Source organism: Argentina silus, assembly GCF_951799395.1.
Source record: "Argentina silus genome assembly, chromosome: X".
NCBI classification, from domain to species: domain Eukaryota; kingdom Metazoa; phylum Chordata; class Actinopteri; order Argentiniformes; family Argentinidae; genus Argentina; species Argentina silus.
Window position 1 is genome coordinate 26,452,763 of NC_139653.1, and position 144,179 is coordinate 26,596,941.

Below are 144,179 nucleotides of genomic sequence, written 5' to 3' on the forward strand. Positions count from 1 at the left end.
CCACAGCATGCTCTCCTGATGGGTTTGATGAACAATACTTCCACACTGCCATGCGCCAGTAGGGTCAGTGGGTCCAGGGCTGATAGCTGTGCATTGCCTTTGTCTCCCCGAGATTCACTGATCTTGCTGTGCTGACAGAGTGGGGAAGACTCAAAACAGATGCAGCAGTTTATCCTAGGTCATACTTTCCCTCTAGATTAGGGATAACAGTAATCTCCACATTTGTTTCAGATTATACAGATTGATTCACCCTTAACTTCTATTTTTGAATTTCTGATTGTAGATTTGGTGCATGTCTGTGTGTAAGGTGCATTCATGCAGAGCCAGATGTTTCATCCATGATTCAGGGCAATATGGATATTCAGAGATACCCAGAGAGAGATACTCCATGTTGCCCATCTGACCTTCTTACCATGCTGCACATATGCTGGGTAGCCAGCTAAAACAATGAGTGGACGTCAGAGAGGATTCACTGTTGTATTACTTTATTATTAATCTGAATCTGAAAAGCTGAATAGAATGATACTTCTCAAAAGCCTTAAATAACAATGAGTATCTGTTCAAAGGATACAAAAGATTAGAATGTAGTAAATTAGTGTACTCTAGTCTTGGGCATGGATATTGACTGCAATATCATATTACATACATCTACTCAGGTCAATGGCAGACAGTTAAGAGGACCTCAACTTTCCTGCTTTACTATGCCAAAAATCTATCTAAGAAATCAATAGAGTCCATTACAATTTCAAAAGAAATCTGAGGTCATTGCTTTCCCCCCACACCACCACCTACCCACCTTAAGTCATATTGTCTCAGCATTGAGCACCACAATGTCCTGTCCCCAACAAATCATGCTTATATAACAGTATTACCACTGAAATGGAGGGAACTTAGTTAATCTTGCTACATTAAACAACAATTATTCAATGTTGCTTATTAATCCTCTCCAGTCTGTCCCAAACAGTAGGCCTATACGGCCAGAGATATTAGTGTTGAAGCTCTTATATCAATCACTGTGATTAAACGTTTCATAATATTCTTTCTCACCCAGCGTGCTATATCAAATGGAATCATTAAGAGAACACACAAGAGAAAACATCCAGAGAGAATATCAGTAGGGACATTATCTGGACATAACCCACACAATAATTTGAAGGCAAAATGTTCCTAATCACTTTGATCATGAATAAAACATTCACTTTTAGGACTTTGAGAACAGTGTGGTAGCTTTCACTGACTAGTTGTCATTTATAAAACCAAAACAAAAAACAAGCAAGCATCGATCATATTAATGAGTTGAAATATTTATTTAAAAACTGAAAAAATAAAACAAACCCACATACATAGTTTTAGTATATCATAAAGACATATTTAAATGTTATTTGAGTATTTGTTTCTCCTTGACTACAGTGAGAGGCAGTTGAAAGGCTGGCTGAGCTGGTAGGACTACAGACACAAACCAAGGGTGAGAGGTTAATAACCAAGAAGTGACAAAACACTGCTAAATCATCATTAAATACCCAGTGTCACAACTTTTTTAAAACAGCCAAAGCGGAGCATTAAAAACTAGGTAAGGGTATTAAGACACAATGGAAGAAACTCAAAGAGTATCACACACACAGAAAGGGTACTGTGATGGATTCCAAAAGAATACCTACTTATGGTTTACTCAACCATTCATATAATGGCGTTTCCACTCAACATACAGCCAGATTATTGAAGAGCACTAGTGACCATGTGCAGGAGGCGGAGGAGAAGTCATGTGTCTCTGTAGCTCTGGTATGAAACACTACCCTCTGGTGGCAGTATAGTTGGTTACTATGGTATCAAATATGACAAATGGTGACGATGTAAGGCGTCCCTCTCAGAGACACAGCTACTTAGTCTGGGGAAGCTATGGAAGAGTCAACAGAGCGCAGTGGAGGCCATGTTGCCTCCAGGTTACAGAAACCAGAGTCATGGGGTCAGGAGTCGTCATCAGGGGTTCAAAGCAGACCCTGAGCATCACACCACTTCAACTCCTGCCTGAAAGCCAGACAGCCAGCACAGTCCGCTCCTGCAGCTCAGACAGTCCAGCAGTTCTGTGAGGTCAAGGGAGGGCTTCAGTCCTCCAGGCTCCTCCTTTTGATATAACCAACACCTCTGGGCTCTGGACCAATGGCATGTGCAGGAAGAATTCAACAGTGTTGAGTGAAGGAAACAGTCGAAGCTCACTCTGGACTCATGTTAGGAAATTCCACTCTACTCTTATTCTGAGATTTAACCCATTAATTTAAACTGACAGAGCTCATTCCAGGAGCAGGTGGTTTTTCGTGTAATCTTCTGAGTACTGGAGTACTGGATTTCTAAACAGTCAAATCAAATAACAGTCATGGTCATCAAAATGGAGGTGAAAGGCATAAATTAATAACCCAGTTGGCATATAGCTCTGATGAGGCATGGTTTAGAGAGGTAAAAACTCACAGTGAGAGAAAAAAAGGTAAACTGTGATGGGTGGGGTAAGGGTAGGCATAGCTCTCATGATAACATAGTGCACAACTTATAACAGAACACATACGTTAGTGAGAGAACATGCATGTCATCTATGTTGCACTGGGTGAAGAGGGGATGGAAAGGGGGAGGGGAGGGGTTGCAGTGGCAAACAGTCAGATCTCCCTGGTGAGGGATTGGCCCTTGTGCAGTGCATCCTGGAATGTCTTCTGAAGAACTTGTGCTCGTGGGTCTCCTCAGTGACACTTGTGAAGAAATAAATAGTTGGTAGACAGATCATCAGCACATTGGCGGTTCTCCAATAGTCCAGGGGGAGGGGCGGGGAAGACGGGCCTGGTGTTGTCAATCCATCCACCCCCCTTCACTGTCCCCTCATCACTGTGCTCATGGAAGCTTCTGGGAGCATTTCAAAAAGCACCTTTTTATTTGGCTTGAATTAAAAAATTAAAAAATTAACAGAAAGACTGAAGAGTGTATAAATGGGAAGAGGCAGAGAGTAGCCAGTCTTCTAGCTGGAGGAGCAGTGGAGGCAGGCCTCAACCTGTGCCTGTCGAGAGAGGGGAAGAGTTTACAGTGTGCTTCAACACACGCACGCACACACACAATCATGTTGAGATATGGCCAAACTCACTCACCCTCGTCCTCCCCCCAGCCCTCAGCCACTCCTGCAAGCTCGTAGTGCTTCTTCCTCAGCTCCCCAAGACGCTCTCTCTCCTTCTGCAGGCGAGTCTCCAGCTCCAAAACCTGAACCTGAGAACAAACACCACACACACAGGTTACTTGTGATAGACATTCAAACATCCTCAAATATTACCTTAAAACTCTGGACCTATTTTAGGTGTAAATGTACAGATTGTTGTCTTGCCTGTGAATCCATCTCCTGCCGTTTGATCTGGGTGAGGGTCATACTGGAGAAATCCATGGTGTCTGGAAGCATACAGTCGAGAGAGAGAGAAAATTTAGTGTGAGGTCACAAAGCTATGAATATAAAAACATACTTTTACACAGACATGCTATTGCTGCCATTTAAGAGAGCATTACGTCTTTCCAAGCAAAAACTAACCACAGGAAACAATGCATCTCTCGCGCACACACTGATGTGAAAAGCTGATGCTGCCAGTGGTTGAGATCGCACTTGTTCTTCAAAGGTAAAGAAACAAAACTCAAAATACAACTTTCACAACTTGTAGAAGAGTAAATTAGAGGCATACGGGAGATGTCTGGAGGAAAGTTTTGCTTGTTGTGATAAATATTGCCCCTGATATTCGCTGTTGTGACTAGCTCGTTGGGATGAAGCACATCCACGTGCACCACACAGCGACAGAACATGAACTCATGACGCTTTTTTTAAGACAGCTCGTCATCTTTACACAGAATTATATGACAGTACAGTGCCATCTCTGTGCCACTTTATCTTCTCAGTGTAAAGATGGCTTAATTGGTCTGTTAATAGAGAGGCACATGTTAACACATTTACCTTTCTCCTCAATCTGAAACTTCCCGGATTTGGTGGAGGCTACGACACCGGCGGTGGCCTGGGTGACCCCTCGGGACGCCTGCTGCAGACGGGCCAGGTTGCCATTGTCCTTGTCTGCCTTCACCTGGAGGAACAGCAGAGAGCAGAGATTTGACTTAGTATTCAAACATGCATAAGAATGGATAACACTGAAGTGATGGGTGAGATGTACTGTAGGTTTGAGTAGAGCATATTGTGAGTGAGTGAAAGAACACTAACACCTCACCTTAGATGCAGCCACAAGTTGTGCTGTGCTGGCTGCTATTTCATGTGAGCAAACCATCAGCTCCTCAAACTTCCCCTTCCCCTGCACCACCAGATCAGCGGCATCCCTGTGGGAACACAATACAGTCATAACACCGCTACTGCAGTAAGGAGTCATAGTGCAGTCATAACACTGTCATAACACTGCCTTCTCTTGGTGGACTACAGCAAAGGACACTTACACCATCACTGTGGCTCCCCAGCCCACTGCTTTAGAGGCTGACATCAGGCCTTCCGTCCAGCGGGAGTTCTTGGCATAGAACTCCTTCATGGATGCTGCCCCCTGGTGGGAAAGAGAAGGATTCTAGTTAATCAAGCCCATAGCACTCTTCTCTTTTAGAAATACACTCAAAGTTAGTGAGACCTCCCACATCTCTATTTCTGTAGTTTCATGAAGTTTATGAGAGCTCACCCTGCCACTATCCACAATGTCCCTTTGCAGATCTTTGGAAGACAGCACAAGCACTTTGATGGCCTGCATCAGATCTGTACAGGAGGCCAGAATCCTACAGGGGGCGACAGATCAGCTTCACTGACCAACACATTGCTCTATCCAATTTAATTTGTGTGAGTTGATGTCATTCTGTGGTTGAAAAACGCAACTGAATCTGTGTGACTCACCTCTCATTGACCTCCATATTAATCCCTGTGTCAACCGCACGAGACTTGTTGAGCATCTCCTATGAATGGGATAAAAACAGAGAGGAAATTAGATGCCCTTTGGTTGGTATAATCCTGCAAAATGAGACGAAAGGATTTCTTCACATACACACCTCTATCCTGGCAGCTGCAGACTCCACGGCGGCCGATGTGGCAGCCATTTCCTGTTCCACTAGGTCTCCAAGCTCCCCCTGCTGCAACTCCAATCCCTGAGGACGTAGTTTCTGCAGACCAGAGAGAGAGAGAGACAGAGAGAGAATCAGACTTAAGTCTTACGGCATCAGGCTGTGCTGACTTTGACAATATAAACAGAAACTCACCTCTGCAGTTGCCAAGATGCCATCCAGTGCAGTCTTAAGCTTGGCACTGTCTGCTGTGCCCAGGCTGTCCTGGTCCTTCATCTGTCCCAGCAGTGCCAGGGCCTCAGCCCCACACTCCTTCACACTTTCTGACAAAGCTGCAAAACCACAGAGAGGATGGCCACAGGAACCTCCCAGTATGAAACACATTATGCACAAAGGCTGACAGTGCATGGTGATGCTGAATGTATGGCTGTGTTACAAGGAAAATGTATTGGGCATGTGAATGCTTGAGTATCCTTTTGAGTGCCTGTGTGTGCGTGTGTACCATGGCACTCAGTCCACAGAATGAGTCCCTGCTGTGTGGGGACACTGGGGGTGGAGAGGTGGGGCTGGGATCACTATATACAGTGCGCTGCGTAAGTAATGGGACAGTGAAGCAATTCTTCTTCTCGTGGCTCTATACTCCACTTGGATTTATAATCAAACAGGTTATTATGAGGTTAAAGTAAAGATTATCATCTTATATTTGATGGTATTTGTGTACATATTGGTTTCACCATTTAGACATGACAACACTTTGTATACATAGTCCCACTTTTTATACATTGACAATTGGCTTGACTGGGGTTTCTGGTTAGTCAGGTGTTTTCAGTCACATAATTTGTCTGCTATTGATGTCTGTCAACATGGGGACCAAAGAGGTGTCAATGAAAGTCAAGGAAGCCATTATTAGGCTGAAAAATCCCCCCAAAATTATAAGAAATGTAGCCAAAATCTTAGGCTTGCCAGAATCAACATCATTAAAGCACTGGTGAGCTCAGCAATCGCAAACAGGCTAGTAGGTCAGGGAAGACTTCTACAGTGGATGACCGAAGAATGCTCACCATAATTAAGAAAAAAACTAAAAAAAACTGTCTCACAGATCAGGAACACTCTCCAGGAGGTAGGCGTGAATGTGTCAGAGACTACCATGTGCAGAATACGTCACCAGCCGAACTACAGAGGCTTCACTGCAAGGTGTAAACCACTAGTTATCCTCAAAAAGGATGGTCAGGTTACAGTTTGCTAAAAAGCAAAGAGGTCTGAAAAGGGGTCTTGTGGACAGATATACAGTCATGAGAAAAAATTAGGACACCCTATGAAAACCTTTGTCTTCTTCAACATATTCAAACATATGGACATTTGATATTCATTTGAACAATATTGAAAAATTTAGGTAATATAACTAAACAAATACAACTGAAACAAATTATCTAAAAAATTATTGGTAAAATGTAATTAATAGAAATGCAATCTTCTTGTGAGGAAAAAGTTAGGACACCCCTACATTTAGTTCCACTTAAAATGCCTAAAATTATAATAAAGAGCACCACATCAGGTGCAAATGATTAGAACATCGTTACAGAGGATTTTGGAGGAGCCTGTCCTATTTAAACCTCAGATATTTAGTTTGGTTTGCTCTTGATTGTTGAAGTGAGTTGCATCACCATGGCGAGATCAAAAGAGCTCTCTGAGGCCTTCAGAAGAAAAATTGTAGATGCATATGAGTCTGGGAAGGGATATAAAAAGATCTCCAAACTATTCGAAATTGGCCATTCCACTGTCCGGAAAATAATTTACAAGTGGAGAACATTTAAAACCACCACCAACATGGCCAGGTCAGGCCGCCCAAGCAAGTTCAGCCTAAGAGCTGACCGAAAGATGCTTAAAGAAGTCTCCAACAATCCCAGAATGTCATCACGAGACCTACAGGTATCTCTTGCCACAATTGATGTCAAAGTACATGCATCCACCATAAGAAAGAGACTGAACAAGTTTGCATTACATGGGAGGTGTGCAAGGAGGAAACCCCTGCTGTCAAAAAAAAACATCAGGGCAAGACTAAAGTTTGCCAGAGAACACCTAGAGAAAGACCAGAACTTCTGGAACAATGTGCTTTGGACAGATGAATCCAAAGTTGAACTATTTGGGCACAGTAAGAGTAGACATGTTTGGCGCAAAACCAAGACAGCATTTGAGAACAAGAACCTCATACCAACTGTGAAGCATGGGGATGGAAATGTCATGGTTTGGGGCTGCTTTTCTGCAGCAGGGCCTGGTCAGCTCACCATCATAGAATCCACTATGAATTTTGTATTGTATCAGAGGGTGCTTGAGGAAAATGTGAGACCATCTGTTCGAAAGTTGAAGCTGAAGCAGATGTGGACCATGCAACATGACAATGACCCAAAACATTCCAGTAAATCTACCAAGGAATGACTCAAGAAAAATAAATTGAGAGTTCTGGAATGGTCAAGTCAAAGCCCGGATCTTAATCTTATTGAGATGCTGTGGATTGATTTGAAACTGGCTGTGCATGCAAGACACCCCTCGAACATCACACAGCTGAAAGAATTCTGCAAGGAGGAGTGGGAAAAACTTTCTCCCAATTGATGTCAGAGACCTGTAGACAGTTATAAGAAACGTCTAATTGAGGTTATTTCAGCCAAGGGGGGCAATACTAGCTATTAGGGCATAGGGTGTCCTAACTTTTTCCTCAGTAGGAATTGGCATTATTGTTAATTTTTCGTTAAATAAATGATTACAAAGTTACATTTTCATAGTTTTTTGTTCAATTACATCCCCTTTATCTATAGACATTGTTAGAAAGAAGATAACATATTGATATGTCCATATTTTTAAGAGAATAACTTAATATTTTGGGGGGTGTCCTAACTTTTTCTCATGACTGTATTAGATTGTACCAGAGTGATTGCATGAGGAAAGTGTGGAGAAAAAATGATCTGCCCAAGATTTACAAGATACCACCTCATCTGTGAAACATGGTGCCACCAGAACTGGCTAACTTGTCTTAATTGATGATTGTAACTGCTGATAGCAGCACCATAATGTATTCTTAAGTGTATAGAAACGAGTACAAGCAAATGCCTTCAAATTTATTGAATGGCGCATCATATTATAATAATAATAAACTTTACAAATGTGCAGGTAAAACAGATATGCAAATAAAAACAATACATAGTAAAATTCAACACATTAAAAAGAATAAGGGCAGCATCAATTAAAGGCTAGGCTATACAAGTGAGTTTTAAGAAGAGATTTAAAAGAAAATACCAATCTTGCTAGAGTAAGACAATGGCCCAAAACATACTGCCATAGCAACTAGGGAGTTTTTCAGGGCTAAAAAGTGGAAAGTTCTTGACTGGCCAAGTCAATGTTTAGATTTAATCCAATTCAATATGCATTTCATTTCCTGATATGATTTTAGGCAAAAAGACCTCAAAACAAATAACAACAAAAAATGGCTATACTAAAGACCTGGTAGAACATCACCAGAGAAGATACCAAGCATCTGGGGGGTCAATGGGTTGCAGACTTGAGGCAGTTATTGCAAGCAAAGGACTGTCGACCAAATACTAAACATAAGTGCTTAATTTGGACATTATTTGAATCTGTCCGATTACTTTTGATGCCATGAAATAGGAGGACTATGTATAATGAAACCAATATGTACACAAATACCATCAAATAAAAGCTGACAATCTTTACTTTAATCTCATTGTAATTGTTTGATTTCAAATCAAAACTTTTGGATTATAGAGCCAAAAGAAGAAAACATGCTTCAATGTCCCATTACTTATCAGGGCATTGTATGCTGTAGTCTGCTACGAGTGACTGGGGACTACACCACCTCCACAGTGCTAATACTCTGTGCTATGCACACACATGGAGAGGTCAGGCAGAGTATACGAGTTAGAGTGGGAGGCAACCACAGAGTCACAGTATCTCTCCAGTAGATACACCCATCACTCACCTTCAGCCTGCTCTACTGGCACCATGTGTGAGGTGGCACTGCCTTGCACGATGGTGTCGCCCACAAGGTGGGCAAACTGGGTCACTGCCCTCACCAGCTCTGACACACCTGTAAAACAACAGGTCAACAAAAAATCTTCAGAAATCCAACAGCCTAGACCATTGGTGGAATAAAAACAGGTGCCTAATTTAATTATGTGTTGAAATTTGTACCAGTGTACCAAAACAATAGACAGTTTCAATAGCATCAACGGGATGTGAAAAGGAAATTGAATGAGTACATAAGCTTCCCTAACCTGTGTTGTCTGACAGGAAGGTGTCTCTGGCAGAGTGTAGTCTGTCCACACAATCCAGAGAGGTCTGACACCTGGACGCCAGGTAATCTACAAAGAAGGAGGTCACAGACATAAGGAAATGTGTCACACTCACTCACCATTGCCTGCCTCCCCCCCCCCCCCCCCACACACACACACAAACACAGCATTAGTGTTAGAGTCCGACCTGCTGAGCTGGTACAGCTGATGTGTGCTGGGTCATCAATCTGGGCCAGGGAGTCCTGCAACATTCTCTCAGCCTCTTCCACAGCCCCCTGCAGGGTGGCCCAGCGCGCTGCCACTAGCTGGCTTTCCAGTGCCTGTTCCCTGCTCTCCTACACACACACACACCACAGGGTCAGTCAGTGAGAGGGTACACACACACACACACACACACACACACACGCACGCACACGCACACACACACACACACACGCACACCTTCTCATTGAGCTGGTTCTGCAGGGCCTCTGCAGTCTTCACCCCACTCTCCCTCTCATTGGCCAGCGTGCTTTGAACACACTCCAGCTTCTCCCCCAGGCCGTCCAGCTCCGTCTCTTTCTTTGACAAGGTTTCTGCAAGCTCCGCCTTCTCTGACTCCAAAGTAGAGAGTTGAGAACTGAGCTCCTCAGTCGACTGATGAGATGGAGAGAGTCAACAAGAGATGGGGTAAATACTTTTTAAGTGGAATGTTGTGTGTCTGAGAAAAAAAGAGTATGTGCATGAAAAAGTGGGTGTGTGAGAGTGAGAGAAAGAAGTGTCAGAACAGCTGATGTGTAGATTCAGAAATAGGGTGATAGGAGTGGGAGTTAAGAGAGGGATGAGACAGGGAGAAATTGTCAATTCAATCAGCACACTGATTCTGAATCATTGAGCGATTGAGGTCTCTCCTCATACCTACACAATGTTCTATAAACTTGATCAAGGGATCATGGTGTAATCTGAATTGTCTTACTGTAGCGGGACAGTCAGTGGCTAATGGCTATGCACACAGATGTGTGGCAGCGAAATCAGAAAAGGGACTATAGTCAGTGACAGGGAGAGTAAAGATTGTAGGTTAAAAGTGTCAAGGTAGCTAGGTAGAAGAAGGAGAAATTGGGGGGTATAATGTCAGAGAGAGGAAAAGGTCAAGGATAGAATTGAAGTGAAGGAGGTTAAAGAAAAGATATTGGATGCTTTCTAGGCCAACTGGAACCAATGGCTGCATCCCACATCATTGATTGCAGCCAGACAACAGAGAATGCGGTTAACTGCATGTTAAGTACTTATCCAAGGGTTGTGAGATCTGGGGTTAAAGTATGTGGCTGTACACCGTACTCGCAAAAGGGTTTCCAGTGTTGTAGCTTGACAGCAAGCAAACTATGATCATGAATTTTGCGTGAATGAAGCCTTTCAAGGTTTAGCTGAAATGACGCAGCATATTTTAGTCTAATGGACCCAGTGTCCGAATTAAGGGGGAGTCAGGAGGAGCTATGAGAGACATGAGCTCACCCAAGAGCATCAAAAGTCAAATGTTCACCATGTACTTTCAATCCCAAAAACAAAAGATGTATACACACACACTTCTCTCTGTAATATATGTAATCTTCATTTATAAATAGTCCCCTGTACCTAGGCTATGGTCGTCTAAGTCGGGTAGCGTATTGAATCAGTGCAATAATTGCAGTTGGAGCGCCACGCACTGAGCTGCAGTGGTAAACAACTGGTGAAGTCTACCAGCACGCATGATTGTCGGTGTGTTGTGGTTAAACTAGGCCTAGAATCACCAGTTTATAGATTGGAAAATACCTCTTGGTTCTGTGGTCCATTAGGCTTACTTGTTTATAATTCCTTTGAGCTATGCTGGAAAGTTACTAGAGCTTGTAGTGCTTATTTGATTAATTTCCAAGGATTTGACAGTATTATTTTAAAACAGTCAAAAAGGTGCGCTCTCCTCTTTTCACCCTATTATGACATTTTCATGATAACAACCGCACTTGAAACTCCTAAACAATCTCTGTCCCAATGATGTTGGAGATAAAGCGTGTGACATACACTCACTGAACACTTTATTAGGAACACTATACTAATACTGTGTAGGGCCTCCCTTTGCTCTCAAAACAGCCTCAATTCTTCGTGGCTTTGATTCCACAAGATGTTGGAAACATTCCCTTGAGATTCTGGTCCATGATGACATGATTGCATCACGCAATTCCTGCAGATCTTTCAGGCTGTGAATCTCCTGTTCTACCACATCCCAAAGGTGTTCTATTGGATTCAGATCCGGTGACTGGGAAGGCCACTGAAGAACACTGAACTCATTGTCATGATCATGAAACCAGTTTGAGACGACTTTTGCTTTGTGACATGGTGCATTATCATGCTGGAAGTAGCCATTAGAAGATGGGTAAATTGTGGCCATGAAGGGATGCACATGGTCAGCAACAATACACAAATAGGTTGCAGCATTCAAGCGATGATTGATTGGTATTAACAGGCCCAAAGTGTGCCAAGAAAACATTCCCCACACCATTACACCACCTCCACCATGAGAAGGTGTACAGGTGTTCCTAATAAAGTGTTTGATGAGTGTACAAATGGACAGAGATTGATCCATAGTCCCCTCCCCGGTTTCATTGTGAGGGACAAAAAAAGGTGACCCCCCGAAAAACACAGGGTAATTTGGACACAGAATAGACTTATCATTAGCCTACTCTTGTGCATGTGCATGTACACAATGTGATTGACTGACCACTACAAAAGAGGACACACACACATATATCATGAAGTCAGTCAGTCAGTCAGTCAGTCAATCACATACACTCACATACAGAGGGGCCATAAAATCTACTTTCACCCTTGGGTAGGCGACTGCAATGTAGTCAACCTGGAATGCGCCCTATGAGTGTATAGTTCGACAGAAGAGGTGGGTAGAGAATCACCTGTTGGGCCATGGTGCTTTTCAGGGTGTCTAGCTCTGCCCTGCTGGTGATGAGCTCTCTCTGCAGGCCTTGAAGCTGCTCCACTTGCTCCTTTTCCTGGTGAGAGAGAGAGAGAGAGATTCCAGAGTGAGTGTGACACAGACTTTGTGTCCCAATTCCTATACCCTTTTCCCTGAAGAGTGGAATTGTGCACTCCCCCACATACATTTAGAAGGGTATGGATTGGTGAAACAGCCTGTGCTTACTCGGATCCTTTAATTTTAAATCCACGTGGGGGAGAGCATATGTGCACATTACAGGGAAAATGGTAGAGAATTGGAACACAGCAATACCCTTTTCACACCACTAAGCTGAACGAATCTGAGCTGAGCTGGCCTGGTTACACATCCACAATAGTTGCTGTAACAGTGCCAGAGTGGACAATGTAGTACAAGTAGAGGACAAGTATCCTTGTGAGACTAGAGTCCTCTCTCTCACCTGTTTGTCTGCTGCCTCCTGCGCTGCCTTCACCTTCTCCTGCATCTCTCTCCTCACACTGTCCACCTCATCCTGTGCTGCTCGGGCCACCGTCATCTGCCGGGTCACCTCCGCATTCTACATGGACACCGAAAAATACATACAGAAGGACAGTATAAAAGAATCAGCATAAAGGTGCTTGAGAAACAGGGAGGGGTTGAGTGTCAGCCCATATGTACCAGTTAGTTTGAAAGACCTACCTTCCTCAGCAGCTCAGCATGACTCTGCACCAGCTCAGTGTACTTCTCCTTCAACTTAGTGTAGCGCTGCTCATTGGCCTGGGCTTTCCCTACCAAACAGACAGACAACGTTATTACCACAATCCTAGTCACAAGGAGATGTAGAGAGATACTATATGAGTTAAATTGAGTTGAATGTCAGACTGAGGGGGGTAGTTGTGCAGATGAGCCTGGACTCACTCTCGATCTCTGTGACGCTGCGCTGCTCTTTCTCTGTGTCCTCTTTGACCCGACGGAGGTCATCTAGCTCCGCCCTAAGAAACTCACTCTCCCCCAGCGCCTGCATCCTGAGGTGACTCTGCTCAGCTAGCTCTGCCTCCAGTTCATTGACACGCCCCTGCAGTGCTTGGCATAGGCGGCCACTCTGAAGGAAGGGGAAGAGCAATGACACGGGATAACAGTTTTCTTAGGTATTATGGAGAAGGACAAGTGCCTGTGTAGTGTTTGAAGTGCCTTCATAGATCCCCCCTCCTGCTTACCTCCAATCTGAAGGACTCCAGCTCCTCCTTGAGAGCTTGGATCTCTCGTGTGAGCTGCTCAATCAGACGGTCCCTGAGGGAGAGGCAAGACATGTACTGTAAGCAGAGCTTTGGTCAATGTCTCTGTCTATGTCCATATCTCTTTATTAGCCTCTATTCAAAGTGAGTTTGGACTGAATTGTGAAACAACCTGTACAGATCAAGGACATCAAAAAAAGATTATGTCAAGGTATGAAGCATTACTTGTCATCCTTGCGCATTCCATTCTGACTGTTGAAATTAAATGGGTCCGTGGCGGCAGAGGTGCCAAAGAGGTCATCAAACTTGGTCTCCACCACAGCAGCCTGGTCCAACAAAGCAAAGACACAGACAATATGTCCTTAGGCTACCTCAGTACTACCAGGCAGACAGACAGACAGACAGACAGACAGACAGACAGACAGACAGACAGACAGAGGGGGGTATGTCCAGAAAGGTAGAACCCAGATAAAGGGCAGGAATGAGTAAGGGTGAGATAGCATACCGGCTGGACAGGGATGTCTGTATCCACCAGGTCCTCTGTCTCCACCATGTGCTCTGTCTCAGGGGAGGAGGACTCGGCCGGGATGACCACGACGGGGCTGATGTGCTCTGACAATGCAGATGCCCTCAGGAAGTTAGGAGGATTCTGACAGCAGAGGGACAGAAGGGGAAATATAACAGGAGGAAAGTATGTGTAAGAGATTCTGAATGATATCAGTAACTTAGTGATTATAAAGAGAGTAGATGTGGTAAAATATAAAAAGGTATGTTTAGGTGATATAAGACCTCACCTCAGGTAACTGTGGGATCTGAATCAGTCTCTTGAAGTACTGCAGGTTACTGGAGCGGTAGAACAGACTCTTGAGCCTAGGCCAGAGAGAAAGACACACAGATGAAAGACTCAGTCATTTATAATCACATCTTCAGGACTAGTGTCACAGTCTGTTTGTATCAGACCTGGGTCAAATATACAGTGGGGGAAATAATTATTTGATCCTCTGCTGATTTTGTTAGTTTGCCTGATTACAAAGAAATGAGCGGTCTATAATTTTTATGGTACTTTTATTTTAACAAATAGAGACAGAATATCAACAAAGAAGTCCAGAAAAAACACATTATATAAAGTTATAAATTGATTTGCATTTGATCGAAGGAAATAAGTATTTGATCCCCTACAAACCAGCAAGAATTCTGGCTCATACAGACCGGTTATATGCCCATGAGGCACACAGATTACTCCTGTCACTTTAAGAAAGTACTCCTAATCTCTGCTTGTTATGGGTATAAAAGACACCTGTCAATAGAATCAATCTCTTCCATTCCAACCTCTCCACCACCATGGGCAAGACCAAAGAACATTCAAAGGACATCAGGGTAAGAGTTGTAGACCTGCACAAGGCTGGAATGGGCTACAAGACCATCAGCAAGAAGCTTGGTGAGAAGGAGACAACTGTTGGTGCAATTATTAGAAAATGGAAGAAATACAAAATAAGAATCAATCGCCCTCGGCCTGGAGATCCATGCAAGATCTCGCCTCGTGGGGTAAGGATGATCATGAGAAGGGTGAGGGATCAGCCCAGAACTACACGGGAGGAGCTTGGTAATGATATTAAGGCAGCTGGGACCACAGTCACCAAGAAAACCATTGGTAACACACTACACCGTAACGGACTGAAATCCTGCAGTGCCCGCAAGGTCCCCCTGCTCAAGAAGGCACATGTACAGGCCCATCTGAATTTTGCCAATGAACACTTAAATGATTCAGAGAAGGCTTGGGAGAAGGTGATGTGGTCAGATGAGACCAAAATTGAACTCTTTGGCATAAATTCGACTCTTCGTGTTTGGAGGGAGAGAAATGCTGAATGCTACAATCCCAAGAACACCATCCCCACCGTCAAACACGGAGGTGGAAACATTATGCTTTGGGGTTGTTTCTCTGCTAAGGGTACAGGACGACTTCACTGCATTGAGGGGCCAATGGACGGGGCCATGTACCGTAAGATCTTGGACGAGAACCTCCTTCCCTCAGCCAGAGCACTGAGGATGAGGCGTGGATGGGTCTTCCTGCATGACAATGACCCAAAACATACGGCCAAGGCAACAAAGGAGTGACTCAAGACGAAGCACACTAAGGTCATGGAGTGGCCTAGCTAGTCTCCAGACCTTAATCCTATTGAAAATTTGTGGAGGGAGCTGAAGCTTCGAGTTGCCAAGCAAAAGCCTTGAAACCTTCAGGATTTGGAGAGGATCTGTAAAGAGGAGTGGACCAAAATCCCTCCTGAGATGTGTGCAAACCTGGTGACCAACTACAAGAAACGTCTGACTTCTGTGCTTGCCAACAAGGGTTTCTCCACCAAGTACTAAGTCATGTTTTGCTTGGGGATCAAATACTTATTTCCTTCGATCAAATGCAAATTAATTTATAACTTTATATAATATGTTTTTCTGGACTTTTTTTTTTGATATTCTGTGTCTATTTGTTAAAATAAAAGTACCATAAAAATTATAGACCGCTCATTTCTTTGTAATCGGGCAAACTAACAAAATCAGCAGGGGATCAAATAATTATTTCCCCCACTGTATATGCAGTTTCAGGATTTGAAAGTATCTAACATATGTGTTTGGCTCAGGTGTGGGTGGCTTATGGAGTTCTGTTTAGTTAAAAACCACCAGAGTGAAACCATGACCATGACTACTGTTTGAACTCACTTCTTGAACTGCTCCTGGAATCTGTCCCTGTGGCCCTGGAGTGTGTCAGCCGGAAGGCCTAGAGGGGACAGACACACTGGCCGTCAGTGCTGATGCACACTGGCAAGTTATGGGACGTACATGTTGTAGAACTACAGAGAGTATGTGCAATACAGTGAGTGTTTGTGCAAGCATGATGAAATATTAGTGGTTGAGTGTGAGGAAAGCATAGAGTTAAAGCCCTAGAGAAGACACCTTCTATATTTCCCATTCATTGCATTTGTGACAGTATGAGGGGCACCATGTAATCAACTAGGGTGGGACTTCCGATGAGCTGGGAGGCATCAGCCAACTGAATCAACACATGATCTTCTTCCTCAATAGATTATTATTATCTATAGATTGTAAACGGCTTTCAGGTGCATTGCGCCATTTACTAGTGCCAATACATGACTGACCTGAGACACAGGAACTGAGTTGATACTACATTTCAGCACAGCAGGTGGCAGTGAATCACCAACATTTGATTTACGCTTACTCAAATCAGAGAAAATAAAGAAAGTTGGCATGTTCATTTAAGGGAGTGCACCCTCTAGTGTTTATAATTCCATGGAGGCAAGTAGGAACATTCAGGCTGTCAGTGTGCTGTTTGGCCAGCAGGGGGCCTCACTTACAGGAGTGCAGCTTGAAGAGGAGTTTGACGGTGTAGTCATACAAATGGCTGCTGTCCAGGATGACCTGGATGAGAGGGGCCAGACGACACTGGCCTGCTGCTGTGACAGACACCGACCGTGACATGTCCAGAGAGCTGAACACTACAAAGGAGGACACACACACATATATCATATCATCTCTGGCCTCTCTGGATTGTGTGGACACACTACACTCTGCCAGGACATGTGCATAAGTCAGTCAATCACATACACTCACATATAGAGGGACACACACACACACACACACTCACATATAGAGGGACACACACACACACACACACACACACACACACACACACACACACACACACACACACACACACACACACACACACACACACACACACACACACACACACACACACACACACACGTTAGATATATAAATAATGGCACAGAAAAGAGATTAAACTGATTTGGTACTCAAAATAGTGTTGCTCTTTCTCTCCGTCATTACATCCCTCTTTCAGTCCCATCTATCCTCTGTGCACTCACTTTGCTTCCTCCTTCTTTCCCTCCCTCCCCGATGCCAGTTCCTATGAGACCCAGTTCCCTCCACACAGAGGTGTGGTTTCCTGTGCAGCCAAACCCAGAGACACAGGCACAGTCAAGCCTCTCAGCCCATGTGTGACGTGATGCCTTTAAAATACATTGTCTGATTGGAGGAGGAGGGGGGGGGGCACCTTGTCAAAGTATTATAGGCATTTGCTGAGAGTGGGAGGAAGAGTTGGGTTCATATGGCAAAAGGGCAATAGATGGTGTGTTGAGATGGGGGGGATGAGGACATTTGTAAATTAGTTGTGTTTGTTGCTTTTGAAAAGGTTGTACTGGCAACGAGAAGGAGGGTACAAACAAATACACACACACACACGCACGCACACGCACGCACACACACGCACACACAGCTGAAGACAAGAATAGCTTACCACCCAGGAAGAGGTTCAGCTCACACTCCAGGTAATCAAACATCTCCACCGTCAACTGGAAGCTTTAGAGAGTGAGGAAACACTCACAGTGAGATGGATGTGACATAGCTTACACTGAATTTGACATATGAAGTTGTGTTAAGATGATTACATGGTTATTACAAAAGCCTGTTCTCTTCAATTTGAACACCTGTAACAGCAACGCAGAGATCATTGAAATACCTGGATCAATATAAATCCAGTCCTCCATTCACAGGGAACAACAAAGCAACACTCACAAATTGTTGACGTCGTTCTCTCCCGCCTCGTCAAGCTGTCTGTTTGACATCTGAAGGTTGCCTGGGAAACGGGGATTCTAGGAGACACAAACATATCAGAACAGAACTGGGTATCCTGTAGGTATCACTGTTTATCAGGAACAGGGAAAACAATAACATACTGTAGCACCAAATCTGTTGCCTGCATTTCTCACTGAGCCCATCTGTCTATAAAAAGGTTACTCTACTGATTCTCAAAAGGCCATTAGTCTAAGAGCAGCATTTCTATGAAGGCTGTCCCTTGAGAGGGCTGTGAGGACTGAAGAGAAAGAGAGAGATAATGAGAGAGGGATGAGGGAGACTGCTCTATAGGCCAGGACACTCACTTTGATGTGGAACTCCATTTTGGTGATGAGCAGTTTGAGGTAGATGCTGCACAGCTTTCCATAGCCTTCACTCAGGTGACCCTGTGGGCATAGCAGCAAGGTGAAAGTGAGCAGGGCAGAGCAAGAGAGACAAAAATAATCAAAGGGTATTAGAGACTACATTCATTTTTCTGGAGGAGTTGCTAATGTGGATTATTAGGTTTCATGAGAAAATTCACACTTGGTCTAGGGCTACAATATGCTATGCAGGACACTGTGGTTTGAATGCAAACCTGTGTGTATAAATAGCCAGCTATAAAGTCAACTGCTTTTCACTTCCCCTTTCTTCAGCCCTCTGAGTGAGTGTGATGTCACAACATTACGGGCAGCGCACCGGTCATAGGGGCTATTCTCATAAACTTCTATTTTAAGCAAAAACGAAGTGAGATCTAGGAACAAGTTACAAGTCACCAACATAGTCCTGCCTCCCCTGTTCGCCCATGTTCACCAGATGAAATGAACTGCAGGATCATTGTACTGCAGCCTACAGTAATGTTAACCCCTTAGTGGAGATTTTAGTTTCTCCCATAAAAAGTGTTTCGGATGTCCATAGTCATCCACCAATACAATTATTTTTTGTCATACAGCACCAGGCTGTGTATTGTGTGCTCTTGTTACTCAGTTTTGGCTGTTTCACACTGCATAGTCTGCCACCTATTACAATATCTGCCACTCAGATGTCAATGCTCTAGCAGGAAGCCTGACATGGAGTGACAACATCCATGGGGTATAACCATGACAACCATCAGCTGGGCTTTTTCTTACCCACATCCTGCTCATGTCACTCAGGTCAGCCTTGTTCCTCAACGAGTCCTTGATCACCTGAACACAGACAGACAGAGAGAGAGAGAGAAGGACCTGAAACACTGCTTAGGCCACAAGACTGGACACAGCCCATTGTCTCTGATGAAGTGTTGACGGAGAGTGATATATGTGAGGTTTCACAGTATGCAGTGTGTGGGTGTGTTACAATGGGCCAGCATGTGGGTAACTGCCTGAGTGTTCAACAGTGAATGAATGTGCATGGGTGAGTGAACACTATGCTGACCATATAAACTGTGCATAAAGTGTTGGGTTGGTGTGGCTGGTATCTGACGTAATTTGTATTAAGTAGAAGCGAAGACTATATTAAGTAGCCCAAGTATGGAGTTCCTGGCATACTCCGGTGTATTGGTTAAAATACTTACATTGGGGTGCCCGTCTCGCAGAAGCTTGTGGAAGACATGGCAGAACTTCCAGCACAGTACTGCATTGCTGGAGAGGGGCAGCCGGTTGACTGCTGCCCAGAAGGTGTGAGCACCCTTCTCATGGTGGGTTCCCAGAATGCAGGGTGAAAGGAACAGTTACGGAGAAAACACAGCAGTAGAGGATTGTATACAGAATAATCCTGTTTCACAAAGTGGTAAACTAGATGCATGTCCGTGAAGACATCAGGGTCACATTAGACTGTGTTTGTTGCACGAACATAATCCCAAGTCATGAAGGAACACTTAAGGGCTCCACCAAACACAGGGGAATCAGTGTGTAGACGGATTTGGTGGCACCAGCTATGTGATTTAAATGTGTTTAAATGTGGCTGATACGAAGACAGTGATCGTTTGATCTTCCATTGTGAATGGTTATCAATACCACCCTCGCTCAGCCTGGAACACCTATTTACAGTTGAATGAGCATGCATGTTGTAAATTCCTTTGCTATTGTAATGTATATAGTATAGGCCAACAGGCCTCTCCCATCGATGTCTGTAATGTCCTATTGTTGGGATGGTATTTAAGGTCGAGGACAGCAAGATATTCTTTTGTGTTTCTCAGGGTAGCCTATGGGCACCGGTCTCCTGCCTTGACAAACATAGCGTTGGATGTATGGTTAAACTTCCATTTGTTTAATACAGTTTGTTTATTTTATATGTTGCTTTGAAACTGTTAAATTGGTTAATTTGTTGATACTGTATTCTCATTCTTCCTATGTGCGTTAATGTGATGTTGTGCGCTAGATAAAGGTTCTGTTAAAACATGTTCGTGACCAGGTTATCCCATTAATGTCCAATGTTCACATGTATAGAGTCGAGTCATTAGCTTCAAGTACTGGACCGATTGGACCGATCATGAACTCCTTGGGATTCATTGTAACTTGAGAGCATGGTGGTAGCATATTGGGTATTCTTGATGGAATCTAGGATCCAATATGAGTAAGTGTCTGTCACACAGGGATGAGCAAGTCATTATCAATCATTATTAACTAAAATATAGTCAGATATAACATAATGTTAACTTGTGTTAGTTTGTCATGTGACCACTTGTATAGTCAACTTTATCATGTCCATAACTGTCTGAAGTCATACTGGGGAATAAATGTACAGTATTGTAACCACTAACTGGCGTCTAACAGCTAGATCAGGTGGTATGTGAATGCAGAATGTTCACACACACACACACACACACACACAAGGATATTCCTGGCATGCTTCTCTTTGACGGCGACCTCCTGTGTGTTGATTGCCTTGTTGATGCTCACAGCCTGTGTATGGGAGGAAGTAAAGAGGAGGGAAAGGAAACAGACAGAAAACAGAAATCAGAGCAGTGTTTTTCACAGCCTTATTTCAAGCAAAGAACACTTTACAACAAATCTTCATTTTCCTATGGAATCCACCAAGCGACAGTCTAGACATTTCCAAATAGTCAGTAATGGAGACATGTCCCATTTCATGCTTGTGACTTAATATTCAAGGGAGCAATCTTTAGTGAACTGACCCAGTGAAATCTTCTTGTTTGGTTGTGGTGCAGCTCAGAGCCTGAACAAACAAAGTCTGAGCAAATGCCAAACCAATCACAAACACATCTGAGGTCCGTCAGCTAAGCATCCACACACTTCTAGAAAACCTAGTGCTGCTGTCCATACAGTGGGCAGACCGGGCACAACTGAACTAGTTATCTCTGCAGAGGACTAATCACTTAACATTAGGGCCTTGTTTTACATCTAATGGGGAAACCTGTCCCTTTTTATAACCATCAGCCTTTGACTAAAACACCAATGTCACATGTAGCAGCATATGTTGTGCGTTAAGGAGCAGTGGTATAGTCTGAAGTGAGCAGCTGGGGTCAGGAAAGGACAGGCCCATTTAATAATCTCACTTCCCCCAGATGTCCTTAGTCCTCTCTGGGTGACTAGGAGGGGAAGTGGACGATGATAAATCATCTGGAGGCTCTAATACATTGTGGGTCAGAGAGCACATCTCACACAACGGAATAACTGGCTGACTGTGGGATTTAGAAGAATGCCCTTGCATAGGAATACACATCAGGAGCCCAAGCGTGCACTACAAAAGACGTCCCAAACAAACAAGTTTAAACTTCCTGCCTCTTAACTGGTTAAGACAACCTTTGTATTGACAAGATCGATTTGCAGAGTGAGTGTCTAATTAAGTCACAGCTGTGCCTTCTGAAGAGGAGGAGGAGGAGGAGAAACAAGAAGAATGCAGAGCTGGTCAGTGTCTCTCAACACACTGCTCCATGCTTTAAATTCCATTGCATCAATGTCTCTGTTCGTCTTGTAGTCCTGCTGTCGATGAACTACTAAACCATGGTCAGATCTACTGGCCACACCTTGTGTCATTCAACATGCATGAGGCTGGATATGGACATACAGATGGAACACCTGCCCTAACATAATCAGCCACAGGCCAAGAGGCTTTGTGAGAAGGGGATTGTGTGAAAAGCTGCACACAACAAAGCTATGCATACGTACAGTACACTGCCCCAGCACCTCCTGTGGTTCCCAGTATGTTTAGCTGAGCCCTTCTGTTGTGGATGCGAGTATCCCCGACAGAAGAGATGACACTGAAAACAGTTCAGGAGGATGACTGGACAGTATTTAATGAGTGCTGCTTGACTGCATTGCTGTCTAATATGCATTCAGTACCTTAATAAATACTCATGTTTACACTCACATTTAAGTCTAACACCGTTGTATTTTCTCATAAAACACTCTTAAAACCAAGGACAGATTGGAATACTGCCAGCATTTGTGTAGTTCCCACACAAGAACCGACCCAATTAGTTCACAGTGAGACTTTGTCGTTCGTATGAATGAGAGTGCCAGCTGCCCAGGACTCCTGGCAATGCCAGGAGCGGCACGCTGGCATCAATGGCCTATTAGCTACTTGCAGTATGGGCAGCTGATGAAGTGAAATGATGACTGCTTAATAAAATTAAATTAGGAGGTGAGAAAGAGCGGTGGTAGGGGCAGACAGGAGATGAGCCTAGCTTCCCTAGACGGCCAGGTCCAGATCCACATCATGCAGCAAACTCATGAGGCCTCCATTGATATGCTACTCGTGGCCTGGCCTGATTGTGTCTACCACAGGACACGGTCAGTAGATACCAACAAGAGTGTTGATTCATGCAGCATTGTTGAGTCATTTTAGCATAGAGAGCATTTGAGTAGTGGTTCACGAGAATATGTGATTAACACCCGTCCTATAAAAATGTTTTTCCTGTAGACATTGTCTTACTAGGCCACTTGATGAAGGCATTGGCGCTGTACAGTAATATTCACCTCTGCTGTAGAAAACAAACTTGATGATTAATAAACATCTACACTTAAAATAGAACTCTCTTTTCCATCATGAGACAAGCTGCGCAGCCATAACATTCAGATTTTGAGTCAATCAATCAAATCAAAGGGTCAGTCTAAAAAAAGGAAGCATGAGTTTGGGAATCAGCTATCCTTAAATGACCCATATGGAGATTGATTAGAAGAGTGGTGTAGTCGACCTCAAACACTGGTGGTGATCTGGTCATGAGTGTGTTTTAGACCATGTGCTGCTTAAACCTCACCAAAACAGAGACTGAAGCCAAGAACACATAGCTCCCTGTTCTAACAGTCCTTTATCAGGCTACATCTCTTGATAATTCCTCACATTCCGTATTTTTTTCTCCAAAGAAGAGTAAAAACACATGGAAATCAGGATAACACTGATTTCTACACCCAACCTTGAGATGTTCATGTGATCAAATCGTGGGATAAACTATCAGCGTATAAGATGGAAACAAGGGGCATTTTGTGCTGTTATCATACACAAGATGATTCAGCCACCACTGAGGTGCTGCTGATCTGTGGAACTGCAGAGACTTGCTCGCCTACAGGGGAATGGGTAAACATTGAGGATGGAGGGAGAAATGAAAACAGGAAACACGCATGACTGCCTGTGAATGAGTCTGCACTGTACACTGAGGTGCTGTGGTGAAGGGTCATTGGGACGGAGGGGTGAAGGTGGAGCTGGGGGGTACGGGCACTCAGTCAGGCTTCCTGTCTTGGCACACCCTGTCCAGCCCATTTCCTGCCTGCTGAAAACTACCCAGCTCCGCCCCTCTCTCTCTCTCTGCCATATTCAGACAACTCAGATAAAACTACCCAGCTCCGCCCCTCTCTCTCTCTCTCTGCCATATTCAGACAACTCAGATATAACACAGATATTATCAGTCCAGCTCGCTCTTTTGAACATTTTCTTTGTCAGTTTCTTCCAGGTGGCCCCAAGTCAACTGGCAATACTTTAACCCCTTCCAATACAAGGAGAGACAGATACTGTGGAGCTGTCTAGCCATTTGCATCCCTGCTAGGGTTGGTGTGATAGACAAATAAATAGAAAAGACAGTATTGCCACTTCCTGACACGCTACTCATGTCACACCAGACAGGACATATGAAAACAGTCACCTTACTATACACCCACCACACACACCTTCAAACTTAAATCCAGGTCTAAAACCAATTAAAGTAGAACATTCTAGTTTTAAGACCATTTTACAATTTGCTCACATCTGACTCTTACATCCGCTCTCATGGAACCCTCACTCCACACCTCTTTAAGAGCCTGGCACAGTGGGGAAGGGAAAATAAAAGAGAATCCCTTCAGTGCAGTCACTCTTCCTACGTGAATGTGGAGCCAATGTGGATTAGACAAGACTTAAGGATTGCTTGTGTCCAAACTGTTATAGAAGCATACAAATACAACGAAACACACTCAAACTGGCTGTGGTGCTTCTCATCCAATGAATAACATGGTGGGTGATACTGTGATGCCATATTGGATAAAGTCTATTCTGAGTCCATTATAAGCACCTCAAAACATCTTGCAGTGATCTAGTCAAAGCCTATAACCTCAGAGTAGCCTTTTGTTCCTGGGGCTTGGGTGGAAGACAGCTGGTGGTCAGAAAGACACACTGGTCAGAATGTACCCTGAGGGAGAGGCCAAAGAACTGGCTAGCATAACAAAATGTTAAGAGCCATGGTCAGTTTACAAGCCTCTTGACAAGACAGCCTCTCTGCAAACTGCTGTGAAGATCTCCTCAAAGCCCAATTTGCTTTGTGTAACTTAACTTCCTGGAAAAGTGCTGATGTCATCATAATTACACTGTAAAGCACATCTGCTGCTGAATGCAATTCCTGACACATACAGTGCCTATAGAAAGTCTACACCCTGTTTCACATTTGTCAACTTTTGTTGCCCCAGAGCCTGGAATTAAAATACATTAAATTATGAATGTGTTCCCACTGATCTACACAGCCTATTGGACACTTTCAAAGTGGGTTTATTTAAAAAATAAATAAATAATAATAATAATAATAATAATAACAACAACAATAATAAAAATAATTTAAAAAGAACAGAAGTCTGTTTGCAAAAGTCTACTCCCCCTTGCTGTGGCTCTCGTAAAACTAGCTCAACTGCAAACATTTCTTCAACAAGTTACTCAATAAGTTGAATTCAAGGATAATAGTTTGCAGTTGAACTAATTTTAGGAGAACCACAACAAGGAGGGTGTAGACTTTTGCAAACAGGTCTTCTCTGTTTTTAATAAATTATAGAAAATATGTAAAAATTTTCTTTCACTTTGAAAGTGTCCTGCAGGCTGTGTAGATCAGTGGGGAAAAAATCCTAATTTAATGTATTTCGATTCCAGGCTCTGGGGCAACAAAAGATGAACATTTTTGAAAGGGGATGTAGACTTTCTATAGGCACTTGTATGCTCTAATTCTAATTAAAAGGAAAAAGACAATTGAACTAGTAAAAAAAAAAGTCAGTGTTGCCATACCATTGTCTAGTGGGCCTACATAACAAAAACCAAAAGCAGGCTAGCAGCCCTGCTTCATCTGGCTGAGAAAATAACTCAGAGTAGCCTTGACAACTTCTGTGTGATCCAGAAAGGTGAACACTGCTTCAATGTTGGGCGATCGGCGTTATGACCTGAACCGAGCTACCATTGAAAATGCCAAATCGCCTCGGCTAATTTCTCAGCCGTTTGACCACCTTTTTTTATTCCATTTTATATATGTCTACACATCTCCTGAATATTTAAACATTTTTCTTCTTCGTTTTCCAATACCATTCAAATTCAGTCTTTTTCTTAGTCAGACCTACAGCATCTTCTACACAACCGATTAAGGTGCAGCTTTCGGTCCCTGTTCGAAATGTCTCAAGAGCCGCCCGAGTTAAGTTCATAGGTAATACAGTTTATATTATTTACAAATTATTGCATTCACATGCCCATAGACGATGTAGGGTGAAGACCAAAATGCAAATTGTTTTGATGAATGCTACTCTAACGTGAACAATAAGCTGCTGCAAGATAAAAAAACAACACTGCTTCTGGTTGCTGTGCTGTGACAGCTGTTCAACATTCTGCCCCGCCACGTAATTTGTTGTGGATGGATGGATGGATCAGAGATATATATTCGCCATGGTCAAATAAATAAACAAATAAGTTTAGTAAATACTATGTGGTTTGGGTGTGATTAAAACTGTGTTATCGTCACAGTTAGCCCCATAGGGCTACATGAGGACTATACCTACACAATTATGTGAAAGTAGGTTGATAATCATAATGGCATTGCGGAAAGGTGTGCCTTTGCTAGGATAACGATCTATGCCTTAAATCAGACTTGGGCATTTTACGGCCCGCGGGCCACATCCGGCCCTTTGGCTGTCCCTGTCCGGCCCGCGTGAGGTCAATCGGAAATTAGAAATCAAATGTAAATAAGTGTACGTCATGCACGCAATACAACTGCATTGCTTTTTGATTTTGAAGGCGACTGCTATTTTTCTTTCAATTTACGTATGTGCGTGCGTTCCTACGCACCTTCACAGTAATTGTGTAAATGTGTTGGAGAACAGGTGTCTACAAGAGATTGAGTTGGCTGTTACCCCTCAAAAATGTCATCGCACGTTAAAAAAAGAAAGATTAATACAGAATGTAGAGTTTTTAACAAGACATGGACCTCTAAGTATTTATTTACTGAAGTCAAAGGTAAAGCCGCGTTAGTTTGTGGAGTACAGAACGCTGTGTTTAAGGATTACAATTTGAATCGCCACTACGTGACCCAACACGCAGAGAAATACAAGAAATTGACTGATGCAGAGCGGGCACGGGCACCTGATGCTTTGCTAGCTAAAACCAGTTATGTGATATCCCACAAAATTGGAAAAAAACGGTAAGCCATTTTCTGGAGTGTTTGGTGGACTCTGCAGCGCTAATATGCCCCGAGAAAAAAAAGAAGCATTTGAGAATGTGCCCCTCTCCAGACGAACCGTAACAAGAAGGATCGAGGACATCACGAGAAATCTGGAGCTTCAAATGCAAAACAAAGCGGAACATTTTGACTTTTTCTCCTTAGCTTTGGATGAGAGCTGCGATGTCCGCGACACAGCCCAGTGTACGTGGGATAACGAAGGACTTTAAGATTACGGAGGAGCTGGCAGCAATGCGGTCAATGAAAGGGACGACAACAGGGAGTGATTTGTTCACTTAGGTAAATGCATGCTTGGACAAGCTGGGACTCAAATGGGACAAACTGGCAGGTGTTTGTCATGAACCCTGAACAGAAATTGGTGTTTTTACGTTGTATTATACATCAGGAGGTGTTGTGTAAGTCAGTGCCAAAAATTAACAATGTTATTGATGTTGTAACTAAAATAGTTAATTTCATCAGGGCAAGAGCATTGAATCACAGACAGTTTTTTTTTTTTTTTTTTTAACTTTTGGAGGAGCATGAGACTGAACATCGTGACAGGCTACCACACAGCTGTCAGATGGCTAAGCCTGGGCAAAGTGCTTAAAAGAGTATGGGACCTAAGAGCAGAGATTCAAGAGTTCTGTGAGAAGAAAGGGAATGACATCCCAGAGCTCTCAGATGCAGACTGGATAACAGATTTTGGATTTGCTGTTGATGTTGATGTGACTACACTAATGAATGAACTAAATACCAAACTGCAATGCAAGGGCCTTTTTGTATATGAAATGTACAGCTTGGTGAAGGCTTTCATGAGAAAGTTACAGTTTCTTTCAAGCCAAATGGAGGGCAACATTCTCACCCACTTGCCAACACTAAAGGAAGCCACACCATCAGCTGATCACCTCCGCAGGTACTCATCCATGTTAGGAGCACTGCATGGTGAGTTTTCAAGGCGATTTCAAGACTTAAAAACAGTTGAGAATGAAATGCACATGATTTTTTCTCCCTTTACCTGCAGTGTGAATACTACACCCAGCAAAGTTCAGCTCGAACTCATTGACCTGCAGTCTGATACACTACTGGCAGAGCACTTTAAGTCAGTATCACTGCTGGATTTTTACTTTTCTCTTAAAGAGGAGAACTTTCCACACGAGGCATGCTCAGAAGATGTTAGTTCTCTTTGGATCTACCTACATATGTGAACAACCATTCTCAGTGATGAAGTTTAACAAATACAGATACAGATCCTCTCTCACTGATGATCACCTGTCAGCTGTCCTTCCCATATCCACCTCAGACATTCAACCAGACTTCAATGCACTTGTTCAAGCCCAAGACAGACTGGATTTTTCTCACTGAACAAGAAAAAAGTACTGAAAAACATCAAAAGCACTTATTGCTGTTTGGATAAAGTTAAATAAATGCTGCAAAACATACACATTTTCTGTATTTTTTTGTGAAAGTTAAAAGTATGTTATGTTAAAAATAAAATGAAATAGTGATATAATTATTGGCGTTTTTACAATTTTTTACTGCAATATTTGACCTATCCATATTTTCACAGCCTTATCATAACATGTACTCTTACCAATAGCAGCTAATCAAAACCATATAATTTACTGCTTTTTATAAAGCGATAAAATATTGAGCAGAATTATGTTCAGCCTATTGGTTCGACCCTCCACAACAGTCCCAGTTTCTCATGTGGCCTCTTGGGAAAATTAATAGCCCACCCCTGCCTTAAATTAATTTATGCCCGAGAAACCAGACATCTAGCTTGCTATATGGCCGGGCTCACCGCTGTTCCGTCCCAGGTTTGATGCTCCTCTGTGACAATCATGTAAATAATACAGAAAATTACATAATACGACCTTGAATGGCGGTGATGTAGCTATGTTCTATAATTGATGCTACTGGAAAATGTGTATAATTAGTGATTTGCATTAGCAAGTCCAACCATTGTTCTTGCTCATACTACTTCTTATGATTGTTCTTACTTATACTTATTAGTATTGTTCTTGCCCATACTTATTAGTGGGCTTAATTCAGCAAATCCAACTATTGTTCTTCAACATACTTATTATTATTATCATTATTATTCAAATCCCAGTGCTACTCCTACAACTTTTAGGCTATTCACACCAATCCAACTTTACAATGTGCAGAGAAGTCTAACTCGCACTGCTATGAATTTGGAGTTTTAAAACTATTCAAACTTGAAAGTGCACTTTTTAACATGGGAACCGAAAGATGACATTTTTGAACAACACTACTCGAACACCTTTTAAGCTATTCACACTATTCCAACTGTAAAAGGTACCAACAACTCAAAATTATCAACCCTAACAAAGGCTTTAAACTATTAAGCTTTTCGCAACTCCAAATACTGTCATCCGGTTAACATGGTGGAATGTTGATTAAGGTGAACATTCAGGGAGCCCCATTGTTACTACAACTGCCAAGGAGCTTTCAGGAAATAAAAACAGCATGACACCTGCAGAAGTCATTCTTAGAATGATTACACAACAATGCACTGTCTTCGCAAACCCAAATAAAACCAGCCTACACTCCACTGACCTTCCATAGATCGATATGATAAGCCTATCTATCTTAACCTCTCATTTATCTTTCATCTATCCATTCATCCATCCAACCATCTATAACTTTATCCACGACCATAATCTGACATAATCTAACCTTCAGCAAATCCAACTATTGTTCTTCTTAATACTTATTAGGTGGTCTTGCTTCAGCAAGTCCAGCTATAGTTCTTCAACATACTTATTATTATTCAAATTTTTCCACCTGCTACTCGTCATACAACTTTTAAGATATTCAATCCAACTTGAAAAAGTGGAGGTCTAAGACATGTTTGCTCTGACTTTTGGTTTTGATACCCATTCAACTTTTTAAACTTGAAAGTGCACTTTTTAACATGGATGTCTATGGAAACCAAAAGATGCCATTTTTGAACCACTGCTGATCTTACACCTTTTTAAAAGTATCATCAACTCAGATAAAAGCTTTTTGATACCTATTCAATTGTCAACTATTAAGCTATTTGTAACTCCAAAAACTCTAATCCGGTGGAATGTTGATTCATGCCAAAATTCTGAGAGCCACCATTGTTACTGCAACTGCTATGGAACTTTCAGAACTCTTGTATGAAAACAACAGGAGACTTGCGGAACACATTCTTAGAATGATTACACAACAATCCGCTCTCTTGGCTACCAGTTCTACCTGACTGAAACCACCCTCAACCACTTAACCAACCAACTCTACTACTCTCAAACAACCAACCAACTCTCTACCCACTCCACTGAGGCTCCATCCTATCTATCTATCTATCCACCCATCCTTCTCTCATCCATCTAACCTTCTATCTATCTATCTCTCTCTCTCTTACCCTATATCCATTAATCCATCCATCCAACCAACCCATCCCAATCTCTTTCAACTACCCAGAAAATCTCTCTATCGTCCAAACCATCTTTCCACTACCAAAATGTAGACCTGCAGAACTCATTCATAAAACAATTACACATCAACTACACCAATGAAGTCACCTTCACCTTCTCTCTCACCTTCACAATCCTTTAACCGTCTCTCATCTCTCTGGCTATCCTACCGTCTGACCATTCGACTCACATTTTTTTCAACTACCCAGCCATCATCCTTCTATCTATATGCTACTCCCTTTCTTTCAACTACCCAGCTAATCTCTCTCTCGTCCACAGTTAACCATCTTTAAATATTTCCTACTACCAAAATAAAACTGCAATCCCAAAAAGTTTCTTCTGGAACTTATTTTTCTAGTTATTATTATTATTCTCTAGCTAGCCTGTGGTTTTGATTGGATAGTGAGGATGTGAGGTTACCATATTTGGTCTGAGGACCATCCTCGGAAGTTCATAATTTTACAGGGAAAATGCTAATTGAAAAAATAAACACACAATAAATGGGGCTTAACGGAGCAGTGAGGAGAGTCTCGAAATATGTTTTCCTTTGTTCCCATTCAAGCTGCAGTTACCATGTTCAACCATTTAGGACCACTGTTTTTTAACCAATTGTTTTGTGTGTGTGTGTCTCTGTGTGTGCTGTTTGAGTGAAATTTGTGCAGCAGATTTCGACAGATTTACAGTTTTTGTTTTTATTTTAGCAAAGTTCAAGGGAACCATCCTCCATGGACCAGCTTCCACTGGTCCAGCCCCTCAGCTTACAGATGCCAAAAGGTCACCACATTATTCATAATGTCCAAACTTCAAACCTGGCTGCCTTGGTCAATCGCTGATGCTGTGTGACATTCATGCAATTTGTGTTGTTATTTTTTTTTATAGTATTACCTGGTTCTCTCACCTCACCGGCCTATTGTTGCATGTTGCTCGTCTAGGGTGGCTGAAGTTTGTTTTTTAGTTTTGTATCCACACATATTTAGGAATAAGCCTAGTTCTTAAATGTATTTGCTTTTCTAATAGGATTGTCTCGCATGATAGTGATGGGATCACATTTTTGTATCAAACTTCTGGTGTAAAAACTCTGGAAATTAATGACCAAAATAATGTTTTAAAGTTAGAAGTTATGGCTTGTCACCACCACCTATAACTTTGCCTATGGACTAACAAGGTTTTCCAGCAAAGTGCATTGCTGAATGCTGGTCTACTGTACTTCAAACAATGTACTCACCACTGGGCAGGTTGATTAGTATTCAAAGCTTCTCTCATCCAGCCAAATTCATACTCTTCAGAGTGATAATACAAACCCACAGAGATCAGGCTGCATACAGAAGAATATGCAGGTCAGTGTTCCATTGAATAGGTCTGTTGTTTCCCACCTAAAACCTCAGTCCTATATCAGTCCTAAAACTCAATCCTGGATGCTGAGAAAAAAAGAAAAAAGCTCAGGGAAACACTGATGCAACTCTATGTTTGGTGGTTTACAAACCCTATTTGTATATGATAGGTTTAAGTTCTATCCATATTCTAACTAACAAGAACAGACATAGTGTGAAACAGACACACAAACACTATGGCTACACAGGCATAATTAGTTGACACAGGTGATGTGGACTATCTAAAAAAAGTACTTATTTTGTTGGTATTTTAAGGAAATATTTACAGACCATGTTTCTTCTTTGTTACACAGTGATTGATAGAACTAGTCCAGGACAATCTTTACATTATCTTTGGATAATAAGGGTAATTTGTGGCAGTGAGCTTCATCACACAGGGAAACCCAAAACATTACCACGTAACAGTGAACAATGAGAGGAATAGGATTCTGTGTTACATGGAACGAGTGCAATCTACAGTGCATTGTACTGTATTGCGTTGTCTATTTTCTATTCAATACTGTGTATGTCAGTGAATGTAGAGCTCATTCACTGTACTGAAAACAAATTCCACCAACCTAGGTTGTGTGGCAATAAAAGGAACTTGTATCTTATTATGCAAAATATAAATCACTATCTTGGAAGAAAACATACTCTAAGAGTATGAATTAGGCTGTTTTCAATCCTGAGCAACCTGCCCAGTGGTGATGTTGTTTTAAGTACAGTAGAGCAACATACAGCACTATAGCAGGTATCAAAGCTGTGTGCTGGAAAATCTTGTTAGTGAATAGGTGAAGTTATGACTGATGGTGCTCATTTTTAGTTTCATGTCTTTTCCTGATTTGACTAGATCCTGACAGATATATCGGAGCACCAATATTATCAGCCAATATTGGACTTTTACAGATATCTGTGTCGGTGCCGTGAATGCACTGTTACAATACCAGCCTCACATTCTGGCATTACATGAAATTATAGAATATCAGTGTAGTTGGTTTTTTACAGAGCGGCTCAATAGATATATCAATAGATTTTTATGAGTGAATAAACTTGCTCATTCATGAGAGAGCTGGCGCCTACATTGCCGTTTGCTGTTACTGGAGGGCCTATAAAGTGGTGGAATTTAGGAAAGTAACGTTAGCTCTTTGGACTGCAGTCAATTAGAACAGTAACTAAAAGGATGTTGACTGGACAAAATAGTTATTCGGCATAAGGAGTCACACAGTAAGATATGCATGGCTATAGCTAGTAACCATGAAATTCAGAGTTAGACATTCAGCTTGGGTAGTTCCAATCAACGCAGTTTGTTGACTCTCGAGAAGAGAGCGTAATGTGCCACTTTGCTAAAGTTCAGTTTGAGGAGGGATGGAATAAACCATTATTGGAAATGACAGTGGTTGGCAACATAAAGTGCAGGAGGTATTCTAAAAGTATGTTTTAAGACTGCATTTCAGTGCATTTTTGTAATAAATCATCATTGGACCGAAAAATCCAGGAACCTTCAGGCTCTACTTTTGACAAGCCATAACTTCTCACTTAAAACGTATTAACTTAAACGTCATTAATCATAACATGACTTAGCACTGCCTCTGCAGCCACAATGCTCCTCCAAGAACAACCAAGGAGGTTCTTCTGGTGTAAACAAGTGTCCGTCTCTCGTAGACTGTGATGGATCCTCTCAAAGGCCTCCACACCAAGGAGACTCTGGAGATGCTTGATAACCCCCCCCATTACACTTCTATGGCGCTAAAGTACACTTCACTGAAAGGGCAGTCTTTGGTGCTTTGGACGTTTTGCACCTGCTCCAGAACACTCAGAACAAATCCAGCCAGAATGGCCCTAGGGTCCTCTGTGGCTCAGTTGGTAGAGCATGGCGCTAACAACACCAAGGTTGTGGGTTTGATTCCCGCTGGGTCCATATATACTGAAAAATGTCTGCACTCACTTCAATGTAAGTCAGCTAAATGGCATGTATTATATCTTGAGGAAATTCCGAAATTGCTAATTAATGTTATGCTTTTGTTTTCAGGGGAAGAAAATCTACAATTCACAGCACACTGAGCCACACTCATATCATACCATAAAACGTCAGAGAAAATAGTTTTACTAAGCCAATTGTAACATTCAGTTAAGGTGGGTGTGTGGAGCTTTATTGAGATAGTGCCATTACTGTGATATTAGTAATGGGTAATTATGGTAGACTGCAGTCTTTAAACATATTATGATATCATAATGCTGCCCTGCCCAGCCTGAGGCACTTTAATCAGATAAATATATTTCTATTTTGGAGAGTACGACTATCCTGTCCTATTGCGTCAGGATTAATAGCCTATAGCGTAATTATGCACAGAGACCAACTTTATTTCACACTGTAAAGTAGCTGGCCTACCACCAGTCAGACATCACAATCTTAAAGAAAACAACACTACTAATTGTTGCGTAGTTTCAAGGACATAGATCTATAACCTAGGTAGTTTAAATTCTGGTCACCATAATAATACGATCTTGTGCGTGCTCACATTCGAATGTCTACATAGCCCTCTTCGGCTATAATGACCATAGCTGTGTTAACTATACAGTTAAAATTACGATAATGTTACCAGATGCAAAACGTTAGTCAAAACACAATTGCACAGCTCTTACACTAAACCACCACGATTACACATGCCATGAAAATAATAAATGTTCGCTGAAGAAGAAAAAAAACACGACAATGTACAGAAACATACCATCTTACTAAGATCCATAATCCCAGAAAAATGCAGGAGGTTGCTGTGAGACCAAAAGACTAGTCGAGTCGCTGCGTGATAATACTTCGACAGAAGCTATACAACAGGGAAAGGAGAAATCTAAAAACACACAGGGAGGGAGGGAGGTGGAGTGGGCCGTTAACTCAACATGTGTCCCGATTTGGTATCAAATACTCTCCAATTCCTTCCTTCCGTATCCCTTCTCTCCCGGTCCTACGTGCTCAGTTAAAGCTGGGGGCTTTTACAGCATCCTTCTGCGAGACGCGGAACCGAACTGTTGGTGTAGAAAACGAGAGTAGCCTTAGGTAGTGCACACACTAAGCATCTGGATCTCGTTCGATCTTGTGTTCTATCGGTATAATTCTCGCAAGTTTCAGACGATTTCGATTATTTAAACATGGTGACAGTTTCTAAACATCTATCCAAGGTTTTTAGGTAAACACCGCGCTCACTCTGTCAGACAATGGCTGCAGAGGGGGATGGCACAGACCCCCGCCCAAATAGCCGAAATAATCGCATACCTCCCAAAGTAATAAATTACACTCATAAAAACAAATTTTCAAATAAATTATAAGACGGTGCACATCATATCTACAGTAACTTTTCATCAGTCAATGTAACATTAACAATTATCTGTGATTGGGTGGATAGTAACACGTGGCCATATCGCCGTAGGCTATATCCTTGTAAAATGTACAAGAGAAATGATCGCCCCAACATAAAACGTGGTCTATTGCTGTCTAGTTCATCGGACTTCGGTTCTCTCCTTTGACCGCACTTTTAGAATTGCCGCATCATACCCTCTGAACGTTCTCAAAGTCAAACAAAAAAATAAGTTATGAGATGGGACACAACAGCATCTGTAAACATTGAAACGATGATAGCAATTTTAAGTTGATGGTGCCCTCCTGTGGTTGCTCAAGACCGGCTCGGTTTTCTTAAGAACTGATCTTCTGAATACTACCAATAGAGGGCTTGGGTCTAAAGCCAATAATAAAAAACACTGAGGCAACAGCAGATAAATTTAAGTTGAGCCACAATAATCAATATGTGACCCATTATCCTGCTGGCAAACTGGCCACTGAAAACAAACAAACAGTCTTTCCCCAGACAAAGTATGCTCTATTCCACAGTCTCTCCACTTCCTGGTACGGTGTGGGCCCAATGAGGATGGCGCTATTGAGGCAACATTTCTGCACGCACGCGAACGCACACACACGTGGAAGGATGAAAGTCCCCCTCCCACAGCCCCCCTCTGTCCCAACTCAGTGGGCAAGGTTCATCTCATGGCCTTGAACAGCGCTAGAAATCGAAACACCTCCATGATAGAAGGGCCTAATCATTTTGGTTCTTAGCTGGCACTTGTAGTTAGTTAGTTAGTTAGTTAGTGTGTAGCTTTTGGTGGGTTGCCCTGTGCACATTGTCATTACAAATCTGTAACACATGGTAGATAGTAATTCAGACTTAAAAAGTGATGCAAATTAGTAGGCTAATACACAATAGGGTCCAAGTGACAAATGAGGCAGATCGTTTTTTTGTGGTACAAGGTACAACCTAAACCAGGGGTTTGTTAGTAAAACTAAACAAATGTCCACTGCTGTGCACACCAGTGCCTCATATTATTACAATACTTGATATTTCAGTAGCCTACACTCAATGCCTCATGTCCACAGAGCTCAATATTACAGTGTGACAATGGCCTTCTGTGGACATCTCAAGATTGGAACTAAAAATAAAAATTAATGAACCAATATACCTACAAGAAATGTTGTATATTACATGTACTTTACCAAGTACAATAAATAGCTGTAAGTAGGAGTCTAACTTTTTTTTCATGTCCTCCAATCAGGGGAGGGGGAGGTAGAAATTAAAAAATGAAATAAAAAAGGAGACAACATTATGCAAGTAATACTTTCTGATATGACTATAAATTGCCTTCTTCCCATTTTAAAGCTGATCTATCCTTTAAAAAAAGTTTTTTGACAACAATCTAAAAATCTAAACAATCCCAGCATTTCATCTGGGCAATTGTTCCAATCACTGTCCTGCTACTTATTTATGTACAGGACTTTTAATCTAGAGCCAGTGCAATGGGGCCACAGGCCAGTGCCTGCTGTTTCTGCTGCCTCAGTGCTTTTAATGGTCTCTCACTTGCTCTCTCCCCCTGTGTGTGTGTGTGTGTGTGTGTGTGTGTGTGTGTGTGTGTGTGTGTGTGTGTGTGTGTGTGTGTGTGTGTGTGTGTGTGTGTGTGTCTAGTACTTCTATGTAACTCTCTCTAGTCATAATGACAGGGTGCAAAGAGGATGGGGTGAATTACAAAGTGGAAAAGACAAGTGTGGAATGGAAAAGGAGGAAGACGAGGAGTATTTGAGTGAGTGGAAGACGAAGAGAGAGAGAGAGAGAGAGAGAGAGAGAGAGAGAGAGAGAGCGTTTAGAGTGCTTGTCTGGGTCCGCCCTGCTGTGTCCTGCTTGTGCCCGAGGGACATGGCAATGCTCCTCCCCTAAATTCCACAGCTGCCAGGGCACAACAACACTAAAGGGGGCACCGGCAGGGGGCAGGGGTGTGGGGGAGGCAGCATTGATCCAGACAGACTGACTGAGGTAGCCTGCTTGGGAGGACAGTGAGATGGAAGGGGACTGGAGGCTGGCAGGCAATATTTGAGTCTAAATTTAAGGCCCTAATTATGTAAGATGTGCTGCTAGTGGTGGAGTCACTCAGTGTCCCACAATAGAAATCATAGGGCTGGGAGCTGCACCTCAGGAGAGGGTATAATGTGGGTGCTGGTCTGAATAGCACTTCCACAAGCACAGCCATGTTCTTATTATTTCAGATGACTAACACTGTCATAGTAACAGCACTTTAGGTTTCTGACTGCACCAATGCTATTTATCCCCTTCCAGCATTCCAGGAAAGAGAAAAAGAAAGATGTTACAGTGGTAACTGAGAAGCCATATATCCTGAAAGGCTCAAAAACAAGTAAACCATTCATTTAAATCCCCTAAATTCTCCTACTAATGAGACTAACATGTCATTACAAGCAAGCTGTGTGTGCTATCTGGGCCTTGGTGAGTTATTTTCATAACTCTGTGGACAATGTGATAGAGAGGGTTTTGAACACACCCTTGTTGTTTACCCAACTCTTAAGATAGGAGTCCTGAGATCCATGCGTTTACTGGCGCTACCACCATCACTTTAGAGGCTTGTTCTATACATCAATACACTTTTCTCTATACAGTAAAATTTGAGATTTTTAGAGAGCTCATGCCTGAAGAGAGGAACTGGCAAGAGGTTTTAAAGCAAACGGATGGTTTTCTACAGTGGTGAAAGCCAGGAGATTTAGGCAGCTCAGAGCCCAACAGATCAGATCAGATTAACTCTGCCTGATCCCTGTAAAGCAGAGACTAGTTTTATTGATTCCTCCACCATGGATAGCTTTAGGGCTCCATTAAAAATCAACAACAAAAACAACTGCCTGAAACTTACAAGCTTTGGGCTTATATCAATGATATCAAATCAACTGAAATACTGCTGCTCAGTCACATGTAGGCCTAGCAACACTGATACACTATGTCCAATTGGCTATTACAAGCTACATAGCATACCACAGTTAATTGCATGAGCACCTCCAAATGTTCCCTCGAGACAGCCTTATCTTGAAAAACCTTCACCTAAAATTAAATAGTGTACAATAATTGTCTTCAGTGACTAGACATGTCAGTAATGCTCTTATGTGACAAGAACAGTCAGACCAACAAAATGTAAACTTTTTTACTGAGACCACTAATGACAACAGTCAAACTATTAAAATGTACATGTGCTGATGGTGTTGATGATACCCCGACACATTTACAAACAGTGAGATCTCTGGAGTCTGTCTCTTCCTACTGATCAGACCTGGGATACAGACACAGCAGCGCATGCGTCTTTAACAGCTTTTAATCCATCTCACTGTCCTAGTTGGGGGACGGGAACAGGGCACTGCATGCTGCAAGAGAGCAAAATCTGCTCTGCATGTTCAGTCCACAAATGAGTGTTAACTCAATGACTAATTTTGCAGTCATTGTATATGGGAAAAGCAGGTTGAAGCCACTGAAAACCTTCCAGCAGGGCAATTTAATGAGGCTTGATTCATCTGACCTACTTTCTCCCCTCTCCCTGGTCCACCGGACAGGAAGTGTCCACAGCTCAGCAGCATGCATGTTAAATGAGCAGGCATTTCTCCTGACTTCTGATCATACACATACAGTAGATTAGCTATATGGGATCCATAAATCATACCCACCCAACCATTGAAGGGCAACAACACCCCTCCTCCTTTCTCTTAACTTATTTCCCATTATTATAAGATACAACGATGGACCACCCTCTCTCACACCCTATAGAGCAGACTGATTGCACTTTCCAGAACCCATCACAATATCCCTGACTAAAAGCCTTTTACTTCAGCTCGATACACAGTGGCATAAATGGATACTGCAGGACCAATGCTCATAGCCTGTTTGCCTCTCTACAGTTCTGTGGACGTTAGGTCTACCTTTCCTAAGGTATGGCAAAACAGGCCTCGGTTCTTCATCAGAATTCCTCAAAAGGACAATAGAGCTGTGCTCTCATGGCATTTCAACAGTTTTGATGACCTACATTTCAGCATCTCTGCTTCTCTGTTACAGCCATGACAAACTGAAACAGAAGGGATTGTACCAATATGTCTGGGTGTTATCCCTTCCATGTAGGAGATATTGTGAAGGCCTGAACATAACATGAAACATAGGTAACAAACAACAATGCATTTTAAGCATATTATTTAGCATGAACTATTCACTGAAAAAAACTTGACATTTGACATTTGGAACGTAGAGTAATAATTCACAAAACAGGAAACATCCTGACATGTCTGCATGTTTTCACGCTGAATTAACCATAGCCACCTTGACCTCAAGAATAAACCACGAACATTCTGAATTTCCCCTATGCAGGATTTACCTGGCTGCGCTCAAAGTTCTCCTTTTCAACTTCCAAACTGTTGGCGCCACCGGTCCGACGGATCAGCGCTTTAGGAATTGGATTCGGTACTTGCTGCATGGAGCTCTTCACTCGGTCCATTGCTATCTATTTCAAATGAGCACATCGACAATTACACCATATCGTCAAATGAATAGTCCGACAAAACTCGGTGGCAATAGATTTCGTCGATCAATTCACGAGGTCATTTTGCTGCCATGCACCCCAGCGTCTCCCTCTGTCATGTTTTTAAGCCCTGCTGTAAAGTAGCCTAGTGTTGCACAGAACAGCCGATCTTTAAAACAAGTAACTACGCCCCCTAGTCTATTATTTTCTATCCCTATACAGTTTGTATCTGTGTACTTGCGAAGATACCCCATAGTTTAGAATCTGTTGAACGAGGATGATATTTGCCCAGACGCAGCAACTGTCAAGAGATCGTCCCAGCTTTGAACAACTGGCTGGAGCCTCTGAGCACAGATTTCTATTTGACAATTATTTATTATTGGGCTTGCATCAGAAAGTCCAACTCTTAATATTCCAATTACTTCGTTTACTTTCACTTATTATTATTATCACTAGTGGGCTTGCATCAGCAAGTCCAACTCTTGATATCACAATTACTTATTTAAGCAATAATGCCCGAGAGGCCGTAATTTATCGTCTATATTGATCTGTGTTCCGTGAACGACAATAGTGGAACTCCGCCCACCAACCTCAGGTGTATGTAAATGAAGATTTCTTCAAAATAAAAGCGCCCACGTTAAACTTGTTTAATGCATTTTAATTTTAGTAAATATGGATAAAGGAACCACAGATTATATTTAAATTATCCATAGAAATAAACATGTAATCCTCTATGTATTATTTGTGTTTTTAAGCGTGTGTAATTGTTAAAACATCATAATTACCCCAAGGAAAGACTGTTGAACTGCATAAGGCACATATAATGGATTGTACAGAAATATTTTTCAATAATTTCAATTTATCTAGACACTTCTAGAATATGGATCAAGTGAGTTTGAGTCTTACCAAATGTTGATGGCTTTTTACTGTGGCCATACAGCTTAGAGTGCCCTATCTGAACTGCATAGGGCACCAACTGTTTCCATATTCTAGAAGTGTTGTTTAGTACATTTACATTTACATTTATGGCATTTAGCAGACACCTTTATCCAAAGCGACTTACAACAATACCTTTGTTTAAGTAAGTGAATCATCTAGCAGGATAGAACTTGTACAGAGGGGGTAGCGGGGATGAAGTGGTCTCTAGGGTTGGGGTTAGGGTTAGTATAGGGGGGGTAGCGGGGATGAAGTGGTCTCTAGGGTTGGGGTTAGGGTTAGTATAGGGGGGGTAGCGGGGATGAAGTGGTCTCTAGGGTTGGGGTTAGGGTTAGTATAGGGGGGGTAGCGGGGATGAAGTGGTCTCTAGGGTTGGGGTTAGGGTTAGTATAGGGGGGGTAGCGGGGATGAAGTGGTCTCTAGGGTTGGGGTTAGGGTTAGTATAGGGGGGGTAGCGGGGATGAAGTGGTCTCTAGGGTTGGGGTTAGGGTTAGTATAGGGGGGGTAGCGGGGATGAAGAGGTCTCTAGGGTTGGGGTTAGGGTTAGTATAGGGGGGGTAGTGAGGGTGAAGAGGTCTCTAGGGTTGGGGTTAGGGTTAGTATAGGGGGGGTAGTGAGGGTGAAGCGGTTAGTAGACTGGTACCTGACATACCTATGTACAGTCTGTTATATGTGCTCTATGCAGTTCAGATAGGTTACTGTGAGCTGGTTGGCCACCAATGCTAGCAACATTTGGTAAGACACCGCTTTAGACTCAAACTCACCTGATCTACATTCTAGAAGTGTTGCAGAGTAGACTGTTACCAGAGATGAGTTGAATTTATCAAACATATTCTGTACAGTCCATTATCGGTGCCCGGTGTAAAATGACATGTAATTGCATGAATATGTACAATAGAATTATCCAAAATACTTTTTGAAATTGTATATACCTTCTGTTCCGTAATATTTCCTTATTCCATGAAAAATATAATAAAATATTGTGATCCTATCAACTCGCACTTTTATTTTGAAGTCGCGAAAACGAAACCGGAAGTCGTAATGTAGTATCTGCCGCTTATTATGGTTCAAAGAACACAGATTCAATACTGTCACTGGCACGACGTGTTGTTAGGCACAACGTGAGTGGCGGTGTCGAGCAATTCTAGGGTGCGTCCCATTAGTCGAAAAAAGATCTGCTTTGCACAACCACTACCACATTCTCCTCTTGACCCGGAACTCGATTTTCGTGTCGCCATTTTGAATAGTGTAATTAGCGTCATGGCAGCCACATTAGCGATTCGCCAGCCATAATAAGACTTCCGGTTTTCGTATTTTGCCTTCAAAATACAAGTCCAAGGTAAAACATATATATATATATATATATATATGTGTGTGTGTGTGTGTATATATATATATACAGTGGGGGAAATAATTATTTGATCCCCTGCTGATTTTGTTAGTTTGCCCGATTACAAAGAAATGAGCGGTCTATAATTTTTATGGTACTTTTAGTTTAACAAATAGAGACAGAATATCAACAAAGAAGTTCAGAAAAAACACATTATATAAAGTTATAAATTAATTTGCATTTGATCGAAGGAAATAAGTATTTGATCCCCTACAAACCAGCAAGAATTCTGGCTCATACAGACCGGTTATATGCCCATGAGGCACACAGATTAGTGCTGTCACTTTAAGAAAGTACTCCTAATCTCTGCTTATTATGGGTATAAAAGACACCTGTCAATAGAATCAATCTCTTCCATTCCAACCTCTCCACCACCAGGGGCAAGACCAAAGAACATTTAAAGGACATCAGGGTAAGAGTTGTAGACCTGCACAAGGCTGGAATGGGCTACAAGACCATCAGCAAGAAGCTTGGTGAGAAGGAGACAACTGTTGGTGCAATTATTAGAAATTGAAGAAATACAAAATAACCATCAATCGCCCTCGGCCTGGAGCTCCATGCAAGATCTCGCCTCGCGGGGTAAGGATGATCATGAGAAGGGTGAGGGATCAGCCCAGAACTACACGGGAGGAGCTTGGTAATGATCTCAAGGCAGCTGGGACCACAGTCACCAAGAAAACCATTGGTAACACACTACACCGTAACGGATTGAAATCCTGCAGTGCCCGCAAGGTCCCCCTGCTCAAGAAGGCACATGTACAGGCCCATCTGAAGTTTGCCAATGAACACCTAAATGATTCAGAGAAGGCTTGGGAGAAGGTGATGTGGTCAGATGAGACCAAAATTGAACTCTTTGGCATAAATTCGACTCGTCGTGTTTGGAGGGAGAGAAATGCTGAATGCTACAATCCCAAGAACACCATCCCCACCATCAAACACGGAGGTGGAAACATTATGCTTTGGGGTTGTTTCTCTGCTAAGGGTACAGGATGACTTCACTGCATTGAGGGGCCAATGGACAGGGCCATGTACCGTAAGATCTTGGACGAGAACCTCCATCCCTCAGCCAGAGCACTGAGGATGGGTCGTGGATGGGTCTTCCAGCATGACAATGACCCAAAACATACGGCCAAGGCAACAAAGGAGTGGCTCAAGAAGAAGCACACTAAGGTCATGGAGTGGCCTAGCTAGTCTCCAGACCTTAATCCTATAGAAAATTTGTGGAGGAAGCTGAAGCTTCGAGTTGCCAAGCAAAAGCCTTGAAACCTTCAGGATTTGGAGAGGATCTGTAAAGAGGAGTGGACCAAAATCCCTCCTGAGATGTGTGCAAACCTGGTGACCAACTACAAGAAACGTCTGACTTCTGTGCTTGCCAACAAGGGTTTCTCCACCAAGTACTAAGTCATGTTTTGCTTGGGGATCAAATACTTATTTCCTTCGATCAAATGCAAATGAATTTATAACTGTATATAATGTGTTTTTTCTGGACTTCTTTGTTGATATTCTGTCTCTATTTGTTAAAATAAAAGTACCATAAAAATTATAGACCGCTCATTTCTTTGTAATCGGGCAAACTAACAAAATCAGCAGGGGATCAAATAATTATTTCCCCCACTGTATATATATATATACATAAATATGTTATATGTATATAACCCTAGAGATGGTTGTGCGTGAAAATCCCAGTCGATCAGCAGTTTCTGAAATACTCAGATCAGCCCGTCTGGCACCAACAACCATGTCACGTTCAAAGTCACTTAAATCACCTTTCTTCCCCATTCTGATGCTCGGTATGAACTCGTCTTGACCATGTCTACATGCCTAAATGCATTGCTAAATGCATTGCTGCCATGTGATTGGCTGATTAGATATTTGCTTTACCGAGCAGTTGAACAGGTGTACCTAATAAAGTGGCCGGTGAGTGTATATATATATATATATATATATATATATATATATATATATATATATATATATATATATATATATATACCACCGGGTGATCCTCGCGTTCACATCCTTCATGCGGTGGAGCCACTGGAGGGGAGCATGGTCGGAATAGAGGGTGAAAGCGCGACCCAGCAGGTTGTAGCGGAGGGCGCCGACCGCCCACTTGATGGCGAGGCACTCCTTCTCCACCGTGCTGTACCGGCCCTCCCTCTCCGACAGTTTGCGGCTCAGGTACAGCACCGGCCGGTCAGCCCCCTCTACCCGCTGGGTCAGCACTGCTCCCAGGCCTCTATCCGACGCGTCCGTCTGTAGGGAGAAAGGGAGGTTAAAATCAGGCGCATACAGGACCGTTTCTCCACAAAGAACGCCCTTAAGGGACTCGAACGACCCCTGGCACTGGCCCGACCATTGGACCGGATCCGGGGCACCCTTCCGGGTGAGGTCCGTCAAGGGACTGGCCAGCTCTGAAAACCCCGGCACGAACTGCCGGTAATAGCCAGCCAGCCCTAGGAAGGCCCTCACCTCCTTCTTAGTCTTGGCCACAGTCTTTTCAACCTGCGGCCGCACCTCCCCTCGACCCAAGTGGTACCCCAGATACCGGATCTCCCTCCGCCCGATCACACACTTTTTCGGGTTGGCCGTCAGCCCCGCTTGCCTCAGGGACCGCAGAACAGCAGCCACACTCTGCATATGCTGCGCCCAGGTGTCACTGTAAATGACAATGTCATCCAGATAGGCAGAAGCATAGGCAGAGTGCGGCCGCAGAATGCGGTCCATGAGGTGCTGGAAAGTGGCTGGGGCTCCGAACAACCCGAAAGGGAGTACCGTGAACTGATACAACCCAAGCGGAGTGGAGAATGCAGTCTTCTCCCGGGATACCGGCGAGAGGGGAATCTGCCAGTATCCCTTCGTACAATCCAATGTCGTAAAAAACCTGGCCGTGCCAAGCCGGTCCAATAGCTCGTCAACCCGGGGCATCGGGTAGGCATCGAATTTGGAGCCCGCATTAACCCTTCTATAATCCACACAGAACCATATAGACCCATCCGGCTTGTTGACAAGCACGATGGGGCTACACCAGTCACTGCGGGACTCCTCGACCACACCCAGCTCCAGCATGGCTTCCAATTCCTTGCACACAATGAATTGATAGGAATGAACCTAGCTTGCAAATCTGCAACGTCCGTGGCCTGGCTAGCAGAGAGGTGGTTATCAATACCGACCGGAGTGCTAATTTTTGATTTTGGGACTTCCGGTCCGAACTCAACTCTGTAGCCAGAGCAACAGTGACCACGTCGTTCCATTTTTTAAGGAGATTTACGTGATACACCTGCAAGCTATCCCCCCGGTCTGAGCGTACTACCTCATAATCCACGTCCCCCATGTGACGTGTGACCACAAACGGCCCTTGCCACTTCACGAGTAATTTCGTGCTGGAGGTGGGTAACAGTACGAGCACCTTGTCTCCCGGTGAAAATTCTCGCAGGTTAGTTCCCCTGTCGTAGAAGCGCTTTTGACGCTCCTGGACTTGCTGCAAATGCTCGCGTGAGATGACCCCTAGGGCGTGGAGCTTTGTGCGCAAACCCGGTGGAAGCTTGGGGAACTTCCCGTACCGCAAACAGCAGAGGATCTAGCCATTTATGCCATTTCCTACTATCCTCGTGCACAAACTTCCGAATCATCGATTTCAAGGTCCGATTGAACCGCTCACAAAGGCCATCCGTGGCCGGGTGGTAAACACTGGTTAGAATCGCCTTGATGTTCAACAACCCGTACAGTTCCTTGAGGGTGCGTGACATAAAATTGGTGCCCTGGTTGGTGAGAATCTCTTTCGGGATTCCCACCCGGGAGATTACTTGAAACAATGCCTGTGCTACACTCCTGGCAGAAATATTGCGCAGCGGTATTGCCTCGGGGTATCGGGTTGCGTAATCTATCAAGACCAACACAAATCGATATCCCTGTGTACACCGATCAAATGGCCCGATAATATCCATGGCAATGCGGTCGAATGGGTTCTCGACCAATGATAAGGGCCGCAACGGGGCCCGGGGAATGGCTGGGGGATTTACCAACTGACATTCGCGACAGGAAGTGCATCACCTATGCACCTCTGCCCGAATTCCCGGCCAATAAAATCGAGCCATTATACGGTTTAGTGTCTTATCATAACCTAAATGGCCCACCATGGGGTTGAAATGGTCCCCCTGTCTCCTGTATCCATCCATCCAGGGAGAGGAAGTGGAGGTGATCCAGAGCTACAAGTACCTGGGGGTGCACCTGGACAATAAACTGGACTGGACTGGTAACACAGATGTCCTGTACAAGAGGGGCCAGAGTCGGCTTTATTTCCTGAGGAGGCTCAGGTCCTTTGGCGTGTGCAAGACTCTGTTTATAATGTTTCAGATGTCTGTTTTATTCTATTATTCTGTTGTCACTTTATTTTGTTGTTGTTGTTTGTGATGTGAGCTGCTGTAACACCTTACTTTCCCCTTGGGGATCAATAAAGTATCTATCTATCTATCTATCTATCTATCTATCTATCTATCTATCTATCTATCTATCTATCTATCTATCTATCTATCTATCTATCTATCTATCTATCTCTCCATGCACATGTTTTAGAAGGTCTTTTCAGTATATAACCAATGAATGTTCAACTTTTTGTTGAGTCTTTGGGAGCTGTGGCTATCAGTAAACAACTATTCTATTACATCTGGGGTATGTTGTTGCTTTCTCCTTGCAAATTTTTATTTCTGTTGATTATTGCTGTTGTATTTGATTCTTACTTGAACATGAATTGAGTATTGAATGAACAATAATAAATTATTCATTTGATTTATCCCAATTAATGTAACACTGGTGTCTGTCTCCCATTGTATGGGACGGTACCACTGTTATATATGTGCATTTGATGTTATGCGCACTCAGTGCGCAGTACTGACGCTACTACGTAGTGCAGGGGACAGCGTAAGGACCGTTGGGGTTTTGGCGGGTTGAGAATGTGTTGTTAGTGTGAGTGGCACAGTTAAGTAAAGAAGTTGAACGTTACTCTCGTCTCGAACTGCATTATTCCTGCCATCTATCTCAAACATAATATTGGCGACGAGGATGGCTGACTTTAGTTTACCCCCGCCCGCTCCTTTCCTTGCCGTGCCCGGAGACCCCCCAATTCCGTGGGCGAATTGGGTTTAAAATTTCACGGTGTACCTGGATGCTTTGGGCTATGATGATATACCCGACAAGAGGAAGATGGCGCTCCTTCGCCATTGTCTCGGCGTGGAGGGGCAAAGGATCTTTCGCACCCTGGGTCTGCCTGAAACTTATGAGGAGACAGTAGCTCTTTTAACGAATCACTTCACCGGTCAACAGAGGATTTTACTCCGACGCTACAAGCTCAGGAGGCGGCTACAAAGACCCGGTGAGTCCGTTCGTAACTATGTGGCTAACCTGAGAGACATGGCCCGCCTGTGTGACTATGGGGCACTGCAGGAACAGATAATTCGAGACCAGTTCATCGAGGGAATACTGTGTGAGAAAACGAGAGAGAGACTGTTGCTTGAATCAGACAATTTGACTTTGGGTAGAACTGTAGAGGTAGCGCTGCAAGTTGAGACAGCTGTTGAGTGTACTCACACAGCACTGTGTTCGCGGGCGCGCGACCCATCGCGGACGCGCCTACTCAGCAGCTCCAGCCCACCTATCACGCGCACTATGGCGCTCACTCCACAGACGACAGCCAGTGCTGCTCGGAGGCGAGTTTCCCAGTGCAGGTCGCACAGAGGCAGAGCAACAGGCGCACCTCTGAGGTCTGCGGGAACTGCGGTTCAAAATCACATCATACTAGAGCCCAACATTGCCCTGCCAGGGGACAAAAATGCAGAAATAGTTTGAGACAAAATCATTTTCCCATAATGTGCCGTTCTGCCCCGGCAGCTCTACCCCAGACCATGGGACGCCCACCTGCTCACAATAATCACACAGAGATCAGGAATGTGACTGCTGGGCAGGTGGCTTTCAAAACATGCACTGTGCAGCTAGCTGAGGTGACTCTTCCTCTATTGATGGATACAGGTGCGGCTGCATCTCTCCTCAACTCCAGCACTTACTACAGGTTCTTCTCCCACCTGCCATTGGAACAGCCTGCTACTCCCCTATGTGGCTATGACAGCTCCAGGATAGATATCCTGGGTGTGCTCCATGTCCCTGTCCACTACGGTTCCAAGCACCTGCTGTCATTCCCTTTTCACATTGCCAGGAAGGGGGCCAACCTTATGGGTCTGGACCTGTTTACGGGCCTGGGGTTCACGCTCAGGGACGGCGTCGGCTCTGCTATTCATCACGTCGACTCCACTTGGCAGCAAAAGTGGCCGACTCTGTTCGACGGCCTGGGCTGTCTCACGGCCTTTACACACAGACCTCTGGTGAATCCAAATGTGTCACCCGTCATCCAGCCCCTGCGCCGGATTCCCCTGGCCTTGAGGGATGATGTCACCCGTGAGCTTGGCTCTCTCCTGGAAATGGGGATTATCGAGCAGGTCAATGCCTCCCCCTGGATCTCGAACTTGGTCATCGTGAAGAAGAAATCAGGGGGGATACGGATCTGCGTTGACCTCCGCCTGGTGAATAAGGCGGTGATTCCGGACAGGTACCCGTTACCTACCTCCGAGGAGCTCACCGCGCTCTTCTATGGCTCGACAGTGTTCACCAAGCTAGACCTGCGCCAGGGCTATCTACAGGTGCCACTTCACCCAGCCAGCAGGGACCTCACAGCCTTCGTGACGCACGCCGGCGTGTTTCGATACACACGGATGCCGTTTGGCTTAAGCTCTGCCCCTAGCTGCTTTCAGAAGGTGATGAGCACCATCCTGGCAGGCATCCCTGGGGTGGCAGTGTTCCTCGACGACATTGTTGTCCACGCTCCGGACCTCGAGACACACAACAAGCGCCTCCAGGCAGTGGCCCAGGCCCTCCTGGAGAACAACCTAACACTGAATGGGGAGAAATGCTGCTTCGCGGCGCCGGCCATCGACTTTGTGGGTTTTGGTCTCTCGGCCAGGGGTATTGCCCCTCTGCAGTCGAACGTTGATGCAATTCAAAAGATCCCAGAGCCAACCTCACCCTCCCAGGTGGCCTCGTTTTTAGGCATGACAGCCTACTACCTCCGGTTCTTGCCTCACTACTCACTGACCACCGCTCCACTTCGCCAGCTGCTCAAGAAGGAGGAGCCGTGGAACTGGACCGCGGCATGTTCAGAGGCGGTGCAAACACTGAAGGACCAGCTCACGACGCCCCCCATTTTGGCCCACTTCAGCCCGGACTGCCAGACCATCGTCACCTGTGACGCCTCGGCTCGTGCAATTGGAGCAGTCCTGTCACAGGTGCAGGACGGGGTAGAGAGGCCTGTAGCCTTTGCCTCCAGGGCCTTGACACCTACTGAACAGCGCTACTCCGTTGGTGAGCGCAAGGCACTCGCCTGTGTCTGGGCTTCCGAGCGGTGGCACCTCTACCTCTATGGATGGCATTACGTCCTCAGAACGGACCATCAGGCCCTGACCGCGCTGCTGACGGCTTCGGGTTCAGGCCACAAACCCCTGCGCCTGCATAGGTGGGGTGAACGCCTGAGGCAGTATGACTACGAGCCGAAGTTTACTCCCGGCAGGGACAACGTGGTCGCCGACCTACTCTCACGGTCTATCGACGGCCCCACACCAATCGCCTCTCCGGGTGTCGACACAGAACCCGAACTCATCCAGATGCTATACACGCCTCTTCAGCCAGCCGTGTCTTTGGAGGAGTTACAGCAAGAATTGGAGTGCGACCCCATGCTGACTGCTCTACGAACATACATACGCTCAGGATGGCCAGCGAAGGTTTCCGATGAGCTCACCCCATTTTCTAGGGTGCGGGATGAACTCTCATGCTGGGGTAATGTCTGCGTCTCCAGGGGCCTTTGCACAGTGGTGCCCATGGGCCTGCGTGGGCGTGTGCTATCGATGGCACATGAGGGGCACCTTGGCATCGTCAAGCTCAAGCAGAGGTGCAGAGACCTTGTCTGGTGGCCGGGCATTGACCGCGACATAGAAGCACTCGTCAGGGACTGTGCACCATGCCTTCTCAGCGGGAAAACTGGACCTCCAGTGCCAACCCCTCTGCAACCAGTGCCATGGCCATCCCGCCCATGGGAACATCTTCAGCTCGACATCTGCGGGGAGATCCACGGCCGTGGAATCCCCCACCATCAGCGCTTCCTGGTAGTGCTGTATGACCTCCACTCAAAATGGCCCGAAGTGGTTCCGGCTGGGACCGTCACAACGCAGGTGATCGCAGACATCTTGGAGGGCGTCTTTGCACGCTGGGGCATGCCTCGCGCCATCACTACTGATAATGGGCCCCAGTTTGTCTCCGCAGACTTCTCCAGGTTTCTCGGGGAGAGGGGGATAAAGCACATTCGCACAGCATATTACAACCCCCAGGCTAACGGAGGCGTGGAGAGGCTCAACCAGAGCCTTAAGAACGGCATCCGAGCACACATGGCTCAGGGGTGTGCGTTCCAGACAGCACTCAACCAAACCCTGATGCACTACAGGGCCAGCCAGCACAGCACAACCGGGGCCTCTCCAGCGCTCCTGATGCTGGGTCGAGAAATGCAACTGCCGCTGGACAGACTCAGGGCACAAAGCACAACAACACCTGCCAAGGGCAGCCCCCAAGCACAGGTCAAAGCTTCCGTAACCAGACACCAGCATCAAATGCAGCAGTATTACAACCAGAAACACAGAGTCAAGGGTGCTGCTCTCCGGGTGGGTGACTGGGTCCGGGCCCTTAGGCCTCATCGTGGCAATAAGATGGCATCATACTGGTCTCAGCCCCTCCAGGTTGGATGCCAGCTGGGTCCCGCCACGTTCATGCTGAGTGACGGATCTCGCTGGCATGCAAAGCGACTGAGGAGAGTGCCTAATCCGAGTGAAGGAGTGGGGACCCCTCCACAGCCGGCTGCTCCTCCACTGGTGGCCCCACTGCCACCAATCCCTCCCCCACAGGGAGGGCCACTATGGCCACAGGCGCCTCAGCTGCACCCTCAACCAGCTCCTGATCTGGTGCCTCCTGGCCTCCAGCCAGATCCAGTGCTCGACCATGCTCTGGGCCCACCTCAGGGTGACCCCCCAGCTGTTCTGGAAAGGCCACCGCCAGTGGTTAGGGAGGGTCGGCCAGTACGGGACAGGGGCCGCCCCACTTATTTGAAAGACTATGTCACTGAGTTTCATGCCTAGGCTTTGAGGGCGTTCTACTACTAATTTTAGTAGTTTAGTTTTGTTACTTGTTTTTAATTGGGTTCTGTGCTTTTGAGGGGAGGGGAAATGTTATATATGTGCATTTGATGTTATGCGCACTCAGTGCGCAGTACTGACGCTACTACGTAGTGCAGGGGACAGCGTAAGGACCGTTGGGGTTTTGGCGGGTTGAGAATGTGTTGTTAGTGTGAGTGGCACAGTTAAGTAAAGAAGTTGAACGTTACTCTCGTCTCGAACTGCATTATTCCTGCCATCTATCTCAAACATAATAACCACATGTGTGGACCTGAGGACGGATGTGACGGTTAAGCGACGGCCCTCTTTGTACCACATTTGTGATCCAAACGGTTAAGCGACGGCCCGTTTGTGTTTGGATTGTATGTGACGGTACCACATGTGTGGAGTTGAGAACGGTTAAGCGACGACCCGTTCATATGGAACCAGCAGGAATGCGGCTTTGTACCACATTTGTGGATCAAACTGTGAAGCAACGGCCGTTTGTATGAGAACCAGCGGTGTCTGTCATTGTCTGTTGTATATTTCTATCGTTGTACCAATATATGTCAGGGTTCTTACCAAAGACTGTAAGAATGCTGCGCTGCGCCACACTGTGAACGTACGCCACTAACACTTCAAGGCAAATTAAAGTATATATATTTAGCAATTTAGTAACTAACTTTGCCAACACATCGTTGTTAAACAATTAAAATAAAAGCGTTCTGATGTTCCGTAGGGAATTCAGCGTTTCAGCTGTATTTGTTTTGAGCATTTTGACATGAATGAACAAGAGTCGGGTTTTTGATGGTGCAATCCAGTGATACCTTGTTCAAGAATCTTGGGGAGAACCCTGTATATCATGTGAATGGATATACAGGGTGGATATATCCAGCTCTCAGTTGTCTATTACGTATTTGTGAATATACTAGGGGTATAATACTTAGATAGATACGATGGATCAGTGGACAGGGAGATTTGGTTGAGATATAGAAAAGGGACATTGTAGAGGTGTATATTGCTGCCTATAAAGTGAGGACTAGCAACCCTAGGAGATAGGCATTAGCCCACAAAATAGAAAGCGGAGATTGGGTAGTCTAATTAGAACATTATCTATAAATAAATAAATAAATAAATAAATGGCTTTCTTAAAGACGCGCGCACGGGGAGTTGGCTTTCCCCTGGTATTTCAGTCTATGAGCTCACACGGTTGTGTGTTTAAATCTAATCATGAATAGTCTGTCGTTAGACAACAGTATCATCTGTGTAGTACCCTCCTCTGTAATTAGAAAAGCTGGTTTCTGCCGAACAATTGGTCATAGCCAACGGTGGAATAAAAAAAGGTTAATAAAAGATAAAGGGAAGCCATGGATACAATACACCACGATTTAATTTGGAATTAAAACGTTAACGGAAACTCATATTTTTGTTGGACTGGACTGCGTTCGGGCATCCAGCCAGCGAGGTTAAAAAATCTGAGAGAGTATCAGTGTTGGGAAATATGGGACAGGAATCAGGAAACTTTGACAGCCTAACAAGGGGTCGCTCCCTCGTGGCAAAATTACAGGCGCGTATAGGAGACGCACATGATGTGGCAAAATGGTCAAATTGGATGACCCGAAAATGGAGATATGACGCGTGGCCTACTGAGGGCAGTTTTAAAAAAGAAAGAGTTGATAGATTAAAGGTGTTAGCACAAAAAGAGAGTTCATGATGATGTTAAAATGAACAATAATAAGCATTAAATGCACTTCTTAATCAGATCAAATAGAACATTACTGAATAAGATGAATAGATCTAAAAAAAATAATAACTAAAAACAAAGGGCAACCAACCATTCACATGTATAAGGGGATTCTCTGAGATAATCTTATTACTGTTAACAAAGATGAAATTGTTAATATTTTTAAAACGTTTATTTATCTTTTTGTTTCGTTTTTTGGAAGAAAGAATAAACACTTTTTTGTGTTAACAATAAACATTGACATTTTAATAGCGCTGAAAAAGCTTAAGCCTAAAAACCATTAAGCATAATGTCAATGTGAAGTCTAAATGATGCTGACCTCATCCAGTCACTGTAAAAGAGTCATGCAACGTTCAAGGCATATTTAAGGAGAAGTTGCCTTTGTTTGTCCATTTAAAGATGAAAATTTAATTTGTTTTATCAGGCCTTTTTAAAGATATGTGCTTACAAACAACACAGTAAAACAGCCTTATATCTGGTGTTGAAATATAACCAATTAGATCCGATATTTTAGTAATCAATATTGATCAAATCTCATATTGTACTTTTAATGACAATTTTCAGGAATATGAGTAATACAAATAACCTATCTAGTGTACCTACAACAGATAAAAGTTAATTTTGATATAGGATCAAAGAAGATATTGCTGTTAGGGTGCAGAGCCACACCTTACTGTAGGTTCATTTATCTTGTTGTCGGAGGAAGACTTCAAAATGTGCATTAATAATGTGTTAAAAAAGGCCACTCTAAGTAATCCAAAGCAAGGTATGATTTTGTGAATCGTCACAACCATTAAGCATAGGCAAATTAATGGACAGTTTATTACTTGTGGCTAGTTGATAATGATAATGTTTGGTTACTTGGTCTACAGCACACCTTCAGAGTGTTGACCTGCGGCCTGGTCTTGTTCAACAAAGTAAACATATTTAGAGAAATGTAAGTGAACATTAGTCAGCAATTCCAATTAGTAGCCGGCTGTAATAAGGGTGTTTTTCTGACATTAATCTCGTTCCCAGACACATCCACCCAAATGCTCGGAAGGTCTGGTGGACCAAAACATCAAACTTGGCCTTCATTTACAATAACAAGGATAGGTCTTCCAGTCTGCCAGTCCTAAACAATACAAGAAAGAGAATGAAATTGAAAAGAGTTTGTCTAAACTAGTCTACTGTACCAATTCATCAAAGTTTATACAAAATATTATTGATATTTCGGGATAATTATGGACATATTTTAAAACTGAAGTGTGAAAAGAGTATGAGAACTGCCAAGTCGCCTTGGACAATAGTTGATAATATCATTGTATCCCAAACAACTTACTAAATGGAAAGTAATGTAGATAGTTAGTTTTATAATTCAAATGGAATGTTGTACTCAAACTGAAAAGTTGATGTGCTTTCAAGACACACATTCACATAAGAGGTTAACCTTTATTCCTAATAAATAGCATAGAATCGCCACTGGAATGTGAAGGCCACACACACGCCACTGATAGGTGCAGGATGATTAGGCGGCTGTTCCGCACTCATTCTCATTTATTTTGTCAGCTGGTGACACTCAGTGGATAGTTATAAGTTACAAACTTGAAATTATTGATTGTAGATGATGTGATGATATGTACAGTAGGTAATTGTCTATGGGCAAGATAGGGTGAAAGACTGTATTGTTTTTATTTTTTTACTTTAATGTTTTACATTATTGTTCTAGCCTAAAAAGAAATTAATTAAGGTTAGGCAGGAGATCCATTAGCTTAAGGGACAGTTAGTGTAGTAAACCAGGGGCGACCATTTGGCTAAACAAACTACTGGACAACCCGCTACGGTGGCCTGCATGGCCAATTCCTCTCTCAGTGTCACTCCACGAATGTTTACACCTCGACGACCAATAACACTGGATAAGAGTGGTTTTGTTATGGAAGTTTAGCCTTGAAAAAGAGACCTGCTCGCGTCATGGGGTCCTATCCTGGTTAACATCTCAGTTGCTATGCTGCTACAGCTCCAGGACCTTGAATGACGGACAGGGAGGGGTCCTTATCTCTGGGAGGGCTTGCAGGGGGTCACCAGTATTAAAAGACGTGTCAACATTCCAGTGGGCAGGGAGCCCCTAAGATGAAAGGCCAGTAGTGACTCCACTTCCATACTCATGTGCTGATCAATTTGCAAAATACTTTTGGGTCAACGTCACATCTTCAAATTTCATTATAATATGATAATGACATCAAGTGTCAAATGAACATCGATCTAAAAGAAGCAATGTCAGTGAGACAGAATGGTATTGCTTGTTGTGGTGGTGGTCCTCTGACTGCAAGGATCACCACTGGTGCAATCCCTTTTGCTTATTGCCTCTCTAACCTGAATATTTCCTTGTCGCCCCTAAGATTTCATTAAGTACAGACATAACCATATCTTGGCTCTGATTAGAATCATCCAAAGATGAGGGTCAAGTAGTTAATATGTAGCACAGGTGAACAAATTTCATGAGGGCTTTGTTTGGTTGTTATTTTTGTTTTGTAGTTAATTCTTTCAGTTGAAATGTTGATGCATACGTGGCCTGTTATGATCAATATGTCTCCTGTTACTTCTCAAGTTTAGGAAGACTGTTAAACATAGAGCTGAAATGTCACTGCCTATCCATAATTGACACGGAAAAGGGGGGGGGGGTATCAGAACTCCAATTAGAATGATCTGTCAAGAACTAGTCATCAATTAATTTAAGTGGGGAGTGACATGTACATTTCTAAAAATAGAGTTGAATGAGACAATTCAGGGAGACATATTTTACAAATTAATTGTACAATAAATGTGCTTTTGGATTGAATGTTGGCCTAAACATGGCTCTATTCCTACAGTATCAAACACACTCTCTCCTGCCTCTCACTCCCTCCTCTCTCTGTCTTATCTGTATCTGATACACTCTCTCGTACTAACTCTCCTGCGTCTCTCTCACATGCACACTTGTGTTTCATACAGGAGTATGTTACAGTCATATTATCTACATGATTCAGTACCATTTCATATTTCCCGTGTATAGGCTGTAGTGAAGGGGTTGGGGAGTAACAATACTACTATAAATTGAATTAAATAAAAAAGGAATTCGCCACCAACCTTGATTTACAGGAAAGTTTCCACTTGAAAAAAAAGAAAGGAAGCGCTGCTGAGATCTACCAGTGTGTCTTGGTAGGCCCTTGGCTACCCTCTGCTGGCCAGATGCAAGACAACAGAACAACAGAAGGGTATGCGACTCAGATGTGTTATGCTATACTTTTAAAATGTCCTCTCTCACTCTAGAATTGTCATATTTGTAAAATACAGTTTTCAACATTTAGGGAGGGAACTTTAGGGAGGGAACATATAAGTTATACATAGGTTATACAGATGAGGCTCGCTCTGTATTATCTCTGAGTAGGCTACCCCTTGGCAAATCATCGGTACTTTGTTCTTTGAGGCAGATATGGTCTCTATACCTGTAGGTTGAGTTTCTACTCAGTCAAATAGGCAGCATGGTTTCATAGCTTAATGACGTCGGATCTAAGAAGCGCTCAACCAGACCCAACCATAGAACCTTTATACTCCCAACCCAAACGAGTTAAAACCTCGCGAGAATATTGTTCTAACGGAGAAGTAGACTTCAAGTTTTGAGTTGCAAGAAAAGCTATCTCCTCAAAGTAACAACGTGATGTCCGGACGGTCAGGACGCGCGGAGACTCGCAGTCGCGCTAAAGATGATATTAAAAAGGTGCTTGCAGCCATTGAAAAAGTGCGTAAATGGTAAGTAGGCTAAACCCGAGGGTGGTTATTCAGTTGCCTTGGTAAAATTGAATTGCAATATCTGCAACGCCACACAACAAACCTCACTCGGAAAAAAACATTGTTGTGTTGTGAGTGATTGAAACAGTAGCCAATGACAGGCTGTCAAAATGGCTACACTTGCATCCGCACTTCATACGCAAAATACATGTATAACTGTCCGTTCCGTACATTGATTAGTTGTTTTCGAGGACCGCATGGTTTATGGATATTCTAAACTAAGCACTTCTTTTAAATTATGAAATAATGTCTGATCAGATCTGTGGTATTGATAAATCCAAGTTTCCTCTGCATGAAATATAGGCCCAGGCTATCAGGAACATCCCATGGGTCAAGTTTGTGATTATTGAATGTAAATCGTGTTCTCTGTTCTGTTATTCAGTGTAGAGACAATATATCTTCATTCCTAGGGAGAAGAAATGGGTAACAGTGGGAGACACATCCCTGCGCATATTCAAGTGGGTTCCAGTATCAGACACCAAACAGGTATGACCAGTCCACTATAATGTATGATTATGGCTGTCCCATATGGCTCAAGAGGTGTAAGTGGGTTCGTAATCTCTCCCTCTTTCCCAGATATACCGAAGTAAAGCCACAACTGGAGAGGTAAGAGACCTAAAAGATGTGGTCTTAGAGAACACCAGCTCTACCTCACTGGATTTCCAAGGTGAGCAAGGCACCCTCCTGGTATCAGACTGTGACGAGCACTGTGTTTTGATTTGGTCCTGGAGCAGAACAGAACTGTATTTAGGCCTCTTATTCTCTTATTCACTGCAGATGAAAACAGCAACCAGAGCTTTCTGTCAGATGTTTACCAGCCCAAAATGGACAGCAGCAGCACCTCTAGCTCTCAACATGCCAGTGAAGCAGTCAGTCCTCACACCTCAAACCTACGGACCGAAGATTCTTCTCAGCCACCCATGCTGGGACAGGAGAGTGTGGACGGTAGTATGCTGTGCACACTGCACCCATATGGGATACTCTCTCGCTGACTTATCAAACCACATGGCCACTCAGTCAAATCTGTAGACAGAGCATTATAGTACAGTACATGACATTACAGGGCTTGAGAAACTGGATGCATTTTAAAAAATAAATAATAATAATAATAATAATTAAGTATAATTGTGTTTGTATAGTCCTATATGAAACAGTTCCTCTGAGATTTGGTAAGAGGTTTTTCTCCATTTATATAGAAATAATTATTAGAACATTTAACCACTCACTTGGGTATAAATCCTACATTACATTTTGATAGCTCAATATATTAAAGTATTTCACTGTGTTTCTTGCCATATGTAGAGCCATCACAGCCACCACATGAAGTTGCTGATGAGCCACCCACATTGATCAAGGAGGACCTTCTTTTGCCCCTTGGTGAACGAGTGAGCACTACACACTTTGAGGTAATTGTGATGGGTAATTTTTTGGACCACTACAGAACAGTATGAAAGAAAGCATCATAATATTTATCTGACAATATATTTTTTACAGGAAGAGGAGGAGGGATCGGGAGCTCCCCCATTGAAGAAAATTTGCACAGAGCAAAATGCCATACTAAGATAACTAACTCATAATTGACTAGGTGGACATCATGCATGAAACCTTTTCTCATTCTTTACTGAAGGCTTCAAATGGCACATAGGCTATCACTAAATAGGCCTAAGCTTTTCTTTAATCAGAAATGGAAGCAATTTTAAATATATTGTTTATTTTGACAGTTTATATTGTTTGTTCCAAGTACACAGTAATATTAGAATTTTGGTCAGCTTTGAAAATAATTTTAAGCTCAGTTTGATGCACTCATTTATTGTACATAAAGTTCAACTATGGAAATGTGTGCCCACAGCAAGTGCCTATCTCTTTGTATACACTGCACTCTCTCTTTTCTGGCAGCCAATGTCTCAAGAAAAACATTACTTTTTACTGCTACAGTAAAACATGTTTGAAGTAATATGCTGTTGATTTCCCTTTGTTTGAACAGACTGTTAACCTTTGGTTTAGAACCTGATACCATTTGTGCGTCCTTGCTGAGCAAAGAATGAGGTTGTGGATAACTTATTTTGGGAAACTGGATCTGATCGAAAATGGCCCAAAGAATTTTCTTTGTTACATGTGTACTAAAAAGGTTTGGAATATGAACCTTGAAAGTTATTCAAGACCTTGGTGTCCTTGGACAAGCTGTTATTTAGAGGTTTGGTTACATACCTCATATTCAAGTGAGACTTATAAGACATTCTCATATCATAAGCATGTTACTCTGGATGTGCTTAAACAGTGAAGCACCTGCTGAAATGTCCACTCCTTCTTATATGGTGGTGGGTTTTGTCCCTTCCTTTTGCAGTGTTTTGCATATTTTGTCTTCCATGCGCTCATAAGAACCATTGGAACAATTGATTTGGAGAGATTAATACATATTCCATTACACTTTTTTTTTTGCCAAATTGTTTCTTACCACCACTTAAGGTCCCCAGGGTAATTTGTGCATCAACACTTAAATGGCCTTGATGTTCCTCTTAGCCCACAACTCCACATAAAACAGATGGGGAATACCATAGCCTCACAGAAAAAAAATATAATATGAAACATATAGTTTTGTTTTATAAAGTACAAATATTTTTAGAGCAGGAAATGTGACTGTCTTTTTCTTATTCACATTGATGTCTCTACACAAAGCTATTATTTGTTTAGGCTACACTTACAGTATGGAAGTTGCTTGGTGTTTATGTTATAACAATAACCCTTCGATGGTAGTGTTTTACATTACATTTGATTGGTTAGGACTCAGCTGCATCTGCAATCTATTGTTGGTTCCAGAAACCCTATTTCAAAATGGTGCCCCTTTTGATCAAGGTTGCTTGAAATGTTGAAAAGCTTGTCAATGGACAGAATGCAGTCGGCTGTCAAACATTTTTAAAAAACAAAAACAAAAGATGACTAAAAGAAAATGAGTGGCGACTAAAAGAAAAATACAATTTACATTTATTAGCAGACGCCTTTATCCAAAGCGACTTACAACAAATACAACAATACAAACAACACAACAACCATAGCTGTCAAATCACTCTTTCTTTGAAGAGTGAAATTAAGGGTATTTAATGGACATTATGTATCTTTGTTTTAATCGTCACCACGTGACCTTTAACCTTACACATTATCCTGTTTGGGGCGTGACAACTATTTGGGCTGTCCGAGCATGACTAGGGACAGACTGTAAAACCAATGAGTGATCACTGCTGTGGGCGCTGTACTTGTGAGACCAATCAAAATCGAGAGAAGGCAGGATGCATTCATTCGACGCTGCTTGCTGCCGGGGAAACGGGAGTTTTGGGGTTGTGCGGAATTTTGCCGGCGGAGTAGGAACTCCCGCCATTTTTTTCAACAAGGAATTAACCTCTTGTTTGTTGCATATTACTTATTACAACGTTAAACTAAATTTGGGACAGTGAGAACAACCAATTACGCACAAAGTGAGACCGAAAATTCGCTATATGAGAAGAGGCCTAGTGTTTAGAAACCGGGGTGTAGAGAGCGCGCCAGACCCCCTAACGGGAGCCTCCGCTGTTGCCGCGAGTTCGAGAATCCTGTGAATCTCGCCTCTCCATCCATCCTTTCGGACTAGCAGAAGTTTCCTCCGAATACCTGAAGAGTCAACTAACATCGCACGTCTGCTCTTTTGACGAGTTCTTGTTGAATAATCATGGCAGCACCCCCAGCAAACAGAACTAGGATGCGATGTGGCTGGTAGCAAGAAGTGCTGTCTGTTATTGTTTTCCAACGAGGATTTAGCAAACTAGCTTGCTAGCAGGGTAGCCTCATGCTACACGTTGAATGCTCCGGGAACGTGGACAGTGCTTGGTGATCATTTTTAGAGACTGGGATACATGCTTAAGCCATATTCTCTTATTTTGGCTGGTTTTGTGCAAGGTGATTTATTTCTAAAGGCGTCATCGCTGCTTTCTCGCACTCACGATGGCACCACTGCTGGGCCGGAAACCCTACCCGCTGGTTAAGCCGCTAGCCGAGCCGCCAGGCCCAGAGGAAGAGGTCTACATCATCGAACACACCAAGGAGGCCTTCAGGAACAAAGAGTATCCTTTCACATTATGGCAAAGCATACTCAGTTGGGCAGTTACGTGAACTTGCAAACTAACTAATTATCGAAGCACAATTGTTAGGCACACAATTATAACATGGTCTAATCAATGTTAATCAGATTCTGAAGTTATTATGTCGAATTTGCGCTGGTGCTTTGACATTGTTTCCCTGTAATGTGTCGTATGTACACTTGGTTTGCTAGCAAGCCGGTCACTTTTAATGCCTTGACAAGTTGTTCCCGTCCCGTGCTCTCTCTTATAGGTAGTTGGCTATAATAAGATGCCTAACTATAAGCCCTGTATTTGGTTGTTCAGCTTTGCGTAAACTGGTGATTCCTTTTCACTTGCTTGAGTTGATGGTCAATGACGCCTCGGTAGTGTAGTGGCACGTTTGCTGCTTTACAACATTAGCTACTCAGTGAGCTAGCCCAGCTAGCTAACGAAGCTACTGACAGAGCTACCCTTTCGCATATGACTAGTCTGTTCTGACATATGCTCGTAATGCTATCGGATTTAACTTGGGAAAACAATCTGCCATGTATTGCTTGTTGAATAAGTTTAGTTTGTTTTGTTATGTGATCCAGATAACGTGAGATCAACTAAATGTGTTGATATTAATCACTTTCACTTCAGAGCAGCAAATGAAGCCGGTTCCTGAAAGTTTGGACCTAGGTTACGTTACTACATGTCTTATTACCATGCAGTTCAGTGCATCATCTTGAAGTCTGTTCCCCATGCATACAGCTAAAAGTTTGACATCATTGCTTCAGGAGCCTAAATACAGACATACCAATATGGACAAATACCCCCTTTATTGTATGTAAAGTAATCATATCTGCAAAGACTGGGGGCAAAATGGTGTACCACTTCAGGAAGGTGAATTCAGATGGTTACACGTTTACAGTTGTCATAGGCAGAATACCAGGACTACACTGTCTTCTTAGGACCCAGATCAGATAACTGTCTTATTTTGTGTTTCTGGGGATTACCATGCAATTTGGCTCTGTCATAATGTGATCCAAGTGCATGCTTGGAGTGGGAGGTTCCTCGCGCCTGGCCTTTTAATTATTGAGTTAAATTGCTACATGATCCATTAATTATGAATGAGGGTCTCTCGTGGCAGACTGGCGAGTCGACTGAGTGAATGTTTCTACTCAAATAGTTTTGGGATATTGTTATTGTACTGATGAAATGGCTACAGAGAGCATGAGGCACGACTGCAGAGGTACAGTGAACGCATCTGGACATGCAAGAGCACCGGCAGCAACCAGCTCACACATAAGGAAGCATGGGAGGAGGAGCAAGAAGTCACTGAATTGTGAGTATAGAGACATTCTTGATTATTTTCTTAAATTTATCATCAGTCAGTCTGCACCCCATCAATTTTTGGTTTGTGTTCCTTGTTAATCATCTAACCTGTGAGTAACCAGCGTCTGCGTTAGTCACACTTGATCGTTCATATCTTCACATGAAATTCTCTTGCTTCATAATAAATCAAAAACACTACATTCAAGAAGCCTAAAATATCACTGCAGCTCCTGTACACACTGTCTGCCTGTGAAGGTCACATGATTTGCAGCTGTGTCATTATTGAACAACCTTAGTGCCCCTCCTTCCATTCTATTGACAGGGTGTATAATTGAGTCATCCTTGAATGTAGTGTAGACTGGCGATAATGTATTTTAATTTAGGAACAGAATGGGCAAAACAATTTGGCGTGGTCTTGCTTGATATCTTTTAGTACAGCATGTCCATATTAGCTACACTGTGCGCTAGCAAGCTAAGTGTGTATGTGTCTGACCTCGGCCCACAGCGCAGGCAGGATCAGCAGTCGTTAATGTCTATTTTTACTAGATCAGATATTGTTTGAATTGGCTCCCTCTGCTGGAGAATCTGTGATCCTAACAATTCAGTGTTTAGACTATATGAAATGCATCTCAGTTGATGAGCACACTGCTTTGTCAATCAGTGGTAAGATATGTTGCATGGTTTGGACTGTTGCATGCATTTGTATGCAGAAAACCAGTATGTTTGCAATAATGTTTTGAAAGAAAGTGCACAAATACATCTATAAGGGTTATTTCCTATAAACCTCAGTATTGGTTGGGTGTTAAAAATCTGATGTGAGAAATGACAAATGCTCCCAAATGCTTATATTCAGGCTTCAGGAAGAGTACCCACTATGGTTCGAGAAGCCTGTCCTGGAGATTGTCCATCACAACACAGTGTCTCTGGACAAGCTGGTGGACCAGGCCTGGGTAGAGATTCTTACTAAGTATGCTGTTGATGAAGAGTGTGACTTTCTGGTGAGTTTAATGATAATGCTGCCAATGTTTTCATATGATGAAGTGGTAGCTAGGTAGTCATGAATAAGTAGAAGAAATGACAGAGATGGAGAATAGTCTACATAGAATTACTGCAATCCTATACTTAACCCTTTCAAGTGTTTTTTCATCCACCACAATGAAATCGGGGAGAGTACTATGAACCGGTTTCTGTTTTATGTCACATGCTTTATCTCCGACACCACTTGGACAGTTTTACTGAAACTTGGATGAATATTGCGTCTTGCCATAGATCCGTTGTGAGTTTGGAGGTGACACTGATTCATCTTGTGGTGGTGTGGCTAAAGTAATAGGTGGTTATCATAACAAATGTCATAATAGGGTGCAAGGAAGAGAATACAACCCTTTTGTAGACCCACCTTTTGACCAATTGACTGTTTTCAAATAATACTGTCAGATCCTTGAAATGAATCAAATTCAAACTTTTCAGACCTCAAATCCATAGACTGGCTTTAAATAAACGCAAAGCTGTCACCCGTTTGAATATTTGTCACCAATTCACATGAGGGGCACTATCATTCATGGGACACATGTTTACTGTACATTTGTTTTCAATCTGTCTTGGTTTCAGGTGGGAAAGGAGAAAAGTTTGCGGGTGAAGGTTGTGAAGGTGCTTCCCCTTGATAACCCAGAGGGGGAGACGGCAGAGAAGAAACTGGAGGGGGCCTGCGACTCTCCCTCTAGTGACAAGGAGAATGCCAGCCAGGAGAACCAGAAGAAGGAACAACTGCCCAGGGAGGAGGAGAGCAGGAGAGACAGTCTCAGTAAGTAAAATAATCTCTGCTTCATGCTGTGGCTACTAAGAAAAAACACTTGATTTTAGGTAACCTATATATATACTCACTCACTCACTGGCCACTTTATTATGTACACCTTGCTAGTACCGGGTTGGACCCCCTTTTGCCTTCAGAACTGCCTTAATTAGTTGTGGCATAGATTCAACAAGGTGCGGGAAACATTCCTCAGAGATTTTGGTCCATATTGACATGATAGCAGAACGCAGTTGCTGCAGATTTGTCGGCTGCACATCCATGATGCGAATCTCCCGTTCCACCACATCCCAAAGGCGCTCTATTGGATTGAGATCTGATGACTGTGGAGGCCATTGTGTTGGCTGTGGCGTTTAAACGATGCTCAATTGGTACTAAGGGGCCCAAAGTGTGCCAAGAAAATATCCCCCACACTATTACACCACCACCACCAGCCTGAACCGTTGATACAAGGCAGGATGGATCCATGCTTTCATGTTGTTTATGCCAAATTCTGACCCTACCATCTGAATGTTGCAGCAGAAATCGAGACTCATCAGACCAGGCAACGTTTTTCCAATCTTCTATTGTCCAATTTTGGTGAGCCCGTGCGAATTGTAGCCTCAGTTTCCTGTTCATAGCTGACAGGAGTGGCACCTGGTGTGGTCTTCTGCTGCTGTAGCCCATCTGCTTCAAGGTTCGACGTGTTGTGTGTTCAGAGAAGGTCTTCTGCATACCTTGGTTGTTACGAGTGGTTATTTGAGTTACTGTTGCCTTTCTATCATCTCAAACCAGTCTGGCCATTCTCCTCTGACCTCTGGGATCAACAAGGCATTTTCGCCCAGAGAACTGGATATTTTCTCTTTTCCGGACCATTCTCTGTAAACCCTAGAGATGGTTGTGCATGAAAATCCCAGTAGATCAGCAGTTTCTGAAATACTCTGACCAGCCCGTCTGGCACCAACAACCATGCTCGGTTTGAACTTCAGCAGATATTTGCGTTAAGGAGCAGTTGAACAGGTGTACCTAATAAAGTGGCCTGTGTGTGTGTGTGTGTGTCTATATATAGATAGAGATAGAGATAGATATGCACACACTCACCGGCCACTTTATTATATATATATGTGTGTATGTGGGCTGGTACAGAGAGGGAAGCATAAATGTTAATGTAACACACATTACATTTAGTATGATATTTTGTTTTTGTTTGTTAACAGTTGACCGGGCACGTCGCTCTCCCAGGAAACTCCCAACTAGCATAAAGGAAGAAAAGAAAAGATGGGTGATGCCCAAATTCCTACCACACAAATATGACGTGAAGCTTATCAATGAGGATAAGGTTGGTGTCCTCTCTGCACATGTTGATTACTCCCCTTTGGTCATAATTTGTGCTACTTTTATTCAACTGGTGTCTTTTTTAACTCTGCCTTTCACTCAAAGGTCATCAGTGACGTCCCTACAGACAGCCTCTTTCGGACAGAGCGCCCTCCAACCAAGGAGATCATGCGCTACTTCATCAGACATTATGCACTACGGCTGGGGACAGGAGAGAGCGCCCCCTGGGTGGTGGAGGATGAACTGGTGAAAAAGTTCAATTTGCCTAGCAAATTCAGTGACTTCCTCCTGGATCCACACAAGGTAACCTCATGGTGATGTGTTCCAACCACGGCGTTTCACCTAAAACTAATATATATAACTAATATACTGTAATATTTTATGTCGGTGACTCATTGCAGTTGTTTACTTCATAGTTTTTAGCTGATAACCCTTCAACCAAGCGCAAGAGCCTGAGCTCTCCAGAAGGCAAACCCAGCAAAAAACTGAAAACAGACACCCCAGGAGAGGAGTCAGGGAATGAGAAGGGAGAGAAGAAGAAAAAGAAGAAGGACTCTCTCAACATGCCCCTAAGCCCTACAATCTGGGGTCACATGCAGGTTTGCTACATTATGCACATTCTTATATAGTCTCATTCACACGCATTTTGTGCTAAATGGTTTTATACAGAAAACGAGTTGAACAGAACAGCTTTCAAGAACTTTAAAACTATCAGTTTGCCTTTTTTGACCATTGATCACTCAAAAATATTAATGAGATAAAAGATTTGTCAGATAATTAAGAATTTACTAATGTTTTTTGAATTTCTGCTTTTTCAAGATGAAAATGAACGGGTCCCCCTTGAAGGTTAAGAATTCTGGAACCCCCAAGAAAGGGGAGGGTGGAGGCTCTGCCCTTTCCACTCCAAAATTAAGTAAGAAGCCAGGAGACAAGAAACCCAATGATGGCAAAAAGAACAGTAAGAACGGAGCCAAAAACCTCAATGGTCAAAAGGCGTCCAAAAAGGACGAGAAAGGCGGAGCCAAGAAGCCCAAAATGAAGCAAATGACGTTGCTGGACTTGGCCAAGAGCACCCCTGCAGGCAGCCCCAAGAAGAGAGCCCGCAGCTCTGGGCCAGGGACGCCAAAGCTGGGGAAGCCCCTACACCCCATGGCCCTCCACCTTCTGCGCTACTACAAGGAAAACAAGGGCAAAGAGGACAAAAAGAATGCCATGTCCTCACTAATCTCCAAGGCAGCCAAGGCTCTCTCCCCAGACGACCGTGGCAGGCTGCCTGAGGAGCTGAGGGACCTGGTGCAGAAACGCTGGGAACTGCTGGAGCACAAGAAGCGCTGGGCCGCCATGAGTGAAGAGGAGAAGCAGGATGTGATGCGCAAGAAACGTGAGGAGATTAAGGAGAAGCTCAGAGAGAAGGCCAAGGAGCGGCGTGAGAAGGAGATGCTTGTGCGCCGGGAGCAGCAACGACGATATGAGGACACTGATATAGAGGGCAAGAGCCTGCCCACCTTTAAGCTGGTGGACATGCCAGAGGGGCTGCCCAATGCCCTGTTTGGTGACGTTGCCATGGTGGCCGACTTCCTCAACTGCTACGCAGGGCTGTTGATGCCTGACGACCAGTACCCAATCACAGCCGTGGCTCTCATGGAGGCCCTTGCAGGAGAGAAGGCAGGGTTCCTCTACCTGAACCGTGTGCTGGTGGTCCTGCTGCAAACGCTGCTCCAGGACGAACTGGCTGAGGGTTACAGTGAGTTGGATATGCCCCTGTCTGAGATCCCCCTCACACTGCACTCTGTGTCGGAGCTGGTGAGGCTGTGCCTGAGGCCGTGCGACGCCCACGGCGAAGAGAGTGGCCAGGGCTCAGAAGACTGGGCCCTGGGGGGCTTTGAAGATGTGGTGACCAGCGAGTTCCTGGAGAGGCTGGAGGCCGTGGAAGTGTTCGAGCTGACCCCGCAGGAGAAGGTCAGCCTGCTGGTAGCGTTGTGCCACCGCATCCTCATGACCTACTCTGTGGAGGACCACGTGTACGCCATGCAACAGCGCTCGGCAGAGCTGTGGAAGGAGCGTCTCGCCACACTCAAGGAGGTCAATGACCGCAAGAGGGCAGAGAAGCAGCGCCGCAAAGAACAGGTTGAGGTGAAAGGAGAGGGGGGTGGTGACACTCCCTCATCAAAGGCAGAGAGGAAGAAAGAGGGGAGCTCTAAAAAGGAGGCCAAGAAGGAGGTGAAATCTGAGTCGGCCCCTGCTGAGCCAGAGCCTGAGGACATGATCAGCACAGTGAAGAGCAGGAGGCTCATGTCTGTCCAGGCCAAGAAGGAGAAGGAGGAGCAGGACAAACAGAACAAGGGTAAGTAGACATATAGGCGAGGTGGTGATGAATAAAATATTCAGAACGAGATGGTCGAGATAAGAGTTTGGATTTTCAGCTGAACCCACCGGGCCGGGACAGATTTTCTGACTATTGAATCGGGCTGGGCCAGGCTCATGTTTGCTGTGACAGAGCTGTGTTTATTTTTTTTTTTATTTTTTTTTACAATCTTGCATGGCTGTGTGATAACTCACAGCGTGCCTACTACTCTCTCTCCCTCTGCCCTAGTCAGTGAGATGCACAGCAGAAACACCTGTATTAAAGCACCTAAATGTTTTAATGTTATTTTCTTTTAGGTTATAGAATGTATATAGAATATCTCTCTCTCTCTCTCTACACTCACTGAGCACTTTAATAGGAACACTATACTAATACCTTGTAGGACCTTCCTTTGCTCTCAAAACAGCCTCATTTCTTGATGTTGGAAACATTCCTTTGAGATTCTGGTCCATGATGACATGATTGCATCATGCAATTCCTGCAGATGCACTTTTAAGCTCTGAATCTCCCGTTTTACCACATCCCAAAGGTGTTCTATTGTATTTAGATCCAGTGACTGGGAAGGCCACTGAAGAACACTGAACTCATTATCATGTTCATGAAACCAGTTTGAGATGACTTTTGCTTTGTGACATGGTGCATTATCATGCTGGAAGCAGCCATTAGAAGATGGGTAAATTGTGGCCATGAAGGGATGCACATGGTCAGCAACAATACTCAAATAGGCTGTGGCATTCAAGCGATGATTGATTGGTATTAACCGGCCCAAAGTGTGCCAAGAAAACATTCCCCACACCATTACACCACCTCCACCATGAGAAGGTGTACAGGTGTTCCTAATAAAGTGCCCAGTGAGTGTATATGGCCTCTCCCCAAAGAATATAAGGGTGGCGCTGTGCTTGCTGGCGCCACTATGTAATCATTTCAAGGCAAATTAAACTATATATTTAGTAATGATAAGAGTAACTATCTTTGATCGCCAACAACATTGTTGTTAAAAATGAAAGTGAAAGCGTTATGACGTTCCTCAGTGAATTGAGTATTTTTGACACATTTTGACATGAATCAACGCAAGTCAGGTTTTGAGTTGGGGAGCGGCACATAAAGTCTGTGACGTCGGCCAGGGCTCAGCTTCATCTCAACAGGCCTGGGTCTTCAGGTCAGGTCTTTGCCATCTGCAGTATTGGAGTAGTATAGATGCAATGTATACAAATCGGGCGTGGTATGTGAATCCTATGTATTCCTTTTGATGTAAAGAAACTCGTAGCAAACCAACAGATAAGTTAATGAATGTTTGTGGCATTGTTACATTAACAGACATAGCAAAATCACAGGACAAGGCATACAAAATATGTGCAGCCTCAAATGCAAACACAGGGGATAGAAAGTTAAGAAGTATGCTCCAAGTTAGTGTCATTGACTCACAATGAGGTGTCTCTTCCCCCTCAGAACGCATGGAGAAGGAGGCAGAGGAGGAGCGCGTCCGCAAGCAGAAAGCGTCTGCAGAGAGGGCTTTTCAGGACGGCATCACCAAAGCTAAACTTGTCCTGCGGAGAATCCCACTTGGAACAGACAGGAACCATAACAGGTCAGAACTCCCATGTCATAAAGAGAATCACCTCCATGGCCCAGAGGAGATTATGATGTTCAGGTGTATATTTATAAACAGATAGTTGTACCATGCATGTGGTATGTGGGAATTTTGCCTAGATGGTTCATATTAACAATTTTGACTCCAACTCTTGTGTTTGTTTGTGGCAGGTACTGGCTATTTTCTGACGTAGTGCCAGGTCTGTTCATTGAGAAGGGCTGGGTGCATGACAGCATTGACTACAATTACGCACTGCCACCTGGGGAAGCAATTGTTGAGGAAGAGGATGATGGGGAGGTGATGAAGGAGGACACTGAGGGTGAGTTTACTGTCATCACACCTGAAACCCTGCACAAGCCTTTTACTTGTAGCATTAAACATGTAGGGTAATTGTTGTTTTGATGCCCATTTTGCAGATGGTGAAAAGGAGGAGGAAGGCAGTGTAGATGGTGAGAGAGCCCAGCATGGGGTGCCAGCAGCTGTCTGTATAGAGACCACTGTTCCCAAACAGGGACAAAACCTTTGGTAAGGAACCTAATTCAGGACATGGAGATTCTAAACCATTGTTCCAGTTGTTGTATGCGACATTGTAGAATTAGAAAATTACATTAGAAAACACCTTTTGTTATTTCAGGTTTGTATGTGATGCTCCTCGGGATCTGGAAGAGCTGGTGGAGAGCCTCCACCCACAGGGGGTGAGAGAGAGTGAGCTTAAGACCAAGCTGCAGGTCAGGTAAGGAGATGTGCTTTACACACACACACAGCAAAAGAACCCTCACTCAGAGTCAAGGAGTGCCACAATCATTGCCCAGTAACACATGAATTTTGACATTGATTATTTTGTTGGGTGTTGCACAGGTACCAGGACATACTACACTCCATTCATCTGGCCCGGAAGGGGAACCTAGGGCTGAAGGCCTGTGATGGGCACCAAGAGCTGCTCAAATACCTGCGCAGTGACATCATGGAGGTGGGATCCCGCCTCCAGAAGGGTGGGCTTGGCTACCTGGACAATACCACAGAGTTTGAGGAAAAGGTCAGTAATCACATTGTTTATGTATACAGTAGGGCTGCCCCCGAATAGTCGACGAGTAGATTGGTCAGTCAGTAGACCGTTGGTCTGCAAAAGGTTGTTTGGTCAAATCGAGGCAGGGTGGGAAAAATGTCTTTGTGCAAAAGAAAAACACATTTTTTAACCACAGGAATATTCATTTGACATGAAAACATTTAATACATATTTTAAATAGATGAATGCAACAAACTCTTTATGATAACCAAATATTGCCCCCCAATAATACAGTCATGTATCAGTGTGTTTTCTTGTACGCACACACTCAGATTCCCGCCCTCGAGCGCATTTCACAACCTCTCTGCCGCCAGCCAAACTGCAACCAAAATCGTTTGTGCCCAAATTTTTGGGAGTGTGACCTGGAATATTTTTTTGGGAGCACAAGTGCAACTGCGACCATAAGAAAATTACATGCAGAAGCGGTATTAAATACATTCTCTGACATGAATCAATTAGTAAAGTTTATTTGTATAGCACTTTTTACATCGACAAACGTCACAAAGTGCTTCACAACAAAATAATACTAAACAATAAAAATATAGAGCACAGTGGCAATGATCAGGTGGATCTGGCTGATCAGGTGCTGAAGACTAAACTAATGTGGAATGTGGTGTGGTGCCAGAGTTCAGGGGTCCATAGTGAAGGGAAGCTTTCTGATGGGACCCGGGTGGGGCGGCAAGGACCAGGATATAGGGTGGTGTAGACTCAGCCTGGACGAATTCAGGAACTGGAGTCTAGTTTTGAGTCTGGTTTTGAGGGGCTCAGAGCCCCTCTGACAGATAAGCACAAAGAGGACAACACAAGATTAGAGGCTGTTGCAAACTCAAAAGCTGATGCATTAAACAGTAGGAGAGAATCAGCATAAAGCAGGTGGCCTGAGGCCCCTGGCACATCTAAAATACATCTAAAGGACAAGGCCAGCGCCCGCTTACACCGCATCCACTCCAGCCCACCAGAGGGACAGGATGGCGATACAGTATACGAACCCGAGTTAGGGTGAGGGAGAGAGTGGGAGTAACCACCCAGCAAACCAGCCACCCAGGCAGAGACAGCAAGGATGGTTTATCGCCGGGCTAAGACTGGTCGTAACACTGACTAAAGAGATGAGTTGAGCCTAGATTTGAAAATTGAGACTGAATCTGACTCCCTAACATTAATCGGAAGATTATTCCAGAGATGGGATGCTCTGTAGCAAAATGCTCTGCCCCCTGCCATAGTCTTAGATATTCCGGGGACAGCTAATCTCCTTGTGTCTTGTGAATGAAGCGCACGTGAAGGTTTATACGGCTGAAGGAGGTCGGCGAGATACGAGGGAGCGAGTCCACGTAATGCTTTATAGGCTAATAATAGAATTTTAAAGTCTGTTCGTGCTTTAATTTAAGCCAGTGCAAGGACGCAAGTACTAGAGTGATGTGATCATACTTTTTGGTTCTAGTAAGGGTAGCAGCTGTATTTTGTACTAGTTGGACATTTTCCAGCAAAGAATTTGGGCAGCCAGATAATAGAGCATTGCAGTAATCAAGTCGCGAGAATACAAATGTGCGAATCAACTTCTCTGCATCACTAAATTATAGAAAATGTCTAATCTTAGATATGTTATGGAGATGAAAGAACGCAATTTTTTCAAGATGGTTTTGATATGTATCAAATGAAAGATCAGGGTCAATAGTAAGACCAAGGTTTATTATTGCCTCTTAGGAGTGATCGTGCAACCGTTGAGACTGAACATCAGATCGGATAGTAGGTTTCTCTGTTTCTTTGCGCCAAGGATGAGCATCTCAGTCTTGTCCGAGTTGAGGAGTAGAAAGTTGCCCGCCACTAAGTAAAAGTTATTTAACTAGCCTAGTAGGAATAGGGTCAAGTAAACAACTGGATTGCTTAAAGGACAATCAGTTTGCTAAATTTCTCAGGGCTAATAGAATCAATAGCTACCAAAACGTTCCTATTTCTAACTATATCCTGGGTACTGGGGAGTTACAACAGTTCGACAGATTCACCAATACTCAGTGTTTGTCACATTTCCACACAGTTCAACAGATTCACCAATACTCAGTGTTTGTCACATTTCCACACAGTTCAACAGATTCACCAATCCTTACCTTGTTCGTCACAATATCCACTGTAGTCTGATTTCTGATCTTCTCTTTTTTTTTTTATCAAAGTATTCCATAAGGTCATCACAGTTGAAGTGATTGGCAACTTCATTTTTGCCAGGCTGTCTACTTGTAAGCATTGTGACTGTATCGAAGAGAAATTTCGGATTTTGCTTGTTTTCCTCAATCAGGTTTGAGAGGTAGGTGGATCTTGCCGTGGCGAGGGCCTGTTTATACTGAGAGAGGCTTTCTTTCCAGGAAATGTGAAGAACTTCTAAATTAGTGGAGTGCCACCTCTGTTCGAGTTTTCTTGAAGCTTGTTTAAGGGCACGGGTGTCATCAGTATACCAGGGAGCTAATTTCTTGTCTGCTTTTTCCTTCTGAGTGAAGCAACGAGGTCAAGGGTCTTTCGGAAAACAAAGTCATACTCATCCATACACATGTGGCTGGGCTTGCTATTCAGGGGGTCCGTGTATTGTAGAAAATAATCCGGGAGCGATTCAATAAATTTATGAGCAGTGCTAGAATTTATAGAACGGCTATTGATAAATCTAGGTTCTGGGCTAAGGTAATTTGTTACTCTGATCTGGCATGTGATAAGTGAATCCAGAGTTTGATGATGGCAGTGGGTAGGTTCAGTTACATGTTGTAAAAAAAACAATTGAGTCAGTAAGCACTCAGAAAGCTTTTCTGAGTGGGTCATCATCTACATGAATGTTGAAATCTCTGAATTGGGGCTAAAAGTCTGATGCCTGGCGTGCGCCCGAGCATATCATAGTTGCAAGCTATCATCTCTGTTTCTAAACAAGAGATGAGCACCACTCCAGCTCAGGTGGAGTCCGTCACTCTTTAGCAAACCAGGCTTACCTTAAATTAGGGAGTAGAGAACGTAGATATAACATTAAATTCAAAAAGTTTGTTGAGAGCTGTAAACTAGCATGAGAAGGGTCAGAGCGGGAAGTGATGTTGGAATGAGGCTTAAAGCAGACAAACTGAAGCTTTCAAAAATTCCCCTCTTTAGATTGTGAGTCAGCAGAGAGCGACAGACATTCACACAGGATTGTCCCGCCTATCACATTTCTGTCCCATCTTGAATATTTGTGTGCCACACAAAAGTTTTAATAGCAGAAATGACTGCAGAGCAAACAAAGGCTATTTTCAATTACCTTTGTAAGCAAACATTTCTATAGCCTATACTGTTCTGTTTTGCCCCCCTTTTCATCTATGAAAAACAGTTGTGATAGTTTTCTAAACTGTTTTTCAGTTTAAAAAAAGATCACAATGTAGGGCTTATGGCTGAACTAAATAAGGCATCTTTGTAAATCTGTCCAATTGTAAGGGGAAAAAATTAAATGTTTGAGAGATGATGCAGGCAATCAGCTTAGTGCTCATTTACATGCACACAGAAGTGATATGGGTAATCAATAACGCAGCCAATATGGCCACAAATTTAGAAATTTAGACAATTAGAATTGGATTCAATCCACTTTGCTTCACTGTAATTCCGCTGTCATTCATTTTACTCAAACCCCTGTTTTGAGGGGATGCTCCTAAATGTTCTAGTTTGGGAGCATTGGTGAAACCAAGTGAAACAGATTTACTTGGTGAGGTCTGTGCAGTTCTCCACCTCTCCTCTTGAACTGAGCTGAACAGAGAGTAGGATGCCCACAGCACATGTAGCCGTATTCTGCTATTTCCCTATAGGTTTATGTTCGCTGTAAAACTACATTTTGACTCCAGATGCGTTGCTAAAAAATGTCTTAAAGTGCAAAGGCACATTCTCCTTGTTTTATGCAAATCATGGTGCTACCTCACCGTTTCACTAAGCACCTATGTAAAATGGGGTAGCCTAACTGGTGATAGACATCATGAATGAAAATGGCCTATTTGTCAGCATGTAGGCCTAGAGAAGGAGCTTCATCATCGTGAGCAGGGCTGTCTACACGAACCAACAGCGTTGTCCTGTCCACCTGCACTTCCCCATCATAAAACACCTAATCCGTCCCATGTTGCCTTCGCATTCAGGATGTGTTAGTATAGCAGCATTTTAAGCTTATACGACCACAGAAGAAATCGACACAGCCTCTACCGCTGTGCCGTTACCGCTGTACCGCATTGTCTTCTGCAGTTATCCTAATGAATACATTGATATTTCATGCATTTAATGCTCACAATAGGGTTGCAGGGGGCTGGCGGGAGCTGTCTTTGCTACATATATTTAATCTACATTAAAAAACGTAATTATGTGGTAATTATTTATGTGGTGACTGCTATACCATATGACATTTAGCCTAAACAATAGCATAATATGTTAGCCTAATAATAAGCATCACACGCTGCATTCGTAATAATATAATGTGTCTCATGGCCTATAGGCTAGCGTTTGTCTATAAAATATTGATTTAGTTACCGTTATGAGACTATGCTTTGGGAGTCCTAATTCCGCATGCTTCTTTTTGAGCTTTCTCGTTCTGGGCCAGCTGTGAGAGAAGGCGGCGGTAATTCCACGGCAGACTCCGATGGTCCGCTCTATTCGTTGCCTCTGGTCCTCTACTTTGTCATCGCCAGATTGAGGTTCTAGTCAATTCAGGGCCCTGGTGGCGGCTGCAATGTTAGTAGCATTGTCAGTCGTTATAGCCGTGCGGAGTGCATCAACAATGTTGTCCGCCGTGTGGATTTCTGGAAAAGGCTAATCTGTAGGCATTTTAACTGTAGTTTCCAGTCGGGTGTGATGAAGTGGACGGTTAACGACGTATGTCGTCAGGTTAATTGACGACCACATCGTTGTCAGCGAATAGCAGCTCTTGATACAGACAGATATCCCATCCGTGCAGCTGTTAATGGGTGTTTCAGTTTGAGGTGCGGGTGTAGATTAGTTCCCATTAGTGTTTCCATCTCTGGCCGTCATCTTTTTCAGCCAAATCTTGCAGATAACCTTGTCCAAGTCTACAGGATCTCTTTTATGCAGTGGCATTTTTTTAGGATGATTTAAGTCATTAGCGCTAGTCATCTTTTTTTTTTTTCCTCCTTCACTAACCTTAGGTGGAAGAGGTCAAGTGCAACACCCCCAAAGTTACACTTGTAATTCTTTCTCCGACCACGCTGGCAGCGGTGCTGTTACACATTGTGAATTGACAAACAGCGCTTAATTTGGCAGTTTGATAGATAATGGAGCAGAAACGTTATGACTGTATTGAGAAAAAAAAAAAAAACGTGACCATGTTCAAATCCTGCGGGATACCGTATTACCGTTATACCGCCCAATCCTAGCTCATAATTATTTTTTGATTCCTCTGTAGTATTGTAGAACGTTAACTCATTCTTGATCAGCACTTAAAGTCAGACCAGTGCATTTTCTGATGGCCAAAAAGTATATTAATTATATTTAAATAATTAATAGCTTGCCATAAATTTGTGATGGTTAGTCGACTATGGGTTTGACCTGGCGATTTCGACTCAACCAAGCAATTTCTTGGTCAAGTAAAGCTCTAGTAAGCATTCTCAATCTGTATCTACCTAAAATCTTTCTATTTGTACCTTGCACATCCTCCAGAGCAAACCCTGACTCCTGTCTGTGTTTGTCCATACTCAGGTGCGTGGTCTGGAGAACTTCAAGGATTTCGGAGAGTGCATCATCACCATCCAGAGCTGTGTGATCAAGAAGTTTCTGCAGGGCTTCATGGCCCCCAAACAGAAGAAGAAAAAGAAGCAGGGGGGGGAGGAGAGCAGCAAGACAGAGGAGGTGGATGAGGAGAAGAAGCTGGCAGAGGAAGCCAGGGTGTGTTGCTCTAATCTTTGCTTTATTTGTGGGTCTTTGTCCAGTTTGTTTTGGTCTCTTATGACTGTGTTAGTCCTCAATTGTAGCTCGCTTAGTTGAGCTGAAGGAGGACTCTCTCTCTGTCCTGCAGGTGGCGACCGCGGTAGAGAAGTGGAAGACAGGGATCCGTGAGGCCCAGACTTTCTCTCGCATGCATGTTCTGCTGGGCATGCTGGATGCCTGCATCAAGTGGGACATGTCAGCTGAGAATGCACGCTGCAAGGTGTGCCGCAGGAAAGGTGGGTGATCCTCAACATCCTGAAGCTGCATCAGAATACTGCGGGATTTCACATAGTATAAATGTATCAATAGCCAATATAAATAGCTGCAACTATCACCTAACAATGCCTTCATCAAATTTCACAAAATAATCCCTTATAGAAATGATTAGATCTGTAAGATGGTCCTTTGAGCCCAAAGATAATACTGTAGAACAGGCATAATTACAGTGCTATATTCAATCAGTAGGTGGCGATAGAGTTCCATGCGCCAATGTGTCCTAAGAGCAACATCTTTGGTGTGTCACCATCATGTTGACACAATTGATTAACGGCTGAATTGGCTCAGATAAGTCTGTATCACTAGTATCATTAGTTTTAACGTGTTGATCTGTGCTCTCTCTAGGGTTAAGAGTGAGCCTTCCTGTCCTCCTGCTGCAGGACGTTAGCCCTGTGCTGAGGCAGGGTAGGGGGAGTACAGAGCAGAGTAGTGTCAGACAGGTCCAGGTGCAAATCATGCTGCCACACAGCCACCCAGCAGGTGAACTTGAAGCAGGACAGTATAATGCCCTGTTGGAACACTGTGAACATGCCTCTCTCTAGCTCATCCATGTCACTGATTTGACATGACTGGATATATCTAGTTTCGCCCTGTCAAGTTTTGTGACACCTGTCCCTGTCAGACTAACTGGTAGACTTTAAGCTCTGCTGGGTTCTGGGCTGTGAGTGACGTGAGGGAGGCAGTCTCAGCCATAAACCAATTAACCGGTTAGAATACAATTGTATCACAAGTGTTCTTGAAAAAATCCTGTTCTTGAATTTCAATGTGATTGCGTGTATAAGATCACTGTCTTGAGACATTGTGTCAGTTACAAACTGAAATGGTTTGTGATGATGTCCTCTGACCCTCCAGGAGAGGATGAAAAGCTCATCCTCTGTGATGAGTGCAACAAGGCCTTCCACCTGTTCTGTCTGCGCCCGGCCCTGTATCGTATCCCTGCAGGAGAATGGCTGTGCCCTGCCTGCCAGCCTGCGGTGGCCAGACGCTGCTCACGTGGAAGGTAAGGACACTGCAGACGCCATAACAACGCCTGCAAGACTGGTTAACATAGAGTTGGAGGGAAGGGTTCATTTGCATTGTGTCCCTCACTTCTCAGACAGTGTTTCATTAAAGAACACTTTCTGCTGTCGATGGGATCATTTCAGCTTCAGCTTACAACCTCTTTGTTACAGAAATTACAATGAGGACACTGACGAAGAGGAGGATTCAGATGATGAAGAGGAGGATGAATCTGAGGAAGAGGATGAAGAGGATGAGGAGGACAATGACTACAAGGCGATGGGCCACAGCTGTGAGTACACGCTCCTGTAGGCGTTAGCCTTCCTGTGAGTACACACTTGTGAAGAGGTTAGCCTTCTCTGTAGCCAACTCTGTTCAAGGGAACTACTCTCCCCAGTCTCCACTGAGTAGCTGAGGGTCATGGGTGGGATAGTCTCAAGTCAGACGTGTTGCCTCCCACAAATTACATATGCTCCCGGCTAAACGTCTGTGTGATCATTGGCTTCAGTGTCCTATAGACGGAGTGGGTGCTCACAGGAATGCACTCATAGGAAATACGGCTATCCGTATTCCTCTCAGCCACACCTCCATTTCATTCTGAACCCCACCTACCCAAAAGGTAGGTCAAAAGCTTGGTTAGTTTTTTTCCAGACATACTGCATTAGCTTGTATGGATGGCTCAAGACTATGGACGGGAAGGGACCTGTCTGTAGCTCTGTAAAAGCCTGGACAACGGAGAGGCTGCAGAAGGATGAGAATGACATGAATGTATGGGGGAATTCGGCCCCTATTCTTTCTCTGCCCATTGTCTGAGTGTTGTTATTCTCTCAGGCCAGTGAGCTCCTTTGATCGTTGGGGTTTTTCACCCTGGCTTGGCTAAGTGAGAGTGACAGGGTGATCCACTATGAGTTTAGTCCTGCATGTAAGGTGGCCACAGACAATTATGTTTGTGAGAGTGGTGCTGCACCACCCCATTCCCCCTTGCATTTGGCTGTGGAACATTGTCTGAAGAGCTCTGCCTCTCGCTGTTTGGTGTTGTCTCAATAGGCTTTAGCTCAGTGCATTTTGAGGTCACTTAACATAGCTCTCTCTTATTTGTTGGGCTTATTGATGAACCTATTGTTATTGCATCGTATACATCTTTAACATTTAGTTTTCTGTTTCACAGTGAGACCAAGGAAGAAAAAGCAGTCATCTTCACGCTCTAAAGGCCCGAGTAAGGGTGGATCCAAGAAACAGTCTCCTCCTAGTGGTCGGGGTAGCAAGCAGAAGGCCGCCCCCAGCAGCCCTGCAGACATAGATGAGCTGGTGAGAACAAGCACATACACATCGAGCAAGCTATGGCGGTTTACCAAAGATATTGTATAATATCTCATCTGATGTTGAATTTTGAGTATAACTCACTAGAGACTGACTTAAATAGATATTGGTGTTAATTGCTGATACCCTTAGGAGGGCTGTTAAGTTGAAACGTTGGTGAATAAATGTCACAGCAATGAGAGAAGTGTGCTACCTTTATTTTCATCCAATATTGAGTTATGTTCCTTTAAGTCAGCACCTCGCCTTGGGTTTTGTGTTCTTTATTTGTTTTAAACTCTACACGTGAGGGGAATTCATCTGGTGTTTGTGTTCTGTCACTGCAGGTGCGTCAGAGCTCCAGGACGGGTGTACGCAGGCAGGCTCTGGATCTTGAGAGGTGTGAGGAGATCCTGCAGAAACTGGTCAAGTATCGCTACAGCTGGCCATTCAGGTGAGGGCTGCACTGAGAACAATGCACTAGTGTGTCACAATGGCATGTCATATTTGTTGTTGGGAAATTAGTATTGAAAGCTGTACCTTTCAAGTATGTTTGCATTGACATAAAGGACTTTCTGCACCAGTGACTGCTGTCTGAACTCTTAATACCACCTTCGCTCTCCCCCCTGCAGAGACCCTGTATCTATAGAGGAAGCGGAGGACTACCTCGACATCATCTCCAGCCCCATGGACTTTCACACCATGCAGGCCAAGTTCACCGACAGCCAGTACCGCCACGCTCAGGACTTCCTGGAGGACATAAAGCTGGTGTTCTCTAACGCTGAGGAGTACAACCAGACTGGCAGCTCTGTCCTTTCCTGCATGGCCAAGACAGAGCAGAGCTTCACAGAGCTGCTCCATAAGCTGCTGCCTGGCCTCAATTACCTCCGGCGTCGTCAGCGCAAACGCGTTAGCCAGGCCTCCGCTCACTCAGAGGACGGGAGTGAAGAGGAGGATGATGAAGATGATGAGAAAGGGCGCAAGATGCAGAATGGCAAGTCGAGCCGGTCTAGGAGAGGGGCAGTGGAGCAGGGGCGGAAAACCAGGCAGAGCGGAGAACGTGGGCATGAGGAGGAGGAGGAGGAGAGTGAGGGGGAGGCCAGTGTGAGGAGGAAGAGCAAGCGTGCGTTGGCCTCTTCTAGCAAGAGGGATTACCGGGAGCAGGAGAGTGACAGCGAGCGTGACACCAGGAGAACTCGGCAGCACAAGGGCCGGGGGGATGGCGGGAGGGCAAGTAGCGATGAGGACAGGCCCGGCCAGCGACATTCCAAGCGGCAAAAACGCTCAATATGAAGTCCAGGGTGCTTTTGTGATGTCTTTTGAATTTTTGCCTCTTTTAAATTGAAAACGAACCCTCCCTCTCCAGTCCCAGAGAAATGGGACTCAACTCAGATGGAGTTTTTTAGTTTGGTTTTATGTTCATATTTTGAAAACAAAGGAAAAATGATTTATATTTGTAACGCATTTAATATTGGTGACTTTTTGAACCAAGAAATTTACATGATTTGAGATGAGAGGATTTGTGAGAGCTCTTAAGACTTTGATTTGAATTCCTCCCCCATTATCCTAATCTCACATCCCGTTAATCCTCACAAGAAAAGTAGAATTTGGCTCTCTTTGGCAGGAGGGTTGAGCTAGCAACAATTGTCCATGAGAGGACTGTAATATATGTCCATACAAACTGTCATTCTCTATTTTGCATTGGATACACCACCCTCAACTTTCCTCTTGACACTCCACTTGTGTGTGTTATCAGAGGTTCATATCCTCCCTCAGGTCACTCTCTCTCTCACACACACACACACACACACAGCCCAGACATTGCAATACACAGAAAATCCATGTTTTAGATTATGCAACACCTGTTTGTGCTATACTATTTCCAGTGTTATTGATAATAAAAAGAACCTCAATAGTGCTTAACCCCTTTTTATCAGCATAGGATTCTATCCTGGTTGTAGGACCAGAGACTGTTGATGTGTCAGTTCCTCTCAGATGATTTTACCCCAGCAGCACATTTATATAAACAGTGTCTCATTCTTGTTCCGCAGTTCACCACCTTTCACCTCCATAGTGCTCCTTTAGTTTGTGAGCCCTGAGTTCTCCTCCAGCAGAAGCACACCTGCACCTGTACATTCTTCCCCTGAGTTCTCCTCCAGCAGAAGCACACCTGCATCTGTCATGCAGGCTGCAGTTGGGCTGTACAGAATCTTATTGACATTGTATGCATACATTATTTTAACCAGTGTTTTAAGGACAAATGCAAACACAGCCATGATTTATCTACATGGAAGCAGGTTTGTTGAAAATTGGCATTTGAGGTTGTTTGTGTTCTTTTTTACATTTGGTTGAATTTGGTTAGCAGTGTAATAAATACTCTCAAATTGAGTCATTGATCATTTTGTATGTAATGCAATGTCAGGTTGTAGTCAAGTCTGAGCAGAGGGTCTATAGGTGAAATGTTGAGTGACAGCAGATTGCTCTGTCCCTTACGGTCCGCCCATTTGCTAACACCAGGTGGCACAATATTCCTGCACTGACAACGAGCATTGTGCTAGGCATGGCCCCATTCATTGGACGGAGTGGTCAACATCATATAGTAGGATTGGAGTATTGTGTTTGCTAACACCTCCTTCCTGCAGCTGACTCACTATCAGACACTGTAGACCATCATGGAGAACCAAGGACCCTTAGTTTAATTCTCAGATGAGTTGTTGGGGTAGCAATGTACAGATGCAGTTTAGATAGTAATATACAAATGTCTTGGTTTGCCCTGTTCTGTATAAACAGTTTTGTGCTGTTTTATGCAGTGTCTTCTAGCACTCATGTCATCAACCCTTCTTATTTCAATTGCTATTATTTGGTTTTAATAGTGATTTGAGTTGTACATTGTTATTTTGATTATTTTCACTCAACTCCTGTGTATTTGAGATGAATGAGTTCATTATTGGCTCTTCAATTACATTGATGGATATATTGATGAGACTTGCCAGTAAGCCAATGTAAAACATGCAAAAAAACAACTGCCCTCAATAGAATACCTGTCTGACTGTTTTAAAGCTTTCTTTCTTTCTGGAGGAACTAAATGTCTTTTACACTTGTTTTTATATTTATAGTCTCAACTGGGGTTGGGATTGGCCAGTCTGGGGTCTCACATGTAAAGAATTTCAAATAAAGAATATAGATTACAACTTTAGATCTCCCCTTTTTATTTGATTTGAGGTATAGTATCCCCAGTCATCACTGCCAATCGTAAACCTTGTGATAGATAATTGACAGGGGGAGGAGATAGCCGAGCGACCGCAGGCTGATATGTTTTCTTTACTTTTTAATAAAACATGATACAATGGTATTGCTATCTAGTGTTGACTCTTCTTTGCTGCATTGTAAATAAAGGACGTTATACATTGGCAAATGTCATCCCTTCCTGGGCCTCTCTCTCTCACTGAGACACATGCCATTCTTTTAATTACACACACTGGTGTTTTTCTTGGACATCTCAGGTGGCACCAGGTAATTATTCCTCCTCACTGGCAAGCACACAGGCTCCAGACTTTCCACTGCCACATGCTGGAGGGGGAAATAGGGTGGCCTGGAGCAGACTAGAGAAGGGAGGGGCCTGAGGAGTGGTTAATATGGTGGTTAAGGAGGTGACATATCCACAGTTTCCAATTGGAGATCCAGAAATTGACATTGACATGACCTTATACAATATACCTTACCTGGGATGGGTGTTGCCCCCTTCTCATACAGAAAAGGATGTGTTAGGAGTTGTCCATCTCCATAATGTTTGACCTGTATTTTAGGGACATGTCAGAGGATCTGCCTTACTCTTGCTAATAAAAAGGTGTCCTCAGAGTCTGCATCTGTTAGAGCTATAGAATGCCCTCAGCCAGAACTCACTGCCTGGTGGGGCCAAAGCAGTCAGTTGTTTGCTCAAGTGCTCAAGGGCAATAGTGTGAGACAAGACCTGGGTCTGTACACCCCTTCCCCTATGTCTTGGTATGACAAGCACTGTCGTTCCTCAAAAGAACACAACTGACCAAGCCCAAAGAGTCAACCTGGCTGGGTGTTGGGCCTCTGGGTATATCTTTACTCTCCACAGAGTTAACAGATAATTTATATTATTACATCAGTCAGTTGTCAATGTGACAGCCAGATGATGTAAGTGCAATATTCTTCATTCACTAGGTCACCCTGTTCCATAGCTAACTATTTCCATTCAAGAGGCAAACACTAGCCACACACCGAGCAACCTTTGAAACTATGCCTTGTGGAGACCATAGCCGTGTCGGAATGCTTGTACTGTAATAGACGTTTTCAGTTTGCAAGATTAGAAACACTGCACACTATTCAGAAATTCCTTTCCAATTTTAGTCCCACAATTCAATGGAGCAGGTAGGGCAATTGTGTAATTGAACCAACATGGTTGAGCTACAGATGACGGTTTCTCAGTATGAATGAGGTGTAGTATGTTGAAATGTGTTGCTTTCTGCATACATTTGACTAAACATATGCTCTTAATCATATGTAGTATGCTTAGTATGTATTAGCTACTTTTAGTAAACAGTAGGCAGCATGAGTTTTCGGACACAGCTCATCACCTGGAGTGAACGAGCCATCCATGGACCATGCATGTGTATGGGGCGGGCATTGCAGTCTAGCAAATATTGGTCCAACTTTGTACCAAGGCCCCTCTCAGCACAGAGTGCATTTGGTAGGAGCAAACAAGCATGATGCAAAGTCTAACTCCCATTGAATTCTGTGTGTGTACAACCAAATGAAATGTAGAAAGTGATGTGTGGTGTGGGTGTCTACATGCCACTGTCTAGAGCTCTGTGAGGATCACTATCTAGCATTAGCACACTCTGAATTATGAGACCTAAACCAGAAGACATTACATAATCATGACATAGGCCTAGAACAGAAAACATTTTAAAAGTTAAGAGACTGGTCTGATATGATACATGTTCTTGGTCCTCAGTCTGCCATTTCTTTTCCATAATAGTTGTGTAATTACATTACATTTCACTGTTTAAATCAGGCGAACAAGTGATTGGGGCTTTAATAATATAAATGCTGCATGTACCATATTCTAAAGCACAGCCGAAACATCAAGCACTAGGATGCAACATATAAATGAATACACACTATAGCCATCCAGGACAGGAGTTGAGCACCCCTGCATTTACCTCTCAGATGTTAAGCCAAATGGATGAGACTAAGCAGGCCAAGTCTGTCTGATGTCGGCTTAAAGTGTCTGGTTCCAGCCGTAGCAGTGCTGATATGAATGATATGCTAATGTTGGTGGGTTTTTAGTCTGGGAGGAGGCAGGAGAGCAGGCTCCCAATTGGATGAACTTTCTGCCTCCCCTTGAGTAAACCGAGCCTCAGAACTCCTCTATTTTTGCATTCGGAAAGTAAAAAAAAAAAAAAAAACGTTGGTTTTATCATCAAAGGGAGAGGACGCACTTCTGTCGAGAAATTGGAGGAGAGGGGTGGGATGGTAGTGCTGTTTTGTAAATAATGCATTAATAATCATCCGCCCTTGCATTGAAAAGAAAAGGGAAATTTAGGGCGAATTGATACTGAGGTCATGTGAGTTGGTTTTGTCACTAATTTTCAGGTCATAATTTGCCTTTGTGTCTGCCTTTGGTCGGATTTGTCTTGACTTTATCCTAGCCATGTCCCCATTTCCCTCCTGGCTAGGCGATGCATATCACCATTATCATCTCAGTAACACTTTACGTTCTGTTTGGGGTTTGTAAAGCATTTATGACAGTTAATTATAGTTTGATGAACAGTTATTAACAGTTATTACTAATTCATTAAAAGTGTGTGTGTTCATCACTTTGGTAGTGAATTGCTTTGATATGTTGTGTGTGCACTAAAATATATTTAGTACGCAGAGTAATGCATTTAGTGTACAGAATATTAGAGGGAGCCACCTTTTGGTCCCCCAAATACTTAAGTGATGATTACATTTTAACAAATAAAGGCATACATAAACACCCCTGTCCCCTCTGTCCTGTTGGATAAAATGTGATCACGAAATCAAGGATATCAATCATTAGACTGATGTGTTTACCAGGAATAAACACATCAAAGTGTGTAATAGTGTAACAACCACCCAGGACTCTCACTACACAGCAGAACTAAAGACAAGTGATTCAGAAAAATGGCCAACAGCTGTTGTGTCCTGCATTAGGTCAGATTCCTGTTAAAGAAACGGGAGTTTATTCAGAGGTGTGAGTCTGTGCAACAGGGCTCTTCTTTCTGTCTGTGTGCATGCGTGGGTGCGTGCGTGTGCATGTGTTTTAATGGGAAGCAGTCACAGGGCTGCTGACGGCTCCATAAAGGACCCTTTGAATGGTGGGGTCTGGTCTGGTAAATGCATAGCAGATGTGGAGGAAAGAATATCCACCCAGGTTGAGTGGCCGTTCACAGCCAGGCGACAGGAGTCCAATCCAGGGGAGGCAGATGGCAGGCAGGACAGACACTCTGGAGCTCTGGGCCCAGGGAATCTAGACGACTGTGCTCAGGCTTTATGCCACCTTTCCTGGCTCTGACGGCAGCAGGGGGGATGGCGCCTCATGGTCAATTAACATCCTCTCACACTGTTAGCACGGCCAGGTAACACGATATGCCCAGCCTCTACACTTTGGGTCTAGGCAAGATCATCCTCTCAAACCTTTCACAAAGTCAGGTAATACACATCACACTCTCTTTGTCTATCAATATGAGTCATCATCAGGGGTGCCTCTTACCACATACAATAAGCACTGCTTTTCTCTCTGGAATTGAACCTCCAAACTGCTGAGGGTAGAGCTTCCACCTTCCACCAATCTTCGACAAAACCCACATGCTCAGAAGCACTCACCGAATTCATATCAACGACCTTCACTCATCATTGAGTAGAAACTGATGTGCTCTGAAACAAGGGATCATTGTGATAACAGCATTACAGTTCTCACTCCTGAACGTTCACTTAAACTTTTATAAAGGAGAGGGAACAGGGGAATAATAATTAACTGAATAGTAATAGTAACCCATCCTCCTACAATGTGTGGAGGAGAGGGGGGCAATGGGCACTTGTCTGTGAAGCCAAGGTGTTCTGTCTGACTGCAAATGAAAACAAACAACAATCAGCACCTCCAGCACCCCCCCCCCACCCCACCCCACCCCATCCCTGTCCTGTCCTCCCCACAAATGCCCAGATCACTTCTCACTGTCAGGTATCACTTTCGCTTTTAATTAAACGTTAACACCAAAAATAAATGTGGCCACAATCACACCCCCTCACACTGCCATAAATAAGAACCCTCAGGAGCCAGATGTTTGCCTTTGCAAAGATAAATATCCAAGTGGCAGGTTTCTCTGTGCTCTGTAAGGGAATCCGCTTTCTCTGTCGTTTGTCAGATTAGCGAGGGGGAAGGCAAACACAGGGATCGTGTTCCATGTGTTTCCCGCTCTCTCGCCGTTCTGCATAAACACCCTGAGCTTGGCCTCTCTCACATCCGCCCCCGCTACAGTGCTCTCCGGCCCTAGCTCTCCCACGGGGGTTTGTTTTAGTAGCAGAGCCCCAGAGGAGTGTTTGATTGTGTTGTGTGTCGCACCGTGTGAGTGTTTGATTATGTTGTGGGTTACAGTATGTGCATGTGCGTGAGCAGGACCACAGCTCGTGAGAGGCCCAGGAGGCCTGCTAATCCCCTTCCACCCCCCAAGGAACTCTTTTATGACACTTCCAACTGAAACTCCCAGAATTCATCCCAGAGAGCTTTGTCTCTCTGAGTGCCCTCTCTGGATACCACTCTCACATTTCTTTGTGACATTGCTTTGCACACAAACACTCACACATGTTGCACAAGCAGAGACCTGACCTGAACAAGGAGAAAATAGCAGGCACCTTGCACCTCTCTACTGACCCTGCAGCTGAAAAACAATATCAACCTGTTAGTGCTGCCTGAAGCAACCTGGCATGGGAGAGACGTCAGGGCTGATCCCAGTTGGACTCCAGTATGGGTCCACAGTCTGGCCTCACTAAAAGGCACTTTAAAAACACAATTGCCCCAGACGTGAGTACTGTACCACCTAAAGAGGCTTTACCTTGAACTGTAAATGAGCCCAGATGCAAAACAAAAAAACACACACCGGAAGTACATTGCAAGTCATGCGTGCTCCACAGGATGAGGTGTGAAGGGCAAGTTACATTATTGCAATTGTTTATCTTCTACAAGCTGTCATCATCCTCATGATTGTAAGTGGTGTGGCTACACCTCCAGCCTAACTGTCGCTTAGCGCCAAAGTCATCACAGACCAGGCACCTCGGTATCAAAAGACTATATTGACAACAGCTTATTCAGCTCCACATTCGACTTGGCTTGTAAGGTTTGACTTGCTACAATAGAACCAAGTAGATTTTAACATAAATAACCCCACTCTTGCATCTAGGTTTAATTTTTTTTTTAAATAGGGGGGGGCATCCTTCATTTGTGGTGCACAAAGGGTCCAGTGTGTGACTGTGGCCCAGCTGGTTCCTTTTAGTGCTGAACTGTAATGTATTGTAATGTACAGTGATCAGGCTATGTCAACACCCCTGGCCAGAAAAAAAGGCTTAATTGATGGTAGGAAAAAGTTGGGCAAATATGTTAGAACTGCCTAGAACTGTCTCATTGAGTTCTCTATTTCATTTTGCCCACAAAACTCAGACAGGGGTAAATTGGTGGAGCATAATGCATTGCGGAGCGCTAAAGGATGTACAGAGATATCCACTTATAGCCAAATAGAACAGAAAACATGTAGAGCAGGCTATTGCTACATGGGTGACACTCAAGCCCCTTTGTACCTCCTTCCTTCCATCTGAGGGTCTTAATTAAAGAGGCCTCTCAACCTAGATTCTCCTCCCCTGTGTGGAGGTTTGAAGTGGTGGGGGGGTTCCTGTTGCCTCACAATTTACTGAGGAGCACAATGGGTCTGGGGCTTGGGGTCTGTGTGTGAGTCTAAGTGCCCCATGGCAGGATCCCAATCAACCAACACACACCTCTGTAGGACATCACACAAATGCTGAAAAACAGCCCCTGCCAGTTCATTCATCTCAGTCATTTAATCAAGTTCATGCATAGTTCTCTCTGTTTTTCTGTTGATTAGAAGCTGAAGGTACTGTAACCCTCGCGAAAAGATAAATATCAGTGAGTTCTCAGTGATGTTTTTAATGTGGCACTCAAAGTGATCTGCCTGAAATATGTCAGGCTCTTTTGAGTCCATAAATATGAAACAACAACAAAAACAGAGATGAAAAACTTCAAATCAAAGTGTGTGAATTAAGAGGAAGAGGAGAATCGTATCCAACCCAGAGAATTGTACCCACCCGTCTCTGAGAGCAAAAACCCATAGAGCATAACATGAGCACATTTTGGGACGGGGAACACTGTGACAGCCAAACTTGCCAGCAGAGCCCTGGATACACAGCTCTCATCCTCCTCAACACCTGTCAACACACCACCTAGTGCCACGTCACACTCAGTCATTATCTGTCCCAGGATGAGGACTGAAGAGTCAGAGTGATTTGGTGGTGTTCCTGCATGTGGAAGTTTTGGGGGCAAACAGAGAAGTGTAAAGCAGAAGTGTCTCATACCATTACATTTTCCCCCCTTTCTCCCCAAGGCAGGCCATACATGGTTTTGTGTTCTTTGTTGTTGGTTTCTGTCTTTAGTAGCTCCTGCACCCTCTCTCTTTCTCTGGGGAGTCTTTGGTATAGGAGATTAGAGTGGGGTGCTGCCTAGCAACTGAATAAAAATGGCAGCTACAAAAGAGGAGCTCTCTCTCAACCGTCTGACCTACATAATCCCAAGTCTCTGATCGTACAACACAACAACATGATGAAAGGGTGACAGGATTTTAACCCTTAATGCAGCTAACTTGAAATAAAGTAAGAATGTTCTCAGGGTGGACAACACTAAAGAGTGACATTTCATTCTGGACAACATCAAAATTATTAGGAAGAGTAATACATTGAAACAAATAAAAGGAGTGTATCTGAAAAATAGCAGAGTGGCAAAGACGTTTAGAAGTGATTAGAGCAATGCTGTTAGGTTCATAGTGAGAGCAGCAGTCCTCCGTTCAGTGATTAATCCAGCTCTCCAGCCACAGGCAGTGGCTTGGAAAAAAAGGATGAGAAGGTTTTCATTCTCTGTCTTGTCTTTCTGATCAAAGGGTCTGAAAAAAAAAAAAAACTAAAAAGATACATGGAAAGTAGAAAAACTGCTTACAACAATTAGGTTCTCATCTCAGTGCAATATGTGGTAAATCTAACAATCTTGAGCCAGTAATTCATACTGGCTCAACCTTTGTTGAAAGCTTAGTACTCATAATTACATCCAATTCTACCATTACATTTGCATGCATGTCTCAATACTTTGAGTTTGAGATGAAAGGAGGAGGATCACAGATGTTGACTGAGATTGAGGAGGCTCACTCTGAAGCCATTTCAGACATGAACCAAACACAGGTTTAAGATGTAAAAAAAAAAAAACATGTGATACAGGCACACCACTGCTAAACCAGACAGATATAGAAAGGTAAGAATATCATATACTGTACATAACTTTAAACAGCATGGGATAAACTGCGCAACGAGGCAGCCTAAATCCCACTGTATGTCAACCAGGCAACAGAGAGGAAAATGGAAAGTCACAAACAGGCTCTGAATCAAGGGGGCACTTACCAAGCCACCCTGGTGTGTATTCCAAATTACTTTATGATGTTAATTGTTGACGAGGAGGTTAACTGGCATTACTTACTTAATGCTGGTCTGTTGGTTGCTATCTAATGAGATTAATACGTGTACACAATGTTGAACAGCACAATACTCTTTAATGGTTATAAAAGCAATACAATTCCTGCCAATTGAATTCCTCAACTTTAACAGAAATTCCAAGGCATTCAAAAGGACTGATAAAGTACTATGCAGCAGAAAATGAATTCTCAATATATTTAAATTTTCATAGGATTTAATTTCATTTACTTTAAAAACATTATTGCAAATGCTCTCTTTTTACATTTTATTACCAAGGCTCACAGTGAGGTCTTCTTCTTAATATCTTTAGTGAAAGTTGTGTGGATCATAAATCAGGATGTACATAAGAAGGTTTTGTATGTCTATGAGACAGTTGGGGTGTGTGTGTGTGTGTGTGCGTGTGTGTGTGTGTGTGTGTGTGTGTGTGTGTGTGTGTGTGTGTGTGTGTGTGTGTGTTCGACTTGCAGAGTGAGGATCCCAGTGGGAGGTTAGTTGTGAGGGGGTGATCTGTGTGAGCTTGGCTGCTCTCAGACTGGTGCATTTTCATGGAAAGCATCTCTTTGGGGCATGCAGGTTTTCAATGCGCTCATTTACACATCAAAACAGCCCAGGAAAAGGATAGTGCTGAGGGGGATGGGTGAATGCAGAGGAGGGAGAGCAGGGTAATGAATTTCTTTTTTTCCCTGAGGGTTGGACAGGGGTTCAGGGCCAGGAGGGAGGGGCCTTGATGCCATAATGATCTCCTCTAATCAGACGCATGACCAGACAAGGGGATTTCTATTGTCACCGCCAGACAAAACACACATGATATAAAACATTATTGACTGACAATACAAACCCCTCCCACACAAAAATAAACCATACACATCCCTGTGCCATGTCTGAGAGTGGGAAAAGCTCCAGAGACTCTGTATATGTTGTAAATGAGCTGCAGACACAGAGAGACACTGACACTGTTCTGCCCCACAGAGACTGGCTAAACAGTGAGAGACAGACAGACACAGTTTGAGCCATTTGAAGAAGGTCAAAATTGAATTGGGCATTTCAGTAAAAAGGGGTGGGTATTCTCTCAAGGCCTGCCTTGATTGGGTGGCACAGGTCATAGAGTGTTTACCTCAGGTTTGTGGCCTAGTGTGTCTCAGACATTGATGGCAACATGTCTGCTGTACCAGGACACGCAACTCAAACAACCCCCTCCCCCTCCATTTACATATGTTTAATAGTGTCAAATAATAGTGTCGATAATGAGTTCAAAATCAAAAATCCAAAATAAATCCATGGAGATAAAAGAGCTGAATCTATGCCAAAAGCAGGTGACACAGAAATGTTAAGAGAGCATTCAACCATTGAACAAGCCCCCATAGGACAAGATATAAATCAAAGGTTTGAGAAAACCTCCTGTTTTCCTTATCATTCTTGTTGTCTTTATGGGATGTAATTTCTCTGTTCAGGAAACATTCACATCAATAAATATAATATATATATATATATATATATATATATATATATATAATATAAAATAAGTGTTTGTGGTCTTCCAAACTCTCAGTATGTCTTCACACACAGCGTGTCTTCACACACAGCTTCATACATGCAGCTAATATCTTATCAGTAAAGGCAGGTGGGACAAGCTTTTTTCTGTTTTTGAGAGCAAGCGTTTTGTCTTTCTGGGTCATGCCACTGGAGTGTAAACCAGAGACAAGGCACACACTGGTGCATGTGGCTTTAACACCACCGCCTGTGTCCAAGCTACACACTCCAAAAAAAACACACTCCGTTTTCATAGTTCAATGTACTTGGCGATGTCAGACTTCAGCTCTACAAGCAATGAACAATGTCCTCAATTGCAAAGGAGTGACAAAGGGACAAAGGGACAGGGGTTGGTAGTTAACTATGTGAGGTAATCCTGTAAAGGTAATGCATAATATTACATAGGCTTATCTCTAACACTGTTCTAACAAACTTGTAGAATTCAGTACTGTGTCGTACAGAAGGCCTACATGCCTACATGTATATGACTGTGTATACAGGGCTAAAGTCCACAACAACTAATCATGCAACTAAATACAATTCCTAAAAAAGTTTTCTCAAAACAAACTAGACAACACAAACCCTTTGGTTACCATCTTGCCTTTTAGGCCAAGTTAAAGCTACAGAGAATACATAGTGATCAGAACTCAGATGATGTAATGACACTGCCTGTGAAATTGAACTCCTGGTCCCCACAGCTTTCCATGTCATTATTCCCGACATGTTGCCGACATAGACATGGAACAAAATTACACAGAGATAATAAACAATTACATTCAGTGTCAAACACAATATTTTCCAGCATGACTACTGAAATGTGAAATGTTTAAAAACAACAGGCCAAAGGCTTGAATCAGTGTTCCTAATTAAAAACTAGTGGCAAAACCATACATGGAACAATCCGATTTTTGTTTAAACCTTTGTGGTAACTGAGAAGCTTGAACTTCAGAAATTGAAATCAAAACCATGCCGTTTGGGCTGATTCTGAGCTGATTCTACCTACTACAAATTTGTCTCCTGGATCAAAGTGCTGAGCATTTGCATGGGGATCAAACAGAAAATGAGAGGGCATTAGAAATGGGATTACAGTAAAACTCCCATTACTTGCATGTTTCCTGTGAACACTGAGAAAGCATACCTCAAATGCTTAGTTGTTTCTTACATCTTGCAATAAGAAATAGGTCTACTTCACAAAAACAAATGCCCAGCCAATGTATTCTAAGTAAGAGAAAGAGAGGAACACTGTCTTTGTTAACTTGGTTGTTAAGGTATGACAGACAATAACAGAAACAATGGCAATGTCTTGTTTGAAAATGTATAACATTTTATTATTCAAGAACTTTGATGAGGCACTTTCTTTTCCTTGACTCTCGGTGTTCAGGCTTTAATTAATGCACATCAACTGCATTCAAACATATGAAACCAATGTACATTTAAATTAAATATATACAATAAATAGATTGTTTATTAAACACATAATCATTCAAGGAGTTATTTATAGTTTGAGGGAGAATAATGTCTCCTTTAACATGTCAATACAAGTCCTTTGCAATGAATTGTGTATACATATACAGTGCACATTTCAGAGAATCTGTCTGTGGAGAACAATATTGAACATTTCCCTTTATGCATCAAAATACTGAAATAAGGACAGTTGCTTCTATCATACTGAAGTCTGTGCTTTGTCCCTTTGCACAGCATAGCAGTGCACTTGACAGTTCAATTAAACTTCCCTCCATCTCCATATATTACGATGTTATTTTAGCAGCTCCATGCTTCCACAGAGCAGCGAAACTGTTGCACCCTCTCTCAGACGTGTGTGGGGCTATCTGAGTAGGGGTCTGTTTTAGCCATGTGGAGCACCACTGCAGGGGCTTTGTAATGGCAGTGCGTGCTGCTGCAGCTGGCACTGCTGCAGGGTTTTCTGCTAGTCCTGTCTGCCAGCTTCCTGCTACACAGGCCCTGCCAGGTCTGCAGGGTCTTGGAACTCCAAACCCACACGCCACTGGTGATGCCTACCACCAAAGACATGAAGATCTTCAGCATGAACACCGCCACAGTGGGCACCGACACCTCCAGGGAACAGTCCTCATTCCTGCGCCCAGGGAAAGACATGCACCTGCCCTCCAGCCCTCTAAACTTCCAATATTCCATGTTTAGCCTCTCGTAGAAATAGCAGATGATGACACAGGTGGCTGGGACTGTGTACAGGATAGAATAGATGCCGATTTTCACCATGAGCTTCTCCAGCTTCTCTGTGTTGGTGCCCTCAGTTTTCATGACCTTGCGGATGTGGAAGAGGGCCACGAAGCCTGTGAGGATGAAGGAGGTGCCGATGACTAGATAACAGGAGAGGGGGATGAGGACGAAGCCAGTGAGTGCGCCCACGTCCATGCTGCCAACATAGCACAGCCCTGTCAACTCATCCCCAGCCACCTTCCTCATGGTGAGGATAACAATGGTCTTTAAAGCAGGGATGCCCCAGGCCGCCATGTGGAAGTAGTTGCTGTGGGCCTCTATCGCCTCATGGCCCCACTTCTTCCCTGCGGCCAGGAACCAGGTGAGAGTGAGAATGACCCACCAGATAGAGCTGGCCATGCCAAAGTAGTAGAGGATGAGGAAGACAATGGTGCAGCCTGTGCTCTCAAGGCCCTCCTGGATGATGTAGAGCTCGCCATTCTCCCGGTCGCAGGCAATGTTTTCAGCTCCGGCCACAGAGCGGATGATGAAAGCCACAGAGTAGACATTGTAACACATGGAGAGGAAGATGATGGGCCTCTCAGGGTACTGGAAGCGATGGGGTTCAAGGAGGAAGGTGAGGACAGTGAAAGCTGTGGAGACGAAGCACAGTGTAGACCACACCGTCATCCAGATGAATGCAAAGTCTTTGTCCCGTCTAGACCAGAATACATCCACAGCAGAGGAACAGCGAGGGGCACATGTCTGACTCTTCTCCACATACTGGAACTTCTCTGGGTTCTCGCAGGACCCCAGGCTGGCTGCTCCACCCCCGGTGCCACTGCCAGGTTGCCTGGGACGCGGGGGGACTGGGAGCATACCCTCCCCTTTCTTGGTTTCTGTCTTGGTGTCATTCTCAGGAGCCTCCATGCACAATGCATTAGGATCATTCCTGGTCGGGAGCTTGGAACAGTCCAGTGAGTCGGGCCATGCATAGTTGAACTTCTCCATGATGGGGGAGCACTTAAGCCTGGCTTGCTCACACATGGGTCTGCAGGCAGGGATAGAGGTGGACACTTTATCCGTGCACATTGGGGCATAGAGGGAGCAGAGAAAAAAACGTAGGTGCATATCGCATCCATACTCCACCAGTGGGGCAAACTCGTTCAGCTTGATTGCAGCCTCCTTTTGATTGTCATGGTCCATAAAATTGGGCATCCTAGTCATATTGTACCCAATGCCCTGGCACATGGGAATAACGATGGGTTCACACTTTGCTGGTTTGCCTCGTTCCATGTCATAGGCTCCCATATCCAAGCTGGAGGCAGCAATCACCAGCTGACACCACAGAGAAATCACTATTTTTAAAGGAGACCCCTCCATGCTGATTTTCAGTCATATGTTTTCTGGCAGTGCAAAAAAGGTTGTTCTGTCATAGAATGTCCAAACAAAAAAATAGCTCAAAAAGTTGCTTTATTCTTACAAATGCATTTCTAGCAGCACTATTCAACGCAAATGCTGCTACAAATACAGCATGAAGGGCTGCATTAAAACATATCATGACCCTCCGCTTTCGAAATTGTGTAGAAATGTGTTAAAAATGTAAGACTCCGAACTTCGAACACGGTAGTGGTCAAGGTATAAAATGACGTTCACACTGAAAAGAGTAAATAACGAAATAACGTTTACCGAAAAAGGTGTTTTGTCGTTATCCTTGATCCATTGACTTTGAGATAAAATCGGTTTATAACGGAACTTAGGCAGCCGATTGCAGTGACTGAACCAGTCGTGTATCTCCACCGTACCGGACTACAACTCTCCATCCCTCGCTGAGAACGCTTCACTTTATTTTCTCCTATCAGCGAGGGCTACCCAATGCGAGGGTGGGCATTTCGTGACGTTTGCATCTCGCACCGCCTACAAAAACTGACCTGAGAATTGTCTTCACATTGTAAGTTCGAGAACGGCTTTGGGACCCACATGTCTTGAGGCTGGGGACAACTTTAAACTTGGAATTTAAGTGACTGATGTTATGCCTACAATCGTTACTGTTTTCAAGACCCTGGTGCTTGCCTACCGGGAGGCAAAGGGAACAGCCCCTCCCTACTTGCAAGCAATGGTTAGCCCCCAAACCCCTGCAAGATCACTCCGCTCCTCCACCTCGGCTGCCCGCCTGGCACCGCCGCCTCTACGTGGATGCAGTGGCCGCGCTACTCGGTCACGGCTTTTCACTGTCCTGGCGCCCCGCTGGTGGAATGAGCTTCCCACAACAGCCAGGACTGCAGAGTCACTTCCGATCTTCCGCCGTAGATTGAAAACCCATCTCTTCAAGCTACATCGTAACAGTCCCTCCTAAAGACCGCTTCACCCTCACTACCCCCCCCCCCTATACTAACCTAACCCCGAGACCTCTTCTGCCCTGCTACCCCACTGTACAAGTTCTCTCCTGCTAATAAAATATATATATTTAAAATTAGCCTACTGGCATTACGACTGCCAATGGCCCCTGGTGTGAGCATTGATTACTTTGTCATATGATGACTGTTGGATAGATGATTCACTTACTTAAACAAATGTACTTGTTTGTCGCTTTGGATGAAGGCGTCTGCTAAATGACATAAATGTAAAATGTACATTTTAAGCATATTGCTTATGATATTGGATGCTTTCCAAAGACATGCATTAATAATGCAGTAGCCTAGGCCAAAATAAATCACACAAAAAGTACCCCCCAAAGGTTCAAGGGAGCAGTCAATAAAAGGACACTACTAAAGGGAATATAGGGAATATGTCAGAAATTGCATGTTTTTTGTGGTCAGTGTCTGTTACCATCTAGTGGCAGAATGAGGTAGCCTACTGCCCACATCAACTTCATACTGATATGGGTGACTATCCTTGACCAGACTGTAGGTGATCTTTTCACCCCGAAGCTTAAAACTATGAAATAAATTGACCAAATGTCACATATTTTCATCTGTAGTTTCACCACCATTAAAAAAAATAAAATAGATCTACTCCCACACCCAGTTTTACTGCCTCTAACATTATAGATTAGATTAGATTAGATTAGATTCAACTTTATTGTCATTGTGCAGAGTACAAGTACAGAGACAACGAAATGCAGTTAGCGTCTAACCAGAAGTGCAAAATAGCAGAAAGTGCAATCTTCTAACCAAGTAATTTCAGGTGTGAATATGAGTTGGGTAGAAAGCAGGTCCCCATTTGCACATGTGAACAGGGCCAAAACCCGAATCCTCTGGCTGACGTAAGCTTTTTTTCTATAATGCTTTCTTACCTGACAAAAAAGGTAAATGTAAGCATTTATGTCATTTCACCCCTGGTGTTACAAAGTGGTTCTCTATCAGATTTGGTATTTAGTAAAAGAAAAAAACTTGCTTTCAAGTTGAAATTAGGTCTGATAATCATCTAGCTGGAGAGGAAATGCCTTCTAGACACAAAGATGTTATCTTGATCTGTGTCAGTACGCAACCTTTGGTGAATCAACTGTGATACTTAAGAGTATTGTCACATCACTGTTTATCTTATGCACTTAGTTTTAGTCCTTGAAAAGAGTTCACATTTCAGCCATGATGCAAATTTAGATGGCCTAACAGTCAGAGAAGCTGTCACCTATCAAGATGATACTTATCTTGTGATCTGCATACACCAGGAGCAATTGGAGCAATTGGAGCTCTGTGGCACTGTCACTTTTGCATTTCACTGTATACTTGTATGCACGTGACAAATAAAGAATCTTGAATCTTGGAGTCCATTTGAAAAACCAGGTCTATGAAACACATCTAGAGTTTGGCTGATAAATTCATAGAGGCACAGTGATACGAATGACCTGAAAGATTTGAATTCTGAATTCATAGTTGAATTGTTTCTTTTCTCTCTCTCTCTCTCTCTCTCTCTCTCTCTCTCTCTCTCTCTCTCTCTCACACACACACACACACACACACACACATGCAGGCACGCAGGCATGCATGCACACACACACACACACACACACACACACACACACACACACACACACACACACACACACACACACACACACACACACACACACAGTTCTCCACTCCCCCTTTTCCAACACTGCACTATAACACAGTCTGCCAGGTCTTTGTATGTCTTTATAATAACTAGCCTTCAAACAAAAACCCCATCTTTTATTTCATACAGTCATTAGACAATCCAACATGTGGGCCTTGTAATTATTACCTCCCACTTATTGGTTATCATATATCAGACACGAAGCCATAAATACCCTGTGAAGAACAATGAGAGTGCCTGCCACAGCTTGGTTGATGTTACTCTCCCTGAGACGCTGGCTGTCTGAGGTTGTTATGGTGTAACAAGAGACACCTCTCACAGAGCAACACATCTGGACCAGCACGCTGCTTCTGACAAGGAGCACAATGGCATATTGTTGAAGGTTTCAGTTGTGTTGTGTGTAGAATTGTGCGTGTTGTAACTGTGTCAGCCATTAACTGTTTGAGCACAAATCTCTATTACCTTAATAACGTTTTTATTAAGGGAATGTGTTGTCTAACTCGTGGGTGAGTCCAAATGTGACTTATTCACTTGTATGCACGATTGCTCTATTATTCTGTAGGAACAAATTCTTTCATCATCATAACCCATCTGTATTCTCCATCTGACAGTGATGCTGAGATAATGTTTTTTACAGCTCCAGTGGCAGGTAGACAAAATGAACGAGAGGATGCCTATTCCTCATCCTCTCCCTCCATCAAAGGAGACTGAAACACCGGACTTTAACGAGGCACAGCCATTCAAATGCAGCACTCTTCCAAAGCAGGGGACTCAGGTAGCATGGACAGGCTCTTCAGAAATATGCATAGAATGAGAGATGCCAAGGATAGCAAATCTTTTGGGGAGATTTCAAACATTTCAAACATTGTCTCGGTTCTATATGAGGGATTTATTAAAATCCAATGTAAAAATATATATGGTTTCTGATACTGTCGAGAAAGGAGATTCAACAAAACAAGTCTAATCCCAGACCACTGACTCTCATCTGTCCTTTAAACATAGAGAGAGAGAGAGGGGAGAGAGCGAGAGACTGTGTGTGTGTGTGTGTGTGTGTGTGTGTGTGTGTGTGTGTGTGTGTGTGTGTGTGTGTGTGTGTGTGTGTGTGTGTGTGTGTGTGTGTGGACGTGTGTGTGCATGTATGTGTGTGTGAGTTGGGGAGCATTTGAGGGGGGGAGGTGACGCACAGGAATTCAATGCAAATGAAAATGAGCATACCTGCATTTCACCTCTGCCCCATTTACACAGACCCCTTATCGGCTTTTTACCGGGACCATGGTAAACATTTAAAAGAACTGACCTCAGGTCAGTTTACACAGACAACAGTAACGGTAAATTAGCAGGTAAATTACCAGGACAGGCCTCTGTGTAAACAAGGCCGATGTGTGACAGAAGGACCTGATGTTGAATAGCTCAATTTGCTTCTGCCCTTTGTTTTTGAAAGCTGAACTTTCTGGGCATACACACATCTACTTTCAGTCGTCCTGAGGGAGCAATGCAGTGGAAAGCAATACTACTGTGTGGTCGCCGCCGTAGTGGAGGGGGAAGGGGGTATTTTGAGTAGTTGGGGTGTTGTTCAGAGGGAAAGTGGGGTCAGAGGATTTGGAAGTTTAAAGATAACTCTTTGAGGTGGGATATAGAGGTGATATCGGACAGTTTATCACAGTCTTGAATGTGGAGGGATGACAGAAAAACAATTCCTCTTTGCCAATGTTGTATCATTGGAGGAGATGTTATATTCTGCTTTCCCAGAATATTAATTCTCAGCAGGCATCCTCCATTTGTGAACTGGGTTGATTATATTTCACTATGGGTCGTAGTGCAGGGGTAAACTGCTCTAGCTTTTAGGCTTGGCTGGAAGAACGAGAATTTGTCTGGGGCTAGTGGAGCAAACAAGGTTAAAGCCGAGGCAGCCATTAAAGTAACAAGTAATATAAGAATTTCTTTCCCTTTTCAGGATCTGTCTTCCACTGTTTTAAAATGACTCCTTGCAGAATGTAAAAACACAGCCCTAACACCTAATTTTGATATCCTTTCTAAATATCCATTAACTCTTTGTATTGTGAAATAAACCTGAGTAACAAGATAGAGAAAAATTTGCTATTGGAGTGTCATGACAGCATTATGTAGTAGGTTCTCCTGTCCGTTCTCCCGACACATTGGTGAGGATATCTCCTCACAGCCTTACGACTCCCCAGTCACCACTCTCACACTAGTCTTTCAATCACCCTCATGTCAAGGCTGTGAATAGCTGACCAATAAGCTCAATTAACGCCAAAATACTCTGAATTCGTGCCCTTCTGCCGCCTGTCACCACCTCCAAAGAAATGCTTCTCAGATCTCAGCACATGACAGAGAACCGCCACGCCAGCCCCCAACCCTAGCCTGAGCCCCCACCTCCCCCGGTCGCATACGGTACACACACAGCCCAACTATTTATACACCACAACCTTGCAACGCACATGGGAAACAAGGCCACTCTACTATCTATGTGTCTAGAACACTTTCACTCTGTCCCAGTTTGAAGTACATTAGTCTTACTAGTCTTAGATATCTAAATTCCTCATATTGAGGCAAAACAACCTTATTTCTTGGTTATTGAATTACATAATTTCCCAGCACTCTCTTCCTATTTGTGTTAACATTTAGAGAACTATGCTGTGGCACAAACAAGTGGCCAGACAGTGGTAGGTCCCTCTATGATCTGTCATATGATTCACCCCAGGACTCTGCCACCCCAGCTCCAGCTGAAGGTAAAGGGCAGCAGTGACACAGGGGCAGAGGGAGGAGACAGCTGGAGGACAAGCAGCAGAACGCAGCTATCTTTGTACCCCCTCCTCCAGACCCCCCATTCCTGCCCCCCTAAGGATTACCAGAAATTTTGATGGTCCAAACAAGTCCTATTAATAACCTGTGGATGGATGAAAGAATCAGGTGGACTCTCCTCTGGCACAAGTCCACAATCAGAAGGGTGTGTGTATAAGTGTATGTGTGTATGTGTGTGTATGCGTGTGTGTGTGTGTGTGTGTGGGGACGCGTGTGTGTGTTATGAGAGTGCCTTTGTGCACAGTCAAAGTGCATAGGTGTGTGCCGAATTGTCCCTTGTGCTAATGTGGTTCACATAGACTAGAGTGCTGTTAGGTCATCAAACCATCAGAAAGGGAGTAGGCACACATCTCAGAGAGGAAGGGGCTTCAAAACATAGCTTACATCCTCTTTATAATCTGGATGTCATGTTTTATACAGTGTCAACTGATGTGTGTTTTGAGTTTGTTGGTATGTTTGGAGTCAAAAGCCATACCAGGCTGAAGAGCCCTTAATTTGAGAGTCAAAGCTGCCTTTTTGCATTGTTCAAAACTCTACAACTCCTCTTTTTAATAAATTTTTGATGCCATAATCAACACATCTGCCACAAGGCAACGGTTTAGAGGTGGAAGGCTAAACTTAAGCTAACAGTGGACAACTAATAGGCTCATCCATCATGGGGAAATGAGACAGGCACCCCGGCTCACGTCTCTGCTTCTTCCTCTTGTGTGAGCCAGGGCTCTTCAGCCAACTAAATGTGCCCAAACTTACATGCTTAAGGGGAATTTATTTGGAAGTTCTGTAGCAGGCCAGGGTATCCTTTCTTTATTATTATAAGTGAACAAGGGGGCCTTCATACTGAATGTAATTTATCCAGTGTCTCATTTCGGAATAAAAAGCCAGAAATTAAGTGGAGGAGAGAAAGGGTCAGTGTGGTTTCAAACCCCTAAACCTCAAACCTCCCTGAGAGCCATATGCACCAAACTGAGGCGAGAGGGTCATGAGGGGACCTATTCATTTCTGTTTCTGCTTCGACGTGGATGAAAACACAAATCCATCAGTAGCACCATTAAGGAAACGTCTTGTTCTAAAACATTGTTCCCCTCTTTATAATTTGTTGGCCATGGTATTGGAATATTTTATTTGTGTGGTTTGAGGTGGTGATAGCTGGCTGATGTGCAGAGCTAACTTGTAGGTACCATCAATGAGCTGTACCTGAAAATGAGTTACTTTTGTAGTTGCCCAAAGACTTGCCATTGTTAAGCCATGACTACTCCAGCTACAGACAACTTTAGTTCAGCTGAGGACACTTGTAGGGGCATTAAAACCTGTGACTTCTGGGTAGACATAAAACTATAGCATAAACACATTACATTTCTCACACACACACACGCACGCACGCACGCACGCACGCACGCACGCACGCACGCACGCACGCACGCACGCACGCACGCACGCACGCACGCACACACACACACACACACACCTTGCTGGGAAAAAAGGCCCCATTGATTCAGTCCCGAGTGCTATACCCAGAACTGTATGTTTTCCTTAGTGCAGGAAAATCATAAAAAGCCCAGGTTCCTAAATTACTGTCACTCAAAGGACTCCTTTCTCTCTCTCTCCCCTCCACCTCCACCATCATCAACCCCCAGACTCCAACCCTTTCCTCCTTCCACAGGCAGCAATGGGGGCATTCTCTTGTTCCTGGTGCTGGCGCTGTTGTATAAACACACAACCTCCCTCATATAAAGACTCAATTCTTCTCCTCCATTTAAAAATGGATACAAAGAGAAACTTGTATGATCATTTTTGGCATATGGTGGTGGGGGCCAAGTCAGACAGTGTTATGCCTTGTTCTTATACATGTCTAGGAAGTTTGTGTTTTATGCAAGACCAGGCCTATACCATTCTAAGCAGCAGTTTGTGTTTCAATGTGCCTGAAAATGTTGGGTTTGATAAACTATCTGCATCTGAGAGTCATTTTTAGTGATCTGTGTTGGCAAATGATGTTATAGAGTGTGTGGGACAGGTAGAAACTTGGAGAATTGAAGAATACCAAGGTTAATGAATTTACTCTTCACTGATGGTGGGCTGCTTGTATAACCATGTAACCAACTGTAACCATGAAACCATTGTAGTATATTGGAGAGGACATGGACAGTATAGCTCTGCTCAGGAGTTGGAACATGCCTGAGATATCACATATATCCTGCCTACTATCTGATTACTTGCTGATAGCTTCTGGATCACCTGACTGCCCCTGTGCCAGCGACACCACAAAGTACAGGAGAGTGCCAGTATCCACCATGGGCTGAGCGGCTATTGCCACGCGGGCTGCTACAGCCCCTGTTAATCTTACATTGAAGTAGACTATGAGCCATCAGAAACTGTAATCCATGGCTCAGAGTTGTTGAAATAGCTTCAGCTAATTTAAGACACCGCTAACAAATAATAAACAATGGGAGTGATTGGGGAACAAAAAAAAAAAGTTATTTGGCTACAGATGTTAAACTTTTGTTTGTTCCCCAATCACTCCCCATTGTTTTTTTTGTTAAAGTTAGCTGAAGTTAGTAATGGCAATTTAAACAACTCTGAACTATGGATTACAGTTTCTCCTGGCCCATAGATTACTTTCAAGGTAAGGAACCATCTGACTATAAATTGAAAATCGTGAACTATCCCTTTAAGTCATTGGTTTGAAACAGAAACAAATGAAACAGGATGAGTTTAGATTGAAAATGGACTGATGGGGAGGTGCAACAGATTAAAACGTTTTCTGTCAGGGATGTGAAAAAACAGACACACACAGGGGCATAGGCTAAAACATGAGGGTAGAACAATAACTTGCGGGGCGCTTAGTGGTGTAGCACACTAATGCGCTTACCACGTAATCGCAAGGTTCCTGGTTTGATTCCGACCCTCGACCTATCTTGCATGTCATCCCTCCTCTCTCTCCCATCCTTCCTGTCAATCTCTACTGTCTCTATCCCAATAAAGCAGAAATGCCCTAAAAACATATTTAAAAAAGAACAATAACTTGTGAACTGTTTCATGTGAGATGACATCTGTCCCTTTTTCATTCCCAGAGGAACAAGCACTTGACACACCACAATCTACAGCTAAAGATGCCAAAGAAACCCAATATTAAAACTGAACAGTACACAGCATCAACTTAAATCTTGTGTGTTCATTTCAAGGTAAAGACAGACACCTATGATTGGTAGCACAGAGCTAATAATTGGGTGTGAGAGCACAAAGCACTTATTCGCTGGCAGCCAACGGACAGGATATATGTTATTTCAGTTGCTGGGGACACATCAAATCCAGTCTCTGCTATTACTTTTGTACTTGTCCAATAGCCTGCTGGATGTTTTCATCCAGTCACACCTCATCCTTGCCCTTCAAACTGGGACTCACATGAATTTTTTTTCTTTGATTCATTCCAATTTGTGTTTGATGTCTTGAAAATGTAATTCTCCAATCAAACATGTAGCTGAAAATGCTCATGGTTATCCAATCCATAGGGAAATATTGACAACTACAGTTATGATCCCTAGACAGGATGACCATCCAGGCATTGATAAACAGAGAACTTTTATTCAAGAATGAGTGATTCCCTTTGACTAGATATTCACCTACTTTAGACTGACGCTTTTTGCACACTGTCACCATGACCCTGTGTGCCAGTCACCTTGGCTATAGATACATCAATCTTCCACCACCACCACCCCCACTATATTTATCAAAAGAGAGGAAACTGCATGAGCACCGCCACCAACACTGAATACTCACACTGTGGCTTGGCCTTGTCCTAAAACATATCCATTCATCATAATAGAAATTAATTCAGGTGTGTCTTTATTGTGGCCACTGAGCAATTAACCCCTTTCTTTGAATTTAAATCTGGTTGTAATTATGTAACTGCACAGAGAACAGAGCTTTTTATGCAGAATTTTACCCTGAATCCAGTGGTTTTTATTATTCAATAGTAGACACATTCACAAAAAATTGCACTTTAAAACGATCTCTGAGTCAAGATATCTTGCTTTTCTCTGGGAATCACTGTGAGAGTAGAGCTGGGTCAGAGCGCAAAAAGTCTTGTCTGACGTATTTTAATGCGGTATGAGACTTTTTTAGGAAGTAAACACAGACCTCGCTTTTTCGATTACTATGATGCAGCTGCACGTGGAATGATAATAGTTCAAGATGGTAAGCATTATGGATTGACCATAAATGCACATGAAAATGGATTTCGGGTAAACTTCCCCTTTAAGGTCTCATGTGCAGTGAAGTTTGTTAAGCGTGTATGAGTATGCCTCAGACCCTCATCACCTTTTCCTATCCACACCGTCATCGGGATGGGGGAGGGGGAGAGATAGAGCACCCATGTGGCACACTGTTCTACACAGGAAACAGCTCTCCGATTCAACAGTGTGTCTGTTCAGCCTGTTATCAGCAGACACCCACACCAATGAAGATGGGCTTAAACCTCCTAAGAGCTACAGTATAACTGAGAGAGATCTCTATACCTAACCATGTGTGGATCTTGGTTAAGGAGACGTGAGTTATGGCATTTTTTCACAGGCAGGAGAGCTTTACAGACTTAGAACATCTCATTTACTTCCTTGGGTGTTTTGGATTGGCTGGAAGTACAACTGGGCTCCTTGATTTACTGCACCTGTCTGACCCGTTTCCTCTGCCGTGGGATATACTTCGCCCACGGCTAGGACAGCCTCAGCCAATCAGGAGCTGAAGTAGTGCATGTCATGCTGGGAAACTTGGTTCCATGGGAAGAGATTCTAATTCTTATAAAGCTCCACTATGTCTGGGAGAGGGGAGGCCAAGTTCCAGAGGGGGACTCAATCTGTCATGGCCTATCAGCGGTGCCCTAAAGCACGGCAATGGCTATATTCCTAATGGCTCACAGGGGCAGCATTTGTTATAGAGCAGGTCTGAGTAGAGAGCTGCTACTGCCTCTCCAGGGTCTTTCATTCACTCAGAGGAAGGGCTGCAGACTTCCACAAACACAACATATGGACATGTGTTAATGCCCATTTCCTCACGTAAGAACATGCTAAATCCTGTAATGGAGGGTGTAGGGCTAATCTTTCTGGTGAACCATACAGTAGAGAGATTAATTATTACAGTCTATCATTTCGTTGTCTCTGTACTTGTACTCTGCACAATGACAATAAAGTTGAATCTAATCTAAAAAAATAAATAATAATTACTCTGAAACAAATCTCAAACAAATCTAAACTCAAAAGTGATTAATCAGATAGCATGTACACTTTCAATAACATTTTCACAGGCCAAATATAGGGATGCCACCTGGTAGGCTATAGCACTGTCTTAGTGTAATGTTAAATCTTCATTTCAGGTCCAAAGGGTAAACCAAGTGTGAAAGTGCAAAACACTATATATATATGTATTACATATTGTGGGAATCATAAACGCATACAGTCCCGCAAAACAACCTTACTGATGGAAACTCTGATTCTGGTTGTCACTGAACCCAGTCAAGTCACTCCTTACTGCACTGCAGCCATCCCCTCAATGGATTCCACTATGCTCTATGTATGTAAAGAGGAGCCTATCTTAACGTACCCAGGAGTCTTTGGGAGTTCTTCCCTTGGCCTATAAAGGCCACTTTATACAGCTGTGTGGTGGTGACCCCTACCAGTGGAAATGTCACATCTGCTCACAACCTCCATGCTCTGTGTAGCCGCCAGGGACACAGTCCTCTCTCACACTCCCTCAGCCACAGAGGCCTGTGGGGAGGTCGGCCTCCTCTAATACATGCTAATGCATTCAGAATGGAACAGTGCTGTGGTTGATTTCTCTGGAACTTACTTAATCTATGGACATTCATTAATACTAATGTTTAAAGCATCCAACTTCTATATGTTGATATGATTGTACCTCTGATGAATTAATGTCAAGTTTTGCCAACATAATTGGCTGGACGGACGGACCTCTGCAGCACATGTGCAACCCCATCACAAAGTGTGTTTGTATGGGATTCCCAAGATGATCTGTGATAAAGTGCTCAACTGTTTTCCACACTCTCCACATGGCCACAAGGGCATTAGGAAAGGACAGAGAAAGAGAGGGAGAGCAACGAAGGACAGAGTACAAGAGCGAGATGGCATAGAGAGAGCGCGAGAATGAAGGGGACAAAGAGCATATTGTCAATGAGGGGTGCTAATCGTCTCCCCTCAGCCTGCCAGAGGCAACAGGTGATAGCAGTTTGACTCCCTGCAGGCTCCATGAATCTTTCAGTGGGGGGGCCGGGGGGGGGGCACACGGGAGAGAACCTACCAATGCCAACCTAAACGGCATATGAGGAGGGAGAGCTGCACCATCAAAGGGCTCCTTTCAGAGGTGCCAGGCATATGTGTGTGTGTGTGTGTGTGTGTGTGTGTGTGTGTGTGTGTGTGTGTGTGTGTGTGTGATGAACCATGCTGTACACCTTGTATTCCACTCTTCTCAGCCAAGCAACCCATTAAGATATCTTTGTCGCACCAATGCCTGGGATATTGTGTTGAAAGAATTGTGTTATTGATGGCGATACTAGTATAGACCTATTATGTGATAATAGGTAGACAAAGCATGTGGCCAGAGCAACTGCTTCGAGAATGTCCTCTTATGAGAGAGCTCAAAAGTGGCCGTGTGTAAGTTGGACTGGAAGAGAAGTACAGTGGGAAAGTGCACACGCATGCAGGAATAGAAACATAGGTGGTAGGTGGTCAACAGGCCAAGGCCAGCAACATTTGTGTGTGGTGTGTAGGTTTCTACAAAAAGGCATGTGTGTTTAAGTATGTGTTTGTTATGTTACCATGATTCACATACTCATGATCATCATAGGAAATAGTCCAATTCATTTCTATCTCCATATTTGCTTGCTTTTGATTCTGAAATGTCATCCAACAAAACTATAAATATAAAAGATTGAGTTATAGAGAAAAATGTTTTAGGTATTTGGTATGTTACCAGTGAAAGTATTCTAAACAGGCGTTTGGGTACAGTGATTGAAAAGGCAACTTAAGCTCACTCTGAACCTACATACCAACAAATGATGGACTATTGTGAGACGGCTGTAGAGCCCAAAGTAGGGATTCTTAAATAAGTGTGTCAAATCAAGACAGAGTACTCCTGGGGGTCACTGTACTGCACTCTTCTCAACTGTGATCCCAGAGAGGTGCCTTAGCTCATTAACTCTGTATTCAATATCTGAACAGAAGGTTGTCTGTTGTTTTCTATTAGGGTTTTTGAACTCATTCTTTACATTTTAGTTTTGGACATTTACATTTCTGAATTTAAATGAAACTGACTACAGTAATTGACTGTGTCCTAGGTCATAGAATACGGTGTAAACTTAACTGAAGGTGAGACAGGTGAGAGCACACACACACACACACACACACACACACACAGTGTTGGCTACTCCACACCGCTTGCTGTGCCAACCATCAGTCATATTACACAGGCAACAAAGAATGCAATAAGTACCACATAATTAAATTAAAACTGGATACACTCTTAGAAACGCATAGCGGCTGACACCTTATATTACTACTGTCTGTTTTGGTTATGTGAGACAGATCCCACAATGAGGAATCTTACCTGCCTCCAAGCTACTCTCACTTACATACACACGTACACGCACACGCACACGCACACACAGACACGCACACACACACACACACACACACACACACACACACACACACACACACACACACACACACACACACTTAACTGCCAAAGAATGCTCTGCTAGTAATCCCAGAGGCAGCATGTTGTAGTTTAAGTACATTTGCACATGTACTTTACCAGTTCTTAAAGCTCAGGAAAAGGAGTATATGTCGTAAAATGTTTCGTCAGTCCAGTATCTGTATCATTATACTTCCTCTCACTCTTTTGATATGTTGCTCCTCTACACCAGACACTCCATAGGTGCAAAACAGCAGTAAGCATTATACTACAGTAGACTCAAATTTCAGGATACTATAAGACTTTAGATGAGCTCAAAGCTGTTGCCATGGGATTTAGTGCTCAAGGAGATGTCTTGCATTGTACAGGAAGTGACAGATGACGATGTTAGAGTGAGGAAGCAGCATGAATCTGTCTGTCTGTCTGTCTGTCTGTCTGTCTGTCTGTCTGTCTGTCTGTCTGTCTGTCTGTTAGGCCTGGTCTTGCCTTTAGACCCTGGCAGAGGACACACTGAGGTCTGGCTCCATGGATACAGCACACTGGGCCTCGGAGGGGAAGCACGTCAAACACAGAGGCTATGTTTCTGTTGGACTGCCCATAGGAATTCACTTATTTGTGGAAATGTTAAGAATTCAAGCAATGAAGCTTAAAAAATGTAGTGTAAACCAAAAACTAAACACTTCCTCAGTGGTAGAGTAAACTGTCTCGAGTGTCAGACAGGGAGCCATGACCAACTGTCTTCCTCCTCCTCCTCCTCCTCTTCCCACATGTTTGGCTTTTACTATCCACTGGGCAGACAATAGCATCTCTGTCTCTACTGTTTACCCATTTCTCACCTATACTAAATGCTCTCTCTCTCTCTCTCTCACACACACACACACACACACACACACACACACACACACACACACACACGTACACACACACACACACACACACACACACACACACACACACACACACACACACACACACACACACACACACACACATACACGTACACACTAAGTGTGGTATCACACGTCCTGAAGATGCCAGGGCAGAGCTGAAGTGTGGCACAGCCATTTGATGTTAATCCAGAGCATGAGCATGTAACAAACACAGATCCCAAATTACACCCTGTCCAGCTTTGATCTCTTAACCCATAGCCTGCTGCAACAGAGGCAACACAAGTATGTGTGTGTGTGAGTTTGTGTGCAGAGGCTGGTTGTGCAGGAGCGCATTGGAAAGACACAGTTGTGCTTCTTACTGGAAATACCCTGGGACTAAACATTGGCAGAAGCGTGTAGGCGCCTGGTAAAAACATGTTCCATGAGATCTTATGCCAGGTTTATTTTGTTGTCACGTCGTCCACAGATGACTCCCTCGTCTGCCATTACGTTTGATGATGATCAAGTTGCATCTTGGATTTCCATCTGGCCCCACTCTAATCTTATGACAGACACCCATGGACAGGACCACTTGTCAGTCTTGCTAGGTGGCCTCTCGTAGGAATTAGCACTGAACATGTTAATGTGCCTTATTACAATTGCAAATCCACATGAAACACTGACAAGGACAAGCTTAGGTACACAATCAATTAGTAAAGGACATTTATTGGATTCAAAAATGAATGTGACACAGTGATAATATGTTATGAAAGCTTGAACAACTTTATGTCATCCTTTATTGGAAAAGATAGATGTAAGTATATATGACATCTTCACTGTATGGCAGCATGGCAATAAATTAGCCAGCAGAAGACAGTGAGCATATGGCTCTCAACTCAAAAGTGAGACAATCAGGCAGAGAAAATGGTACTAGGTTGAGTTCAATATTCTACTATTCTATATCTGATATAACAGGTGTTACTGTATCTTATGAATAAGCAGATACATAAAAGGCATATACATGTATCCAAGAATTGAGACATTTTCTGGCATTTATATTTGTATTTGTAAATGCCACAGTAACTATCCCCACCCACTCAAAAAAAGATTAACACATTAAAATTTGAACACAGTGGAAAGCACATCAAGCATTAGAAATACAGTATTGTGATCATAAAATAAAAATATTTACTTTTTTTTACTCTACTGATATCAAACTAAAAAGTCCAAAATAATGATTGAACTCAATTAATTGGTTGCATCATGGTGCACAGCACACATTTCATAATGTAAGGCTAGGTGAAAAATAATAATAAATAATTGATACACTGACTCTAAATCCATGCTTGCACTTACAAGACATGAGCATGATGAGATCCCTTTTTAAATTAACTTGTGTTGAACTTGTGTTGTGGCATGGGGGTTTATTGCTTATTGCTCACTTTAGCAGGGCAGTAAACCACAAACTGGAGGAGTCAGTGAATATATTGATAAAGATTCAGTCACATTGGCCTGAATCAGTCCTCCATCAAATTAGCTTACAATCTAATATAACACATATCAAATTGAACATTACCAAAATTATAAACAAATAAAAAGGCAATCCTCTGCAATAAAATATATGAATACTTGACTTAATATTTGTATTTATTACATCCAGATCATAATTTAGTGGATAGTCTTGTGAAATAATGAAAGCATATGGACATCTGGTGACACCTTGTGGTCAAAGGGCTGCTACTTATGCAGCTCATCACCATGGTCCTTTCTCAATTGTTAGAAACTTGCTTCCTCGCGTCATCTCACTTACTTCTCAAAAAGCCTTGGAGGACAATATCTATGGGGAGGAACCTAGATCTTCTCCTCCAATGTGTCTTGAATAGGTAGCGAGATGAGGACAGAGGAGAGGACAGCAATCGAGTTTCTAACAATTGAGAAAGGGCCCATGGCTCTGCCAGTGGCCTCAGTACCAATCCTGGTTCAAGCTCCGTCCTGCCGAGTCTAGCACAGAGACTGACTCTGACCATAAGGCAGCTCACTCACACCTTGATTGGCCAACAAAGAGCAATTAAGAGTGTATTGATGAATCCTAATATCATTAAAGTGCTGTAGTTTATCATTATCATTACAATGTTCTTGTCAGCAGTGCTTTTGTCAAGTCTTACTTTTGTCATTTTAAGCTTAATACTGGATGAGTGGCTTTTACAAAAGCGTGCAGCTTTGAGATTTCTTCTCATTGTCATCATGAACTCCAGCAGCAGACTCCTTCCTATTGGGGTCATTAAGCTCCTCAAAAAGTCCGCTGTCAAACATCTCCTGCTGCCACGGGATGGGCACCGCCCCTGTGCTGAACTCCTTGAAGAATTTCTCATCCTTGTCATCAAACTCGACACCTTTGATCTCAGAGAAGTCGCGGATGTCACCTGTGTCCCTGGCGTAGACAACGTTGGGCTTGGGCACCCAGGGAGGGTCGATCAACCCTGCCTCCAGACGGGGGAAGTTAATGGACTTGAACCACTCATGCTTTCGCGGGTCTTCATCCCTGAAAGACAAAGCCGAGTATTCTAGTACAGATGCATTAGAAACACTATCCCTCCCTGGCTACATGATAGAAGGTCACAACTTTGTACTGACTTTTCTCTCAACCTCCTTAAATCTCCCTCGTGGACTGACTAACACTTGACAGAAGTATGGTCATGGGCAGAAACAACCGTAATAAGAACTGACTAAGATCTTTAACACAGACCAGAATTGGTACAGGTCATCCATCCCTTACTTCTGCACCCTGATTAACAAGACACTTTCAGGCATTGAGGCTCCCAGACTATGTCGTTATATCCTTTGAGCTGACATTTTGTTGGTTATATTGATCACTTGTCTGTCCTTTTACCATAACTGTATCAATTAATTTTGTTTCTTGTATCAAATCATTGTGCCATATTATTATGTCAAAATTACTGTGTGTATACCTACAGTGCCTATAGAAAGTCATCATACCCCTTTGAAATAGTTACTATATTTGTCGTACAGCCTGAAATCAAAACCCATTAAAAATAAACTTTTTCCATCTTTATGTACAAATTTAGCCATACAACATCAAACTAATGAAATAAAAGGCGACAGTTCTGAAAATTTATAAAAAATGAAAAACAAGAATAACAGGGTTGGAAAAGTCATCAGTCCCCTGATTTAATACTTTGTAGAGCCACCTTTTGCTGCAATTACAGCCATCAATCTGTTTCTCTCTACTAGCTTTGCACACCTAGATTGGAGAATATTTGCCCATTCTTCCTTGCAGAATTGTTCGAGTTCAGTCAAATTCTGTGGTGAGCAGCGATGGACTGCGAAGTCCATCCACAGATTTTCTATCGGATTTAAGTCAGGGCTCTGACTTGGCCACTCAAGGACATTCACCTTTCTATCCTTAAGCCACTGTGTTTTTCTTTTAGCGGTATGTTTGGGATCGTTGTCGTGTTGGAAGGTGAATGACCTGCCCATCTTCAGCTGTCTAGCAGAGGGACGCAGGTTGTCCTCAAGAATTTGGGTGTACTTGGCAGCATCCATTTTCCCTTCAATCCTGACCAATTGCCCAGTCCCGCTGAAGAGAAACATCCCCACAACATAATGTTGCCACCACCATGCTTCACAGTAGGTATGGTGTGTTTTGGGTGGTGTGCTGTGTTTGGTTTTCGCCAAACATAGCTCTTGGAGTTCAGTCCAAAAAGTTCAATCTTAGTCTCGTCTGACCATAAAACCTTTTTCCACATGGCAACAGAATCTTCCAGGTGTGTTTTTGCATAGCACAAACGAGACTGAGTGTGGCACTTTTTCAGAAAAGACTTCTTTCTTGCTACCATGCCATACAGGCCAGCTTTGTGTAAAGCTTGTGAGATTGTTGTCACATGCACAGACAGACCAGTCCCAGCCATAAAGACTTGTAAGTTCTTCAAAGTTGCCTTTGGTCTCTTGCTAGCTTCTCTGATCAATGTCCTCCTGGCTCGGTCATCCAGTTTGGACGGACAGCCTGATCTAGGCAAGGTGTTGGTGGTGCCATACGCCTTCCACTTCTTAATGATGCTCTGAACGGTACTCAGAGGCATAGCTAAAGCCTTCGAAATCTTTTTGTAGCCTTCACCTAACTTGTGCCTTCCTACAACTTTATCCCGGAGGCCTTTTGAAAGTACTTTTCCAACCATGGTGAATTCTTTGCAGAACCATGCACTTCTAGTAGTGGAATCCTCAAGAAACAGCTGGTTTTATTCTGAAGTAATCAAAAACACTACAATTGATGTCAGGTGGGGGGCAATTAGCCTGGTGTTTGATCTGGAAGTTGATTGGTTGCACCTGAGCAAGTTTATAATGGTATACTCTAAGGGGCTGATCACTTGACCAAACCAGGTATTTCACTAATTAATTTTTAATAATTGTCCAGAATTTTTAAATGTTTTATTTTCACTTTGATGATGAGGGTTATAATGTGTACATGCAGCTCAAAAAAGTTAGATTTGATCTATTTTAATTTCCAGGGTGTAATGTGACAAAAGGTAAAGATTTCACAGGGTATGATGACTTTCTATAGGCACTGTATATCATTCAAGCCTATTGATTTTAGTTTGTATTGATGTGAATGTAAAACAACAACCAAATAAATAAACAAACAAACACATAACCTCATGACGTCATCACCTGAGAAGCAACCTGCAAAAAGATCTATTAAACTGTCTTCTGAATGAACTGTGGTCTTACTTGCATCCTAGGCGTTCCTCAATCTTCTTCTTAAGGAAAAGGTTGATGATATCCTTGGTGGCAGAGTCGAAGCCTGCATGCTCAAACTTGCACTTGTCTTCCAGCGTGCGTCGAGCCACTTCCTCCTTCTGCACCTTCTCCTTGTGGTCCTTAAAGGGTAGGCGTGCTGTCACCATCTCATAGATGCTGCAGCCAAGCGCCCACCAGTCCACAGACATACGATAGGACTCCTGCTTCAGGATCTCTGGAGCCATGTAGCCACTAGTGCCAGCCTAGAGAGGGCAAGAGAAAGAGGATAAATTGACAGAATCAAGTACCTTTCCAGGTTCATGTACAGTGTAAATCATTTTGCCCAGAGATTACTTATCATGACCCATATCATCATTTTGCCCAAGAGCTTATTTCAATGTTTGGACGTTGATTCACTGCTGTTTCTGGAATAAGTCTTCTATGTTGGCTTGCCTTGCATCATGTTTTACCACCCATTGGACAACTGTAAGCCCTCTGCCTTGACCATGACCTCACCCAGAGAGGTCATACCCCCGACGTTGAACTACTCTCTTCTGAGTGGAAACCTGCTGTGACTTAGCTCCCCCTAGCAGACAGGTCTGAGACACATCTGAGTAATGCTAAGATTAGCAGGCTGAGGCTAACTGAGCCCCTAGCCAATCCCCAATCCACCAAGCCTTTGCTGGGTCCAACGTCTCACTCAGGACAAGTGCAGCAGTCAATTAGATTAATTGAGGTCTAAGAGAGATAGGTCCTCTTTTGAGTCTCATTGCTATACAGGTTCCAAATCTTTTCCAAGGGAGCTAGATCTTTGAAGGGCAAGAAACTTCCCTAGAGTCCCACAAACTTTTGCACTGCACAGTATATCAAAATATGTTGTGGATAGAAGTCAACCTCTTAGAATTCAGTAGGGGGACCACTCATCATGGTGGTCATTATATTGCCAAGGGCCCCACATTTCACATGAAGGACTATGGTCAGGGTTTTCATCACAATTCTAATTAGAGTTATCACGGTATCATTACAGGTAGCCCCAGAAGAAAGACTTACCTGTTGACAGATGGTTTTTTTCCCAGGCAGCTCCACTGCCAGCCCCAAATCTGAGAGTCGGCACTGGCCAAAGCTGTCCAGTAACACATTCTCAGGCTTCATGTCTCTGTATACAATGTCCATGGCGTGTAGGTGAAGGATGCCAGTGGTGATCTGTGCTGTGTAGTACACAATGCGATTCATCTCTATGCCCTTCTTCCCAATGTCATAGATGTGGAACTTGAGGTCTCCACCATTCATCAGGCTCATGACCAGGCACAGGTGGGTCTTGGTGTCATAGGCGTATGCCAGGTTGACGATGAAAAGGCTGTTCACCTTCTCCAGTATCTGCTTCTCCAGCAGGGCCATCTTCTCTCCATTCTTCTTCTTCAAACGCTTCTTGTCCAGCTTTTTGCATGCATACATCTGGCCAGTATTCTTCACCTGAACAGCACACACCTGGACAGAGATAGTATACTGAACATGCCTGATAAATACATGACAAGATCAATATATAATCAGAACATTTTTCAACTTCTTAAGTTCTTAGGAAGAATTCTTTATTAACCCTTCTCATAGGCATCCAAAATGTTAATGTTGGTTTCCTTAGGGACACTAACAGTGCTAAAAACAGTGTTATTAAACAGTTGCTAGTTTGCTGCACTGAACTCTCTGTAAGGACCTACCTCACCAAATCCACCTTTTCCCAAGGTCCTGAACTCAAAGAAATATTTATCAGTGATTCTCTGCTTCTCATACTCCTTCCACTGCAGGAACTTGTCAAAGAAGGGGCTGGTCTGGTACTCTGTGAAAGGCTTTCCCGTCAGGAACTCCTGTGTGGCATGCTTTACCTTACCCATCATCACCTCCTCAAAGTCCTTCTCTGACACAGCTTTGCACTTGTCAGCTGTGTTTCCAGTCAGATAGGACAGGAAGCTCTTGGCGTCAGCCTTACAGAATTTGTTGATGATGTTCTGCCTGGCCTTGTCCTTAGCTGCCCCCTCCGCCAGATCCCAGTCATTCAGCTCATCCAGGAACTCAGCAGCTGCCACATACTTTGGGTTTGAGGCAAGGAGAAACTGCCGGAAAAACTTCTTCCCAACAGGCTGTTTCTCACAGAGAGACTCAAAATCTTTTTCAATGGTGCCCCGGGTGGTAACACACTGATCAGGTTTGGGCAGTGAAAGGCTACGCCTTCGCTTCTTCATCTCCTTATCATCACCCCCCTGAGCCTTCAGGTAGGCTGTGTTGGCCACCAGGTTGTCCAGTCCCCCCATGTCACACATGTTGGCAGCTGCGTTGACTTGTCCCTACAGAAGAGCTGTGGTGAGGCTGTGTTTCCTTTGTCCAGTCCTCTCCAGATCCAAGGTGCTACTGAGCAGCTCAAACACCTACGCTACGACAGAAGACACGCTCTGCCACTCACATAATGGCTCATGTAGAATTAAAAACCTCATGAGGGATTTTCTCCTAAGTAAGTGTCTGTGTGCTTATTCATGGACGCTACTCACGGAAAGGAACTTATGCTGTTTCTTACTTAAGAAGCTTTGGGCGGTCTATATATAGCGGGGTGCCAAGAGCCAGCGTAAATGGACACAGTGCCAGCATAGGTGGACACAGTGAGGTGTCAAGTCCTGGACTGTCACAATATTATGGGTAATGAGAGGTAAACTGAGAGCCTGCTGTTACCCAACACATCCATGTAAATGAGATGCTGTTAATTAAGTTTATGAGAAAAACCTGTCTGTTCGAGGAGATTAATTAGACTATTGATTAATGACACAGATACAGTGCCCTCAATAAATATTGGAAACAGGAAGCATGTTGTCTTCTTTTACCTCTACACTTCCAACAGTTTGGATTTGAAATTAAACAATTACTATGAGGTTAAAGTAGAGATTCTCAGCTTTAATTCAATGTTTTCTTTTTTTCAGACTGGTTTCACCATTTAGACATCACAACCCTTTCTATACATAGTCCCCCTATTTCAGTGCACCAAAAGTATTGGAAAACTGGCTTGACAGGTGTTTCTGCTTAGTCAGGTGTGTTCCGTCACATCATTTGTACAGGCATAAAAGAGCTATCAAAGTCTAGTGTTGATTCTAGGCTTTGCATTTCGAATCTGCTTCTGGTGTCTGTCAACATGAGGACCAAAGAGACATCAATGAAAGTCAAGGAAGCCTTTATGAGGCTGAAATATTAGAAAAATCATACTACAGTGGATGACGAATAGGGTTACGGTTAGGACTACTCACCAAAATTAAGAAAAAAAAAAACAATAACTGTCCCACAGATCAGGAACACTCCAGGAGGTAGGCGGCAATTTATCAGACTACCATCCAAAGAATACACTCAACGGCCACTTTATTAGGTACACCTGTTCAACTGCTCGGTAAAGCAAATATCTAATCAGCCAATCACATGGCAGCAACTCAACGCATTTAGGCATGTAGACATGGTCAAGACGACCTGCTGAAGTTCAAACCAAGCATCATAATGGGGAAGAAAGGTGATTTAAGTGACTTTGAACGTGGCATGGTTGATGGTGCCAGACGGGCTGATCTGAGTATTTCAGAAACTGCTGATCTACTGGGATTTTCACGCACAACCATCTCTAGGGTTTACAGAGAATGGTCCGAAAAAGAGAAAATATCCAGTGAACGGCAGTTCTCTGGGTGAAAATGCCTTGTTGATGCCAGAGGTCAGAGGAAAATGGCCAGACTGGTTTGAGATGATAGAAAGGCAACAGTAACTCAAATAACCACTCGTTACAACCAAGGTATACAGAAGACCATCTCTGAACGCACAACACGTCGAACCTTGAAGCAGATGGGCTACAGCAGCAGAAGACCACACCAGGTGCCACTCCTGTCAGCTAAGAACAGGAAACTGAGGCTACAATTCGCACGGGCTCACCAAAATTGGACAATAGAAGATTGGAAAAACGTTGCCTTGGTCTGATGAGTCTCAATTTCTGCTGCGACATTCAGATGGTAGGGTCAGAATTTGGCGTAAACAACATGAAAGCATGGATCCATCCTGCCTTGTATCAACGGTTCGGGCTGGTGGTGTTGGTGTAATGGTGTGGGGGACATTTTCATGGCACACTTTGGGCCCCTTAGTACCAATTGAGCATCGTTTAAACGCCACAGCCTACCTGAGTATTGTTGCTGACCATGGCCATCCCTTTATGACCACAGTGTATCCATCTTCTGATGGCTACTTCCAGCAGGATAATGTGCATGTCACAAAGCTCAAATCACCTCAAACTGGTTTCTTGAACATGACAATGAGTTCACTGTACTCCAATGGCCTCCACAGTCACCAGATCTCAATCCAATAGAGCACCTTTGAGATGTGGTGGAACGGGAGATTAACTTCATGGATGTGCAGCCGACAAATCTGCAGCAACTGTGTGATGCTATCATGTCAATATGGACCAAACTCTCTGAGGAATGTTTCCAGCACCTTGTTGAATCTATGTCACAAATAATTATGGCAGTTCTGAAGGCAAAAGGGGGTCCAACTTGGTACTAGCAAGGTGTACCTAATAAAGTGGCCGGTGAGTGCATGTCACCAGCCAAACTACAAAGGCTTCACTGCAAGGTGCAAACCATTAGTTAACCTCAAACAGTTTGCTAAAAAGTACCTTAAAAGCCTGCAGAGGTCTTGAAAACGGTCTTGTGGACGGAAAAGACGAATGTACCAGAATGATTGCAAGAGGAAAGTTTGAAGAAAAAAGGTTCTGCCCAAGATTTGCAGCATACCATCTATGAAACATGGTGGAGAGGGTGCTATAATTTGGGCATGTATAGCTGCCACAAGAATTGGCAAACTTGTCTTAATTGATGATGTTACAGCTGACAGCAGCAGCAGAATGTATTCTGGTGTACAGAAACATCTTGTCTGCTCCAGTACAAGCAAATGCCTCCAAATTCATAGGATGGCGCTTCATCATATAGTAAGACAATGACCCAAAACATACTGCCATAGTTGTTTTTCAGGGCCAAAAAGCGGAATGTTCTTCAATGGGCAAGTCAATCTTCAGAGTTAAATCCAATTGAACATGCATTTAATTTCCTGAAGATAAGATTTTAGGCAAAATGTCATCAAAACAACTGAAGATAGCTGCAGTACATGGCAGATCATCACCAGAATATATACCCAGCGTCTGGTGGGGTCAATGAGTCGCAGACTCAGGCAGTTATTGCATGCAAAGGATTGTCGACCCAATACTAAACATGAGTACTTTATTTGGATATTGTATGATACTTTTTGGGAGTATTGTACTAAAATAACACAAAATGCTTCCTCTTTCCAACACTTATGAAGGGCACTGTATATCTTTTCTCTTCATCCTATTTTATTTTGAAGGGTAATAAAAAACATATATCTTAATGATCTTCTGAATTTTATTAGAACATTAATACACTAATCCCTCTTGATTTAGAAAACCTTAAAAGCATGCAGACATCTTTACTGTAGAAGTAAAGATTACTTACTCAAGTAATCATATGTTTGTTTACAAGGCCAGACACACAGACACTGGCATAGCGGAGACCCCCGCAGCCCCAATACCAGACACTGTACAGTGGTTAGGAAATGTGAATAAATTCGGTTGCACCTCTTGTGCACCCTCCCTGCCTAGTCATTATAAACACAGAGCTACTGACAGCTGTTTTCCCCACTCAGTCTTCCTGAATAAGAGCTGCATTTTATAACAGTCTAACTTCGCAACAATGATTTTTGGACAGCGGTGGGTTGTTGTGTTGATCTTTCTTTGCGTTGTGGGCACACAATGAATCAGAGAAGTGGGTCCACTGTTTTTAGGCAGGGTGTCATTTTCTTTGAACGCTTCATTTGGTCATCAGTAGCACTGATCTGCATTTCCTAAAAGCTCTAATTTGGTTTTATCGGTCATCAGAATATTTTCCCAGGATTCCCAGATGGTTCTATGCACCAATGAAACAAAGTTAAAGCTTTTTGGCGACGCATATCAGCACCATGTTTACTGATAACCAGGGAAAATAACACCCTGCCTACAGTCAAATATGAGGAAGGTTTGATACTGCTGTGGGGTTGCTTTGCTGCCTCTGGTACAAGCAAATGCGTCCAAATTGATTAGATGGCACTTCATCACACAGTAAGACAATGACCCAAAAACATACTGCCATAACTACGTAGTTTTTCAGGGCCAAAATGTGAAAGTCAAGTCAATCAACTGAAGATGGCTGCAGTAGAGGCCTGGCAGAGCTTCAACAGAGAAGATACCCAGCGTCTGATCGGGTCAATGGGTCACAGACTTCAGGCAGTTATTGCATGAAAAGGATTGTAGACTAAATACTAAACATGAGTGCTTAATTTGGACGTTATATTTATCTGTCCCATTACTTTTGCTGCCTTGAAATAGGGGGACTATGTATAAAAATTGTTGTCATTTCTAAATGGTGAAACTAATATGAACAGACATATTATTACATAAATGCTGAGAATCTCTACTTTAACCTCATTATTAATTGTTTGATTTCAAATCAAAGCTTTTGGAGTATAGAGCCTAAAAAGAATAAAATATGCCCCACTGTCCCATTACATACGCAGGGCATGGTATAATTACCGTACTAAAAGAAAATAAGACAGCACTTAACTTCTTTACATCTTTTATTCTAATGACAATCCATATTGTAATAACTCACAAAACATCTTGGACAACACAAAAAAAAAAAAAGAACAGAAACTAAGCACTGCAGCTATTGTCCGAAGCCTTGCTCCCCGCCAAGGGTTCGATCGACAGTGGGAAAAAGAAGTCTTTACCAGAATATTGTCCATTCTACATCTTAATATCCAAGGAATGACAACATGCACACGTAGGTTGCAGTATTCAGTCCTGTCTCAGGTTCACACACTGGCAATGGGTGGGTGGGACAGGTGGACGGACCTCATTTGCCAATTCTCTGCACAACCCAGTCCTGCTGGCACAGTGGACAGCGATTGTTCTGCTTCACCCAAAGAGACATGCAGCAATTATGGAAAGAGTGGTTGCACTCTCCCCATACCACTGTAATAAAGAGAAGAGAAAGGACACACAAGGCATAGCATATAAGACAACTACTAGTGTTATGCAAATACAAGTGCAAACATTTTCACATGAACTGTCAAACGCAGTCTTGAGATACATTTTGCTTCAACCAGCCTTGACGTTTAGATATGTGAATTAGCCTGACACTGTCAGTGACAGAGCGCAAAAGTGGCATACCGACACAGTCCTCTTGTTTATTTTCAGCCTGACACCGCAGGCATGCATCTGTACGTAGAGGAAAACAGTAGAATACAACGGAATTAGTTGATTAACAATTTAACATAATTTTCACCGCGGGGTAACTTAAGCTGTGGCGATTACTAGCAAGCTAAACGTCTGACTGTGCATCAGCTAGCAAGCTAGCGATGGCTAAACGTACCAAAGCGGAGTAGCTAGCAGCTAACAATAAGTAGCAATGCATTAAAGCTTCTTTGACTATACAGCTAGCTAGCGAAGTGGTGAACGCTAGCTAAGCTAATAATCACTAATACGAACTTACCCATAACTTGAACCCTACAAATGGCACAGGTATCGCATTCAACATCCCAGCTCCACATTGCAACTGCATTCCATTTCTTGAGAGAAAACATCTTGTCACCCCCCGATTTAGACCCAGTGGAAGAGCTGTGAGAGTGAACTACACCTGGCTCGTCACCGTCTTCCATCTCCGCCATAGACTTGAAACAAAATGGGCGAAGCTAACTAGCAGCAGGCTATGGTACATAATGCAAAAGTATAGCAAAACAAGCTAGCTTGCTAACACAAGCTAGCACAAGCCATCTGACAGAAAACGCATGCGCAAAAGAATGTCAAACGATGACGCCTGTTGTACTGCTAAACAAACACATGGTGGAGCCAGACGTTGTAATGTCAGTCCTCATTGCAAAGCATATACGTCATTTTAGGAGTTTAGTAACTTCTTGTTTTAACATTGTTGTTGTGTCAAAGTTGGGTGGGTCTATTGCAGTTTGGTGCAATTCATATAAAATTAATTAATCAAGTAATCAATCAATGCACAAATGTGACAACTATGATTTAATCAAATAGGCAATTTAATCAGTGCTATACAGTGCCTTCATGTACATAAGTACTCAGACCCTTTGCTATGACACTCTTAAAATTAGCTAAAATACAAAAATACTGTCAACAAATCACTCAATGAGTTGAATCTTAATGCAAGTCCATCTTAATACAAGGATAATAGTCATGTCATTTTGGAATTAATATCTTTGTTTTTATTGGGTCTCAGATTTGCATAGGAATCAAATACACACTGTGTGGATCAGATTGTCATTACAAAGCGAGCAAATGGAGAGGAACAAAACTGCTCAGAAATGCGACCCTGAGGTCTGGGGAGACTTACAAAAATCTACAAAATTGAATGGTGAAGAGGAAAAACACAGTCAATGGGACAACATCATCTCAGTCACTCTACAAAATTGGTCTATAACCAAGTGGCCATAAAGAATCCCTTAATGGAAAATAATCTATCTCATATCCATAATTGTGTTTGCAACAATGAATTCAACTGAAACAGCAAAGAAAGTGGCTGGAAATGTGTTTATTTGGTTTTACTACAAAGCATTAAGTTTGGTGCAAATCCAGAACATGCAATGCAGTTTCTGCACCATCTCTTGTGTGAATAGTGGTAGCTGCATCAAGTTATGGGTATGTTTGTCACTGTCAGGGACTGGGGAGTTTGTCAGGATCAAGAGAGAATTATGAAATTTGCTGAGTTGGTAGTGATATCCTAATCTACACAGAGTGTAATTGATTACACAATTACTCAATACCTGAGTAAATACATATGTTTTATCAATTTTGGGATCTTTGGGTGCTTGAAATATAAATATAAATTTGCTCAAATTCACTAGCTAGCAGGAAGTGACAGTCAGCGCTCTATATAAAGTGCGCTGGCTGCATCCAGGCTGGCCGACAGACTTGTTGACTGGCAGCTTGCGTCACAGGGTAGGCAGAGATCCTCTCTGCCTTCATCTGCCATGCAAGCAGGTTAAGCAGGTCAACGCACACGTAGTCCGTACCCGTATCATTCAACATCTACGTCCAAAGGCAGAGGGCTACACTGCCTTTACCCGTAAATGCACATTATGATTGTTGAGTATGTGCCATTTTCTACGTACGTGCTTTGTGAATTCCATAACCCCCCATTATGCTGTCACTATACGTCACCACGTTAACTTAAACATTTTGAGCGTGCTCACTAATGATCAAGGTGGCTGGCATTTTGCATCTTACAGCCTTCACAAGGCTATCATTTGAAGAGAAGCGACAGCTTTTAAGTGATGGGAGACCAACACCTGAGCTTACAAATCTTCACCAAAGGAAGGGGCAGAAGACTGTGTAGTTTTGATAGTTTTTCCACTGAGTGGTATGCGAAGAAGGACTAACTATGTGGCTGTGCAACCCAGGACAGGTTGTTCTGTTATCCATGTTTGCTGTTCAGCACCAGCGACACTGTCTGAAGACGTTTGGACGGACAAGGATAGACCTTGCACTGGATGAGCAACAGAGGCTTAATGTCAGTGCACACAATCAAAAGGTGAGGGAAAACAGAGAGATTCTGAAAAGCATGATTGATGCAACTTGCTTCCTCGGGAAACAGGAGTTAGCTTTCCATGGCGATGACGAGAGCACAAGCTTGGCAAACAAGGGCAACTACATTGAGCTTTTGGATCATATGGCCATCAAGGATGAGAAGTTAGCTGGTCATTTAAAGTCGTCAACTGTGTTTTCTGGCACCTTTAACAGGATCCAGAACGATCTGATAGATGCTATTGCTGATGTTCTCAAGCAAGACATGAAAGCAGAGCTTAGTGCAGCACCATTTGTTGCCGTGGAAGTGGATGAATCTACTGACATCAGGCACAAATCTCAGTCATTTTACTTTATGTCTCAGGAAGTGAGGTGAAGGAGGCTTTTTTGGGATTTGATGATGTTAGCGATGACAGGTGAGCACCAGCTATTTCTAACGTTGTATTGTGTGCGTTGAATAAGTTTGATTGTGTTGAAAAGCTGGTCACGCAAACCTATGATGGTGCATCTGTAATAGCATCCCACCTCCATGGAGTGTAAGCAAAAATAAAGGAAACGGTACCTGAGGCCTTGTTCACTCACTGCTATGGCCACAAATTGAACTTGGTGCTCTCTCAGTCCGAGAAATCCATATCAGAATGTAAAGTCTTCTTCAAGACAGCGGCTTGCCTCTTTTTTCAACAAGTCCACCAAACGCACCATCTGCTGGATGAAGTTGTAAAATGGTGTATACCGCCTACACGATGGAATTCTAACTCCAAGCTGGTGCAGACCATCAATTGCTACCAAGCAGAGCTGCGCAAGGTGTTCTAGATGATTAGGGACAGTGATGATGACTGGGATGGGCAGACCATGACAATGGCCACAGGGTTTGATGTTATCCACCTGTTTCCTGCTGATGGCGTACGACGCAATCTTTAATGAGACGCATGCACTGTTTCGTGTACTGCAAAGCAAAGTCATGGATATAGGCTTCTGCATTACCCACATGAGTGACACAATGCAGTCCTTGGACCACCAAAGCCAGGCATTCAACCAGTTCTATGTGCATTTTTACACAGCGGTGCGTGGAGCTGGACCTGGTGGAGAATGAGACACGCAGCAGGCAAACGGTAAGAGACAAGAGAAGAAGGCTTTTTTCTAGTATCTTGGACAATATCAATATGCAAATGAAGTCAGGGTTCGACAACCTGGGGGCACTTGACTTCCTGGCTTTGGTTGATTGTAAGAAGTTTCATGAAATGTCAACTAACTTCGACAACACAAAAGTCCAGAGTCTCGCGAACAACTATGCAAAATACTTCGATTTCGTCCGGCTCAAGGCCAACCTTGCTGGGCTGTACAGCTCCCAGATGGTGCAGGGCAAATCCCCCGCTCAGGTCCTTAGCTTCCTGCCTGAGCACGACCTTCAGGAGACGGTCCCAGAGGTCTCAGAGGCAACTGATAGTTAGTTTTGACAATTCCAGCCACAACAGCATCAGTGGAGAGGTCCTTCTCGGCACTTCAAGCAAATCAAGACCTACAGCCACAACAGAACAGAACAGGGGCAACTGTCCTCTTTGGCCCTGCTGTCCACTGAGAAACAGAGACTCATGCAACTACAGGCCAAGAGAGAGGACTTCTACAACACAGTGATCAAAATCTTCACACAGAAGGATAGGTGCATGGACTTTATCTTCAAATAATGTAAGTAAACAAACACACACACAAGATGTCTGTTTGACATTTCTGTTGTTGGCCTACTCATAGCCTTATGACTGGAGTTTGCATTGTGTTAGGCTGCTTATGGTTATTAATGTTATTGGTGCGTCGACACCATACTACTCACTCATAGCCTTATGTGTGAGTTTGCATTGTTGTGTTTATTATTGGTGCACCGAAGCCAGCAATGTTGTGTTTTCTAGCTGTAGTCTATATAGCTGACAACTGTATGGAGTGTTGGCCAATAATGCTGCATCATTTCTATCTCTCCTCTCTTATAAACCATTGCAGCCTATCAGTAGGCCTAATCATTTCAATTTGGCTTGATGCGTGTTGCTTCTGATACACGTGCACTGCGCTCCGCTGTTGCCAGTCATAAAGTTGCTGTGCACATCAAAATACCTCTGATTTGCCACTGCCTACCTAGACTGAGACCCCACCACATGTTACTGTAATACAGTGCATTGTATTCCAACATCCTGGCATTGACACTTCTTGGAACAGAGGGGCTCACTTTTGTAACCACACTTCAATAGTTTTCTGCCAGTTTGGCAGCCTCTGGTAAGAGTGTCCACAAAGGTGACCAAGTATCATCAGTTTTAGCCCATCCTAATCGTTCTAGTGAAGGTACAGATTGAAGTGCTTTCAGGCTTGTTGACCAAATGCTTGATTTGAATGCTGCAGTGGAGCAGCCTGTGTTGGAGGTATATTTTCTATTTTGGGGAAAATAGGTTTGTTACATTATTGACAGTGTTGAGATTGATTGTCTCTTCATACAACACAGGTATATCTCTCTAGTAATGCAAAATTGGGTGATTCCAGATTGAAAAGGTTGATATGTCATGTCAATGAAGGCAGTAATGGACATATGGGGTTGCTTTTGGTATGGGAAATAACTATCTGCAGATCTCATGTACCATTTGTGAAAAGCTTGGGAGTCAAAAGAGTCAGGCTTTACTAATATTACACTCATTCACAGACTGTGATACCAAATCATAATTTCATGGTAAAGGCAAAAAGACTGCTTGGACACCATAGAGTACCAACCCATGCTATCCTCTTTGCATGCTAAAATCATTGACAGAGCTGCCATTGTTGCACCAAGTTTCCACATTTGGTTAATATGGCAGCAGTGTATTTTTGCTTGGTTAGAGTAGAAGTTAAAGAGCTCTGACAGAACATTGTGTGGGACATGCACAAAGAGGATAGTCTAAAAGAGTAAATCAGATGAAAGGGAGTCAGAAAGAAAGTTGGCGAGCCAACCAAGCTTCTGTCCAAGTTCTCTGACTTTCTAAAAAATCCAACAAACTAGCAGGAGCTATTTGAAATGTTGTCAGACAAGGTGCACAACAAAGAGTATGAAGCAGGAAGGAGATCTATATCATAAAAGATCTGTCTGTGCTGTCAAAGGGCTCTCACAGCTCTTTAACTCATTCTCTAGCGAAGGCAGAAAGATACTGCTGCCATATTCACCAAATGTGGAACCGTGGGTAGGCAATAAGTGTACAACGGCAGCACCGCCAATGATTTTAACATGAAAAGATTGGATAGACTTTGGAATGTTGCTTGTTGTGGGCTTCTCTCCATGCCAACACAGGCATGGCCTGCTCAGGTCCTACCATCCATCTCTGGAAATCTATGGGATTTTCTGTTAGACTGATGGCTTCCCCTGTACCTATTATCAGCTCATTATTTTGTTCATGGGTTTGGCCAAGCTGCATGCATGAGAACTTGTTTTGTGTTTTTGGTAGGATCCAGTAGTTTGAAAACGCCTGTTTTATGTGTGTTGGTAAAGCCTTAATGTCACAGATAGAAATCCATCTTGTAGTTCGATCTGTCCAGTGGAAAAAAACAGGGTGCCAAAGTCTCTAATGTTTCAACATAAAGCTCAAAATCTCTAACTCTGTGTGCATGGAATCTATTAAATCTATTTCTTCCACATTCGATAGGTCACTTGTGTTAAGTAATGGTATATTACTGAATATTGGTACACTACTAAGAAATACTAGTGAAAGATTTAGTGTGACATCAGTTGAAACTTATGTGCTGTGCCATTTGGGGTTTTCTGTTAAAAATGTTTACTTAATGAGTCTGCATTTTTGGGCATCACTTGGAAAATTGATTTATACATCCCAAAGAACATTTGTGAGCAGTTGTGCCAAATTTGGCACTTTTATCCGCCTTTTACATACCTTGTGTAAAGCAATTCATGCAGTAATTAGCAACGTCTAAGTGGTTTACAAACCCATTTCTGGTGTTTAAATTAATTTCTTCACTTGTGATAAATAATGGTATATTATTGAATAATGGTACACTACTAACAAATAAATAAGCAAATTGCTTAATGAACTTATGTGCTGTACCGGAGGCCATTTTGGGTTGTATGCCCCAAAAATTTACTTAATGAGTCAAAAAGTTGCGCTTTTATCCTACATGTAATGATTTAAAAAAATGTTCAACGCTAAGGAACCAGACTATTAGGGTTGGACCCAGGGTTGGAACTACTGTTAGGGTTCTAGCTCGGTTATGGCTGGACCGTCATAACAGTTCTGTTGTTTCATATCACTTTTTGTGTTGTATTTTTGGGTTAAAAACATAACAGTGCCTAATTCTGAGAGGAGGTTACCCTAATAACACAACATTACATACATTTCAGACAATCGGTTTGACCCTATTATCCACTCATGGGTCATAGCATTAGTGATAACAAAAATGTGTCTACGTCCATGAAGGTGCTATTGCACCCTTCACTGGCTCCTGATAGCAGCTCGCATCAGATTCAAGACCCTGGTGCTCACCTACTGGGTGGCAAAGGGAAGAGACCCTCCCTACTTGCAAGCAATGGTCAGCCCCCAAACTCCTGCACGATCACCGTTCTTCCACCTCGGCTGGCTGCCTGGCACAGCTGTCTCTATGAGGATGCAGTGGTCACGCTATTCGGTCACGGCTTTTCACTAGACTCGTTGTACCTCTGTGGTGTTCTATGGTTCTGGGATGTCTTCGGTGGCCTCCACTTTCTCTTTGTCTGGTTGGATGCCATTCCCGTCCAACAGTGTCCCAGATAACAAAGTTGTAAAGCTGTCTCAGCCGACACTTCCCTCAAATCTGGACTCCTTGACTGTTGTGAGAACTCTCTGAAGTTTGCGCTCGTGCTCCTCTGCAGTAGAGCCCTAGACCAAGATGTCATCCATGTACACTGAGACACCATCATGCCCTTTGAAGAGGTTCGTCATCTCACGCTGGAAGATCTCAGGCACGTTTGTGATGCTGAATGGCAGTCTGTGGAAGTAGTATCTGCCAAAGGTTTTGATGAACGTTGTCAATTTGGTGCTTTCCTCGTCCAGTGGAATCTGACAGAATATCCTGGACTCTCCAGAATTGTATTTGCATTTTGGAGTTGTGGCTTGTTTTTCAGGTTTGCGTATGTGTTCTCGGATAACACAGTTGCGTCAGCACCGGTGTCTATTTTAAAGTCTATTACAGTATCCTGAATCTGCAGTTTCACTTTCCATGACTTTGTGGAATCCTGAACGTGAGTAATGGCTCCTAGTCTTTCCATTTTCTCAATCATGTTTATCTGCATAGACATCATTGACCTCTAGGTTGCGATACATAATGGTTGCGACTACATAATGGCCTTTCTTACCACATTTATGCATTCCTGGCTGCATAGTTATCATTAAGTGAGTGTGCTCTTCCACAACGGTAACATGTATCTCCTTTTGTGCTGTATTTGTGTGCCTGTTGCCTTTGATTGTCACTTTTTGAATGAGTGTGCAACTTTTGGTGCTTGTATCACTTTTTGCCTTGAGCTAACGGTGCCCCTTGACTGTGTGTGCACTACTTCACTCAAAACGCACTGATGGATACAAGCCCTCTCATGAACTATATTCACTTTCGGCATGAAGTATTCAGTACTGTAATCGGACTGCTTATGTTTTTGACTAATTTGAAAGTCAGGTAACCAGTGTTTCTGGTTCATTTGCGGGGAAACTGACTTTTAGGGGAAACACCCACCCATCAAAATCTAAATGTATCTGAAGCAAGCTCACTAATTAATCCTATACAGTGGTAAAGTAGAACACCACTGGAGACACCCAAAATGACATGATAATGCAGATATTTGGCTGTCAAACTTAACTCACCATAAATCGACTAGTGTTCATTATGCCACTTTTCCCATCATCCCAAAAACAGACACAGTGTTAAAAACTGTGTAGGTTAGATTATTATTTATTTATTTTTTAAATAGTTTTTCAGCCATATTAGTGACTGGTCACGTTAGCCATGTTACTTGTACCAGTGCTAATATAGCTTTACTAGTCTCCTATAGAGCTTCCAATACAAACTTGCTATGTTTGTCCACAGACAGCTTTGTTGTCATGGTATTCTATTATGATGCAATCACTTTACCAGCGTCTATAAACCTCATCATGTTCTGGAACACAGGGAACTTTTCAAGGGAGGACTGCCTGCGTGCACAGTTGTTCCATCATGCATTCCATGATGAACAGCCGGGCTAACGTTAGCTTTGCCTTTTGAAACAAACATCAACATCTCTGCCCACCACACTTGCTAAAGAACAAACACTGACTTATCACGAATAACAATAACTCTGGCGAGATTCTCCCTTAAAAGGTGACAGTTTATGGTAGCGTGCACGTTTGTTTAATGACTGCCTTTAAGAAACTGTTTGGTGGAACTTGGAGGATATACCATGGATACGGTAGCTAGCTCTCTCAATTTCAAGCTATGCAGAAGATGCAGGATGGTAAGTAGCTACCTAGCTAACTAAATTGTAATTTCTCATTTTAATCAGTTAGCACACGTTTAGATAGCTATTATTATAATGTCTGTAATCTTAATGTAGACACACCAGGGACGTGCGGTCAGGGGAGGCAGAGCCTCACCTGTCATACTCCAATAAAAATAGCTGTTACGAAAAGTAAAAAAATAAAATAAAAAAAAACGATTTTTCCACTGATCTGTGTTATAAATGTAGCTCCGCTACAAATACAGGGAGAGACGAGAGGTGAGGCAGCAACGAGCTCAGCCTCCCCTCTGATTGCGCAACCCCTCAGAAACTGGATGGAGCGCGGGCAATAGGTGAATTATCAGACTACCTCACACAGACATCACGCAGGTTTGAATGCGCATGTCGGTTGCAAAAAGAAAGTTCGAAAGCGCGTGCCTGTTACTATCTCTCTGTACTGTATGTCACCAATGGAATGTTTGTAGACCCCTTCATTACATGTCCTCGCCTTCCATAGTCCAGGCAATTTATTTCATGTATGTGTATAAAGCAGTGGCGGGCCGTTAGGGCCAGCAAAGCCTTCTCTGCTTGAGCCTCGTGTTAAATCACTTTATTCCACTCTATAAAGGTTACGGTCACTGTTAATATGGAGTGGTTACGTCGAATGACAATAGCCTATAGCCCTAGTGTCATGTTGAGGTTATTCGAAGGCGGTTGAATCGCGAGAGGATATCACTAAAGGCCTAGGTGTAAAGTACACAGCCCGCCACTGGTATAAGGATATTTAGGCTGGCTGGTCTCGTCATAAAACTGCAATGAAAAAGCACCAGGAGAGGCCGCTATCACATCTGCCTCACAGAGGGGGGCGTGTCTTGAGCCCATGTAATTGACGCTCGCTCTCCCTCCACGTTAGCTAGCTCTAGCAAAAAAAAATTCCAGCGGCTGCAAAAATGGAAAACGTTATATCTAACCTTAAACATTTCTCAAAATTGGACGTTCAATCAAAACAGGGAATGAATCGCCTTTACTGCTTTCCTTGCCTTCTGTTCTCCACTACCAACAACGTTGGATTAACGCGGGACGTTGTGACTTGACAAATCTACCAAGGAGCCTCAACAAACATGAAAAAAACGACAACTCACATTCAAAGCCAAATTGCTTTAAAAACCTTTGGAACTTCAAGGATAGATCTGGCTTTGAATGAACAGCGGAGATTAAATATCAGCATCTACAATGCTAAGGTAAAGGAAAAACGTGAGATTTTGAAAGACCTTATTAATGCGACCTGCTTCCTAGCCAAACAGGAATTAGCATTTCGTGGTAATGATGAGAGTGCAAGCTCTTCTAATCGTGGCAACTATGTGGAGCTATTACATGCATTTGCTGAGAAAGATGAAAAGTTAGCAAGACATTTGGAGACATCCACTGTGTTTTCTGGCTTATCAAACAGAATACAGAACGGTTTAATTGAGGCAGTCGGTGATGTAATTAGATCAAAGAGGAGATTAATGCAGCTCCATTTCTTTTGGTGGAAGTAGACGAGACAACGGATGTCACAAACAAAACCCAGGTCTCTGTAATTTTGCGTTATGTGGCTGAAAGTGAGGTGACTTGTGAGATGAGGGAGGCGTTCTTGGGATTTGATGATGTGAATGATGACAGACGAGCACCAGCTATTGTTGATTATGTTTTGGGAGTGTTGTGTAATGAATGGAGTACTCAGGCAAAGGATTCAAATGCATGACTCAGAGACAAAAACTTGAATCCAATAGAATAGCCTTTACTTTCAGAAAGGTTCGGTACACAGGTAGGCAGTCAATGGGTAGGTTGATAATCCAGGAAGGGGGTAGGCAAATCAGGGTTTTGTTCACAGGCAGGGAGTTCAAAAAGGCAGGCAGATAATCCGAAAAGGGGTAGGCAAAAAGGCAAAGTCAAAAACACACTCAGGGATATAAAAAAAAAAAAAAAAAAAACAGGAATACTTATCACAAGGAAAAATAGCTGGGACGCTTGACACAAGGTACAGAGACAGGGGAACAGACAGACTATATACACAGGGAAGGATGATGAGGAACAGGTGAAGCTAATCAGGCTGGGGTCGACCATCACACAGGCGGGAAACACACAAGGGCAGGTGGTGAAGTGTCTGAAACAAGAGACTAGGTGAGGAACACAAAACAAACAGGAAACAAAAAATGAATGACATGAAACAAAGACAAACATACAAACAACTAAGAAACAGGACGAGACATTACATGTTAGGGATATACAATTGCGTTGAAAAGCTGGTAGCTCAGACTTACGATGGAGCCTCTGAGATGGCATCAGATCTTAATGGGGTGCAGGACAAGATTAAAGAAAAGATACCTGAAGCCACGTTTATCCATTGTTATGCACACAAATTGAACCTGGTGGTCTCACATTCAGCAAAATGTATGCCTGAGTGTAAAACGTTTTTTAAAACAGTTGAGGGACTTGCAAAGTTTTTCAATAAGTCGACCAAGCGCACCCACCTACTGGACGATGTTGTGAAGCGACATTTACCAAGAGCAGCGGCCATGAGATGGAACTCAAATTCTAGACTAGTGCGGATAGTCAGCATGTACCAATCTGATCTGCGTGCTGTGTTCCGGATTATGAGCGAAAATCCTGATGGTTGTGACACATGACACCCTGGCTGCCGGATATGATCTCTGGCTGTCAAAAGCATCAACCTGCTTCTTCATAATGGCATATGAGGGCATTTTCAATTAAACCGATGCACTCTTTTGTGTGCTGCAGAATAAAGTAATGGACATTGGATTCTGCTTTGCACAAATCTGCAACACAATGGGAGTTGTGGAACACCAGAGACAAAGTTTGACAGTTTCTATGATCGATTTGAGCAGAAATGCGTCACACTTGGCCTGACAGACAAAGTAAACAGCTGATCAGAAATGAGAGGAAAATAATGTTTTATAACATTCTGGACAATATCAGTGTTCAAATGAAAGCTAGGTTTGATCATTTCGGTGAGCTAACTTTCCTTGGTGTGGTCGATTGCACAAAATGTTATGAAATGTAACAATATTTCGATGACACCAAACTGCAGAGCCTATCAAAATATGCAAGGTACTTTTGACTTTGTTAGACTAAAGGCTGATCTTATGGGATTGTATAGTTCACAAATGGTGAGCAACGACTGCAAATCAGCCGGACAGCTCCTCAGCTTTTTGGCCCAGAATGATCTGATGCAGACGGTTCCCGAGGCGACAAAGTTACTCCAGCTGGTGCTCACTATACCAGCTACATCAGCGTCCATTGAAAGGTCATTCTCTGCGTTGAAACGACTCAAAGCATACAGTCGGAACTGGACTAACCCAGGACTACTTTCATCCCTGGCAATCATCTCTATTGAGACGGAGAGCCTTTTAAAACTAAAAGAAAATAAAGAGGACTTCTACAACAAAGTCAATGACACCTTTGTCCTGAAGTATAGGCGAATGGACTTCATTTACAAGTAAAGGTAAGACCATGCAATATATATTTTCATTTGTCTGGAATGAGTATGAATAGTGGAACTGCATTTGCCTATAAAAGTGAATAACACGTAACTTACCTGTATGTGTGTGTTGTAAAGAATGCTGATATAAAATATGAACCATACTTAACTCAAGTCTAACCAATAGTCATTGTGCAACCTGCCAATTGAATGGTGAATTTAAGCTACCTCTATCGGGTTCATATGTGTGTAAATCTGGCTCTGGTACTAGCCAGTACCTCCCCAGCCATTGACCTCAGCGCACGTCACTGGTACACACACTGACATTAATGTAGCTGCAAACCATTATCTACACAGTTAGAGGAGACGTCAGTTTGGTTCCCCACTAGGGTCAACATCTCAAGTGGCAAGGCTTCAAAGGTTAATGTCTACCAGATTTTGGAACCAGTCCTATGGGATCTTATAGGTTTCCAATGAAAAAATCTGTTAGATTTTGGAACCTATCCTATAAATCCAATAGGATATCGTTTGCAAAATCCAAAATGATTTCCTACTCAAATTGTTTTATTGGAATCCTATAGGATTTTTTGACTAGGGTATTTAGCACTTGTTAACTAAGTTGTAATTCTGTTGTCTACATTCACTGTATATTCGTGATCCATAGGTTGTGAAACTTTGTGGCGCTGCATATAAACTACATAAAATTAACGTACCAAGAGCCTATAATAATTACAATAATACATAGCAACAACATTGACCAATATGGCCGCTAGACGTGACGTGATTTCCAAGATTTCTCGCAAGTTATCCTTATCCTATAAGCACTTTCTTGGCAAAGAAAGTCCTTATAAGATAAGGATAACTTGTGGAAATCACGCCTGGCAGCCATATTGGGCAATGTTGTTCTGTTTTATTGTAGATGGAAAGAGTAGATTTTGTATTGTTTATATGCAGTATAACCTTCTTTTGCTAAAGTTTCTAAGCCTAAAACTAGGATTGTGTGGTTGAGGCAAGACATTGATTGATATTACAATCATAGGAGTATGATAGCCTAGATAGATAACTCAAGCGAAGATTTGAGGTAAACAATTAGCAATTACATTTTCAGTGAGTTCTCCCTATTGGTGAGTTGTTGCAACTAGGCTACTTGTTTTTAGCTTAGCCTAGCTTTGTGGAGGCTATGTTGCTAGCGTAGGACTATGCGTGGTGTTGGTTTATTCGCAACCATGTCAGTATTTCATTTGGAAGAGTTTGTAGCTAATCCTACTCTGAGTCAGGTTGATGACTGTAGGAAAGAGGACTTGTATGTGCTTGCCAGGCACTATGGTATTCCTATCTCACGGTCGCTTGTTAAAAGAGAACTGAAGGCTGCTCTTTTAAGCAGGTTGATAGAAAAGGGAGTTTTCGCTTCACAGGTTACGGAGGAATCTCCTGGTTCGGCCGAGCTGCCTGTTAATGTTACTACCGGTGTAGCCCGTGGCGAGGTAGAAGAGGGAAAGCCGTTCACGTTACCACAATTTGACCCACTCTCTGTAGGAACATCTCCTGGCTCCATGTTAGATGCCCGGCTAAAAGTGTGTTTAGCCCGTCTTCAGCTGGAGGCGCAGGAGCGAGAGCGAGAGTTTCAGCTCTGGAGGGAGTTACATACAACTATTAAGATGCGTCAGTTAGAGCTGCAAAAAGAAGAAACAGCGGTGGGTTCTAACTCTGGCGTGTGATCTCCCTCAGGTTTTGACGTAAGTAAAAACATGTCTTTGGTCCCTGTTTTCTGAGAGTCTGAGGTTGAGTCTTACTTCGGTGCGTTTGAGCGTGTTGCCGCTGCTTTACGTTGACCAAAGGATGTGTGGGCCATACTTTTGCAATGTAAGCTGATGGGTAAGGCTCAGGAAGTTTGTTCTTCTCTCTCTATGGAAGATGGTCTCATCTACGAGAAGGTAAAAAGTGCTATTCTCCAAGGGTATGAGCTGGTGCCAGAGGCTTATCGGTAGTGTTTTCGAAGCCTTAGGAAGACGACAGGCCAGACCTACATTGACTTTTCCAGGGAGAAAGGGATCCTCTTCAACAGATGGTGTTCAGCATGCAAGGTTGAAGATTTTGCTTTAGTGCGTGAGCTGATGTTGTTAGAGGAGTTTAAAAACTGTGTGCCAGAGCGCAGGATGGTTTATCTAAATGAGCAGAAGGTGACTACTTTGCAGCAGGCCGCCACTTTTGGCGGAGGAGTTCGCCCTCATGCATAAAAGTGTTTTTAGTAAACACGATTCTTTTTTTTCCCGTGGGTTTCCTCAGAAATGTGACACACTTGTTCCCCTTTCATTAGGTCTGAAGGTAGAGAGACAATGTTTTTTTGTCACAAGCCTGGTCACGTAGTTGCTGATTGAATGACATTTTTTAACAGAAGCAGCAGGCATCAGTTTCAGGTCAAGCAGGATCGGTTATAAAACCACCAAAAGGTGTGGGGTTGATTAAATCGGTGTCTTCTGGTGGTCAGTCCACTGTGGAGAAGGTACCTGAAGAGTGTTTTAAGCCTTTCATCTTTACTGGGTCTGTGTCTCTCTCAGGAAAGTCTGAGTACCAGCACCCGGTCACGGTGTTGCGAGTCACCGGTGGCTCACTGTCATTGATCCTTTCTAGTGTCCTGCCCTGAGTGCCGCATCTGCCAGCAACATGAGCACTACTAGTAAGAGGTATTGGAATGGGGTTTGAGCCCGCACCTCTTCACCGCATACATGTGAAATCTAACTTAGCCACTGCTTTCTTCCCAGTAGCTGTCCTCCTGTTTTCTTGTCAATGGCGTTGACTTTATCATGGGTAACGACATAGCTGGAGGTAGTCTTTTGTTCCCATTTCTGAGTCTGGACATGATGACCTAGCCAAACACCATCCAGATGTATTCACAGTTAGTGTTCTAACTAGAGCTCAAGCCAGAAAGCAAGCACAAGAGGTTGATTTGTCAGATTCTCTGTTTGCTTCTGCTATGTCTGAGGAAAAGTGTCCATCAGCTGGTGAGCTGGGGACAGGCATTTCAAAAGAGCCTGACAGTGTGACTAAGCTTACTGCTGCTCCTGAGGTATCACTGCCGCTGACCCGTGAAGCACTCATCAGCGCCTAGAGAGTGGATCCGTCCGTAGCCAAGTGTTTCGCTGCAGTTATTGAGGACACTAGTAAGTGCAGTGAGGAATAGTCATTTATGGTGGATCAGGGTGTGCTGATGCGTAAGTGGGTTTCACAGGAGACAGCAGATAATGGAAATAGGGACTGGGACACAGTTCAACAGATAGTTGTTCTGGTTGGTTGTCGGCAGCATGTTCTCGAGCTAGCACATGAGCATTTATGGTCTGGTCATCTAGGGGTCACGAAAACGTATGACCGAATCCTGAATCTTTTCTTCTGGCCAGAAATGAAAGCTGATGTGGTGCGTTTCTGTAAGACCTGCCGCACCTGCCAAATTGTGGGGAAACCAAACCAGGTAGTGCCTCCAGCCCCTTTGCGGCCTATTCCTGCTGTTGATGAGCCATTTGAGCATGTAATTGTAGACTGTGTAGGCCCTTTGCCCAGGATCAAGGCTGGTAATCAGTTTTTGTTAAGTGATGTGTGTTACAACTCGTTTTCCTGAGGCCATTCCCCTGCGAAGAATCACTGCTCCAGCCATCACAAAAGCGCTGACTAAGTTCTTTACTACCTTTGGGCTACCAAAAATTGTGCAGACTGGTCAAGGAACTAATTTCTTTCCCAGAGTTTTTAAACAGACAGTTTTTAGGTGTCTCCCATTCGGTGTCTAGAGTCACAGGGTGCGCTTGAACGTTGGCATCAGACGTTGAAGTCAATGTTACGGAAGTACTGCCATGATACAGGGAAAAGTTGGGATGAGGCAGTCCCCTTTGTTCTCTTTGCCATACGTGATGCAAAGCAAGAGTCCATTGGGTTTAGTCCAGCTGAACTGGTCTTTTGTCACAATGTGCATGGCCTCCTTAAAGTGTTAAAGGAACAGTTCATGTCTAGCTCCCCTCAAAAGACTAATGTGTTGGATTTTGTCTCTCAGTGTAGAGAGTGGTTGCATCGTGCTTTGTCATTGGCAAAAGAAGCTCTCTCCACCTCCCAGGAGAGTAGGAAAGTGCGATTTGACAGGAAGGCGGTTGGACACCAGTTTCAACCTGGGGATCAAGTCTTGGTCCTACTGCTAATGCCTGGATCTGCTCTTACTGCCCATTTCTCAGGTCCCTATGTGGTAGACAGTAAAGTGTCTTACACGGATTATATTATTCAAGATTCAAGATTCAAGATTTCTTTATTTGTCACGTGCATACAAGTATACAGTGAAATGCAAAAGTGACAGTGCCACAGAGTAGTGCAACAACACAATAAGTTTTAAAATACAATAAAATAAAAATAGAAGTACTAAAGAATATACAGTATGGACAGTATAAACAGTATAAACAATATGAACAGTATAGCCAGTAAGCAATATAAATAGCAGATGGATGATTATGTGTGTGCATATGTGTTAGAATGACAGTGCATGTGTGAGTGACTTGAGGGGGGCACTGGTGGGGTCATCGTTGACGATTCTGATGGCATGGGGGAAGAAACTCAGTCTTAGCCTCTCTGTTTTTGCTGCATGACAGCGGAGGCGTTTTCCTGACCGCAGCGGCTGGAACAGTCCATGTTTCGGGTGGTGAGGGTCCTTCATAATCCTGTATGCTCTGGTCCTACACCTCCTGGTGTACAGGACATGGAGAGGGGGGGTTGGAGCTCCCATGGTCTTTTCTGCCAGGCGTACCACCCTTTGCAGAGTTCGCCTGTCCTGGGCCGTGCTGTTACCGTACCAGACGGTGATGTTGCCAGCCAGGATGCTCTCCACAGCTCCAGAGTAGAAGGACTGAAGGATCCTCCGGGAGACTCTGAATTTCCTCAGTTGCCTGAGATGGAACAGGCGCTGCCTTGCCTTTCCCACCAGAGAACTGATGTGGGTAGTCCAGGTCAGGTCTTCTGAGATGTGGACTCCCAGGTATTTAAAACTGCTCACCCTGTCCACAGCAGTCCCTCCGATGTCCAGTGGTGTGTAGGCCCTTAGTTGTTGTGCTCTCCCGAAGTCCACAATCAGCTCTTTTGTCTTGGAGACATTCAGGATGAGACTGTTCTCCTGACACCAGAGTGACAGGTCCGCCACCTCGTCCAGGTAGCCTTTCTCATTGTTATCTGAGATCAGCCCCACCACGACCGTGTCGTCCGCAAACTTGATGATGGAGTTTTCGCTGGACTTAGCCACACAGTCGTGGGTGTACAGGGAGTAGAGGAGGGGACTAAGGACACAGCCCTGGGGGGACCCTGTGCTCAGTGTGAGTGAGCTGGAGGTGTGTCTACCCACCCTGACCACCTGTGGCCTGGCCGTCAGAAAGTCCAGGATCCAGGCACACAGGGGAATGTTCAGTCCTAGACCAATCATCTTATCAGCCAGTCTGGTGGGGACTATGGTGTTGAACGCTGAGCTATAGTCTATAAACAGCATTCTCACATAGCCCCCCTTCTGCCTGTCCAGGTGGGAGAGAGTGGTGTGGAGGACCTGGGAAACTGCATCGTCTGTAGATCTGTTTGGTCTATATGCGAACTGCAGTGGGTCCAGGGTCGGAGGGAGGGAGGAGCAGATGTAATCCTTAATCAGCCCGAAGCACTTCATGACCACTGAGGTTAGAGCCACGGGTCTGTAGTCATTCAAGCAGGCTGGGGAGGTGATCTTGGGCACAGGGACGATAGACGATCTTTTAAAACAGGTGGGAACTACTGAATTAGCCAGTGAGAGGTTGAATATGGTGGTGAACACAGGAGCTAGCTGGTTAGCACAGGTCTTAAGTATTCTCCCAGGTATGCCATCTGGGCCAGCAGCTTTCCTTGTATTCACCTTCAGCAGAGCCCTCCTCACGTCGTGTTCCGTCACGGAGAGTGCTTGCTCTGCCCCAGCGTGTGAACTCCCGTCAGCCGCGCTAGCCAGCACTCTGACGTTGTTGTTGTTAGCCGGCGCGCTAGCGGTGGTGCTGCCAGCCTCAAACCGTGCATAAAAAGAGTTCAGGTCTTCAGCTAGGGAGGCATCTGCACTTCCGGTTGAGGAGGGTGTGTGCCGGTAATCCGTAATAGATCGTAGTCCTCGCCATAGTCCTCTGGTGTCGTTGCTCTCCATCTGCGCCTGCATTCTGTCTGCGTATCTCCTCTTGGCGGCTTTCACCGCCCTCCGCAGTTTGTAGGACTCCGCTTTATACTCCTCCATGCTGCCGGATGCCAGCCCGGAGTTGTAAGCGGCGGTGCGAGCCCTCAGAGCGGCACGGATGGAGCTGTCGACCCAGGGTTTCTGGTTGGGGTAGATCTTTACCGTTGTCGTTGGTACGATGTTATCGGCTAATGTAGAGATGAAGTCCAAGACGGTCTCTGTAAACTCGCTGACATCGCTGGAACTTGATTGAAACATATCCCAGTCGACGTCACTCAGCGCGTCTTGTAGCGCGGCCTCTGATTGGTCGGACCACCGCTTTCCTGAGCGGCGAAGAAAAACAAGGTTGTGCCACATCAACATGCTAAAACCCTATCATTCCAGAGAAGCTGTCCAGGGGGAGCAGGAATAAACGCCCCCAATAAAATTCCAGTTTCCTTGGCATGTCTGATGATGGTTTGGCAGTGCTTGCTGATGGTCCGCAGTGTGGCAGGTTGTCAAACTCTGAGGTTCTGTCAAACATAGAAACACATCTGTCCTACCTTCCTGACTGTCAGTGTTGTGATATAGTCAGATTACTCCACTCCTGTCCCACTCTATTCAATGACGTCTGGCACCGCCGCCTCTACGTGGATGCAGCAGCCGCACAACTCAGTCACAGCTTTTCACTGACCTGGCGCCCCGCTGGTGGAACGAGCTTCCACTGCTGTCATGACTGCAGTCACTACCAATCTTTCGTCTTAGATTGAAGACCCATCTCTTCAGGCTACACATTAAGGCTACACCTTAATGGTCCCTCCTAAAGACTTCTTCATCCCCACTACGCCCCTGTACATGTTTCTCTCTTGTTAAATATAATAATTTGTGTAATTTTTCCTTCTTCTGGCATTGTGACTGCCAATGGCCCCCGGTCCGAGCATTGATTACTTTTTCTTATGATGTCTGATGGATAGATGATTCACTTAATTAAACAAATGTATTTGTTGTAAGTCGCTTTGGATAAAGGCTCATACATACTCCCCCTATTTCAGGGCTCCAAAAGTATTGGACATATAATGTCCAAATAAAGTACTCATGTTTAGTATTTGGTCGACAATCCTTTGCATGCAATAACTGCCTGAAGTCTGTGACCCATTGATCCCACCAGACGCTGGGAAAATTCACAGGTGAGGTGGTATGCTGCAAATCTTGGGCAGATGCATTTTTTTCTCCAAACCTTTCTCTTGCAATCACTCTGGTACATGATAATATTCCTCTTATCTGTCCACAAGACTTTTCCAGACCTCTGCAGGCTTTTAGGTACTTTTTAGCAAAGTCTAACCTGACCATTCTTTTGGAGGATCACTAGTGGTTTGCACCTTGCAGTGGAGCCTTTATAGTTTGGCTGGTGATGTATTCTGTGGATTGTAGGTCTCTGACACATTCATGCCTACCTCCTGGAGAGTGTTCCTAATCTGTGGGACAGTTTTTTTTTTTTTTCATAATTTTGGTGAGCATTCTTCGGTCATCCACTGTAGAAGTCTTCCTTGGACTACCAGCCTGTTTGCGATTGCTGAGCTCAACAGTGCTTTCTTTCTTTTTTAAGTTGTTAACTGTTGATTTTGGTAAGTCTAAAGTTTTGGCTATGTTTCTGATTGATTTGATTTGATTTCTGATATTTCAGCCTCATAATGGCTTCCTTGACTTTCATTGACACCTTATGTTGACAGACACCAATATGAGACTCAACAAAGGCAAATGCAAAACCTAGAATCAATACTTGACATTGACTCTCTTATGCATGCACAAATGATGCGATGGAACCTGACTAACCAGAAACACCCGTCAAGCCAATTTTCCAATACTTTTGGTGCCTTGAAATAGGGGGACTATGTATAAAAAGAGTTGTAATTTCTAAATGGTGAATCCAATCTGAAAAACAACAACACTGAAGTAAAGCTGAGAATCTCTTCTTTAACATCATAGTAGTTGTTTGATTTCAAATCCAAACTGTTGGAGTATAAAGCTTAAAGAAGACAACATGCTTCCTCTTTCCAATACTTACGGAGGGCACTGTATATGTGCTATCTCAGATTCTGTCAGCTGTGACAGAACGTTTATTTTTTTCTTTGTATTTTCTACATAGTTCTATCTAGCACTGCAGTGAGAAAATGGGGTGTAACCATGTGACGTTGCTCTTGTTTTCACTGTAACTCTGCTCTGCCTGAGTGAGAGAGGTGCTGTCTGTGATAGGCAGACAGTCCTCTACTAAGTCAGAGTCAAGTTGTTCTCCTTTAAGAATTTCACTCGTTGCCCCGCAACAGCAAAATGGTTGTCAAAGCAGTGCTATTTTAACAGAGAGGCTGTGTCATATTACTGAATTACAATGTTTGATGGACAAATAAAGATATCTAATTGGATGGTGGTGAACACAGCTGTTCAAATAAATGAATAATCTTGGCTGCTGTCAGAGTTAAATTGAAACCCAATGTAATTGCTCAGTTGAACCTGATAGTATGTATGGTTTGAGATGTAAATCAGGATCATAATAGGGATGGAGCAAGATCATAGGAAAGCTGACAGTATATACCAGAAGTAGAAATGCTTCCCAGTGCCAGTGGGGATTGGAAGTGGGGTGGGGTGGTTTAGGGACAAGACCTCCTTGCACCTTTTTCTCTCTCGCTTCCCAGGGTTTCTGAATGAGACAGAAGAACCAGACAGAAGCTGCGGTAGGTTTGTTTGGATAGGATTCCGGAGGATTTAAAGATGATCCCACTGTTTCCCGGAGGAGGTCCAGGGAACAGGATGCCGTGGCTTGTCTGACTTTGAACTCCTTTGAACACATGAAAACAGTTTTCATGGTTTACACAAAACCCTGTCATGGGATATCTGCATGTTACTGTACTGTTAACCTCATTGATTCATAATTCAGAAAGCATGGGGAAATCCTTTGCTTTCAAACAGGTGGTAACCGATTTGAAATGAGTGACGCCAAGAGTGGCCTGGGGAAAAAACAGTGTCAAAAATGACAATGTTTTACTGCAACCTTTTGAAATCCTTTACCATTGGTAGTGTGTCAAAGTTACAAAAGTCTATTCCTCTGGAGCAGGACTCCCTGGCTTTACTGCACCATGTTGTGTTCCACAGACAGGAATAGCAGCCTATGAATTGGCAGTCCTACTGCAGAGAGGAAACAGCCCATCTCTCACACCTCTCACAAGCTCCTCTCACACAGAGGACATCTGTCCCATCTAGCCTTTATCTGACTTTCTCAGGCCTCCTCCCGTGCCTAGCAGAGATGGTTGAGGAGTCATGGTGAGGGGCATAAAGGTCTCCAGGGCACCAGGGTGAACTGGATTACACAGCAGCTATAGGAACTGTACATCAGAATCTAACCCTATCCATAACTCTGATGTACCCCACTGAACGTCATAAATATGGGGCAATAGTATCTGCGTCTCATCGACACTCAGTAGTGGATTAGAGGGATTACTGGTATTAGAAATTAAATGAGGAAACGTTTCACCTATTTTGACTCAAGTGTATGTCTGTATTTTAGGGATAGGCCTAAGTGTGTGTGTGTGTGAGAGAGAGAGAAAGTGTTTGTGTGGTTTTGTACTCACTTTCATGCAACATGGAGCTCTAAGTGGCTATATAACAAGGGAGGGACTTCATGATGACGTCTGACCCAGGTTTGATAAATCTTCTTAACCTATTGTTGGACAACCTTGAAGGAACTGGTATCCCGCTTTGCTTTGGCAGTGTCTTAGAGAATAAAATACCCTTCAGACACCCACAGTGTCATATTAATCATTGCAATGTTTATATACTTAGTAAGCGCCCTTTAACTTGAAGCTTTCACTCACAGTATGTGTCCAATCTGCTGTTGGACGTCAAGCTTACTTCAAAATGTATTTAGTTTTTAAATATTTTTGATATCCGTACAGATGAAAAGTCAAGCCAGATGAAACTCGGGAGGCACTCTCTTGGTGTGTAGCCAACATTATGGCACCTTGGATCCTCAAACCGTTGATACACATTCAATAGCCACTGTAACAATAAGGTCCTAGCATAGTCCTTGCCTGTCTCTTTTTGTCATCAGTGCAGTGCAGTTGGGTGGGGCCTCATTGCAGCTTTACTAGCATAGCCCCACTTTGCAGCTCATTGCCATTGACATACACATCTTCAGCAAGACAAAATTAGATGCTTAGGTCAAACTACTGAGGGTGTCAATTTGATTTTGCAAGGTGCCATTCTTCACCCATGACTATCTCCATAGACAGTATTAAAATGTCCCTTCACTGTCCATATGACTATACTCTTTAAATTCACTGATTGAGCAAGTTATTAGTGGTCTTTGTTGTCTAAATAGCCAGGAAATAGAAAATAATTAGAGCAAATAAGTGAGAAAATAGTATTTTATTAGACCAGGAAGTAATAGTCGGAATGATGAACTTCATACAACATCCATAGTGCTTTGGACCTCCCAGCCAACAACATAGGTGTGTCTAAGCTAAGATGCACGTTAGTAAACACAAGTGATAGATGTATGCGCTAGCACAGTGTTTATGGATGTTAACAAACCAGGCAGAACCAGCTGCTTGTAGTTTTCAAAACTGTGATTACCCCAAAATACATCATTCAGGGTAAAATCCTCAATCTAGCGATAACTAGCTTTTGCTCTACAGAGTGCATTTGGAAGCTGCCCACACGTTCGGATCTGGACAATGATCAAGTGTACCTTTTAAAGCACCCTTTGTGACCAAGGAGGCCAAACCAGTTCCACAGCCTGTA

The 144,179-nt window shown here is 43.5% G+C and overlaps 6 protein-coding genes across 8 annotated transcripts; 2 read left to right on the forward strand and 4 right to left on the reverse strand.

Moving 5' to 3' along the window:
• Positions 1-1,283: 1,283 nt before the first annotated feature.
• On the reverse strand, positions 1,284-39,879 carry hip1 (huntingtin interacting protein 1). Of its 2 annotated transcripts, none has more exons than XM_083695284.1 (31): positions 39,617-39,879; positions 20,998-21,061; positions 19,732-19,874; positions 19,310-19,366; positions 18,506-18,586; positions 18,141-18,217; positions 17,863-17,924; positions 16,898-17,038; positions 16,245-16,302; positions 14,327-14,402; positions 14,038-14,181; positions 13,758-13,858; positions 13,515-13,587; positions 13,216-13,399; positions 12,997-13,085; positions 12,758-12,874; positions 12,281-12,376; positions 9,801-9,995; positions 9,547-9,694; positions 9,342-9,428; positions 9,047-9,154; positions 5,251-5,387; positions 5,044-5,154; positions 4,892-4,950; positions 4,683-4,776; positions 4,453-4,553; positions 4,233-4,338; positions 3,968-4,091; positions 3,356-3,417; positions 3,126-3,240; positions 1,284-3,037 (listed from the first exon to the last, which is right to left on the reverse strand). In XM_083695284.1, exons 1-31 carry the CDS (start codon positions 39,734-39,736, stop codon positions 3,027-3,029), a joined length of 3,141 nt encoding a protein of 1,046 aa, XP_083551410.1. In that variant the 5' UTR covers positions 39,737-39,879; the 3' UTR covers positions 1,284-3,026. The 2 variants fall into 2 exon arrangements, with proteins under 2 accessions (XP_083551410.1, XP_083551411.1); XM_083695285.1 differs by lacking the exon at positions 39,617-39,879 and adding an exon at positions 34,615-34,776.
• A 16,696-nt stretch (positions 39,880-56,575) lies between these two features.
• On the forward strand, positions 56,576-58,871 carry LOC310822761 (B-cell CLL/lymphoma 7 protein family member B-B-like). Of its 2 annotated transcripts, none has more exons than XM_083695232.1 (6): positions 56,576-56,837; positions 57,287-57,362; positions 57,453-57,543; positions 57,654-57,821; positions 58,179-58,282; positions 58,371-58,869. In XM_083695232.1, exons 1-6 carry the CDS (start codon positions 56,746-56,748, stop codon positions 58,440-58,442), a joined length of 603 nt encoding a protein of 200 aa, XP_083551358.1. In that variant the 5' UTR covers positions 56,576-56,745; the 3' UTR covers positions 58,443-58,869. The 2 variants fall into 2 exon arrangements, with proteins under 2 accessions (XP_083551358.1, XP_083551359.1); XM_083695233.1 differs by having other exon boundaries at positions 56,754-56,826; positions 58,371-58,871.
• Positions 58,872-60,219: 1,348 nt separating this feature from the next.
• On the forward strand, positions 60,220-80,208 carry baz1b (bromodomain adjacent to zinc finger domain, 1B). Its single transcript, XM_083696141.1, has 20 exons — positions 60,220-60,967; positions 62,175-62,291; positions 63,135-63,279; positions 63,890-64,082; positions 65,285-65,406; positions 65,508-65,705; positions 65,819-66,001; positions 66,222-67,746; positions 69,217-69,355; positions 69,529-69,677; positions 69,775-69,883; positions 69,993-70,091; positions 70,217-70,394; positions 76,113-76,298; positions 76,429-76,576; positions 77,469-77,616; positions 77,789-77,907; positions 78,784-78,923; positions 79,259-79,365; positions 79,544-80,208. Exons 1-20 carry the CDS (start codon positions 60,849-60,851, stop codon positions 80,202-80,204), a joined length of 4,785 nt encoding a protein of 1,594 aa, XP_083552267.1. The 5' UTR covers positions 60,220-60,848; the 3' UTR covers positions 80,205-80,208.
• A 12,784-nt stretch (positions 80,209-92,992) lies between these two features.
• Positions 92,993-94,796, reverse strand: fzd9b (frizzled class receptor 9b; the record flags this gene model as incomplete). The annotated part of the gene is made up of 1 exon (XM_083695945.1): positions 92,993-94,796. The coding sequence occupies one exon, from the start codon at positions 94,794-94,796 to the stop codon at positions 93,045-93,047; it is 1,752 nt and encodes a 583-aa protein (XP_083552071.1). The 3' UTR covers positions 92,993-93,044.
• A 16,265-nt stretch (positions 94,797-111,061) lies between these two features.
• Positions 111,062-115,929, reverse strand: LOC310822617 (rhodopsin kinase grk7a-like; the record flags this gene model as incomplete). The annotated part of the gene is made up of 4 exons (XM_083695019.1): positions 111,062-111,401; positions 113,606-113,877; positions 114,665-115,102; positions 115,330-115,929. 4 exons carry the CDS (start codon positions 115,927-115,929, stop codon positions 111,062-111,064), a joined length of 1,650 nt encoding a protein of 549 aa, XP_083551145.1.
• A 4,359-nt stretch (positions 115,930-120,288) lies between these two features.
• Positions 120,289-121,393, reverse strand: rnf7 (ring finger protein 7; the record flags this gene model as incomplete). Its single annotated transcript, XM_083695243.1, has 3 exons — positions 120,289-120,698; positions 120,897-120,944; positions 121,219-121,393. 3 exons carry the CDS (start codon positions 121,391-121,393, stop codon positions 120,580-120,582), a joined length of 342 nt encoding a protein of 113 aa, XP_083551369.1. The 3' UTR covers positions 120,289-120,579.
• Positions 121,394-144,179: the final 22,786 nt, after the last annotated feature.

What these genes read in the sequence shown, in the direction of transcription:
- hip1 (XM_083695284.1), bottom strand. Translation starts at nt 39,736, where the DNA reads ATGGACCGAGTGAAGAGCTCCATGCAGCAAGTACCGAATCCAATTCCT. An exon ending in GAGAACGACGTCAACAATTT is followed by an intron (nt 17,925 to 18,140) that starts GTGAGTGTTGCT and finishes CACTCTCTAAAG; the next exon opens with CTTCCAGTTGACGGTGGAGA. An exon ending in CTTCCTGTCAGACAACACAG is followed by an intron (nt 9,155 to 9,341) that starts GTTAGGGAAGCT and finishes GTTGTTTTACAG; the next exon opens with GTGTGTCAGAGCTGGTGAGG.
- baz1b (XM_083696141.1), top strand. Translation starts at nt 60,849, where the DNA reads ATGGCACCACTGCTGGGCCGGAAACCCTACCCGCTGGTTAAGCCGCTA. An exon ending in AGCTTATCAATGAGGATAAG is followed by an intron (nt 65,407 to 65,507) that starts GTTGGTGTCCTC and finishes TTTCACTCAAAG; the next exon opens with GTCATCAGTGACGTCCCTAC. An exon ending in CTGCAGACATAGATGAGCTG is followed by an intron (nt 78,924 to 79,258) that starts GTGAGAACAAGC and finishes CTGTCACTGCAG; the next exon opens with GTGCGTCAGAGCTCCAGGAC.
- LOC310822761 (XM_083695232.1), top strand. Translation starts at nt 56,746, where the DNA reads ATGTCCGGACGGTCAGGACGCGCGGAGACTCGCAGTCGCGCTAAAGAT. An exon ending in ATTGAAAAAGTGCGTAAATG is followed by an intron (nt 56,838 to 57,286) that starts GTAAGTAGGCTA and finishes CTTCATTCCTAG; the next exon opens with GGAGAAGAAATGGGTAACAG. An exon ending in GGGACAGGAGAGTGTGGACG is followed by an intron (nt 57,822 to 58,178) that starts GTAGTATGCTGT and finishes TGCCATATGTAG; the next exon opens with AGCCATCACAGCCACCACAT.